The 144,179-nt window shown below is 37.1% G+C and overlaps 1 pseudogene across 1 annotated transcript; it reads left to right on the top strand.

The window, feature by feature from the left end:
* The first annotated feature begins 18,888 nt into the window (after window positions 1-18,888).
* On the top strand, window positions 18,889-115,357 carry LOC308278832 (RNA-binding protein EWS-like; annotated as a pseudogene). The gene is made up of 4 exons: window positions 18,889-19,116; window positions 26,968-27,083; window positions 113,482-114,799; window positions 115,092-115,357. The product of its transcript is annotated as an RNA-binding protein EWS-like (transcript).
* The last annotated feature ends 28,822 nt before the right edge of the window (window positions 115,358-144,179 follow it).

Genomic DNA, 144,179 nt, shown 5'->3' on the forward strand with positions numbered 1-144,179 from the left:
TTTTTAAAGGAGAGAAGAAAGGCTTTGATTATTATCAAAATATTTTATTTTGTCACACCTATAACAAAGAACTGTATGACTGGATATTGGGTAACATTTTATAGGATTTATATTAGCTTATGTTTAAATCTAATTCTTATTATGAAAATTGAAGGTCTGATATGTTAAATGGTTTACCTTAGAAGTCAGTGATAAATAGTAACCTTGTGAACAGAAAAGTACAGTAATTTGTAATTCTGGAAACTCAAGATCTTGGAATGGAGAAATGGAAAGGGGCTTCTAACGAGCTCAATATCAATAATTCACAAACATGACTATATATTAGAATCAACTACAATGATATTTAAATTACATATGACTCTCTCAAATCAAGACTGAAGTTTTGGCAGGCCTAGAGGAGGTTCCACACCTCTTTAAAAATAATCTTCATGCATAATATTTATATTTTAAAATAAAGTTTTTATTTAATGTGCATATATAGAACACATTTAATCTATCTCAAATATGACCATCCCTCAGTACTTTTCCATCAACTCTTTCCTGGTCTTCCAAAGACCAAATGGGAAATAGCTAAGGAAAGCACTCACTCTGATATAAGCACACACTGAGACAGTGCTTTTAGTGCCTTTTTATTCTTTAGCATTATCTAGGATACTTGTTAAAATGTGGGTATGGGGTGTTATTTCTTAGATGTATAATATATCTGTGCATACTTGATACTGAACAATTAACAAAATAATACACAATATAATTTTATCTGAGGCCTATCTTTATTATAACCTGTGAGTGAGGCTTCAACACTCTATTCTACTCTTTATCTACATAAAAACTTTTGGCTCCTCTTGCATATCTACCAAAAATAACTTAATAAATGTACATGACCAAATATATCTTGGTTATTAGGCTTATTCCCACAGGTCTTTTCCTCCAATACTTGCATCTTCCTTTTGTGGAGACTTCAATCTATTTTCTGATATGGATTTAGAACTTCACCTGGCAATGAGTAGAAAGTGAACATACTTGTCTGTTGTAGAATTTGGCAGGATGGCTTATTAAAATATTTTACAAATTATATCTGAGCTTGCTTTTGGAATTATAAACCATCTTCCAAGCCTGCAAAATGAACTGTGATGTTTGCCCAGTGGAGAATTTTTTGAAAGCACTGAATTTGCTGATTGATAAATGCCTTTTTGGAGAACAGAGAAGGCCTGCCAAGCACAATCTGTCTTCCAATAATTCTCAAAGAATGCAGATGGCAAGAAGTTTGGGTCTCAAAAGCTCTAAAATCCCAGAGGTCTGTAGAAAGTTTAATTACTTTGCAGATAAAACAGAGGACAGATGTGTGACACTGGGTCCAGCAACAAGGTGAATGAACCTTTGTATCTTCCCAAACCATCACTTCTTGGCCTTTTGTATGAACTCCTGTCAATTTAGAAACAAGAAGCCAAAATTTTTGTACTGAGTTCCATTGCCTATACTTCCAGACAAGGAAGATAAGAACAATTAAGACAAAGTTTCCAGTTGATGGAGGACATGGAAGAAACCTGAGGAACGAAAGGTTCCAAGAGAGTTAAGGTGGTTTGGTGAAAGGCCAAACTTTCCAAGACTCTGGGTGACTCCTGGTCTTTCCGGGATTTCATGCCCCCAGCCCACTGGTGAAAGCGGTAATTGGCCGCAATCACACTTTTAATAATCTTTAACCAGGTCTCTTTGTTTCCCCTTGCTCTTGTAATTTCCCTTTAATAATTTTGTATTTTGTATTTTGTAAGCACATGACATATGTTCTATATCAATCACTCTGTATTGTACTTTGATGTTTTCTTTCTCATGAAGTCATGATTTTAACATAGCTGAAAAAGGGTATAAAAACTTAGTACTAGAGAATAAAGTTGTCAGTTGCCCATCAGGCAATTTTCTGTGTTTTCATTTCAGGGCAGCTGCTCATCAGGCAGCTGTTCACGTGTCCATTTCAGGTCTCTCCCTCCCAAGTCCCGGAGACGAATCGCCACACCAGTCAAGACAATTATTAGAACAGATTCTTTTCTGATGTGTTGATATCCAATGGAAGTAAACACCAGAGAGAAAAGAGAAAAATACCATAAAGAAAACAGAAGAACTAGAAAATGAGACTGTAAAATTAAGGGTGATTCTGCCAGGGAACTTAGTTCAGCCTATTAAACCAAGAAAATCTCATTTTTTGTTTTGCTTTGTTCTCTGCTCCAGATTCAGAGAAGCCTAAAATTACAGAAAAGCTGGGGAAAATATGCCCTGTCCAATAAAGAACCAAGAATTAACAAAACAAATAAAAAGTCTTCTTATGAGAAAAAAATGTCTTCTACCATGTGACAAGGGTTTGGTGTTTTAAATAATGTGTTTATTCTACAATGTTGAAACATATTTTGCAAAATACTAAAATGTCAATATCAACCATAGAAAAGACCCACAACTTTTTCAGGGCTGAAACCTCAAATTTATTTTTATTTTTTGGAGAAGGAGGCAAATTTGTATTTAAATTTTTTAGTATTTTAGAAATACTTTTTTTGGTGCATTGTAGTCTAACATCATAATGTAATTCATAGTGATAGTAATATACATACATATAGCACTTGGTGGGCTTTCTTCCAACTCCTTTCCCACTTCCACCTTCCCCAAACAAGATAATGAGATTGGCATTGATATTCTAAGATTTGTACATAATATCAGTAGAGGTGTTTCCTTCATTTAATTATCTCTCCTCAGCCCTCTTCTAAAACCACCTCCCCTGTTCCACTAGAGTTTTATTATCTGATGTTCCTCATATCTCACTGACACCCTCGTTTCTGCACATGAGAAAAAATGACTTTCTGTGATTAACTAATCTCACTTAACCTAATCTTCTCCAGATCCATTCATTTTCCTGAAAAGGACATAACTTTTTATTGTTTATTGTTTATTAAAATTAAATTGTGTATGTATTCTATAATTTTGCAATCCATTCATCTGTTATTGAACATATAGGTTGGTTCTATAGTTTGACTATTGTGGATTATGCTACTATGAACACTATATGCATGTATTACTATAATATTCTGATTTCAGGCCCTTTGTAAAGATATCCAGTAATTATATAGCTGGATTATATGGTGGATCCATTGTTGGTTTTCTGAAGAATCTCCATACTGATTTTCATAGTGCTACACTAATTTGCAATCTCACCAATAGTGAAGAGTTCATATTTCCCCACGTCTTTACCAGAATTTATTACTGTTTGCATACCTGATGTTTACCATCTAATTGGTGTTAGATGGAATCTCAGTACAGTTTTGATTTCCATTTCCCTGAATGCTAATGATATTGAACACTTTATCATGTATGTATTTTATTTATGTATCTTCTTTTATGAAGTTTCTATTAGTTCATTTAACCATTTCTTTAATGTATTATTACATTTTTACTATTAAGTCTTTTAAGTAATTTATATATTTTAGCTATTAGTCTTCTATCAGAGGAGTAGCTGGCAAAGATCTCCTATCCTGTAGGCTCTCTCTTTAAACACTTGATGGTTTCCTTTGATAAACAGAAAACTTTCAGTTTAACACCATCCCATTTATTAATTCTCTAGTTTTAATTTTCTAAACTTTGGAGATCTTATTGATAGAATTTCTACCTATGCCTCTATATTGGAATGTTGGGCCTATGCTATTCTCCATTAATTTTAAAGTGAGATGAGATCTCACATTACTTGTTCTCTACTAAGATGTATGACCACAAAGCACCAATAAAAATTTTTTAATTCTGAAAAATAATATATCTCCAATCAAGAATCCCAGGAAAGAAGAGCACTAAATGGGAGTTATCACAACTTACCATCTTAAACACACCTATCTTTGAATACGTCCTTTATTCACAATGTAACAGAATACTGTCTCTCAAAATGTACTTGTTGAAACAGCAGTAAGAGCAGCATTATCATTAGATAGACACATGATCAGGAATCTTAAGGACTAATTTTGTTTAATTTTGGTAACAGAAAACCTTTTAAATAGATTTTAATAGGAATTCTATTTTGGAATATTTTTTATATTTATTACACAAAGTTCTTGTATACCACACCATTACTTAAGATTGTAAATATGTAAGAAAAATGTTTATTTGTAAACATGTAAACAAAAAGACAAACACTGGTACATTTCTAATAGTCACATTAAAAATTTGATTCAGATTTCACAAGTTTATCCACTGATAATCTTTTATATTTTATGATCCAATATAGGATACTTCATGTTAGTCAGCTGTCTGCCACCATAACAGAATATCTGAAAAAAATCTGAAAAAAAAAGAAGTTTATTTTCACTCAAGATTTCAAAGGTTGTCTGATTACTTGGCCCCATTATTTGGGGACCTGTGGCAGCAGAGTCAAGTACCATGTCAGGATGTATGTGGTGGAGCAAAGCTACTCACCTCATCAATTCCAGGAAGTAAAGAAAGGGAAAGAGGAAGGCAAAAAATACAAATTATACCATTCAAAGAGATACATACTTTTACTGAATTTATTTCAAATAAGCCCCACCTTCTAAAGTTTCCACCATCACCCAATAGCCTTTTATTTTAGGAATTCTTAATAAGTACATGTCAAAATTATAATATGTAGGGATTATCAACAAAATAAGTGTTTTTCAAAATTGGTTGCTCTGAACTTAATTACTGACATGGTTTTTTGTCACATTTCAGCTATATCCTCACAATACCCAAATCAAAAGGAAAATATAAAGAAACTTTTTAGCCAGGTATAGTGACATATCCTTGTAACCCCAGCATTTGGGAGGCAGAGACCAGAAGATTGCGGTTTGATGACAGTTTCAGCTACTTAGTGAGGACCTTCACAACTCAGTGTGACCCTGTTTCAAAAAATAAAAGGACTAAATAGGACTGAGAGTGTAGCTCAAAGGTAGAATGCCCCTGGCTTCCATCCCCAGTACCACAAAAAAAGGAACTTTCAGTTCTTATTATTTGACTATAGAAAGCCATAAATGTGCATATATTTATATGTTTTTATTCCCTAGCTGAGTTAACCAGCTATTTTAAGAAAATCTAGACAAATGCCAGGAGTGGTGGCGCACGCTTGTAATCCCCAACTTTGAGAGGTGGAGACAGGAGGATCACACAGGTTCTGAAGCCAACTGCACTGACTTTAAGAGACCCTGTTTCCAAATAAAAAATATAAAATAGGTATGGGAGTGTAGCCCAGAGGTAGAAGGGCTTCCAGGAACCCCAGTACCACCAAAAAAAAAAAAGGGAGGGGTGTAGCTCAGAGGTCGAATGCCCCTGGGTTCCATCCCCAGATACGCAAAAATAAATAAATAAATAAATAAATAAATAAATAAATAAAAGGAAATGTAGACCAGAGGTCTTTCTCTGAAGGCTTTGACAGCCTTTCCATATCATGGAGATGAGTTTTTAGCCACAGTCAACGCACTACCATTAAGTCTAATAATAGATCATCTCACAATGTTTCATAGGGGATTATGAGGCCAAATTAAGTGACACTCAATAAATAGAAAAAATGTCAAAGGACGAATTAAAAATATTTATTCATTTTATTTTAGAAGTGAAGTGAAATAGTAATATCTGCTGAGGGAATGAGAAATAATGGAAACAATGGACAAACTTGAATTTTCCTTCATGCATATTCTTGCCTCCCAAATGCTGGGATTACAGGCGTGCGCCACCACGCCTGGCTTATACAGATTTTTATTGAAAATAAATGGTATGGTCCGGGCTACATGGACCGACCCCAGGAGGGTGGGGGGTGGGGTGGGTGGGGATCCCATAGGCAGCCCCCCATACCTGGAAGGCCCTGAGGTCCGGACCACAATGGCCCCAACCCCAGGAGGGTGGGCGGGCACGAGCAGGGCACCCTGAGGTGATCCCCCCCACCTGGAAGGCCCGGGAGGTCCAGGCCACATGACCCCGAACCCGGAAGGGTGGGGGGGCGTGGGCAGGGCTCCCTTAGTCGGAAACCTCCCACCCAGAAGTCCCCAGAGGTCCAGGCTGCTTGGCCCTGATCCGGGGATGGTATATTCTAGATATTAGTCCTGTATCAGAGGATTATTTGACCAAAATCTTCTCCAATTCTGTTGGCTCTCAATTGAGGTTCTTGATATTTCTCTTTGATGTACAGAAGCTCTTCAGTTTCATGCAATCCCATGTATTGATTCTCCTTTTAGTTTCTTGTGCCATTGGAGTCTTGTTGAGAAAGTTTTTTTATCTGTGCTTATGTGTTGCAGTGTTGGACCTATGCCCTTTTAATGAAGTCTCAAGTTCTCTGGTCTAATTTTCAAGTCTTTGATCCATGTTTAATTGACTATTGTGCAGAGTGAGAAAGTGGGATTTATTTCCATTTTTATGCATGTGGTTAACCAGTTTTGCCAACACCATTTGTTGAACAGGCTATATTTCTTCCAGTGTCTTTTGGCCCCTTTGTCAAAAATCAATTGGCTGTGTGGGGATTTGTTTCTGAGTCTTCTGTTCTGTTCTATTGGTCAATGTATCTGTTTTTGTGCCAGTACCATGCTGTTTTTATTACTATGGCTTTGTAGTATAGTTTAAAGAAAGGTATTGTGATTTTGCCTGCATAGTTTTGTTTCTGAGAACTACTTTGTCTATTCTAGTATTTTTGTTGTTCCAAATAAATTTAAAGACTGATTATTCTATGTCTGTGAGGAATGATCTTGGTAACTTAATGGGTATTGCATTGAATCTGTAGATCACTTTGAGAATTGTGACCATTTTGATAATATTTATTCTGCCAATCCATGAAAATGGAAGATTTTTTCATCTTCTAAGGTTTTTTTCATTTTTCCAATGTTTTATAATTTTTTGTAGAGATAGCTTACCCCCTTGCTCAAATTTAAGAGATAAAAACGACAGGCCTATATATTTGATAAACTTTGATGCAAAACTGCTAAACAAAATATCAGCTACATGTATTTAAAACCACATCAAGAAAACCATACACCTTGATCAGGCGGCGTTAATTCCAGGGTTGCAAGGCTGGTTCAACATAAAAAAATTAAGCCATGTAATTCATCATATAATTAGAACCAAAGACAAAAATCACATGATTATTTCAGTAGACGCTGAAAAAGCATTTGACAAAATCCAACATCCATTTATGCTAAAAGTACTGCAGAGATCTGGAATAGAAGGAACATACCTCAACATCTTAAAGGCAATCTACAATAGTCCCACAGCCAACTGGCGGACGCCCTGTAATGCACGACACTCGAGACGATCTTCTTCAAGCTCTTTATTGCCCCAAGCTGTTACATCTTCTTCCTTCCCCCCAAGCCCTTCGCGCCCCGCTTATATGCATCCATCAGCCAATCATGACGGCGATCACGCGGACATCGCCTGATTCTCTAACCACCCATTGGCCGGATGCCGATGGCATGACCTGTTCCCGTGCACACCACGCTCTAGTCGTTGGACTGCGCATGTCTTGTTTACAACTTTGGTGCCTCTCCGTACTTCCGTTCAGCGCCATCTTAGAAAAGTCCGCCAGCAAACAAGGGTGGGGCTCGCCACAGCTCCCCCTTTTTGTTTTAAAAGCGCAACAGGCAAGAGTAGAGGTCTGATCTCTGATGCTGGAAGCTAGGACATTGTACTGTCTCCCATTCAGGTGTGTTTCCCTTGATGAGAGCCAGACCCGTCCGATACCCTTTTTTTCAGAGGCGGGATTTGGGGTATCTACCCGCGTGCAATCAGACATGCTCTTCTTGAGATCGCTATCTGCAGGCCGCGTATCTCAAGTGCAATGCTTTGCTTGTCATCCTGAGCGCATTATGCCTTTTCCATTATTGCCAGCCAGACGGTGGGCGACTGACCCGCCTCAACGGCCACAAAGGCCTGGGCTAGAAGTATCTGATCTTTGGCTCTTTGTGTAAATAGCCGTCGCAGACAACAGAGACATAGAATGCACAGGAAGACTAAACAAAATCCCAGAGCCCCCAACTCAGTCCATTCCTTAAGATGGAATGCCGTTCTTTGTATCCAGGAGGCCAACGTCTGGGCGACTTCAGGATCGATTCGGGTGGTGTTGACCTTGACGATCTCCGCATGTAGCTGTTCAGTAAGCATATCAAACTCCTTACTCCAATTTCCTGTAAGATGAGAAGACAACTCTCGAGATAGATTAGCAGTAGTAGCATTCCAGCACAAAGAATAAGCGCAAGTAGCATTAGCACACCTAAGTCTACCTTCTTGAATAGAGCCATTGCTATAGTAGCCATATATCAAAGGGATTACTAAAGATAGATTGAGTTGGATTTTGATAAGTGAAATTATAACCTCTAAAGGTGGAATTAACAAAGGTACCAATGCGGGGAGAAAAGGTAAAATGGGGGGAGGCCCATTGCAAAAGGCGGGCCTGGCAGCCTGTCCAAGGGGGCGCTAAAGACTGCCTCGACAACGTGGAGCCCATCGTGGCTGAGCCCTTGGGGTATCAGAAGAATTTAAGAACTGTACAGGCCACAAACCCTGTATCCAATATGCAGAAGCATTAGCAATACCATCGCTAGAAACATTAGGTGTCATAAACCATCCTGCAGCCTGAGGGGACAAAAATATACACGGCCTGGAATCATCAGGGGATTGAAGCGTAAAACATAAAGCTCTAGGAAGCTGTATATTATAAGATTACTCCATGCTGGTTGTAGGCCGATTGTCATAATGAGGAGGTATATCCATGTCCCTGATGCCATCTTGTGGAATCCGACGTGTCAGCCTTTCCGGTACCCAGAGTGGATCTGTTCCGTCCTGTGGAAACACACAGACAGAGCCTCGGGCCCATGTGAGCACTGGATCAGGGCCCTTCCACTGACCTGTGAGTACATCCTTCCATTTTGCCATCTCCTGAGGAATCGCAGTAGATCCAAAGTGCCGGTCTGCAGCCGATTTACCATTGACATCCAGATTTAAAAAATTTAGAGTAAAAAGTGCCAATGATAATCGCTGTTTTGGTTTGAGATCCGCCCCTATTCCCCCTTTTTGTTTTATTAAACATTCTTTCAATGTGCGATGTGCACGTTCAACAACGCCTTGGCCCTGAGGATTATAAGGGAGACCATGTTTAAGCAGTATTCCCATCTGCTTGCAGAAAGATGTAAATTTTTGTGAGGTGTAAGCCGGGCCGTTATCGGTTTTAATCTCTTTAGGCGCATTCCATGCTGCCCAAGCCTCAAGGCAATGTGCAATAACATCATAGGCCCTTTCTCCTGCATGAGCGGAAGCATATATAATCCCAGAGGCCGTATCAATGGACACATGCACATACTTAACAGTGTCAAACTCAGGTATGTGAGTCACATCCATCTGCCATAAATGTAATGGAAGTAGGCCTCGCGGGCAAACACCAACAACCGGGGAAGGTATAAACGGTGCACAAGCACCGCAAGTCTTAACAATTTCACGGGCTTGGCTACGAGGGATAGCAAATTTAAGCTGCAAAGTTTTAGCATTTACATGGAATTGGTGATGAAACTCCTTTGCCCGTTGTAGCGGTGTAAGAAAGAAGATCATAGGCAACTTAGTGAGTTTGTCCACAATATCATTACCATGGGTAACCGGTCCAGGCAGACCCGTATGTGCCCTAACATGTTGTATATAAAAGGGATTATTTCTTTTCCAAATTAAGTGTTGAATGTCCGAGGCCAAACAATGGATTGGGGTCTGCGTAGATATTTGTCCCGCGCATTCCAAACTTTTAACTAATTCTACAGCATACGAGGAATCTGACAGCAAATTAAAAGAAAATGTATATGTTTTAAATACCTCTAAAATAATATGTAATTCAACTAGCTGAGGTGATCTATGCTCATATTGTATGACTATGGGGTCTTGGCCTTCAATTACAAAGGCTCCTAATCCTGTTTTGGATCCGTCTGTAAATATATTAGGAGCATGGGGTATCGGCTTATCTTTGGTTACGATGGGGAAGATTATAGGATGCTTTTCCACAAAATGCAATATAGGGTCTGAAGGCAAATGATTATCTATCTCCCCTACAAATGTGTAGCGTAATATGGCCCACTCATCTATGGTCGTCTGTAATGTTAATATTTGATGTTTACTATAAGGAATGATAAGCTTATCGGGGTTTTGGCCAAAGTGTTGAATGCATTGCTGGATAGCCATAGTAGCAACCTTAGCTACCATAGAGGGGTAATGTTCTATAATCCTTTGAGGGGAAATTTTAGGATGAATCCACAACAGAGGTCCTTGCTGCCACAAAACTCCAGTAGGTTGTAACTTAGTAGCTAATATACATGCCCAAATGGGATCCTCTGGTGATACACGTTTAAGGGAGGCCTTAGTCAAAGCCTGTTCAATTAATGTTAAGGCACTCCGAGCTTCAGGTGTCAGTGTTCGCGGGGAAGTCAATGAAGAATCCCCCATCAGGATCGTGTATAAGGGCTTCAACATATGATTGGGAATTCTTAAAGCAGGTCGAACCCAATTGATATCCCCTAGCAATTTTTGAAAATCATTTAATGTATGCAATTGGTCTGTGCGTATAATAACCTTTTGGGGCCTAATAAAACGGGGATAAAGAACATTTCCTAAAAATTGAATGACAGTGCCCTTTTGTATCTTTTCAGATGCTATTATCAGATTTCTACTCTCTAGAGTCTTGACAAGCATGCAAAATGCCTCTTCTAGTTGTTTTTCCTCTCCACAGGCTATCAAAATATCATCCATATAATGGCAGCACCGTACGCACGGAAATTCCTCTCTAACAGGTTGCAAAGCAACATCCACATACAATTGACATAGAGTAGGGCTGTTGGCCATACCCTGAGGAAGCACTTTCCACTCATATCTCTGATCAATTTGTTCGTGATTCACAGAGGGCACTGTAAAGGCAAAGCGTGGGGTATCCTGAACATGAAGAGGTATAGAGAAGAAGCAATCTTTTATATCTACTACTATAACAGGCCAAAATTGTGGGATAGCCGAAAGAAGAGGAAGACCATGTTGAACAGGTCCCATACTTTGCATTTGATCATTAATAGCTCGAAGATCATGCAATAATCTCCATTTTCCTGATTTCTTTTTTATTACAAATATGGGCGTGTTCCAGGGGGACGTGGAGGGCTGGATATGGCCTAATGCTAACTGTTCTTTGACTAACTCCTGAGCTGCCTCTACTTTTTGCCGGGGGAGGGGCCACTGGGAAACCCATATTGGATCCCCCGTTTTCCAAGTAATGGGAATTGTCTTCCCAGTGGCTACTTCCCAAAACCCAGGCCCCGGGCATCATTTTGTCCTTCATTAGGAACGGGGCTCTTGCGCCCTTGAAGATGTTCGCCCAGCCCGTATGACGGGTGAAAGCCCTGTTTTATAAGCATTTGTTGTGCTTGGGGGGAGTAGTCATTTTGTAAATGAAAACCCATATCCGAAAGTAAATCTCGTCCCCACAAGGAGACCGGAATTTCCAACTTATATGGTGTAAAAGTGCCAGAGTGCCTTTCCTGATCCTCCCAGTGGAGAGGCCTTGCACTGACATCAGGAGTTTGGACGTATCCCAGCCCTCTAAGCTGTGTGTCAGCCCTTTTTATAGGCCAAGCAGGCGGCCAATCTTTGGAAGCTATCACACTTGTATCTGCTCCTGTATCAAGTAACCCTAGAATAGATTTTCCTTCCACTTTTAAGGTAATTAAGGGTCGCTTCCCCATATCAAACGCAAGTGATATAATGTTAGTACCAGAGGAACCAAACCCCTTTTCCCCCCGTTGATTTTGCTTAGAGGGGAACAAAGAATGTAAACTGGGTAACACTAGTAACTGGGCTATTCTATCACCGGGAGAGATGGCCACAATTCCCCGGGGGGCAGAAATCATAACTTTTATAATCCCCTCATAATCTTGATCAATAACCCCGGGATGGGTGACGAGGCCTTTTAAGGTGGATGATGATCGTCCCAAAACCAAGCCCACGGTTTCTGGGGGTAATGGACCAGACATATCGGTTGGCATGACTTGAATTCCCATTCGAGGGGTTAATACCAACCGGGTGGTGGCACAGAGGTCCAATCCCGCTGAACCGGGAGTGGCTCTCCTGATTCCTTGGGTTGGTGCAGATTGGGCCATGGGGGTGTCTGGTCCGTCTCCATAGCACTGTACATTTGTTGGCCCCCATACTTGTAAGGGCCCTGAGGGGAAGGGCCCCGTTTCCCGTTTTTTGGCGGTTGACGGCCCTGTTCTGGCAAAGCATGAGAAGATAAAACATTGCCATCGATATCCTTCACAGATCGACACTCTGCGGTGGGATGCCTGCCTTTCCTGCAGCGTTTACATAAATCTGGCGGAGCTTGCTGTGGCGGGGCAGCACGTTTAGGGCAATCCCTCTTTAGGTGTCCCATCGCCCCGCAGGAAAAACAATTGCCCAACCGGGTATTATTGTTGTTCTTTTGCCGACCAGAGGCCTGCAAGATCGCAGCGGCTAACCCTGAATTTGTTAAAGGCCCACCAAGTTCTCTGCACAGTTTCATCCACACCTCTAAGCCTCTATTTTTATAGGGGTTTATGGCCTGTCTGCATTCTGAATTGCATTGTTCAAAAATAAGTTGTTTAACAAGAGGCATGGCTGCATCGACATCTCCAAATATTCGTCCAGCAGCCTCTATTATTCTGGCCACAAAATCAGCAAAAGGCTCGTTAGGCCCCTGAATTATTTTGGTAAGATTGCCCGATACCTCCCCTTTATTAGGAAGCCCTTTCCAGGCTCTAATGGCTAAATTATTTATTTGTTCGTATATCTGTTGAGGAAAACATGTTTGGTTATTTGCGAACTGTCCCTGCCCCAAGAGCATGTCTACATTCCAGGCAGGCTGCCCAGCGGCTTGATTGGCTGCCGCCTGTTCAGTTGCAAACTCGATCAAGAAAGCCTTCCAATCCAAGTACTGTCCTGGAGTCAGGGCCGCTCGGGCCAAATTTTGCCAATCTCCAGGAGTCATGGCATATCTGTGAATACTTTCCAGGATAGCCACAGTATACGCAGCATTTGTGCCGTATGTTCGCACTGACTCAGCAATATGTTTTACTAGTTTGTAATCTAAAGGCTCATGGTAACGAGGCCCTCCGCCCTGCGGCTGAAATACGGGAAAAGCTTGTCTAGCCATCAACACCTCCGGCTCCCTCCATACCTTTTCATGAAAGGAACGACCCCCGGTCGGTCTTATACGCTCGGGGGCCGAAGGATTATAGGGAGGAGGAAGGGACCCCTGGGAGGAATATGTATCCACGGTCATTTTGCTGACTTCCTTTTCTATGGCAACAAGTTCCTCATCCGATTCTCCCTCCCCATCCGAGCCCTGTTCGCTAGTGGGGTGAGAGGAAATAGATCGTTCCTCTTTTAGCTGATCTAGGGCAGCTTGCCCCTCCTGTACTAATGGTTTATAGCATTTTCGTTCTAGGCACGCTCGTATAAGGCGCCACAAAGGGTAGGTTCCTCCTGATACCAGATTGTCCTTCTCTGCCCGTTCTATGTCCTTACCTAGTTTATCCCAGCTCGACAGGGTTAAATTTCCCGAAACCGCAAACCAGGGAGCTGCCTCATCTACTTGGCTTAGAAAGTTTTGAATGGTCTTGTCTCTCAGTTTTAATCCCTTTCCATTTAATAGGGCTTTTACAGCCTTCTGTATCGGGTGTGAAGGGTTATTCCCCATAGCGACGCTCAGGACCAGCCTGAGAATCTAGTACAACCTCCTTTTGGAGCTCCCCTTTGTCCGTACGGAGTTGGGGAAATAATATTTTTACCTTTATAATCCTCTGTTCTCCAGAGCCTCCCAAATCCCGGGAGTACTTACCAGCCGGCTGCCTTGGGAGAGCGGAAGTTCTGATCGTCTGCAAAACGAAAGCTGCTTCGAATCCCCGTACGGGCCACCAAATGGCGGACGCCCTGTAATGCACGACACTCGAGACGATCTTCTTCAAGCTCTTTATTGCCCCAAGCTGTTACATCTTCTTCCTTCCCCCCAAGCCCTTCGCGCCCCGCTTATATGCATCCATCAGCCAATCATGACGGCGATCACGCGGACATCGCCTGATTCTCTAACCACCCATTGGCCGGATGCCGATGGCATGACCTGTTCCCGTGCACACCACGCTCTAGTCGTTGGACTGCGCATGTCTTGTTTACAACTTTGGTGCCTCTCCGTACTTCCGTTCAGCGCCATCTTAGAAAAGTCCGCCAGCAAACAAGGGTGGGGCTCGCCACAGCCAACATCATATTAAATGGGAAAAAAACTTTTAAGAATTTTCCCTAAAAAGAGAAACAAGATAAGGATATCCATTATCACCACTTCTCTTCATTATAGTACTTGAGACTCTAGCCAGAACAATAAGGCAATAAAAGGAAATCAAAGGAGTACAAATAGAAAAAGAAGAACTTAATCTTTTGCTATTTACAGGTTACAAGATACTACACTTAGAGGAACCAACAATCTCAACCAAAAGGCTTATAGAACTGGTCAACAAATTCAGCAAAGTGTCTGGATACATAATCAATCTTTAAAAAATTAGAATCTTTTCTGTATACCAACCTTAAATCTACTGAAAAAGAAATCTAGAAAATGCTTCCACTCAGGATTTCCCACAGAAAAGTTAGTACATCTTTAGTTAAGCCTTTTCTAATGGTAGGCCAATTTTATTTCAGTAAACAAAATTTTAATTCCACACAGAAACTACCAGAAATCCATTTGTATTAGAACGGTATACCTATCTGATTTAAATTAAAATTAAGTTAAGCACTTCTCTGCACCCAAAGTCAAACAATTTCTAAAAATGTGTGTTTGTGTTGTATTCATTGTCATATTTTGTTATTGAATGCTGTATTTCTCGCTTTATTTCTTGTGACTTTCTCTGCTCTACTATGATGTCAAGCAACCAAATTCATATTCACTCCTAAACTAAATCTCCACCCTATTTTTTGTCCTTTTTGGCTTTTTATTTAAGCATAAAGTTTTGAATACTGAAGATTTTGAAGCAATTTAACCACCAAGGCATGAATTTAAATTATCATGTTAAAAATTTTATTCACATTTATTTTCTAGAAAAAAATCCTCTGTGTTAGCCCACATTATTAAATTCTTTCTTTCCTCCTATTTTATAAATTGGTTGAAGGGAGTGATATTTGAAACCCTAAAGGATATGTTTGTGAGAATTTCATTATGCAATATGTATAAAATTCATTGAATACATTCTAATAACATTAGCAACTATAATTATTTAGAATAAAATTTTTTTTTCTGTGACTTGATTTTTATCATAAAACTTGATTCTTATCCTGACACTGATTTTCCATCAAGTTTTCTTTTTCATTTTACCAATTACTTCCTCTGACTTTTTGAAACTTATCTGTATATTTCCTTATTATGTGTGACAATCTTCTGAAAGAATAAAATATGTTATGTCAGATGTTACTTTGTGAAGTCAAATTTCACAATTATTTTTAGAAATAATTGTTTTCCTCAGATTACTCATTTATTACCATATCACATTTTAAGAATTTATTATTCATTGACTAAAGAATCTCAATTTCTGTATTAAATAAATCTAACATAACTTTTCATTCTGAAAGCAAAAGACTGGATCAAATTCTCTTTGGAGTACTTGAAATTTACCAACTTTATGACATAAGCTGAAATAATAGTAATACTTAGTATGATTAATGCTGTTGCTAGGATGTGAGAGAGTCTTGTTTTCTAGGTGCTTAGTTACCTCCCCAAAGTAGTGTGGCATTTTTAATTCTTATCAGAACTGGTGACAATATAGAGAGTATATCAAATTTAGAGTAAAAAAATGTGGGTTTGTTCAGTCTTTACCTTTGACTCTTAAACAAATTGCTGGGATAGATTTTGGATATTTAGTCATTATCATGTGAACATTTTCTTAATGACTCTTGAAAAGTTATTTAGGTCAAGGAGTTGAGAGGAATTTAAACCCTCTGTAAAGAAGATATCTAGGCTTGTTAGTTGTGAGCTAGCTGGTAGGATGGGAAGGCGAGAGCAGAATTTTACTACTCCATGCATAATATGTCAAATAATAATTATGACATATTTTCAAAGCCTTCAATGATTAAATTATACCCAAATATCTTCAGCGAATAGCTTTAGATATGTCTAGGCTTGAGAAGGTCAATAGGTTAATTCATGTATTTTAAAGATTGAGATACTCAGCAGCCTAGGACCCTCACTTCATTGATGAAAACAATGTGGTTTTACTGCTTGCATCACCTGAAGGGAAATTATATTTTTATTTTAATGGGAAAAGACCAAATCTTGGCTTCTGCCTTGTATGTTAATAAGGATTTTATGAGATAAAGATAGATATGGATCCAAGTCCCATACATTGGTTGGATATTTGAAAAGTTTAGGACTGAATAGATTTTATCACAAAGAAAAATTCTCAAAACCATTTTTCTTAAACAGATATTACACCATTTTAAGAAGAAAATTTAAAGCAGCTTTGTTTGGATTTAAAGTCCTACTTTTATGTCTGGACATAATCATTTCTGTCTGAAAAAAACATTCACCTGTAAGACCCTGGCTTAAAATTATTACTTGGATCCTGCAGCTTTCTCCTCCCAAATTCGTTCCAATGCACAGCTGAATACTTCCTGTGATGGTTTCCATTTAGGCATCTATTCAGGTCAGTTTGGTTAACTTATTCCTGACAGGAAGGATAGAACCATTTTATAGAATACTGCATGCAGCATTCATTCTAATTTTTCTTTAAATGACTGTAGATATTTCTTCTCTTATGTAATATCAGTTCATTTTAAAGTGAAATGTGAAGATTTATAGGTCTCTTTGAAAGAAATATTATCCATGAATTCTAAATCAATAAATACTTCACTAGAGAATATAACAGAATGAAGAAGAAATCTTTTTGATAGTAAATGGATATGTTTGACCAAAGGAGGGTGTTCAAAATGTTGAGCCTATAACTGAGGTATTTGCATGATAATGCTATGAACTTCTACAGATTGATGTTTAGACTAGATTATAAAGCCTCATTTGAGTGCAGAATATTAATTTATGAATTGTAGAGATATTCTTGGAATGTGCACTAGAATATAAAATTTCACATAGGTTAAATCTGCAAATGTTCCATGCTCTTCAATTCTCCCTTTTAAACATAAAATTTTATGAAGTAATATAATTATCTTTCTTTCATGTAATCACAGATGGCTTTGACTGTAAAGTTCTGGTATATTACAATTTATTTCACTACAGGTGGTTATGGAAAAAACAATCATTTCTGAGTGCAATAAATATGTAAAACTCAAGACTTTAGTGATCACTGTACCTCTCATTACATAACAAGTACAACAACCCCCTCCAACTCCACAAATTGCAAATGTCTAGGAACCCTAGTGAAGGAAAAAGGAGATCCCGGTCCTTTCTCCATCCTTATTAATGTAAATAGATATTCAGATGTCAACCTCCAGGTTGTTGGTGCCTAGTTAAGATGAGAATTGTTTGCTCATAAAAAGTAACTGATGAATAGTAAGTCATAAAAGCACCCCCACAAAAAACTACCAATAGGTTGTACCAGCAAATAAGTCTGTCACCTTATTTTATTTTTTTACAAAGAAATACAATACTATATCTCCGAGGAATAAAATTAGATCTTTTTTTTTTGCAGGTCTGGGGATGGAACCCAGGGGTATTTGACCTCCAGGCTACACCCCCAGCCCTATTTTTTAATTCCTTATTTTGAAACTGTGTCTCACTGAGTTGCAGAGGGCCTTATTACGTAGCTGAGGCTGTTCACAAACCTCGATATTCCGGTCTCAGCCTCCCGAATGCTGGGATTACAAGCTTGCGCGACCAAGCCCAACTAAAATTAGATCTTGACCATTCAATTCTGGCCATTTAACTTCTAAAATCAAGCATTTTGTTTTTTTAATTGTATATAAATATAATAAAATTATACTTAAGATTAAGGATACTTGAAAAGTTTCCCCCAGGTTCCACCCCACTCCTTCCCTTTTCTTTACATGATATTGAATTTATCATTGACAATATTGTACATTTGAAGTATTTCCTTCATTAAATCTTCCTCCCATAGACACACACACATCCTATCCCTAGACCTCCTTTTTCATTTCGTTGGAGTTTCTACTTCTTTATCTAGAAACTTCTTGTACCTCAATTTCTCCCTGGCCTTCACAGATGAGAGACTACACTTTCTATGACTGGTTAATCTTGTTTAGCACATTATTCTCCAGTTTCATCCATTTTTCTACAAATTGCATAATTTTGTTCTTTCTTATGGCTGAGTTAAATTCTACCATCTGTATACCCCACAAATTTGTAACCTATTCTGCTGATGGTCACCTAGGTTGTTGCAATAATTTGGCTATTTTAAGTTGTGTTGATATAAACATGGATATACAGACAACCAGGAATATGGTGACTGAAAGAAGCAGCACATCTCAGTAATGGTGACACTCAATCTCTATCACTGTGAAAACAGCATATTGACAAGAGAAGAAAAATATTGAACAAAGCAAGAAAAAATTGAAAAGCAGGGGAAAAAAGCCAGAAAACAAAACAAGGAACAGAAAAGTGTGCTACCCACCTTCTTTGGGGAACTGCTATGGCCATGGGGACCAGAGTGGTGCCATCTTGCCTTACCAGGCTGGTACTGTTGGCACTCCAGCTTCCAGAAAATGCCAGCCGTAAAAGTCAATGACTTGATGTGAAACAAGCAGCCATAGCTTATTGAAATTGTAAGCAGTCACTTTCTTGCCCCATGATCCACAGAGATTTAACTGTGCAGACTCCAAGCTAAAACTTGCAGAAGGGGCAGCTGAGCCCACCTCATCCTACAGACGTCCAGAATGTCCCTCAACAACAACATAAGTGAACTAGTCTTTCCCACAGTAGACCACCAAAAATGTCTGCAGATATTTGCATTGCAAACATTAGACTCCAAGATCATAGACTTTGTGGTTCATCCTGGTGAAGATGGGGGTAGACCACATCTGCTTTCTGACACAGCAGAGACACAGATTAGACAGTTGCCAATCAGGCAAAAAGGCCTAAAGTTCACAGGGCACAGCACCCAAGTATAGCCTCTAGAGATCGCCACAGAACCCCCAGTTGTGGTGACAAGAGAGAAGCCAGATCAACTCAACCTTATCTGTGGAGAATGTGGACCCCTACGTACACACTGGGTCTAGTCCCAAAAGTATCCACCACCTACGTAGACAGGTGCAGGATCAGGGCCTGTGAAAATCTTGGAGACCAGCATGTACACAGATCAGGCTCCAATGACATCAGCTGCCTACATAGACAGAGAGACACACAAAAATAAGACACTGTGTAGAGCTTAGAGACCCAGACATACACCAGGAGAGGCAACAGTGGCATTCAGTGCCTTCAGAGACAGACAGATACACCAGGCCAGGATTTCTTTTTTTTTTTTTCTTTTCTTTTCTTTTTTGTCCGTGGGTCTGGAGATGTAACCCAGGGGCATTCGACCACCAAGCTACAGCCCCTGCCCTATTTTTTATTCTTTATTTTGAAACCCGGTCTCACTGATTTGCAGAGGGCCTCACTAAGTAGCTGAGGCTGTCCATAAACTGCGATCCTCTGGTCTCCAAGATTTCAATAATTGTTGGGGACAAAAACTTGAGGTTACAGACTGACATCATTGTTATAAATTACACAGCAAATGAGAACACTTTGAATAAGCTCTAGAATCTAATATGAAACTTAAACAGCTGAAAGAATACACACAGAACAAGGACTACAGAGGATAAGAGTGCTTTGTAATGATATATTTGTAGATTTGTTGTCATTTTTTGGGTATGTGTGTGTACTCGCTTGTTTTCTTTCTTCCCCATTCCTTCTACAAGCTTCTTCCCTCTTTCATACCTATTATCTTCTCTTTGTTCCTTTTTAATTTTTTTCTTTTCCTTGTCTTATATTAAATCCATTTTATACAATATACCTAAATACTCTACATTAGTTATTATAATCCTCCTATATATTCACTACGTCTAATCTCTACTATATATTTTCATACTACCCTGAAACTCTCATTCTATTGAACCCTATCTGCTACCTTACCCTATTTTTGCACAATTATTTCAGCTCCTTTCTCTTCACTCAAATGTCACCACTGAATACAACACACAATTTGCTTTTGTGTACAAAAGATGACACCTACAGATTGAGAGAAAGCTAAAAAAATAGATACAAATTTAAGAAACCTAAAATTATGAGAAGAAAGAATAGCAGAAAGGCAATGAGCTCCAAAACTCCCACAATATCAGAACCTGGAAAAATAGAATTGCAGAGAACACAAAAAGAAATAATAAGATTTTTTTGCAGGTCTGGGGATGAAACCCTGGGGCATTATAATACCCCTGCCCTATTTTATTATTCTTTATTTTGAAACAGAGTCTCACTAAGTTGCAGAGGGCCTTACTAAATAGCTGAGGCTGTCCTTGAACTACGATCCTCTGGTCTCAGCCTCTCAAATGCTGGGATTACAAGCATGCATCACCATGCCTGGTTGAAATAATAAGAATTTTAATAGTTGAAATGATTAAAATTTATGAAAAAATTTAGAGAGAGCCTGAAAGGAATAAAAAACAAACAAAGATCTGACATCCTGAACTGAAATCAGAAAGAAGTTCTGAAGAAAATGAAGAATACTATCATTGAAGTGAAGGTATCAATACAAACTATAAACAGTAGAGTAGACTACATGGAAAATAGAATATCACTCTTAGAAGATGATAACTCCAAAAATGAAGATATAGTATATAATATAGAAAAAAACAATTTGATAGCTTGAATTGGACATTGAAGAGATATAGGTCAATTTTAAAAGAGCTAACCTAAAAATAATAGACATATAAGAGGGAATAGAAGCTGAAACCAAAGGGATTAACATTCTTTTCAAAGACAAAATACCAGAAATTTATTAAAACATAAAAAGATTGATATATAGGTACAGAAAACATATAGAAAACCCTCTAGATAAGGTTAGAGAAAAGGCTTACCACACCAGATAATAGTCAAACTGACTAACATGAGGCTTTGGAAAGAATCTTAAAGGTGAGAAAGGAAAAGATCAATAAGCAGTTATAAGCAAACTGATTAGAATCATTCTATACTTCCCAAGTCATGAAGCCAGGAGGGCCTGGAACAGTGTATTTTAAACTCTGAAGGAAAAAAAATCCCTTCCAAACAATAATTTCCTACCTTGCAAAAAAATCTCTCAAATTTGACAGGGAAATAAAAATCTCCCATGACAAAAAGGAACTTAAAAATGTGTGTCTTTCAAACCAGCACTAGAGAAAATACAAAAGAGTTTAATTACAATGAAGAAGTAATATACATAAAAAATAGAGACACAATAATTTCCAACAAACAACTAAGCAAAAAACAAACACTACTTGAAACAGAAATTAAACTCAACTTTTAATTTTTAATTTTGTAAAAAATAAAAAATTAACTCTCAGTAACTATGCTGAATATAAATGACTTCAACTTCCCAACAAAAAGACAAAAGGTAGCAAAATGAATTTAAAAGAAGATTCAATTATATGCTGCCTTCAATAAACACACATTACAAATATAGTCACAAACTGAAGATGAAGGACTAGAACAAGGTAATCCATGCTGGTAGAACTCAAAGACAAGCAGAAATAGCAACTATGATATCAGACAAATTAGACCTCAAGCCTTAGATTATCAAAAGAGACAAAGCAGGTTATTTTTATGGGTAAAAGAAACAATACAACAAGAAGGAATACCAATAGTCAATATTTATGTTCCAAACATAAGTATAGCCACTTTCATAAAACAAACTCTTTGTGACATTAAGTAATACATAAATACGAGTACAATAATACTGGGAGAATTCAACATTTCTCTTACACTGCTAGACTGATGTATTAGACAAAAGGTCAGTAAGAATTCCTCAGATCTAAAAAGCACCAAAATCCTAGATCTATTTGACACATACAGAATATTTCACCCAACTACATCAGAGGTCACAGTTTTTTCAGATACTTATAGAACATTCTCCAAAATAGACCACATCCTGGATCACAAAGTGAGCACTAGCAAATTCTAAATATATGACATAGTCCCATTTGCCAATATTGTTGATGAAGTTAAAATAAAATTGTTAAACAAAATACTAGCAACATACATTCAAAACCACATAAAGAAAATCATATACCATTAACAAGTAGGATTCATCCCAGGGATGCAAGGGTTGTTGAACATAGAAAAAATTAGAAATAATTTATCACATAAACAGAATCAAAGACAAAAATCACATTATCATTTCAATAGATGCTGAAAAATAATTTAATAAAACCCAGTAACCATTTATGCTAAACTCACTACTGAGAATTAGAAGAGAAGAAACATACCTGAACCTTATAAAGGCAATATATAATATGCCCACAGTCAATATCATATTAAAGAAGCAGAATCAAAAATAGTTCCCACTAAAAGCAAGAAAAGATAAAGATGCCCATTATCACCATTTTTAATATAGTAATTGAAACTCTAGCTAAAAAATAAGACAAGAGAAGGAATCAAAGGAGTACAAATAGAAAAAGAATTAAAACTATATTTGCAGATGACATAATACTATACGTAGAAGACCCAACAAATTCAAGAAAAAGGTTTATATAACTGATCAACAAATTAAACAGTGTTTGAATACAAAATCAATCTTAAATAAAATTAGATTAGCTTACTTGTATGCTAACCATAAATTCACTGACAAGGAAATATAGAAAACACTTTCACTCACAATATTACACAAAAATTAAAATACTTAGAAATAAACCTAATCAACAAGGTAAAGAACCTCTACACAAATATTATATATATATATATATATATATATATATATATATATATATATATATATTCATGGAAAAAGAAAATCCAAGAAGACCATAGAGGATTAAAAGATCTTTCATGTTCTTGGATAGGCAGAACAAGTATAAAAATGGCCATTCTCCCAAAAGTGATCTACAGATTCAATGCAATACAAATACATTTGTCAAGGTTATGCCTCACAGATGTAGAAAATTTAGTCCTTAAATTCATTTGGAATAACAAAATCCCAGAAGAGCCAAAGCATTTCTCAGCAACAAGAATCATGTAGGAGGCATCACAATACCAGATTTCAAACTATACTACAAACCATAGTAATAAAAACACTATAGATTTGGCACAAAAACAAATAGACAAAAAGAACAAAATAGAAAACTCAGAAACAAATCTACCTACTAATGACCAATTGATTTTTTGACCAAAAGGCCCAAAACATTGATACTTCTTCAACAAATGGTGTTGGCAAAAATTTGTTAACTATATGCAGAAAAAGAAAAATAAACCTCACTTTTCACCTTGTACAAGAGTCCATTTAAAATTTATTAAAACTTTAAAAATCATCCCAGAGACCTTGCAGCTCCTTGAAGAGGGTATATGTTCAGTACTTCAACACAATAGGCACAAAGAAATCTTTCTCATGAAGACCCTAAAGGCATAAGAAATTATAAGGAGAATGAATATGGAGGATTACATAAAAGTAAAAAGCTTCAATACATCAAAGGAAACTATCAAGAACCTCAACAAGGTGTCAACAGAAAGGAAGAGAAATTTTTTCAAGTACTCCTGTGATAGAGACTAATATCTACAATATACAGAGATATCAAGAAACTCGCCACTAAGAAAACAAATGATTCAATCAAAAACTGGGTGAGTGAACTAAATAGACACTTCAGAAAAGAAAAAAATGACCAGTAAATGTATAAAAAATGTTCAATATCATTCACAGTCAGAAAAATGCAAATTAAAACAACCCTGAGATTTCACCTAACTCCAACTAGAATGGGAATCATTCAAAACACAAACAACAACAAATTCTGGTGAGGATTTGGAGAAGTGGGAACTCTAAAACATTGTTAGTGGGATTGCAAATTAGTTCAACAACATTGTAAAGCAATATTGAGAATCTTCAGAAGAATGGGAATGAACCTACCATTAGAGCCAGCAATACCACTTCTGGGTATCTACCCAAAGGAAAGGAAACCAAACTACCAAACTAATGCATGGATGTCTACGTTCATAGCTCATAGCTGCACATCTTTAAAAGTCCTTTTTTTTTTTCAGTACGAAGGATAGAGCCCAGTGCATTCTACCTCCAAGCTACACCGCTAGCCCTAATTTTATTTATTTATTTATTTATTTATTTATTTATTTATTTATTTATTTTGGTAATAGAGATGGAACTCAGGGGCATTCTACCTCCAAACTACACTCCCAACCCTATTTTTTATTCTTTATTTGAAAACAGGGTTTCATTGATTTGCAAAGAGCCTCACTAAGTAGCTGAGGCTGGCCACTAACTTTGATTCTCCTTTCTCAGCCTCTCAAATTCTGAGATTACAAGTGTGCACCACCACACCTGGCTAGGATGGCTATTATTTTAAAAAAAATAAAATTTTGATGAGAATATGGAAAAATTTGGAAATTTTGTTGATGCAAATGTAAAATGTTGAAAACCTTGTGGAAAAGTGTTTAGTAATTCCTAAAAAATAATTAAAAATTGAATAAGCATGTGATCCATAAATTTACTTTTAAATATGTATTTAAAAATATCAAAAGCATGGTCTTGAGCAGATATTTTAGAGCAACACCCACATCAGCGCACACTTGGAAAAATACAAATGTCTATTGACAAATTCATGGATAAACAAAGTGCAATATACAGTTGATCCATGAAAGTTTGTGATAGGGATGTAAATTTACAATACACATTTCCTCTATAATTTTTGACTCTCTCAAACTTAACTATTAATATAGTCTACTGTTGACTAGAAGTCTTGTCAATAGCATAGTTAAGTGACATATTTTGTGTATATATATATATAATATATATATTTTGTGTATATATATATCTATTTTGTATATATATATATATATTGTGTATATATATTTTTTGTATATATATATATATTTTTTTTGTGTGTATATATATTTTTTGTATATATATATATATATATATATATATATATATATTGTTTGTAATGAAAAATGTACAAGAACTGTGAGATATCACTTTTTACTGCAATACATGATTTATTGGAGGGAGAAACTGCTCACATAGAGATTATTAGCTTCATATTAAGTTCTTAGTGGATATTTGAACTACTTGTGCTCACTACAATAACAGTAAGAGGTAGCTATAAAATTATTATATTGGTACTGTATATACAAAGAGTTAATTTTATGCAGCTATGATTTTCTATTATGTCTTTACATTTTAAAAAATTTTATCTTTTTTGTCTGCCAGTGACATTATGTACAATCTATACTTAATGTGTATCTTCACATGGTTGCCTGCAATTTTTTTTAATTTTTGCAAATCTTTAAAAAATCTTGTATGAGTGGACACTTGTAATTTAAATCTGTGTTTCTTAAAGGTAACCTGTATATTTGTGTGTTTGTATATAAAAAAAATAGCCTCAAAACAGGTCTTTCAGATGATACAATATAGTAACTTCTGAAAATAGTATGTTAAATGAAATAAATCAGACTTATAGGGACTAAGATCCAAATAGTGCATAATTTCACTCATATGAGGTCTCTAAAATGGTCATATTCATTCACACAGAAAATAATAGAAAAGTGATTGTAAGCGGCTTTCAGGCAAAAGAAATATAAAATTATTGTTTAATAGATGTAGATGGCTCCTTTCTTGTATGACCCATGTCCCCATTTATTTTTACTTTTAGATAGTCTTAGAATCAAAATCATTCATTAACAAACACTTGCTGTTTCCCTCATTCTTGTTACCTGCTTTTAGAAATTGAAGGGAATCTACATGCTAAAATTTCCCACAGGGTATAGATTCTCTCGTTTTAGGATCCTTTATATAATATTAAATAAAATATAATAAAATATATTTTTCCATTTTTATGTGCTTTTATTGGTGCATTATAGTCTCACATCATAATGTAAATCATGTTGACAGTGACATACCTGCACATAGCACTTGGTACCTTACCCTGTCTTCCCCATTTTCCTTCTTCCCAATACAGACTACCAAAATTGACGTTAGGGACTAATTGGGATGTCAGAGGGAATACAGATAATGGAGGAGAAACCTCAGTGGAACCATGGAGAAGATCTAAGGTTAGGGAAGGAAGAAGATTGAGTATTTATTAACTTAATGGAAATACTGCCATGGACAATGTGTATACATGTAAATATTTTAAATATATATGTATATAATATTTAATACATCTGTAAAGGAACAGATGATTCACTGAAGTTTTACATCAATTTATAGGGGACAAAGGATACTTTATTTTCTTTATATTCTTATTAAATAAAATGAAAATAGATTCATAAGATAGTGCACCATTGCACTTCACCAAGAAGGGGGAATTGCCTATATTTCTCTCACTCTTCCTAATGCTACTAAGACTGTATGATTAACTAAAGTTGATTTATTTTAAAGTATCCTGTTGAGGAGAGGAAGGAATTGGCGACCACAGAATGCAGCATATCTTGGTAGCTGAAAAAAAAAAAAACAAAAATAAAGTTCAACTACTGAGAAGGCAACATCTAGATGAGCAAAATAAATACAGCTCACCATCCAAAACAGAAACAGGAACCACGGCAGAAGGAATCCAATTACTCTGAACTGCAGGATCTACTGCAAAAAACCCCAGCATGCATGACTGACCTGTTGAGGACCAGCAGCCAGCACCATGAGGGCCATAGGCTACAGGCCTGAAATGTAAACTCTGGTGTGGAAGTCTCAAGAAATCCAGATAAATAATCCAAGCGCTTGAAAGCAGCCACAGACTTCCAGCATTTTAAGTCGTGAGTGACGACTGAGCCAAAATCCCATGTTGTCACCAAAGGCAGCTCTCACAGTGGTACAGCCCTTCAGAAACCTGGGGGAGGAAACCTATGAGCACAGGAAAACTGCTGGATACAGCAACATGGGGAGCTTTGCAGTGGCCCGGACCACACCCAGGTAATAGGGTGCAATCAGAAAAGGGATCCAGTTAGAACCTACAGTGACACAAAGTCCCCAAGAGGCATGCCAAGTTTATATTAGATGCCCTCTTCACAAAGTACTTAGAAGCTAGAGAAGAGATCATGCAGAGACTGGGTCAAGAGCTGACAAAAGGGTACAGAACAAATAAGAGACATTGGAATATACTCCAGAATCTACCAGTGATCAGACATACAAATATTATATGGGCCCAGCCCCATATTTGTAAATGAGTAGGACCTTTTTATTTTTTGCTTTATTGTATTTTGTTGTTGTTGTTGTTGTTGTTGTTGTTGTTGTTGTTGTTCTGTTTTGGGCATTTTTTTTCTTCTCTTTCTTTGTTTGGATTTTTATTAGCTGGTTTGGTTGTTTGTTTTGCTTTGTTGTCTCACACGGTTGCTAGTTCTTTTTAGTCTATTTCATTTTGGTCCTTTCTTTTCATTTTCCCTTCTCTCTTCTCTTTTCTATTCTTTTTTTTCTTTTTGTGTTGTTGTTGTTTTTTTTTTGTCCTTGAAATATAATTTTTAGCTTTTTTATCTTGTCTTGTTACTTTATTCATGTTTGGTTGCTTCTTCCTCCCCTCCCCCATTCCTTTTACAAACTTTCTCACACCAGCCTATCCAGTCTCTTCTCTCAAGACTTCATTTTCATGCTGGGAGTGGTGGTGCACACTTGTAATCCCAGTGCTTGGAAGGCGGAGACAGGATGATTGCGCAGGTTTGAAACCAGCCTTGCTGGCTTAAGAGACCATTTCCAAATAAAATATAAAATAGGTCTGGGAGTGTAGGCTGGAGGTAGAAGAGTCCCATCACCAGCACCACAAAAAGATGACTTTATTTTCTTTTACTGTATCTCCGTGCTTAATACTCAAGGTATTTTATATCTCCATACTTAGTCTACTAACTACAAGAGTCCTACTGTCTAACCTTCTCTCATTCTCATCCAGATACTACCTTATTATAATTATATTCATACAGACCTAAACATATCCTCAATCTTACCCAAATCTTGTACCCGTCACCCAACCTCCTTTCCCAATACCCAGCCACCACTATTGGAAAAAGCACTGCTTACTGGCTGTCATTTCTAAATTCCTACTACTAAGATTGGATTAAACATAATACCCACAAAAAATGGGAAGACATCAGAAAAAACAGGCTTGAGAACATTGAAAATGGGGGAACTAGAATAGTGAGGAGACAACAGAAATCATGAGTACTGACCTACAAGAAATGCAAGAAGGGGAGTTCCGAATCTTGATCTACAACATGATGAACGGCTTTAAAACAAGTCTACAGGAGATGAAAGATAAAATAGAAACACTAAGAAAGAATCAGAAAGAGGTCTAGCATGAAATGAAAGAGTCAATAAATGAGATGAAGACAGCAATAGAAAGAAATTCTGGAAGATTAGATGAAATGGAAAGTAGAATATCACTGTTAGAAGACAGTTCATTCAAAACTGAAAACACAGTCAATAGCATACAGAAGTCATTACAGCAACAAACCTAAACATCTAACAACTATGGGACAACATCAAGCATCCTAACTTATGGATAAAAGACATTGAAGAAGAAATAGAAGTTCAGACCAAGGGCATTCATAATCTCTTCAGAGAAATAATTTCAGCAAATTTTACAAACATGAAAAGAGACTTGGATCTTCAGGTCCAGGAGACATATAGGACATCATTAAGACAAGCTCAAATAAGAAACTCCCCATGCCATATAATAATCAAAATGAACAACATAGAGGCCAAGGAAAGAATCTTAAAAGCATTGAGAACAAAAGTTTGGGTGACATATATTGGCAAAACAAAAGAATCACCCCAGACTATACAACCCAAGTCATGAATGCCAGGAGAGACTGGTATGATTCAGAACCCGGAAGAAAACAACTTCTAACCAAAATTGCTATATCTGGCAAAACTATTATTCAAAATTGATGAAGAAACAAAAGTCTTTCAAGATAAGCAGAACCTCAAAAAATTCATGAATTCAAAGCCAATACTAGAGAAAATACTTAAATAAATAAACCAGAAAGAAGAAAAAGAAGCATACTTTAGAACCAGAGACGAGATGAAAGTGAACAGTGGGACATATAAGGAAAGAAGAAATAACATGATACCTAGGAGAAGACAGAACACAAAATGACAGAAAACAAAAATCATATTTCAATAATAACTCTGAACATCAAAGGACTTAACTCACCAATCAAAAGACATAGACTGGCAATGTGGATTAACAAACATAATCCAAATATATGCTGCTTGCAAGAAACTCACCATAGAGCCAAAGACATTCACAGATTGAAAGTGAAAGGATATAAAAAGATATACCATGCTATTGGAGACCAAAAACGGGCAGGGGTTGCAACGCTGCTATCCAACAAAACAAACTTTAAGCGAAAACACATTAGAAGAGGCAAAGCAGGACACTACCTTTTGTTAAAAGGAACAGTCCACCAAGAAAATATAATGATAGTAAATGTTTATGACCCAAATGTGGGGGCAGCCACATTTGTAAAACAAACCCTTCTAGACATCAGATCTAAAATAGACCAAAATTCAATATTGGGAGACTTCAATACACATCTCACACCTCTAGATCAATCTTCAAGGCAAAAAATTAATAAAGACTCTTCAGAAATAAATAAAACTATAAACCAAATTGACCTAATAAATATATACAGAATATTTCAACCAGGAACAACAGAATAAAAATTTTCAGCAGCCCATGGAGCCTTCTCCAAAATAGATCACATTATGGCCCACAAAGCAAGCTCTACCAAATTCAAAAGATGTAATATAATTCCCTGCATCTTTTCAGATTGCAATGGAATGAAAGTAGAAATCAACAACAGAAAACCCAAAAGAAACTACTTAATGCATGGACATTGAATGACACACATTTGAATGATAAGTGGGTAAGGTCAGAAATTTGGGGAGAAATAAAGAAATTTCTGGAATTAAATGAGAACAGAGAAACAACTTACCAAAATTTATGGGACACTTTGAAGGCAGTGGTAAGTGGAAAATTTATAGCACTGATTGCTCACATATGAAGAACAGAGAGTTGCCAAGTAAACAACCTAATGATACATCTCAAGGACCTACAAAGATCACAACAGTGTAATCCCAAAGCCAGCAGAAGGCAGGAAATTATTAAAATCAGAGCAGAAATAAATGAAATAGAGAACAAAAGAACAATTCAAAGAATCAACAAAACAAAAGACTGGTTCTTTGAAAAGATTAATAAGATTGACAAAACCTGGGCCTACCTAACCTAAAGAAAGAGAGAATCAACTCAAATTATTAAAATCAGAAATGAAAAAGGAGACATCACCACAGACAGTGAGAAAATTCAAAGGATTTATCAGAAACTATTTTTGAAAACTTATACTCCAATAGACTGGAAAACATAGAAGAAATCAACTGACTTCTAAGCACATATAATGTACCTAAACTGAACCAAGAGGACATAGAAAATCTAAACCAACCAATATCAAGCAAAATATAGAAACAGCAATCAAAATTCTTCCACCAAAGAAAAGCCCAGGCCCAGATGGGTTTACAGCTGAATTTACAAAACTTTCAGTGAACAACTAATATCAATACTTCATAACTTGTTCCGGGAAACTGAAAGAGATGGAACTCTCCCAAATTCCTTCTATGAGGCCAGTATCACATTAATCCCCAAACCAAATAAAGATACTTTAAGAAAGGAAAATTACAGACCAATATCCTTAATGAACATAGATGCAAAAATTCTAAACAAAATACTAGCTATATGCATTCAAAACTACATCAAGAGAATAATACATCATGACCAAGTTGGGTTCATCCCAGAAAAACAAGGCTGCTTCAACATACACAAATCAATACACATTATTCACCACATAAATAGAACTGAGAACAAAAACCACATGATCATATCAATAGATGCTGAAAAGGTATTTGACAAAATACAACACCCATTTATGTTTAAAACCTACAGAAAATTGGAATAGAAGGAACGTATTTTGACATCATTAAGACAATATACAATAAATCCAAAGCTAACATCATATTGAATGGGGAAAAACTGTAAGCATTTCCTGTAAAATCAGGAACAAGACAAGGATGCTCACTATCTTTACCAGCCACCACTCAGATAGAGGGCTAATACCCAGAATATACAAAGAGCTCAAAAGACTCTATACTAGTAAAACAAATAACCCAATCAAGAAATGGGCCACTGAACTGAATAGACAATTCACAAGAGAAGAGACACAAATGGCTAATAGATACATGAAAAGATGTTCTACATCATTAGTCATCATGAAGTTGCAAATCAAAACTATGCTGAGATTCCATCTAACCCCAATCAGAGTGGCAAGTATAAAGACCTCAAACATCAACCAATGCTGGCGAGGATGGGGGGAAAGAGGAATTCCTTTACACTGTTGGTGTAAAAGTGGCAAACTAGTTCAGCCACTATGGAGATCAGTTTGGAGATTCCTTAGAAAACTGGGAATGAATTCACCATATGATCTGGCTTTACCACTCCTGGGTATCTTTCCAAAGGGGTTGAAATCAAAGAACTACATTAACATATGCATACCCATGTTCATAGCAGCACAATTTGTAATAGCCAAAATATGGAACCAGCCTAGGTCTCCATCAACAAATGAATGGATTGCAAAATACACAATGGAATTCTACTCAGTTATAAAAAAGAAAAAAATCATGTGATTTGAGAGAAGATGGAAAGACCTGGAGTATATTATGTTAAGTGAGATCAGCCAAGCACAGAAAGAGAAGGGATTTATGTTTTCTCTAATATGCTCAAATTATGGAGTATTAGAGATACCAGAGGGACTCCAGACAATGGAGAAAAAACCTTATCAAAGCTAGAATGGAAGGATAGTAGAGGAAGAAGGCTGAGGTTGATTAATGAAGCAGTTACATCTGAATTTGTGTAAAAATATAAATATAGCATGGTTATCCTGGTCACTCATTGTTGGAAGAGGGGGGAGGGGAATGTGGGGAGGGTGCCAAGCACAGTTTGAATGTATGATATTTTCAATATGTCCCACATAAAAAATAAAGTATACACATAAAATGTATCCTGTTATAAAAATAACTATTTTTATATTCTAAGTAGCTTTGTCATGTAATTCTCATTTAAGGTACTTATATAATTCTCAGACGAAATCTTAAATTCTTCTAAGAAACGGGCAGTCTTAAATCTGGGTTCCATTTTTATCCAAGACACACACATGTAGTAAATATATTCACATATAATGTACGCATATGCATATAATCTTTATATATCTTATGTTCTATTATATATACTTTACATGTCTATAATATATGCATATAACATACCTTATACATATCTTATAATTAATATATTAATACTTGGTGTAATTCTTATTTTTAGAAGGATTAACACTTTATAATAGAAAGTTAAAACTAAAGAAAAATATTTAGTCTTAAATAGACATGTTAGATTTTGCACATTATCAATGCCATAAATATCTAGATGGTATGTTAATAAAAAGATGATTAAAATATTTATATTCAATTTGTGAAAAATACTGAGTGCGAAACATCCTAATTCCCATAACAGCAGGGTAAAATAATAACACGAATATACAGTTATCTGATATAGCTATGACCATTCTTCCTGGGGCAGGATAAAATTTTCTCTTTTCACACATTGTGATGTTCTAAATATAGTTTGTTTTCCCATGATCTTAGAATTCCTCATAATTCTTTCACATGGTGACAGAACAGTATCTTACAGTTTTATGTGGTGCTCTTCAGTCTAGACAGTTATGATTTGCTTTCATATTGAAAGGTGAAGGAGCAAACCCCAGAAGACTCCTTCATGAATTTCCCAGACAGGCCTCTTTAACTCAGTTGCTCATTGGACCTGCCAACTCCAATTAGTGTGTGAGAAATAAAATCAGCTCTCCAGCAAGAAGCTAGAATGCTGGCTTAATCTCAGCCAGATATCAAGCTGATTGTTTTAAAGCAGTGAAAGAATTTCCAGAGGGAAAGATGGATCTGTAGCAACTTGTTTGGATCTAACATTAGGCTTCAGTATATGCTTGAAAAGGCTTGAGTTAGGAGAAATCTCCAAAGTGTAGTCTCTGCACCAGGTTCTATAGAGAGACTGACTCAGCATGCTGTTCTTGCTTTAAAATTCTCAGTTGTGATTGTTGATCTGCCGTCTTCTACTATAATTACTTTTATTCCTAGCTTATTCTTGAATCAGTTTCACATAATGTAAATCTCCTACTTTCTATTGCACATTCTCTATCTGCCATTTGGTGACTCCCATACCAAAGAAATTGCATTTAATCCATGAAGAGCACCAGAATTCATTGCTCATGCTTTCTGAAATGTTTATTCCTCACTGATGTTTCTCTTCCTCTATTTTTATTGTAATTTATTTTTTAAATTTTTTATTGGTGCATTATATTCATACTTCATAATGGAGTAAAAAACTTGGGTGGGCATACATGTATACATCACCCATTTAGCTCCTACCCAGTTCCTACCTCATTCTCTCCCCATCCCTCCTTCCCATGCTTGGCTTAGTTGGTTGACTTCAATATGTTTAAGTACATTGTGTGCTTTAAAGAATTTCCTTCTTCCTCTCTCTAATCCCCTCATTTAGGTTTTCTTTTTTGCTCCTCTATAGAATTTCCTTTTTCATCTAGAGTTCCTCCTATGACCCATTTCTCCTTCAGTGCAAAGACTAAAGCATTGCTTCTAATTTAAATGGCAATTATCTATATAGTCTTCTTAAGACCAAAACTGCACTCCACAGTTCATGTTCTGGCCCTTTTAATGAATAATTGAATTCAATGTGAATTATCTTTCTTTTTTCCCCCTTTGGTAAGAAGTGAGGGGAGCAATTATAGGGAGTTTAGAAAGAACATAGAACATCAAATCAAATTAATTCATGTCCTACATTTTTTTTGCATCTGGGGATGGAACCCAGAGGCATTTGACCTTCGAGCTATACCCCCTGCCTAGTTTTTTATTCTTTATTTTGAAACAGGGTCTCACTGAGTTGTGAAGTGCCTCACTAAGTAGCTGAGGCTGTCCGTGGACCATGATCCTCCGGTCTCAGCCTCCCAAACCCTGGGATTACAAGCGTGCACCACCACGCCCGGCTCATATCCTACATTTTTATAAATGATTTACTAAATGCATATCAGTTGCTTATCATCTTGATTCAAACAAATACATATAAAAATCAAGATGTTATTATTCACTGCTAATTACAAATGAGAAAGCAGAGAATTGTATAGAATTTCACTATGAGAAGATGACAAAGGAAAAAATAAAAAAGTTTAATATTGTTATTTAACACAGGCAACAAATAGAGTTTGAGGTTTTCTTTAGACTAATTGAGGAGTTAATTTTATGAATCTTTATGATTCATTAAGCTTCCTTTTAAAAAATACAATTGATACTTCAAACTGCATCATAAGTATATTTTTAAAACAGACAAACTCATGGAACGATGATATCCCCTCACACCAGACAAGAAGAAAAAGGAACTCAATAATTTTATACAAATTGGCTCTGAACATGAAACCCTGGTGGGATTATTGTTCCATTTCTGTTACCTACTGCATAGTATTCTCTATTTCCTCAAAATATCATAAGCTTTATCTCCAAGTGATTTAGACATAATACTTCCTTAATATGATTCCTTAATACGAAACTTTGTTGGTCATACTAAATTAATCTTAGACTACAATGTAAAATACATGTTCTTTGGCCTCAGAAATGCACTTGTTCATTTTAGGTGTTTCTAGAAATAAATTATATAGTGCATAATCCAACATAACAATTCAATGTCTCATTGTGATTTTTATAGGGCTTGAACTTACCTGCTAAGGGAAAGGGTTTAAAAGTTAATAGCCTCACAGTTCCAAATCCAGTGAATTCATATGATTTTTAAATTCAAACAAACATTGTATGACCTTAAGAATTGATTATAAAAACAATCAGGCCTATGACTGAAAATAAATAGCATTTTAATTTCTCAAAGTCTCCTTCAAAGAATAAAATAAATAGTTTCTATTTCAACTAGCAGTTTTTTTTTTTTTGACAGGAAATTCTTTGGATTTATTTATTTTTTTTTTTTGGTAATTTATTTATTTATTTTTTTTAATTAATTTATTTTTTAAATTGGTGCATTGTAGTCATATATCAATCACATTGGAGTACAAGACTTGAGAGGATATACAAGCACACATCATCCAATTAGCCCTCCTCCAGCCCCCGTCCCATTCCCTCCCCCTCCCTCCATCCCACACTTCTTTGGTGATTTACTTTGATACATTTGTTTATGTACCTCCTGCATTTTAAAGAGGCTCCGTCCTCCAGTATTACATACCCTCTGATTGATCACATTAGTTGCTTCACTATAGGGCCCTTTCTATAGCTCAACCTCTTCCTGTTGCCCTTTTCCTCCTAGTTATTGCTGATTAAGAGAAGCGTCTGATTTATATTTTCTGCGATATTTCTCTGTGCATGCTGCGTTGCAAGTACCAATCCCACTCTTGATGGTCCCAGTAGTGGCCTGGCTACTCAGTGGACTGATCCAGACCTCGCTGGCTCACGCAGCGGCCTTGCCTCATGGGAGGACCCAGTTCTGGTCTCGCTGGCCCCTGAACCGGTCAAACCCCTAAGCTGGCTTTGGTCCCGACCTTGGAAGCCGCAGGAGTGAACTTGCCTCACGCCAGGCTCCGATGCTGGCCATTGGCCCCTGCACCGGTCTAACCCCTTGGCAGGATTCCAATCCCGGCCTCGGAGGCCCCAACACTGGTAATGCCTCACGGCAGGCTCCGATGCCGGCCTCACTGGCCCCAGCACCGGCCTAACCCCTTGACAGGCTCTTATCCTGGCCTCAGAGGCCCCGGTACCGGCCTTGCCTCACGGCAGGCTCCGATGCCGGCCTCACTGGCCCCAGCACCGGCCTAACCCCTCGGCAGGCTCTTATCCTGGCCTCGGAGGCCCCAGTACCGACCTTGCCTCACGGCAGGCTCCGATGCCAGCCTCGCTGGCCCCAGCAGCGGCCTAACCCCTCGGCAGGCTCCGATCCCGGCCTCGGAGGCCCCAGCACTGGTCATGCCTCAAGGCAGGCTCCGATGCCGGCCTCGCTGGCCCCAGCACCGGCCTAGCCCCTTGGCAGGCTCTTATCCTGGCCTCAGAGGCCCCAGTACCGGCCTTGCCTCACGGCAGGCTCCGATGCCGGCCTCGCTGGCCCCAGCACCGGCCTAACCCCTCGGCATGCTCCGATCCCGGCCTCGGAGGCCCCAGGACTGGTCATGCCTCACGGCAGGCTCCGCTGCCGGCCTCGTTGGCCCCAACACCGGCCTAACCTCTCGGCAAGCTCTTATCCTGGCCTCGGAGGCCCCAGTACCGGCCTTGCCTCACGGCAGGCTCCGATGCCGGCCTCGCTGGCCCCAGCACCGGCCTAACCCCTCGGCAGGCTCTTATCCTGGCCTCGAGGCCCCAGTACCGGCCTTGCCTCAAGGCAGGCTCCGATGCTGGCCTCGCTGGCCCCAGCACCGGCCTAACCCCTCGGCAGGCTCTTATCCTGGCCTCGAGGCCCCAGTACCGGCCTTGCCTCAAGGCAGGCTCCGATGCCGGCCTCGCTGGCCCCAGCACTGGCCTAACCCCTCGGCAGGCTCCGATCCCGGCCTCGGAGGCCCCAGCACTGGTCATGCCTCAAGGCAGGCTCCGATGCCGGCCTCGCTGGCCCCAGCACCGGCCTAGCCCCTTGGCAGGCTCTTATCCTGGCCTCAGAGGCCCCAGTACCGGCCTTGCCTCACGGCAGGCTCCGATGCCGGCCTCGCTGGCCCCAGCACCGGCCTAACCCCTCGGCATGCTCCGATCCCTGCCTCGGAGGCCCCAGGACTGGTCATGCCTCACGGCAGGCTCCGCTGCCGGCCTCGTTGGCCCCAGCACCGGCCTAACCTCTCGGCAAGCTCTTATCCTGGCCTCGGAGGCCCCAGTACCGGCCTTGCCTCACGGCAGGCTCCGATGCCGGCCTCGCTGGCCCCAGCACCGGCCTAACCCCTCGGCAGGCTCTTATCCTGGCCTCGGAGGCCCCAGTACCGGCCTTGCCTCAAGGCAGGCTCCGATGCCGGCCTCGCTGGCCCCAGCACCGGCCTAACCCCTCAGCAGGCTCTTATCCTGGCCTCGGAGGCCCCAGTACCGGCCTTGCCTCACGGCAGGCTCCGATGCTGGCCTCACTGGCCCCAGCAGCGGCCTAACCCCTCGGCAGGCTCCGATCCCGGCCTCGGAGGCCCCAGCACTGGTCATGCCTCACGGCAGGCTCCGCTGCCGGCCTCGTTGGCCCCAGCACAGGCCTAACCCCTCGGCAAGCTCTTATCCTGGCCTCGGAGGCCCCAGTACCGGCCTTGCCTCACGGCAGGCTCCGATGCCGGCCTCGCGGGCCCCAGCACCGGCCTAACCCCTCGGCAGGCTCTTGTCCTGGCCTCGGAGGCCCCAGTACCGGCCTTGCCTCACGGCAGGCTCCGATGCCGGCCTCGCTGGCCCCAGCAGCGGCCTAACCCCTCGGCAGGCTCCGATCCTGGCCTCGGAGGCCCCAGCACTGGCCTAACCCCTTGGCAGGCTCTTATCCTGGCCTCGGAGGCCCCAGTACTGGCCTTGCCTCACGGCAGGCTCCGATGCCGGCCTCGCTGGCCCCAGCACCGGCCTAACCCCTCGGCATGCTCCGATCCCGGCCTCGGAGGCCCCAGCACTGGTCATGCCTCACGGCAGGCTCCGCTGCCGGCCTCGTTGGCCCCAGCACCGGCCTAACCCCTCGGCAAGCTCTTATCCTGGCCTCGGAGGCCCCAGTACCGGCCTTGCCTCACAGCAGGCTCCGATGCCGGCCTCGCTGGCCCCAGCACCGGCCTAACCCCTTGGCAGGCTCTTATCCTGGCCTAGAGGCCCCAGTACCGGCCTTGCCTCAAGGCAGGCTCCGATGCCGGCCTCAATGGCCCCAGCACCGGCCTAACCCCTTGGCAGGCTCTTATCCTGGCCTAGAGGCCCCAGTACCGGCCTTGCCTCAAGGCAGGCTCCGATGCCGGCCTCGCTGGCCCCAGCACCGGCCTAACCCCTTGGCAGGCTCTTATCCTGGCCTCGGAGGCCCCAGTACTGGCCTTGCCTCACGGCAGGCTCCGATGCTGGCCTCACTGGCCCCAGCAGCGGCCTAACCCCTCGGCAGGCTCCGATCCCGGCCTCGGAGGCCCCAGCACTGGTCATGCCTCACGGCAGGCTCCGCTGCCGGCCTCGTTGGCCCCAGCACAGGCCTAACCCCTCGGCAAGCTCTTATCCTGGCCTCGGAGGCCCCAGTACCGGCCTTGCCTCACGGCAGGCTCCGATGCCGGCCTCGCTGGCCCCAGCACCGGCCTAACCCCTCGGCAGGCTCTTGTCCTGGCCTCGGAGGCCCCAGTACCGGCCTTGCCTCACGGCAGGCTCCGATGCCGGCCTCGCTGGCCCCAGCAGCGGCCTAGCCCCTTGGCAGGCTCTTATCCTGGCCTCGGAGGCCCCAGTACCGGCCTTGCCTCACGGCAGGCTCCGATGCCGGCCTCGCTGGCCCCAGCACCGGCCTAACCCCTCGGCAAGCTCTTATCCTGGCCTCGGAGGCCCCAGTACCGGCCTTGCCTCACGGCAGGCTCCGATGCCGGCCTCGCTGGCCCCAGCACCGGCCTAACCCCTCGGCAAGCTCTTATCCTGGCCTCGGAGGCCCCAGTACCGGCCTTGCCTCACGGCAGGCTCCGATGCTGGCCTCGCTGGCCCCAGCACCGGCCTAACCGCTCGGCAGGCTCTTATCCTGGCCTCGAGGCCCCAGTACCGGCCTTGCCTCAAGACAGGCTCCGATGCCGGCCTCGCTGGCCCCAGCACCGGCCTAACCCCTCAGCAGGCTCTTATCCTGGCCTCGGAGGCCCCAGTACTGGCCTTGCCTCACGGCAGGCTCCGATACCGGCCTCACTGGCCCCAGCAGCGGCCTAACCCCTCGGCAGGCTCCGATCCCGGCCTCAGAGGCCCCAGTACCGGCCTTGCCTCAAGGCAGGCTCCGATGCCGGCCTCGCTGGCCCCAGCAGCGGCCTAACCCCTCGGCAGGCTCCGATCCCGGCCTCGGAGGCCCCAGCACTGGTCATGCCTCAAGGCAGGCTCCGATGCCGGCCTCGCTGGCCCCAGCACCGGCCTAACCCCTCGGCAGGCTCTTGTCCTGGCCTCGGAGGCCCCAGTACCGGCCTTGCCTCAAGGCAGGCTCCGATGCCGGCCTCGCTGGCCCCAGCACCGGTCTAACCCCTCAGCAGGCTCTTATCCTGGCCTCGGAGGCCCCAGCACCGGCCTAACCCCTCGGCAGGCTCTTATCCTGGCCTCGGAGGCCCAAGTACCGGCCTTGCCTCATGGCAGGCTCTGATGCCAGCCTCGCTGGCCCCAGCACCGGCCTAACCCCTCAGCAGGCTCCAGTCCCGTCCTCGGGGGCCCCAACACTGGCCTTGCCTCACGGCAGGCTCCGATGCCGGCCTCGCTGACCCCAGCACCGGCCTAACCCCTCAGCAAGTTCCGGACCCGACCTCGGAGGCCCTAGCACAAGCCTTGCATCATGGCAGGCTCCAATGCCGGCCTCGCTGGCCCCAGCATCGGTCTAACCCCTCTGCAGGTTCCAATCCCGGCCACGGAGGCCTCAGTAGTGGCCCTGCCTCACAGCAAGCTCCAATGTCGGCCACTGGCCCCGGCGCCCGCCTAACCCCTCAGCAGGTTCCGATCACTGTCTCTGTGGTTAGTATTTCAAAGGTTCCAGTTGTAATGTATCAGATCTCTGCCTCCCCCAAATATTGGCCACTGGCATTGCCACTGCCTCCACCGTTTCAAATCCTTCCCAGGCTCTTTTTCCACTCTGAATGTTGTCCAGTGTTCCTAAGCATGCGTGATGGTAGCATTCGACATTTGGTGTAATTTCTCCAAAAAAATAAAGTTGGTAAGATCCGGTTTCTGCTTCTCCTGAATACAAGTCTCTACCACCATCGCGAAGAACTCTTTCAACACCGCATTTCTCCTTGGTCTCCGCTAAACTCTCTCCTTATATGTGATGTCTGAGATTCTTAACAATATAGAGAAATAGCAGTCCTCTTTCACGGCGAATTTTTCCATAAGTTCCAGTGCATTTAGATAAGTTTTGTCTGCATCTCCAGTGTCCTGGCATCCATAACGGCTTTCTTACCACCTCTCCGATATTTTTCTTTATCTTTTTCTGTTCTGGGCCCGGTTTCTCCAGGGGTCTGGCGTGCTACTCGCAGTTCGGCCGGGACCCAGAGTCCCGTGATCCGGGCCCCAGCTGGCGTGCCCTGTGCTCGACCCCCGCCCAGAACCCAGCGTCTTACTGGGCCTTGTTTCTCCAGGGGTCTGGCGTGCTACTCGCAGTTCGGCCTGGGGCCCAGAGTCCCGCGACCCGGGCCCCATCTGGCGTGCCCAACCCGCGACCCCCGCCCAGAACCCAGCGTCTTACTGGGTCTGGTTTCTCCAGGGGTCTGGCGTGCTACGCGCAGTTCGGCAGGGGCCCAGAGTCCCGCGACCCGGGCCCCATTAGGCGTGCCCCGCCCGCGACCCCTGCCCAGAACCCAGCGTCTTACTGGGCCTGGTTTCTCCAGGGGTCTGGCGTGCTATGCGCAGTTCGGCCCGGGGCCCAGGGTCCCGCGACCCAGGCCCAGGCTTTTGTGCGCCGCGCGCGACCCCTGCCCAGAACCCAGCGTCTTACTGGGCCTTGTTTCTCCAGGGGTCTGGCGTGCTACTCGCAGTTCGGCCTGGGGCCCAGAGTCCCGCGACCCGGGCCCCATCTGGCGTGCCCAGCCCGCGACCCCTGCCCAGAACCCAGCGTCTTACTGGGTCTGGTTTCTCCAGGGGTCTGGCGTGCTACGCGCAGTTCGGCAGGGGCCCAGAGTCCCGCGACCCGGGCCCCATCTGGCGTGCCCAGCCCGCGACCCCTGCCCAGAACCCAGCGTCTTACTGGGTCTGGTTTCTCCAGGGGTCTGGCGTGCTACGCGCAGTTCGGCAGGGGCCCAGAGTCCCGCGACCCGGGCCCCATCTGGCGTGCCCAGCCCGCGACCCCCGCCCAGAACCCAGCGTCTTACTGGGTCCGGTTTCTCCAGGGGTCTGGCGTGCTACGCGCAGTTCGGCAGGGGCCCAGAGTCCCGTGACCCGGGCCCCATTAGGCGTGCCCCGCCCGCATCAACTAGCAGTTTTTAATGGGATTATTCAAAACAAAATTTCCTTAAAAATGTTCTTGGTATATCTTATAATTTACTTGATTTATGTCTTAATAATGTATAAGATAATCTAGTGTCTAAGCTTTCTACTACTATTCAATAAATATGGAAATATAACTAATTATGAATCATTACAAAATAGTAGTACTATTTTAGAGAAGTTATGATGAACTGAGTTTCTTAAGGAAATGAACAGAGAAAACTAACACTAATGTTATTTTGTCTGCTAGTGCAGATAAATTTCCCCCTAACAAAATTCAGGACATTACTGTACAATTCAATTAAAAAGAAAATGTGTTCAGAATAAGAGTTATATTAGCTCAGAAGGAATGTTTAAGTTCTTAAAATCTTTAGATCATTTCCAAACTTTTATATATTCATCTCTAACCTTTACCTACACAAAATGTAACATATCTACAGTGTTCTAAGTTTTTCAAATAAATGTAATGGCACTAAGGTACCATATAGTATTTTAGAATTGATTGTTATCTCAATTATTTATTCAAAAATACATTCTGAACATTGTTTCATCCTATATATGCTATGAGGATAGCATTATGATAACACACAAACTAAATCCTAGCAGCTGTTATAGCTTACTGGGATGGAGTTTGCATTATTTTTTTGTTCTTCTAAAGCTAACAGTCATGTCAGTCTCCTTAGGATAACAGCTTCCTCCTAAATAGAGGTATACTGGTTTGTTGTGACACAAAATTTTTTCTTTGAGAAGCTATCTCATTGGGTTGAAACTGCCAACACTATTGACATCTGTACCCTCAAAATCAAATGATATAATGGATTAACCTAGGCAACTTAAAATAAAAATAACTTGTTTGACCTTCATTTTCTTCCTAAGTTTATGCACATATAAGGGGGAGACACTAACATCCTAAGAATAATAAAATCAAATATGCATTGTTCCTTTCAAATAATCTTCTTTCATTTTAGCTAAGCTATGACTTCTTTCCCCAGTACTCTGTTGCATGAGTTGCTGGGTAGAAGTGTGCCTTTCAGAAATAAGAAGATAGAGGTATTATTTTTTTCTCTATGCCATCTCTAAGAGGCTAGGTAGTTTTCCTTTTTTATAGCTTTACTGAAGTGTAATTGATGTAAAATAAACTGCATGATTTATTTTGGTACATGCATATGTTTTTAAAATTACTATCACACTTCAGAAAATGCACATTTCAATAACCTCAAAAATAGCCTGGCACAATGGTACATACATGTAATCTCAATATGTGGGAAGCCAAGACAGAAGGATGGCAGGCTTGAGGCCAGCCTTGGCAACTTAGTGAGACCCAGATTCTAAATAAATAAGAAAATAAATAAATAAATATATAAATAAATAAATAAATATATAGGTTATATAATTATAACTCGGAGTTATAATGCCCCTGTTTTGAATCCTCAGTACCAAAATAAATAAATGACCTCAAATATTTCTGCAAACCTTTTTGTTGCTTAACATTCACATCCCCAAATATTTCATATGTAAAATTTATTAGTATAATAACCTCATAATGGCTGGGCGTGGTGGCCCACACTTATAATCCCAGCACTTGGGAAGCAGAGACAGGAGGATCACCCAGGTTCAAAGCCAGCCTCACTGGCTTAAGAGACCTTGTTTCCAAATAAAAAATATGAAATGGGTCTGGGAGTGTATCCTGGATATAGAAGGCTTTCATCCCCAATACCACACAAAAAAATAACCTCATAATGTAGTTAAAATTAACAAAATGTACAGAAAATTGCATAATATGCATTAAGAGATGGGATGTTGCTTACCTTTACATTCAGTGAATATACATGAAAGTTAAAATTCTGATGGTATCTATTATTTTGATTTTCTTTTCCCCACTAAGTCCAATCTTCTTTCACTCTGTAAAGTCAGAAATAAAAGACTGGCCTGAGCACAAATAAAACTCTTCAGGGAGAAGATGACATATATAGCCACAAACACCAGTTTTGACTGAGAATTGGATGAATGTCTGTGCAAGTATGAAGAGGAAGCTGTGCATCAAGGGCATCAATGTCACCACTTGAAGAATGTCTGAACATTAACCAACACCTGGCACCAAAGGATGGAAATTAGTAAAATTCTGTCTTCAAAGGCAGAATTCTGTCTTCAATCATAGTATGGAACATGAAGGTGTAGTGGGGTCCTTAGTGCCTAGGAAAATGCTGTGTTTACTTGAGTCTTGTGTCTACTTATAGGAAAGCACAATTCTACTTGGCAAGCTGGGACAGGAAGATCACAATTTCGAGGCCAGAGTGTGGTAACTTAGTGAGACTCTATCTGAAAATGACAAAGTGTTGCTGTTTGTAGTTCAGAGGTAGAACACCCATGAGTGCTGTTCCCAGTACTACTAAAAAGTAAATTCATAACTCTTGCCATTAGAAAGAAAAGACATAGCCAGGCATGGTGACCCACGCTTGTAATCTCAGGATTTGGGAGGCTGAGACAGGAGGATAACAGTTCTAGGACAGCCTCAGTTACTTAGTTAGGTACATTGCAACTCAGTGAGACCCTTTTTCAAAATAAAGAATAAAAAATAGGTTTGTTATGTAGCTCAGAGATAGAATGCCCCTGGGTTCCATTCTCAGTACCACAAAAATAAATAAATAAATAAAAAGAAAAAGAAAGAAAAGAAAAGAAAAAAATAAGAGAATGTCCAGTGGTGCCCATGCTCATTCCTATCTCTTTCACTGCTCTTACTTTACCTTCTTCAAGATCCTGAAATGATATCTGGTAATGTTTGATTTTTCTATACTTTTCATTTATTTTTATTATATACTTTTTTGGTAAATTATACTCATATCATAATGTAAATCATATTGACAATGACATACCTGCACACAATACTTGTTGGGCCCCCTTTGGTCCCTCTCCATCTCCCCTTCTCCATACAGAATACTAAGATTATCATTGGTATTTTTACATTTGTACATAAAGCTGATGGTAATATTTCTTCCATTAATTCTCACTATTCCCCTCCCCTTCCTCTAGTCCACATCCCTGGTTCCACTGAGGCTCTTCCTCCATTATCTGGAGTCCCTCTGGTATCTCCATTTCTCCCTAGCATCTGCATATGAGAGAAAACGTGAACCTTCACCTTTCTGTGACTGGCTAATCTCACTTAACATAATGTTCTCCAGCCCTTCCACTTGCCTGTAAGTGACATAACTTTATTTTCTTTATTGCTGAATAGAATTCCATTGTGTAGATATCCCATAATTTTGTAATCCATTCATCTGTTGATGGATATCTAGGTTGGTTCCATAATTTGATTATTGTGAATTGTAATGCTATGAACATGGATATGCATATATTACTTTATCACCACTGAGTAATATGTTGTATTCATAATTACAAGTGTGTGCCACCATGCCCAGATAAAAATTTTCATTTTCAATAAACTTACTGAATAAATATTACACATATAATTTTAAGATGATGTATTTATTTTGTATTTTTCTAATTTAAAGATTACATAAATTTTATAGGGTACATTTTATATTTATTTATTCATTTTGTAGTACTGGGAATTTAACCAAAGAATCTAACTCTGTGCCACCAACTCAGAACATTAAAAAAAAAAAGAGTCTCAGTAGGTTGCCAAGAGTCTCAGTATTTTTAAGGCTGGACTTGAATCTGTAGTCTTCCTATCTCTGCCTCCCAAGTGCTGAGATTATAAGTATGTGCCACCACTCCAGCTACAGGCTGCATTTTAAATCATTTATTCATGAGAAACTAAATTTATATAAAGAATTTTAATAAATAACATAAAAATATGGAATTTGAGGAATTTGCCAAAGTAAACGGATACAACATTCAAACGGATTTACAAATATGATTCCTCCACTTATTGTTTCTAAATTTTATAAAAGATTCATCCCTCTGTATGCCTATTAGTTTCTATACTTTCAGAAGCTATTACACATAAGTCTAGATTGTATAACAGTAGTTCTGCTATATTTATTAAACCTCAAAAATTACCTTCCTAAAAATACATCTGTATCTTGGGAAAAATAGATGTAGTTTATGATACCAAGCATGAAGCAAAACTACCATAGTAAAAAGTCTCCAAAAGAACATATGGAATCATTTTCTCTTTTCATATTGATATTTTCATAGTCATCTGCTCATGGTAGAAATCTTCTATTTTTTCTGATTTTGGAGGATGAAGTAAACTGCTTCTGGATTTAATGACACCTAATTTAGAGTTATGAAAAATTTACTTCTGTAAGTCAGAGGGATATATTTACTTTTTTCCATCAAATTCTTTCTTTTCTCACTTGTCAGGGCACTGCTAAGCACATAATACATGCACCTGAGAGACACTGCCATGGTTGAGACAGTGATGCCAGATGCTGCTTTTGGAACAAGCACCTTTCTGCTTCAGATACTGAGCTGGAAAGTCTTTATTGTCCTTCTTGAATGGTACCTTTACTAGAGTCTCATTTGTCCCTCAGAAATTTAAAAACTATCATAGGAGAGAGCTCTTAGTTTTCATCTTCCCTGAAGACATATGTCCTAATTGATGACACTCAGCTACAGCAGGGGAAAACCTCCAGCATTCAGCATGCTGAGAATAAGCAAACCATCAATCAAAAATCGACTGAGAAATATGAAAAATCCTCAGGGAAAATTTATGTCTGCTGTTTAGGAGTCCCACCAGAAATTATTACATTGTACAACACAAATATATTTTTAGTTTGGCAATGATAAAATTGTTCTAAGATTGAATTAGATTACGGATGTTACTGAGTATTTAATATAGCTCAGAACAAGCAGGGTATAGGGATTTTGTGTAGAAAGGGGACATAGATGGGTCCTAAAAAACAGATATGAGATATAAAATTTCAAAGTTTGAAAGTTAGATGTATTATTATAATATCCTGGTTCACATGTTCTCTTTGTAGCTTCAGTATAACTCCATACTATTTATTTTATTATAATCTTTGAACAGTTACTTATAGAAGACAAATATTTTTTCAGTGAACAATCTTGTTTTGATTTTATCAGTTTTTCAGCTTTACCAGATTATTCAACTTTCTTGACCTGTAGAAGTTCCATCTCTGGTGTATTGTATTTTCCTAAGATAGCTGCATCAATATTCTCCATTTCCTTCAAGAACATTTACTTCTTAGAAAATTGTGACTCCATTTTAAACACAAAGACTCTAATTCCCTTTCTATTTAATCTGGATTAGTGTTTGCTTTCTTATAACAAATAAGTGATTTTGAATCAATAATGCTTGATCTTTAAGATTATGTCATAAGGAATAAATTTTTTTTCTGCTTTTTCCACCAGTATCTTTGCTCTTGGATCCCTGATACACCATGTAAGAAGTTTAATTACCCTGAGGGTGTCATAATATTGGGAAACCACATAACAAAGGCAACAACCCTAGTCTTCAAGTATTTCAATATTAGAACCAATTTGCATTTTATAATAATTAAGTTCAGAATGATATGGTGAACTTAGAATGGTCTGAGAGCCTATTGAATTAAGCCTCAAATAGTTAATTCAGTCTCAGGTTTCTATCTAGCTTCCCAGCTGAGTCCTTCCATATCATAACAAAGAAATATGTTTTTTCTGGTACCTTTTGTAAATTTCTAGACTGAAGAATGCATGAATATCATGTTTTTTAAAAATTTTATCTCTAACTTTGTAGCATTTGTTAAGTATATTTGTAACTGGGTAACTTTATACAATGTTGGGGAAGTGAAATATGTTTATATATGAGAAAACTTCCTAAACCGTAAAGTATATCTCTCATATGTGAGGACATTTTCTTTTCTGGCCTTATAATTAATTATACTAAAAGACCCTAATTACTCAAATCAACTGAAATACATGTCTTCAGTAATGTCAGAAGTCATTATTAGTTATTTGATTTTCCTTGTGAGTTGGCCTATATTTCGGCTCTGTAAAGATGGCTTTTCCAAATAAGGAATTTCTTTAGTAATGGGTAAGAAGCAGATCTTTTTTTTTTTTTTTCTTTTTACTGTACAATGTTGAATCGTTTATTTCATTTTCTTCCTTTCCTCCCTGATAAAAATATTTTTTATGTTTTCACTGCACAAAGACAGAGACTTCTGTGTTTTATGACAGTCTCCTCAATGCCTAGAACAGGCCCTGAAACACACAATGCGTGCACCGGAAATTTTGATTGACTGAATGAGCAAGGCAGTAGGGAGGACATTCAGGAAGAGATCTGTCTTGTTCCATATAAATATTCTTGCTACTATCCCACAAAGTCTCTTTCTTGCAGAATGAAGCTACTTCAAGCCATGATGTAATGCCACTGTGGGGCCCAAAGCACAAAGTGACAAGATGTGGCTGGCCAGCGTCTGTACACCAGAAGTGATTCTGACCAGGCTTTTCCAAATGGGCCATAATCAGATCCCAGGGTACTTTGTAGGCAGAAAGCTGACCCCCAGTCATTGTGCCATGATTGGAAAGTGGTGTTTCAGGGCTCTAGAGCCTTTCCCCAGTGAGACAGGTGTGAGTTTCTGGCTTACTGGGTGGCTTACCAAGCTGTCTATGGTTGATTTGGTTTAATGCTGAGGTCTGAGACTTGAGCTGTATGCCTATGCAACAGTCACCAGCCCTCTCATTAAAATAGGATCCTGCCTGCCTTTCTGCTCCAACTTTTTTTTTCCTTTTTATTAGTGCACTGTCGTCATACATAATAGTGGAGTACAAAATGGTAGCGGGATACATGCACAAATTACTCATTTGGTCCTTCGCTAATTCCCACCCTAATTCCTCCCTACTCCAAAATTCTTTATTTTTTTTCTTTGAACCAGTATCTTGCTTTGTTTCTGTGAATATCCCTATATTGCTGGGTCTATCTTTGAATAGGTAATCTTTTTCTTATTTTCTCAGACTACCAACTACTGAGATTATATACAAGCATGTACTACCACATCCAGCTTATTTCTTCACTTTTAAAGCATGGTCAAGGACCTTGGTTTTATTTATTTATTTATTTATTTATTTATTTATTTATTTATTTATTTATTTATTGGTCGTGCTGGGGTTCCTGGAAACCCTTCTACCTCTGGGCTACACTTCCAGACCTATTTTATATCTGTTTTTTTTAATTTGGAAAGAGGGTCTCTTAAGCCAACAAGGCTGGCTTTGAACCAGCGTGATCCTCCTGTTTCCGCTTCCCAAGTGTGAGGATTACAAGCATGTGCCACCACGCCCGGCAAGACCTTAGTTTTATAATAGCTGTCATATGCAGGAAAGGGAAAAGCATTATAGAAATACATGTCTGTACTCACTGTCTACAAAGGCAGAATTCAATCCAGATGAGTTACAGGGAAAAGATAAAGCAAGATCATTGATATATGTTAATTCTCTGCCCGGTATTCTTGACAATCTTATCTTATTTGGTGGTTCTTAAATTCAAACACTATTTTACAACCTATACTTGATCCCAAAATGTTAATTGATAAAAAGTATAGATAATGTAAAAATAATATGTAAGATTTTTTAATCCTCTGAAAAATATTTCAAAGAGATAATTGATTATCTATTAACAAAAGCCAAATACTAAAGTGAAATAATGTTTAACAGGTAATTCTGTGCAGTTTTTAAAATTTCTCCTAATAAATTATACTGTATAATTGTTCCAACATACATATAATGTAGGTATTGGTCAACTTAGTTTTATAGAGGAAGGAAATTAAGTCCTGAAGAACATTGTGACGAGTCCATATCTTTATGGCTAATAACTATAAAAGCAGACAAAGAACCCAGAACTGTACCCTGCAGAATTCTGTGCTGTCTCATCTACTCTATTGTCTTACTTTGCTTAAGAAGATGTTCCTAGTTCAAAGCATGAGGCAGCAATATACCTGCCTTCCAACTGGGACATTGGCAAAAGGCAATTTTAGACAGTTGGTTAATATATCAACTCTGACAGTTTTTTTCTAGCTTCAGTCATCTTTGAGAAAACTGGGCATAAAATATTGATCACATAAGTAAATTCATCATTTTACAAGCTTGCTTGTCCTCAGGCAAATTTTGGAGTCTCTTGTTTAAAGCCTGTGGATCTATTCCACTGTCATACTTCAGATTTCTTCATGTTGGTGTTATAAAGTGCCTATGAGAAACTATGAGAAATCAGTAAAATTCCAGAGTTGCTTCCTTATCTTTAAGAGAAATTGGGCTTGATATTTACACATATACATATCTTTTATGCTTCTGGTTTAATACTTCAATGGAACTAAGTAGGTACAAAGTTAGTAGAGGTTAACTGGAACAAAAAAACTCTAAAAATCTGAAAATAAATATCTGAAAATCTCAGGAGGACATCCCTCATGAGTTGTAAACAACACTAATTTATTGTAGTGTTATTGCATGGAAAAGATAACTAGAGTTTATTTTTCCAGAGTGATCTTATCCCAGTAACAATAGAACTTATGGAATAGACACTCTATTTATATGTTGTTGTTTATTATTAGAAAAGATTTTGTGTTATCATCTTTTATATGAGAATGAAATCTTGAATAGAATCTTTTATATATTGTGGCTTTCATCACTGCAAATGGCAATAGAATTAGTTTACACTGCAGAATTATTTGCAGCCATTCATTACAATACAGAAGAGATGGTCTCAAGGCAGATACATGACTGGTAACAAGTTACCATCTCAAGTAAATACTTGGGGCAGGATCAATAACCCAATAAGCTACAGATTCCCTTTTTTTTTTTTTTACACTTGACACATGTTATAGTTTAAGCAGATAGTATTTGAATGTTTCGGATGTTTGTTTGCTTTAAAATGGTATTACCCCTTTGACTTTAGAAATGCTATTGTTAATTTCTTCCTCTGGAAGTCACTGATCATAGTCATAATATGTCAGCTTAAAACATTACATTAGGCTCGTCATGGTGGCTCAGACTTGTAATCCCAGCATTCGGGAGGCTGAGACTGAAGGGTCACTGTACAACCTCAGTTACTTAGTGAGACACTGCACTACTTAGTGAGAACCTGTTTCAAAATAAAGAATAAAAAATAAGGCAGGGGGTGTAGCTCAGAGATCAAATGCCTCTGGGTTCCATCCCCAGACCTGCAAAAAAAAAAAATCGTTGTTTGAAATCCAGAAAAAGAATAATTCCAATAAATGATGATTAAAAGTATTTTTAAACGTTTACCTCTTGTTCCTCAACGCAACCTGAATATTTTTATAACCTTCCTACCTTAATTGTTTAACTAATATCATTTTGGATGCAGTACCATTTTCCAGATGGCTCTGTGAGAATGACTGTGTGGTTCACAGAAGAGGTAACGAAGTCTGTAATACAGCAAGGGCTAAATAAATGTTCACTTAATTAAATGTTCAGTGACATCACTCTCAGTATGTTAATTTGAATTAAGTCCCTGGTTCAAAATTGCAAAGACAAATCATATGAGTCAAGTCCCCAAAGCAGAAGGATGTCAATGAATTGGATCAAGATCTTTTCCTCAAAGACACACAGTGCCAGAAATAGTGCTTGGTGAATTACAAGATGTTTGGTAAATATTTTTAATATGCGAGAAGGCACAATTCATTGGCATCAAACTTTTGTACACAAATGTATGGTGATACTGATAATATGGATAATTAGTTCAGAGACAAAATGGAAAATAGTTCAAAGCTCCATAAAAAATAAAGGTCTTTGTGTAAAGAAAAACTAGGAAAGGGAATGATCTAATTAGAGTTTAAGTGAAAAAGTAAGAAATGTGAGCAGTGAGAAAAGGCACCAAAGATTTTCCTCTTCCTCTCTTCTCAGGGCTCAGGTGTCCATCCTATATGTGGCAGTTATTTCCCTATAACATGGAGAATTTTTATGTATCATCTCATTTAATCCTAAAATAATTATGAACATATATTTATGATCATTCACATTGTGTGAAAGACTTTGAAGTCCATGAAACTAAGATGTGGCTGGGCTGAGATACTAGATATCAGAGCTTCAGTTGATTTTTTGCTCTGTGATAGAGAGCTCTGTGTCCTCAGCACCGGTAATGCAGAGAAACAGAGGGCTTATAAGAAATTGGCAAATGGGAAAGCCAAGATCATGAAGAAAGTTTTAGTTTTCATATATTAATACTGTCTACCTATTGGTTAAGTATTAATTTCTGACAAACATTTTAAATGTATCTGTGAAAGTACTCACTGGTGATAGTAGCACTTCTGTAGAGTGGCATAACATGACACAATATGAAGAAAAAGGAGAGTCAAAGAAAGACATAAATATTCCTACAAATTCCCTAAAGACTAGACTCTGAATATTTTTTTTCATTTTATCCTTAAAGATAAAACAAACAAAAAAAAGCTAAATAGAAAATCTTAAAAACTCATGCTCTGTAGCATCATTGATAGTCAAGATTTATATTGAGTCCTTAAGGTTTTCTGTCAAAAAGCTAGGGAATGACAGTAAAATTATTTTTGGATAAATAAATATAAAAAATGGCAGTGAGGTTGTGACCCTAAATTTTCTTTATTCTGTTCTAAATTCTATAATGTTGACAGCTAACTTTTAAAGTTAAAAAAAAGAAAACATCAGATGTAGGTCTAAATAGAACCAGTATCACTGGCAACAGTCACATCTTAACAAGTTAGGAGATTTGTTCTCAGCTCAAACTAGAAAGAGGGGATTATCACTCCACAGGAAATGACTTTGTAAGCAGCTGCTCTGTTGCCATGACAACTTGGAGGTCCTGACTTTTCTGAGATGCAGCACCAAGTTAAAGTCTACCAAATCTATGCTGGAAAATGCATTTAATCCTTCAAATGTTTTTGTAGCAGTATCACAATCAATAGGTCAGCTGTTTCCAGGAGACACATGACTCACATATTTGTTTAAGCTGAGGACAGTAAGAAGGAAAAGGTGAAACATGATTTTGATTTAGTCAACTGGGCAATGGTGGAACCATAGACCCTTTAATATTATCTTGGCCTAGCCATTATCGAACTCTGGAACCTTGTATAATTTACCTGACCTTTGTGAAATTTGGTTTCTTTGCCTGTCACGCAGAAAGGTCTCTGTGGTTCAGCAAAGGTGTTGTTTGGAGGACTCGTGCTTAACCCTCTGCCAGGCCCCAACAGAGTGCTTAATGAGAAAGGCTGGTCCCATTACAGGCTTTTATCATTGCTTCCATTCTTTTGATAAGTGTATCTTGGTTGCCAAGGCTGTTTCAGACACTTCCAAACACTGGGAATGCAGCAGCAAAACAAACAAACAAACAAACAAAAAAAAACAGATTAAAAACTATGGCTGACATATTGACAGGGGCAGCGGAGAATTAATATTAAAAATAGTATATGTAAATGAGCATGGTAGTTCATGATTGTAATCCCAGTAGTTGAGACGCTCAGACAAGAGAATAATAGTTTTAAGATCAGCCTCAGCAACTTAATGAAATCCTATTTCAAAATAAAACACTAAAATAAGGCAGGGGTTGTAACTCAGAGGTAAAATGGACCTGGATTCCATCTCCAGTAGTAATACATATATATGTACATGTATATGTATATATAATATATGTTTGTAGTATATTTATATATATGTAATATATGTGTAGTATATTAGGCAGTAATAACAGTTATAGAGAAAAAATTAAAGATGAAGATATGAAATGCCGATATGTAGAACTGGAATTTTAGTTTGAGAGATCAGGGAGGGCCTCAGTGAAATAGAATTTTGTGTAAAGACATGTAGGAAGAGAGCAAGAAGTCAAGTGGAGGAGCATTTCTGGGAGAATAAATAGTAAGAACAAAGATTCTGAGCTTGCCTGGCATGTTTATGGAATAATGAGGAAGCTGCCTTTTAATACCTGATCAAAGTGGGTGATGAAAGAGTAGTAAGTTCTGTTCAGAGGCAAGAAATAAAAAATCCAGACCAGAGATGAGCTTAGATTGAGGTAATGAAGGAAAAATGCTGATAAAAAGGTGAATTCTGGATATTTTGTGAACAGACAACAGATAGGCTATGTTGATAGTTTAATCATAAGACATTTAAGAACTAAGTCTTTCTGCTAGTTTGAATTCACTACAGGGTTGGAAATAATGACCCACTTACAATAGCAACTTCAGAAACATTCAATATTCTCAGAATCTTTAACGTTAAATTCTGCTGGTTAAGCCGTGTGGTTACTGCTTTATTCTTAGCAACCACAGACAGCTCATAGTTTTCAGGACAATTAATCTATTCTTAAACAGTTTTCATCACAACTTCATATCCTGTCTTTCTGTAGCATTAAATAAATAAAAGTAATATGACTATATGCATATGGATTTTATCTTTCCGATGCTATAGCCTTTTCTGTTTCTCTTTTGACACTGAACATAGTTTTATGATAGTAATTATTATTTACACATATAAAAAATCTTAAAGGCTCTGCAGAGAACACTGATACAAGTGAACAGAGCAGTGCTGAAGACAAGGGCCTGTGGAAAGGCCACATTTCTACCACAGTAATGCCAATTCCTTTATCAGTAGAAATTTAGTTATCATCCTGTTAAAATAAATTTATTTACCTAGTAGTTTTCCTACTTTTCCCTAGGAGGATAATAGAATTTCCTAATAATTACCAGGAATACAGATATATTGTAGTCTCTGTTCATTAGTTATTTTAAAAACAGTTTGGGTTATTATAATTTATTAAGTAAATCCATGTCAGGTTCTAATGATTGAGACTCACATTTTATTTATTCAGTCATTTGCTTTGTGGTATTGGGGATAAAATTCTGGGAAGGAGATTCTACCATTGAGCTATGTTCCAAGCACTACTTTATTTTATTTTATTTTGAAAAATGGATCTCTCTATGGTGCTGAGAATCTTGCTACTTGCTGAAACTATCCTAAAACTTCCAATACTCATTTTCAGCCTCCAAGTACTAAGTTTAGAGGTATGCTCCACCATGTTATGCTTCACATTTTTAACATGAAAGATTCTTATATTTTTATTAGGGAAATATTAATTTTAGTTATTTCCCCAGCTTTTATCAAGAAATAATTAATATAGTCAAGTTTCCATGTTTTTTATACAGTTGTACAAATGTTCACAAACTACAGAGCTGTGACATCACAATCCCACTACCTTCAAATTCTCTCCAACTCCTTTCCTACCCTGAAAACCTCTGGCAATCACCAATCTCTTTCTGCACTTATAGATTTACCCTTGAAAAATGTCACCTAAATAGAAACACACAATATGTAGCTTTTTGTGTCTAACGTGTTTTAATTAAATGGATTTGAGATTCATCCAAGTTTTATGTATGAGCACTTTCTTTTCTTGCTGAGTAGTATTCCATTATATGGATGTGTTTCATTTATTTAAATTTAACCATTCCTAAGTTTAAAAAAATTTCTACCTTTCATTAATTGTGAGCAAAACTGATACAAACAGTTCTTCATGTTTTTGAACATTTGTTTAATTAACTTGGATAAATACATAGGAGCAAGATCTATGAATTATTTTGTAAGTGTATGTTAAATTTGTAAGCAACTACATAGTGATTCTTCAAAGCAGTTTTACCATGTTGAAGTCCTAATAGTAATTTATGAGTTTCTAGCTGAAAATGTCTTTTCCATTTTTAAAACAAAAATAATACATGTGTAATGGTATCTGATTGACTTTTTAAATTTTTTCATAACAATACCAACTACCCAGATTGAGATTGGTATATTCACTTGTATACACATAGTCCATGGTAGTATTTCCATTAATGAACCTCAGTCTTCCTCTTCCTCTACTCAATTACCTGAAGTCCCTCTTGTATCCCAATTACTCCCTATCCTGCACATATTACAAAAATCATATGACCCTTCATTTTCTGTGACTGACTAATTTCACTTAACATTATGTTCACAGGTCATTTTGTTTTCTTACAAATGACATAATTTTGTTCTTCTTTATTCATATTAGTTCTATTGTATGTATCCCCATAATTTTGTAATCAATTCATCTGTTGATAGACATTTAGGTTGGTTCCATAATTTGACTATTGTGAATTCTGCTACTATGAACATGGGTAATGTAGCTGAAAGCCACACTAAATTGTTGAGGCTACCTCAAACCTGCAATCTTCCTGTCTTATCATTTAAAGTACTGGGATTATAGACATGGGTCACCAGTCATGGCTCCATCTGCATATACTGTTTAATAAATTGTCCAAATATTTGTATTTTTATATTAATTTTCTTCCTATTGAGATTTATGAGTTTTTACAAATTATAGTTATTAGTCTTTTCTAGAAACAATATCTGCAATATTATCATCTTTTACTTGTTTTTTTCTTAAAATGTCACTCAAAGAGCAGAAATTATTAATTTTGATGAAATCCAATTTCTGTTTTCTTTCCTATAGATTGTGCTTTGTGTATTGTATCTATGATACCTATTCTATGACCTCAATTTTTTCTTCTATAATTTTCTTTAAAAAATTTAGAGTTTGAAATGTTACATTTAAATATGCGATAAATTTTAAAGTTTTTAAAATTTATAGTTCTTAATTTTTGAATCTAAGTTTTTGTTCTTGTTATTGTTTCCTAACAAGAAATATAATTGTTCCAGCAATATTTAATTTTTTTAAATCATTGATTTTCACTTTACAATGGTAAAAACTCAATTACTCTATACACTCTATAGACATGGTGTATTTCTAGACTCTAAAATTTTTTTATTGGTGCATTGTAGTTGTACAATTTAATGGGGTAGAGGCATAATTTTGTTCTTCTTTATGGTTGAGTAAAATTTCCTTGTGTACATTTCCCATAATTTTGTAATCTATTTCTCTTTTGATGGAAATCTTGACTGGTTTCATAGTTTGGCATTGTAAATTGTGTGACTATGAACATTGACACACATATATAAGTTTGGAAGTTTGGTTTTTATTTTTTGGGTAGATATCCAGAAGAAGAATTGCTGGATCGTATGGTAGGTTCATTCCCATTTTTTCCCGAGTCCTCCATATTATTTTCCAAAGTGGTTGCACTAATTTGCATTCCCATCAATAATGTATGAGAGTTTCCATTTCCTCACACCCTAACCAGCATTTGTTGCTGTTTGCGTTTTGAATAATTGTCATTCTAAAGCCAGGCATGGTGGCACACACTTGTAATCCCAGCATTTGGGTGGCTACAGACAGCCTCAGCTACTTAGTGAGACCCTTTGCAACTCAATGAGACCCTGTTTCAAAATAAAGAATAAAATAAATAGGGGTGGGGGTGTAGCTCAGAGGTACAATGCCTCTGGGTTTAATCCTCAGTACTGCAAAAAAAAAAAATGCCATTCTAATTGGAGTTAGGTAAAATCTCAGAGTAGTTTTTATTTGCATTTCTCTGATTGCTAATGATATTAAACATTTTTATCCATTCATTGGTCATTTGAATTTCCTCTTTTGTAAAGTTTCTATTTATTTCACTTGTCCATTTTTTATTGGTTCACCTGTTTTCTTACTGCTGAGTTTCTTGATTACTCTGTATATTTTATTTTATTTTATTTTATTTATTTTTTGTTGTACTGGGGTTCCTGGAAGCCCTTCTACCTCTGGGCTACACTCCCAGACCTATTTTTACATTTTTATTTGGAAACAGGGTCTCCTAAACCAGCGTGGGCGGCTGGCTTCATACCTGCACAATCCTGTCTCTGCCTCCCCAGCACGGGGATTACAAGTGTGCGCCACCATGCCCAGCACTGTGTATATTTTAAATATTAGTCCTCTATTGGAGAAATAGTTGGCAAAATTTCTCTTCCATTCTGTAGGCTCTCTGTTGAGGTTCTTGAGAGTTTCCTTTGCTTTACAAAATCTCTTCCATTTCATTCAGTCCCAAGTATTGATATTTTTAATTTCTTGTGCCTTTAGGGTCTTATTGAGAAAGATTTTAAAAACATTTTTATTAGTACATTGTAGTCATCCATCTTAATGGGATAAAGGATGGCGGATACATAAATGGACACATCACCTAATCAGCCCTTATCCAATTCCTGCCTCATTCCTTCCCCCTCCCTCCTTCCCATAGTTGGCTTAGCGATTGACTTTGATATGTTTAAGTACATCATGTGCTTTAGAGAGTTTTCATTTTCCCCTTTCCCATCTCCTCTGTTAGGTCACCTGATTTGCTCCTGTATAGAATCTCCTTCTTCATCTAGAGTTCCTCCTGTTACCCATTTCTCCATAGCTTTTGAATATTAGGAAAAACATCTAATAGTTTTAATTTTTTACTGACTAATTTCACTTATTAAATGGCCATACTTCCAAAAGTGATCTATAGATTCAATGAAATACCCACTAAATTACCAAGATCATTCCTCACAGATATAGAAAAATCAGTCCTTAAATTCATTTGTAACAACAAAAAACAGAATAGCCAAAGTACTTCTCAGCAACAAAAAACATGCAGGAGGAATTGCAATACCTGACTTTAAACTATACTACAAAGCCATTGTAATAAAAACAGTATGGTACTGGCACAAAAACAGATACATAGACCAATGGAGCAGAATAGAAGACTCAGAAACAAAGCTGCACACTTACAGCCAATTGATTTTTGACAAAGGGGCCCAAAACATACACTGGAAAAAAGATAGTCTGTTCAACAAATGGTGTTGGCAAAACTGATTAACCATATGCAGAAAAATGGAATTAAGTTCCACTTTCTTACCCTGTACAAGAGTCAATTCAAACTGGACCAACGACTTGGAAATTAGACCAGAGACCTTGAGGTTTCTTGAAGAGATAATTTCTATCTGTGTTTATGTTTTGCAGTGTTGGACCTATTCCCTCTTCTGGGAGATGCAAGGTCTCCAAGTCTAATTTTTTTAGTCTTTGATCCATCTTGAATTTACTCTTGTGCAGGATGAGAAAGTGAGGTTTATATTCATTTGTCTGCGTGTGGCTAAGCACTTTGCCAACACCATTTGTTGAAGAGACTGTCTTTTCCCAGTGTATGTTTTTGACTCCTCTATCAAAAATTGGCTGAAAGTATGCATATTTGTTTCTAATTCTTCTGTTCTATTGGTCTATATATCTGTTTTTATGCCAATACCATGTTGTCTTTATTATTATGACTTTGTAGTATTGCTTAAAATAAGGTATTTTGATGTCTCCTGCATGTTTCTTGTTGCTGAGAACTACTCCGGCTATTCTGGGGCTTTTTTTGTTCCAAATAAATTTAAGGACTGATTTTTCCATCTGCGAGGAATAGCCTTGGTAATTTAATGGGTATTTCATTGAATCTGCAGATTGTATTTGGAAGTATGACCATTTTGATGATATTCATTCTGCCTATCCAAGGACATGGAGGACCTTTTCAACTCCTAATGTCTTCTTTGGTTTCTTTTTCAATGTTTTATAATTTTTTTCTAGCAGTCTTTTACCTTCTTGGTTAGGTTTATTCCTAAGTTTTTTTTTTGGTGGAATATGCTAAGAAAAATTGTTTTTTTAATTTCTTTTTCATTGGATTTGTGGTTAGCACACTGGAAAGCTTCTGTTTTTTGAACACTGATTTTTTTTATGTAGATACTTTGTTGAATATGCTGATCAGTTCTCAAAGCCTTTTGGATGAGTTTGTTTAGTCATCTAAGGACAGTATCATGTCATCTGAAAATAGGGGTACTTTTAGTTCTTCTTTTTCTATTTTTACTCCTTTGATTTCCTGCTCTTGTCTTCTTTCTCTGGCTAGAGTCTCAAGAACTCTATTGAAAGAAGTGGTGATAATGGATATTCTTGTGTTTTTCCATTTTTAGGAAGAATTTTTGCAGTTTTTCCCTGTTTCATATGATTGGCGACTTTGGGCCTATTTTAATGTTGAGGTATATTCCTTCTATTCCAATGTTCTGTAGTCCTTCTAGCATAAATGTGTTGAAATTTGTCAAGTATCTTTTAGTATTAATTTGAGGTGAGCTTCATAAAATGTACTTGGGAGAGTCCTGTTTCTTTTGATTTTATGGAATAAATGGAAAAGTATTTGGATTTGCTCTTCTATAAATGTATTATAAAATTTACCTGGAAAACCATCTGGTTCTGGGCTTTTGTTTGATGGTAGGCCCTTTATTGCTGCTTCAGTGTATTTGATTGCTATTGCTTGTAGTAAATTTAAAAACAGCTCAGATAAATGAAACTATAGGTGTGTATTGTTGATGAACTTAGAGGCAAAACTGGTAAACAAAACACTAGCAACATGCGTTCAAACCACATCAAGAAAATTATATACAATGACCAAGTGAGTTTCATCCCAGAGATTCAAGGCAGGTTCAATATTAAAAAAAATCCCATTTTTATTTTTTGTCAGTTAGACTTCTAAATATTTTTGTTTTTTCTCTTTAATGTATTTTTCCCGATGCTGGGGATTCAACTCAGGAACATTCTATATCTGAGCTACACTCCCAGCCCAATTATTTATTCTTTTTTTTTTTTTTTGAGGCAGGATCTCACTAAGTTGTGGAGGGCCTCACTAAGTAGTTGAGGATGACCAAGAACCCACATCCTCCTGTCTCAGCTTCCCAAGTACTGAAATTGCAAGTGTGTACCACCAAGCACTGCTTCTTTAGTGGTTTTAATATGAAATAATTGTGAGTGTATCTAGCTTTTTGGGTGCAAATTTTTATACGATCATTAATTTGAAAAAATTATGGGCAGTTATTTCAAATATTTTTCTTATTTCTTTTTCATGTTTCTTCTTTGAAATTCTATTGATACGTATCCTATATGATTAATTGTTGTTTTATAATTCTCAGACTTTTCTATTATCTTTTGCACATTTTTCCATTTCAATTTGAATTTTATTGACCTACCTTCATTTCACTAATTTTGTTTTTACTTTTCATGTCAAATCTATTAATGAGCCTGTTTAGGCAATTTTTTGTATGTTTCTATCTCTACCATAGCCATTAGATTCCTTCTTATGATCTTCATGCATTTATTTAAATTATGCATATAACCAAGCTTTCCACTTGTGTCTTTGTCTGCTCTACTATTGGTTTTTATTTGGATTTTGATAGTTAAAACATGTTTTTGTTATTTCTCAGTCTAATTCCATTGATTGCTTTGTTTGTTTTTATTTATTTTTATTTTTGTTTTTATTTATTATTTATTTATTTTTTGCAGTACTGAAGCTGGAACCCAGGCACATTCTACCTCCGAGCTACATCCCCAGCCTTAGTTTTTAGTCTTTTTTTAATTTTTGAAACAGGGTCTCACTTAGTTGCAAAGGGCCTAAGTAGCTGAGACTGTCCACGAACCAAGATTCTCCAGTTTCAGCCTCCTGAACTCTGGGATTACAAGCATGTACCACCATGCCAGGCTTATTTGCTTTTTATAAAATTTAATATATTCTTTGCTTGTATGTGTATATCTTGTGACCCTTCTTGACATTTGAATACTTACTTTTTCATATGGAGTGATAGAAATTAGGTAAATAATTGTTTTCTTCTCACAATAGGCACATCTTTTCTTTTGTGAGGAAAAAAATGGTTACCATTCCTACTTTATTCTTAATGATTGAAAGAATCTGACACAATCTAAGAGTTTATCTGAGTTTAATATTTACTTTTGCACATTTCCCAAGTGTTACTTTCTGTTTACCTCCATTTGACAATATTTTAAAGAGGTATTTTTAAAATTACATCACATTATTTGTGTGATGATTCTTTTGAATGCTCTTGAATTTTCATAAATGTTAAATTATTTGATGGATTAAAAAACATTCGTATTTATATTTGGTTTAGTTGTTGTTACAAGAGTGGGAAATATATTTTGTTTAGTTTTTGAATCTTATGCAAGTCAAAAGTTAGGATAACCTGTTAATTTATAAAAAATTACATTTTAAGATTATTCTATTAATAATTATAATAGCTATATTTATGGTAATATCATTCTCTCTAGACTATATATTACCTAGTTAGTTTTCTGTCTCACAACGAATATTGGATAATTTGTTCAGTCTTCTCTTTCTCCTTTCTTTCCATTACATTTTATAATATATATATTTTCTGATTTTACACATTTTACTAAAAAATTTAACACAATTTAATTTGCTGTACTGTTTGTATAAGGAGATACAGTGGTTTTGACAATTCCATTGGAGTTTAGAAAATAATTTCTTCATGTATAAGTCAATACAAATACATTCCCATTGGTGCCATGACAAATAACTACAATTTATTGTCTTAAAATACTATAAATGTATGATCTCTCAAACTACAGGTTGTAAGTTTGGGTTGGCTTTGTTGATTTATTTTCCTGGGTCATACAAAGTCAAAATATAGGCTTTGGCTAACTGAGTTCATAACAGGAAACCCTGAGAAGAATCTGTTTCCAGGCTTATTAAGAATTTTGTGCTTATTTAATTAAGGTACTCATGTCCTTTTTTACTTGACAGTAACCAGAGGCCACAATTATTTTCCAGAGGCATCACTTTATATATTTTACATTTCCTTTAACATCTCAAAATTAGAAATGGTACAGAAAATCCTTCCCAGATGTGGAAACACTGTGACTTCATGTTTTATTTTTTTCATATCTCTGACTCTCCCTTGTCTCTTAATGACTCTGTTGTCTTCCTCATTTTTTAGAGGTTTTTATTTTAAGGTTTCATAAGATTAGGCTGGGCCCATTTGGATAAGCTAATTTGTTTTACATTCATCCAATGAGTAAATCTAACTACTTCTATAAAGTCTCTTTTTTTATGGCACTGGAAAAGGAAACCTGATGCATTCTACCTCTGAGCTAAAGCCCCAGCCGGATTTTATTTCTTATCTGAAAACAGGGTCTCACTAAGTTGTTGAGGCTGGCTTTGAACCTGCGATCCTCCTCTCTCAACCTCCTAAATACTGGGATTACAAGCATGCATCACCATGCCCAGCTTTCAAAAGTCTCTTTTACAAGCAGTACTTGGTCAGCATTTGAATTAAAAACCAGAAGTTAGGTATTTTGTCAACAACATCATTGAAATTTACCTATCATAATATGGGCTTTTGAAAGCCTAGCTACTTGACAGTTGAACATTGAAAAATGAAAGAGAAGACTGGACACATTAATCAAATTTTATGTCAAAGAGAAACTACTTCTTGAAATAAGTATCATGTACCATAAAAACATATTGTTCTTATGAGAGAATTATTTTCATAGAAATACTTAACTAAAAGTGGGCCTGAAATTGCTATTGCCTCATATTTGTTCTCCAATTTTCAATGTGAAAATTTTATAAAAATGTAAAAAGCAACATATAATTTGAACAGTTTTCTTTCTAAAATTTATACTTTTAACACTAAATTATGTTTTCATCATTCTTCTTAAATATTTAGAAAATATTATTTTTCTTATCTTTCACATTGTTATCCCTTAAGCATCATTCATTTTCAAATTTATTTTATCTGACACTCATTCCACAATTTCATTTCACTCTTTTTATATTGATCCCTTCTGTATTGTTGCCATTTATAACTTGAACATCTGGGTCTTTGCATACACTAATACAAAAAATTAAACACCATTCTAAGTGATATCATCTTGATGACACAGGAGAAGCTTCTCTTTCCTTATAAAATTCTCCTCTGATACATATTGAGAATTTACATTTCTTTAAATGAACTTGATCTTCCCTATGTACATTTAGATTAGTCATGAAAACTAATATTTTTAGAGAGCTAACATATTGAAATACAATTTTCAGTGAAACCTTGATTATTTCACTCAAGTAATATTTTGCTTTGAATGAAGAGAAATTAAAGCAAACCATTCTCTATAGTTATAGGTCCACTGAAATGGAGATGAGAATTAGTACCACAAACTATCAAAAACATCACTACAGAGCATACATGGACATTTTGTAGTGCTGGATATAAAATATTAACCAGAAATCCATGAACAAATTTAATGAGTATACCATTAATATACTCAATACCTTTATATTGTTGATATCTTCATTTTACTAAGACCAGGCACATCTTTACAGCCTCACCTACCATACCAGCTCCTGACATTGCCACATCATAGAAGTCCCAGAGCATCACTTACAAATTTGACTTTTTAAGCTGCTTGAATTTGCATCCTTTTGCCCAGAAACTTTCTTCTAATTCTCCAGACCAATAACCCACTCAATAGTTTCTTTCTTTGAAGAACAAAATGTTAAATAACTCATATAAACGATACTTTCATTTTGCAAGCTTTGGAGGGATTCTCAGGCAAATTTCATTCAGTTTTACCAAATTCAGGTGTCAGACTCTTTCTTCTATAATCATAATCTCTCAATTAAGCAACCATTACTATATTATCTCTTCCTTATTTAAGTTATAGTAGGTTTCAGTGTAGGTATTCATATCAGGGACATTGGACTTGAGCCAGGAAAACTCATCACAGATGCTTGTATTGTGTCTTCTGGGTATTCTTTGGGTGATCTGATGGCTGCTAATGAAAAAAGTGTTCTCAGATAATGGTATCATCTTTTTCAGAACTTTAATTGCTTCTTTTATTTTTCTCTGAGTAAAGAGATATATTTCAAATATAAAATAGGAAGCTTCACACTTTTCAAATATCAAGTTCTAAAACCTATCTTTCCTTTACCACAATGGTATTTCTAGTTTTTTAAATGCCCCTGAAACCCAGTATTTTATTTTTCCCCCAAGTTTAGAAAAAATAAGTAAATAAATGTACCATTTTTTCAGTTTTTCTTCACCTGTATTACAAAAAAATAAAATATTTTTCTCAGCATGGTTCATGTTAAACTATTGAATTTAAAATTATTAAAATACAGTTTTAGAATTGAGCATTCCTTTAGTTAATGCAAACTGATGTTCAAGTGCTGATTTAATCACACTTGAAACACATTGAAATACCTTGTACTCGCCAAAGAATAAAGATATCTCTCTTTGTTTTAGACCAGATCTCTTGTTATTGAAATCACAGATTTAAAAGTATTGACCTCTGAGTTCCATCCTGTGATATTCAGAATAATAAGTTTACTCCAATATCCTTTCCTCCCTTGTGAACACAAGGTATGACTCTATATAATTTCTTCACCTGGAACACTGGTTAAACCTATGAATGTGGGGGAATACAACTTCTGATATTAAGTTATATAATATGACAAGAGTGAGTTTATTGTGTAATTGGAGTAAAGGTACTAATTAGTTGATTTTAAGTTAACAAATACGATTACTCTGATGCAGGATATATAATAAGGTAGACCAATTTAAAAAGTCTATATATCGCCGGGCGTGGTGGCGCACACTTGTAATCCCCGCGCTTGGGAGGCAGAGACAGGAGGATCGCGCAGGTTCGAAGCCAGCTGCACGCGCTGGCTTAGGAGACCCTGTTTCCAAATAAAAATGTAAAAATGGGTCTGGGAGTGTAGCCCGGAGGGAGAAGGGCTTCCAGGAACCCCAGTACCACCAAAAAAAAAAAGTCTATATATCATATATAGGTAAATTAAGAGGCATAAAGGTAAAATACACACTCGGTCCTTTTGTCTGTTAAAGAACAAACTGCCATGCTGTGGAAAGTGGGCCATAGTGGGGAAGGGAAGTGGAAGGCTTCTAGGACCCAAAGGTTTCAGTTGAATGACCACACAGAATTGAATTATGCCAGCAATTAGTGAACTCAGAAGAGAACTCTAAGCCTCAGGTGAGATCACAACTCTGGCTGGCACATTGATTTAATCTTGGTGAACCTCTTAGTAAAGAAACCAGGTAGCCCATATCTTGGTCACAGAAACTATGACATAACATACTTATATTACTTTTGGACTTCATGGTAATTTTTAATATAGTAATCAAAACAAATATATATATATATATATATATATATATATACTGAATGAATCTGGAATGAGGTGTTGAAATCATGTATTTAAAAGTTTCATATTATTATAATATTTCTCCTAGGTCAAGACCACATACCTAGAACTATTATCTATACTTAGTTTTGAATAATATATAAAAAGAGATGATTTTCTTATGTCATATATTATGGTGATTTAATTTTTAAATAAACTCTACCTTATAGTACAATTGCTATAACTGTGGTAATTATTTAAAATAGCACTGCTTACATAAGTCTCATTGATATTGAACAGAGTGACACTTTAGGTATCAGAGTAATATTAACAAAAATTGCAAAATATAGCCGGGTGTGGTGGTGCACACTTGTAATCCCTGCTCTTGGGAGGCAGAGACAGGAGGATCGTGCAGGTTTGAAGCCAGCCTCACTGGCTTAAGAGACCCTGTTTCCAAATAAAAAAGTATAAAATAGGTCTGGGAGTGTAGCCCGGAGGTAGAAGGGCTTCCAGGAACCTCAGTACCACACACACAAAAAATGTGAAACATACAAAGTGTCAAAACTTATTTTCTAGTGCTAAAAGAAAGTTAAAGAAACCTCATCTAACTCAACCAGATGATTTTTCATAAATATTTTCTTTATATTTGTATGGTAGAAAAATATTTTATAAGATTCTTGAACCCATATTTTAAATTTTCTTTACAAAATTTAAATAAACTAGGTGGTAATTCATTTTTGCATTCAAGTATAAAACTTAAAATATGATAGATTTTAAATTTCAAATTTTTGTTCTGACAATTCTCCATGGAAATCCAGCAATAGAATTTATTTTCCATATATATTATGCTTTGTAAGATTATGTATTTCACTAGTCAATAGAATCACTTCTACAAAAAACATAGAGAACAGAAGTTAACCAAATTTGTTCCTTAGATTAGCAATATTAACATTACCTAGGAAATTATAGAAATGTAATTTCGTAGCTATAGCCTTGATCTACTGAATAAGAAACCTGAGGGAGGGAAGACCACAATGTGTTATACAGAGGAATCCAGGTGATTCTGGAACATGTAAATGTTAGAGAATATTTAACATGGAACACATAGACATTTACATATATTTACATTCCTATCCCAGAAGAAGATTTACTTTGATGAGAGTATCAATAAAATTTTGAAAATTAGTCTTTTAATTGTTGTCCTCCATCAGGCTCAAACAGACTTGAAGTGAAAACCTTTAAAGGAGCCAGGAAAAAAAGAACATTGAATGGCACTTTCAATACTTTTTGACTTTAGTCATATTTCTAGTTTCACCTTTATTTTACATGGAAATAGCCAAGATCTAAAACCATGCTTTTTATTATTTAAATTTATAATAATATTGGTCTTGGTAAAATATATACAAGAATTTTTAAGGTCTACAAAGCTAAGAAAAAAACAGATTCCATCAGTATGCTGTTCATTTGTTCACTTTCTCTCAACAGTAGCACTTCATTTACAATTTCAAATTTGTATCCTTTCTTGCCCCTGAAAGAAATTTCAAAATAGATTTAATGCTTAAATTTTGTTAGTAATTTACTGTCGTTATGATACTCATGGTACTGTCTTTTCCTTCTTCTTCTGTTTCATACAATTCACATAACTTTATTTTACTGTGAGTTTTCTTACAAATGGCCTATTTATTTTCATCACAAGAAATGTCTCTCAGCTTTCTTATAGACAACCCATTTAATGCATATAGGAATAATTAAATGCTCCTATCTTAGTCCAAATCCCTTAGAAAACAGAAACTGTCACAAAAATTAATACTACTGTCTTATTTTTGAGGCTTAGGAACTCATTAAAATTTTCAGGGAAAAGAGAATGTATAAAAGAGAACAGAAGCAAGCAAAAGAAAAAATAAGATGAAGTGGCCTCTACTCCACAAAACATACAGCTGTTACATCATATGTACTATACCCTAAAAGGATATATGGCACAATTGCACAATGCATCATTATGTAAGAAAAAAAAAGAGTGGGTTTTAGCTCACAAAACATTTTTGTTTACTACATCACATTAGTTCAAGTTATCACAAAGAAAAACGCCCTGTATTTCCAGGTTATGTTATTGAGCTAAATCCAGGCTACAACTAGAAAAGTCAAAGCCCCTAACCATGAGGAAGAACATTGTTTAAACTCAAAAGGGGTAGAAGTAGCAAAAATGGCCATGAGATGTAACATAGTATAGTTTCTGATCAGAGACCATCTGGAAATCTAATATCCTATAAGCCTGAGATATCCATCAGTGATAGGAGATACATCTATGATGGTGGTAGAGGAGGCTCTCCATTAGGGCAGTGGTCAAGCTTTAGGTAGCAGTTGTAAGCTGGAGATGAAGTTCCAAGAAAATCTAGAAATTACATAACCCAGGTTAACCCATTGTGTCTTTCCAGTCTCCTTACCCTCTGAGAGTGCAGGCGAAAATCCAAACATTGGTGCTTGTAAACTTTTAACAAGTTATAAATACCATTACAAACATTGCTATCTCTGTTCCTGAATCTGTAGTAAATACACATCTTTAACTTTACCAGCATTCTAAATTTTTATCACTCTTTGCATGCAATTCTTCTTTGAGTTCTTTGAGAAGTTAACCAAATATTTATACTGGAGCCATTTATAAGCAGGCATTATTAACTATAATGCAGTTTAGATACTTTGTTATTTGTTTTAAAAATATTTAAAGATTAATCAATCCATCATCTTTAAATTTGGCCTCACACAAAGTTTCAATACATGGGTAAAATTCCAATAAGCTCTTTTTCAGAATTTAAAAAATGTGGTCGCTATTTAGTTTCTCTATGGAGTCATTCTTGCCTTCTAAAATCTCATAAGCAGAATATTTGCTCTCTGCCTTTCCATCAGCATTCTGGCCTTTATAACTTTCTCTCACAAGTCAGTTGCAAATATTTATAATCCACAGGGTCAGGATAGATATAACAGTTACCCCAAAGCTATGGTATTAAGTTCAGTTTTAGATAACATTCTCATCACCCTGACCCAAACAAAGCAGAAAACAAGAAATGCAATGTTGTGTCAGCTCCTGATATTAGAGGAGAGAAAGGAACAAGCTGCTTCAGTCTAGGAAAACACTGTCCCTGGCCACACCCCCATAAACACTTCACCAGCAACCAAGTCTCACCTCCAACATTTCTGTCTCTAGCCCATGAGGTCTAGAGAACATTTTATATTTAAAATATAACAACTCCACTAAGGACTATAAAATGAGACTCAAAATTAATATAGATCAGCAAAATAATTGTTAGTGTCATTTCCAAATACCTATAAGTATTTCCTAGGATTAATTTTGTGTGTGTGTGTGTGTGTGTGTGTGTGTGTGTGTGTGTGTGCGTGTGTGTGTTACTAGGAATGGAATATGGAATCCAGGGAAATTTTACCTCCGAGGCACACCCCAGCCCTATTTTTTATTCTTTATTTTAAAACAGGGTCTCACTGAGTTGCAAAGGGCTTCACTACGCAGCTGAGACTGTCTGTGAACCAAGATCCTCCTGTCTCAGCCTCCCAAATGCTGGGATTAGAAGCATTTGCCATCACATCTGGCTTCCTAGGATTAATTTCTATTAAACTTTTAAATGAAAAAAGAAAGTTAGAAGTCGGGTGTGGTGGCGCATGCCACCACAGTGTTTTATCTGAGTTGAAATTTCTAATATCACCCCTGAAATTTATTTTTCGGAAAAATACTAAAACCTATCTTCCCCAAAGTTCTAACACTGATGAAAAATCAACTTACAAAGACAGTAATGGTCATGTTGTGAAAGTTTCTCATTTGAGAGACTCAGTAGGAAAGAAAACCATCATGTTAGCTGTTGGAAGAATGGGTTTAGAAGTGGACCATGATGCAGAACAATAACTTTCTACTGTGCTCTCAGCACGTAGTTCAAGAAATGCCACACAGTAGAAATTCTCAGTGAGTCCAAGAGATATCTGTGGGAAGTTTACTGAACAGCAAATTCCCTAAATGATTGTTTGTTAAAAAGTGCAGAAATACCAATATATCTGCATTCTATACCTGGCATCCATTTCCTTTCCATGTGGTATTTGCCACAGGGAAAGCTGATTGGCATGCTGAGTGGCCTTGCAGAAGAGAGGCTATCAATGATTTCTAACATGGCAGTGCAGATTGTTCTCAGTGGGAGATGCAAGTCTGTGTATTCTCAATCCACCCTTGGTCTGGGCCACATAATTGATGTTGTTTGTACTCTTCTCCTATATCATTAGTATTCTAACCTCAATGTTCTAGCCTTGACTAGTGTCAAATAATATCTACTCTCTCCCTGAGGGCTTTGTTAGGAGCTGTCTCAGTCACGGAGGTGGGCAAGATAAAGTGTCCAAAAATTTAGTTCCTCAGAAAGCAGCATTCTACCAGTGATAGGCAGGCCATAATTCCCCAATGGCTCTGAACTTTAATCACCAACAATAGAATTTACTTTATTGACAGATACCATTTACAGTTGTTTCCCTTTCCTACTTGCTTATTCCCTGGATTGTTTTCTGGTTTCAGTTCCTGTTATGATTGAAAATAAATCTAGGTTTTCAATGAGAGATATCTGAAGCCTCATAGCTGAGTTTGAATGCAGCTCTAAAATATAAGACCCAGATATCATCATACACACCAGTTAATGAATTAAATTATCTTGTAAATAAATCTGAATTATGGTTTTAAAGAAGAAAATATCTTACAAAATTGGCACGCTGCTTAAGCAACATTTGAAAGAAAGTTTTTTTGAAAGTAGTTCATCCTGTTTTGTCTTGCTGACCACATGGAGTTTGCATATTTTTGATGTAATACAGATTGTGCGTATATGTCTGTGTGTTTGTGTGTGGGGGTAGTTATGTTGGGGATTGAACCCAAGGTAATTTTATCTATGAAATATATTACCCTATCTAAGTCTTCCTAGGTTACGAAGTGTGTCTCTCAGTTGCTGAGGCTTTCCTCGCGTCTTTGATCTTCTTGTGTCAGCCTTTCAAGTACTGTGATTACAGGCATGTACCTTGAAATCTGGCTGATGTAATACATACTTAATTAGATAAAAGTAGATGTTTCAAAGTGTTACTGGTAGAAACTATTCTCTTCTCCTTGCATCTTGTCCTCCTTAGTCATTGCCCCACCTGATTTTTCAACATAAATTCAGAAAATAGTAGGACCTTTACCAGATAATATGTTTTAAGACTAAGAGTAAACCTTGAATGATTTAAGTTGAAAGCGACACATTCATAAAACGGAATGTGCCACAAAAAAGGAAGGACTATGTATTTGTGTTAGAGAGTAAAAGAGAGCAATGTTCCCAATATTTGTATTCTTGGGGCTTTGCTGACGTACCCCTTCTCTGTTCATTAACATTGCTACTCAAGTTGAACATTTTGACATTTAACAGTTAAAATCTTGCCGGGCGTAGTGGCGCACGCTTGTAATCCCCACGCTTGGGAGGCAGAGACAGGAGGATAGCGCAGGTTCGCGAAGCCAGTGCGCGCTGGCTTAGGAGACCCTGTTTCCAAATAAAAATGTAAAAATAGGTCTGGGAGTGTAGCCTGGAGGTAGAAGGGCTTCCAGGAACCCCAGGGCTTCCAGGAACCCCAGTACTACCAAAAAAAAAGTTATCTATTTGTATATATTCTCTTAATAAATATCTGGGACTTTGCCCATTTTAGTAAGTTTGTTTTTCTTTAGTTATTGAAGTGATGTAATTCCTTATATACTCTGGATATCAACCTCTTAATAGACTTGTCGTTGAAATCTTTAAGTTGTCTCTTCACTGTTGTTTCCCTTGAGGTACAGGGTTTTAATTAGATGTGATCTCATTTGTCTATAGCTCTACATTTAGGGCTCTAAAATTAAGCACCTATTTAACTTTTGGGATGTGTTGGCTTATGATTTTCTTCAAATTAAAAAAAAAAAACAGTTTCTTAAAGCTGTTTGCTAATTTTTTCCCATTTTTCCTCTCCATTTTTCCTCTGTGCTTCATTTTGGATACTTTGTATTACTGTATCTTCATTTTCACTGATAGTTTTTTAATGCAATTTAGGACTTGTTATTATTACCATCCAATGTATTTTTATCCCACATATGGCCATTATTTTATCTATAATTTTAATTTGAGTCTTTCGTAATCTTCTTTGTCCTATTTAAAACATCTAGCAATTCTTCTAGCTTGTTGAGCATATGGAAGGCAAGCTTAATAAGTACTATGTCTTTTCCACTTATTTTACTACCTATGTCATTTTTAGATGTTTCAATTGAGAATTTTTTGTTATTATGTGTAATACTTTTATACTTGCATTTTTATTAATTTTTATTGAATGTCCACATTGCAAATTTTCCTTGGATAGTATTAGATATGCTTATAGTTGTATATAAGTATTTTGAAAATTTATTAAAGATATGGTTGTTACTTTTTATTTGTTTGTTTTGTTTTGTTTTGTTTTGTTTTGGTGGTGCTGGGGTTCCTGGAAACCCTTCTACCTCTGGGCTACACTCCAAGACCTATTTTATACTTTTTATTTGGAAACTGGGTCTCTTAAGCCACCGTGGCTGGCTTCGAACCTGAGCGATCCTCCTATCTCCGCCTCCCAAGCACGGGGATTACAAGCGTACTTTAATAAATTTATTTTAATCCTTTTTTTTAAGGTTTCTTTGGTTGGACCAGAGGAATTATAAGTTGATAGTTAATTTTTTATCCCAGTTGGTGCAAGATATTTTTAATATTATACCAAATACCCAATGAATTATGAGGTTTTTTACTTGGGCTAATGTGAATAAACACACTTCCTAGTTATATACCCTGCTTGTAAGGATTCCTTTTACATATGTTTGTTGATCAGCAGTAATAATAATTTATTACTTCTGGTCTTCACAACTATCTCTTTGTGTATTTCTTTTTAGTACAGTGACCTATGACTCTAGCTTGTCTAGCCTTACCAGTATTTTTTTTTTTTTTTTGCTATGTCTCCTTCATTCAAAAAGATCATGGGATTCTGTATCATTTTCTGATTATGACTTTTTCAGGGGCTATAGTATGATTTATTCACTTGATTGTTTATGTTTATATTATTTTCCCCATTCATTTCTGAGCATTAACATTCTTTATCTTTAATGTTGATTTAGAGAACATAAATCATGAAGAACCATTTATTCAATATGTTTCAAAAAAAGTGATCCATAACTACTCAAAATGTCAAGAGAAAAACTAGAAAAGCAGAAATCATGCCATCACCACTCTTTTATTTCATTGTCTACATTACGATCTAGCTATTACTAGAAAGGAAGATTGTGTACTTAATATTATTCTGATATAGTTTGGATCTGAAGTGGCTCCCAAGAGTTTATGTCTTAAAAAAATGCTTATCCAATGCAGCAAAGTTCAGAGGTGAATATTTTAGGCAATAATTATAACATGAGGATTCTTTTTCTGTGTGTGGTACTGATGGTGCAACTAAGGGGCTTTTCCACCTCTGGGTTATACTCCCAGACCTATTTTATACTTTATTTGAAAACAGGGTCTCCCTAAGTTGCTGAGAGCCTCACTAAGTAGCTGAGGCTGGCTTCGAACCTGTGCGATCCTCCTGTCTCAGCCTCCCAAGCGCGGGGATTACAAGCGTGTGTCACCATGCCTAGCCCTAACATGAGGATTCTAATTGAATCAGTGGATTAATCCATTTACCCAAATGGACTACTGGGAGGTGGAACTAGTTAGAAGAAGTGAAGAGTTTATCTTCTCCTGGCCCTTTTCCCCCTCCTTCTCAGCTGCCATGAGCTAAGCAATTTTCCTCCACTTTTTTTTTCACCATGACACTCTTCCTCACCTAAGGCTTAGAGCAAACTTTGGATTGAAACTCTGAGAAAAAAATACAATTTTTTTTTCTAAATTATTTTATTAGGTATTTTGGTCATACCAATGAAAAGCTGACTAACACAGAAGAATTTATAAAATATGAAAAAGTGAGGTTCTCGGGGTTAAGTGGGCTCACTGGCTATGAGAACAACAACAGCAGCAGCAGCAACAACAACAACAAGAACAACAACAACAACAACAACAACAACAGCAACAACATTAAACCCATAAGGTTAATGAAGCTTAAAAACCTTCTGGGATTTTTTGTGAAGTGAGTTGGGTTTACTCAATGTAATTCACAAATACACAGCCTAAGAGCCATGTGGAGAACATTCTTTTAAAGCTGACACTTTTAAGAGTGTGGCTTCAAATAGATGAGAGTATGGCTGTGATGTGTTGCCTATTATTTTCAGGATTTAACTATATCACTGAACATATCAGTGTGCAATTCAGTACAGAGACTAGGAACAACAAACTGAAAACTAGCACATCCTGGACTCATATATGGATTGGAATTGCAATAAGATTCTCAAGCCAGTTTTTATATACAGGTGTGCAAGCTTAGGCAATAGATATTACATTCATCACTGCTGAAAGCAACATGGCAACTTCACTGCTCATGGTCTCATTTTATGTGGCACAGTGTTGGTAGGCATAAGAGAAACACTGCTAAAAAAAAAAAAAAAAAAAAAAAAGAGGGCGAATCCCCTATGGTTCACGCCCCAGTCAAAGTCCTTACACAGGAATTGTTAAAAGAAAAAACACATATAACTGAACAGTGTAGACAGACTATTGTGTACATATTATTGCCTATATTTTTCAGTAAAATACTGAATGATACAAATGAGAAAATTATGGGAGATTCATAATGCTATTTTCAACTTTTAATCCTTTAATTATATTTAAATATTTTGCTAATGACATGATCCATTAGAATAACTTGTCAACTTGTCAAAGATAATTTTTAGTCAGGTGTGATGGTTTACACTTATATTTTCAGTACTTGGGAGGCTGAGACAGGAGAATTTCTGATTTGAGGAAAGCTTCAGCAAACAATGAGACTTTATCAACCTAGCAAGACCCTGTTACAAAATAAAAATGAAACAGTATTTAACTCAGAGGTAAAATGCCTCCAATTTTAATTTCAAGTGCCACAAAAATAATAACTTTTAACTGAAATTAACTTATCTATTTCATTTAATCTGCTTTAATTTATTGGAGATAGTTCTTCTGGGACCTGGGGTATTGATTTTGGATATTATTTCATAGTCAATGTGTTCAGATTTTATTTCTATAATTTACTAGTGATATAACTTTGAGTTTCACTTCTTTTTATATGTAATAGGTTCATGAATATAATTTATCCTTCATAAACATCTGAGAATTAAATGGTGGGGATGATCTGCTATTATTTTAACTTGATTGATGCATTCGTAACCCTCCTTCATAGAACTTCGTTGCATATAGAATTACTCAGTTTATTTTACCTTCCTTGACCTTGGCCAATGAGTTACTGGTGAACTCAAGGTAGTTTTCATAAATTATATGCTTTATCTATAATATATATTTCTATCATGATTTTGTTAATCTTCCAATTAGTCCTACCTGACTTTCAATGGCACTGATTAACTTAATTGATCACATTTATTTAAAAATCTGAATATTGATAAATATCATAAATATAGGAGATAAAAGTAGAAAAGTGAGTTGTTATGCTATAGCCCTTTGAATGTACTATTTACTGGGAGAAGTTGGAATATATGAGGCACATAGGAGCAGAGAGGAAGGATGTTAACCTCTTGGGAAAAGCACATTTGTAAAGATTTTCAAAGGGGAGGTGAGCTTCAAACTGTTTGTAGAAATTCCAGATCATTAGCAAGACAAGAATTAATGTCATTCCTTGCAGAGAGTTTGGCATTCGCAAAATCATGGTGTTGCATGAAAATAGAAAAGTTTGAAAAAAATTGAGATTTGGTATTGTAAAAGAAAAGGATATGTGAGGGCAGGTAGGAGAGTTGAGGCAAGAAAAAATGTGCCAAATCAGAATGTATTCTGAAAATCTGACATGGTGGCACACACCTGTTGTCCCAGTGCTTGGGAAATTGAGACAGAAGAGTTGCAGGTTTGAGGTTGGCCTCAGCAAGGCTGAACTTAGCCACTTAGCAAGATGCTGTTTCAAAATGATAAATAAAAAGGACTTAAGTATAAGTCAGAAGTGGAATCCCATGGGTCTGATCTCCAATGCAAGAAGGAGGAGGAGGAGGAGGAGGAGGAGGAGGAGGAGGAGGAGGAGGAGGAAGAGGAGGAGGAGGAGGAGGAGGAAGAGAATTCTAATTTAAAACTAAGGTTATTCACATTTATTGATCATTATTAGTAGAAACAATAATTGTTAAAAGCATTCATCTAAATGTTCAATAACAGCAAATTCAAAATCATGAAAGAGGACCTAAATTAAATGCCTATTATGTGCCAATTTCAAGGCTAAAGATCTTTAATATATAATAATAATTGATTCACATATGATAAGATAAAAGAACATACAAAAAATTCCACAGGCAAATTCCATGCAAAGATTCTTGGAGAAACTTGGTGACCAGAGAGCTACACCTATTGATTTATGCTGCAGCACCTGTTGAATGCATTGAATAAAATCAATTCTCATGTAGTAAAACAAGTGCCAGCTGAGAATTCCATAATTTATATCTCTGAATCACTTGATATTGGATGAGTGATTTAATGTCTCTGGACATATTTCCACTTTACAACATGAGGGAATATACTATGTAATGTCTGATATTCCTTTCTGGGGAAAAAAGCCATTATTCTTTAAACACAAAGCATAGTAAATTGTACTAAAATACAGAGTAAATCAAAAGATAAGCTCATTTTTTAATGAAATAAATGATCATTGTCTATATCTTTATAGCATTGGAATCACAGCAACACATAAGAAATGTGGAGTCTAGCTGGAGACAGGCAAGTGAACAGATGACTATTTCACCTGCTTGTCTGTATCATAGTAGAAGATATGGCAAAGTTTTTAGGAGAGGCCCTAAGTCATAGCTGGATGTGGAGAAAATCTATAAAGACCTCTGAGAAGATGAATATAAGTCTCTATATGATCAAGCAAGAAGATGTTCTTTTTTTTTTTTTTTTTTTTTTGGTGGTACTGGGGGTGGAACCCAGAGGCTTCCTACCTCCGAAGATGTTCTTTTAACAGTATCTCCAGCTATCCTATTTTTTTTTTCTGTATGTGTCCTTTTAATTCCATTCTCCATAGGAGTTCATATTAAGGTTTATTTCTTTTTGCTATAATGAGAGATAGATTCATTCTTAGTTTCTCTGTAGTTTAAGCATTCAAACAAGGGCAGCAACATGTGCAAACATTGGTAGAAAATCTGGTTTTCATTTCATTATTTAATTTTTACTCTTATTATGACAACTCAGGTAAAGTTTCAAGTATGCATACCTTTTATCACTCTACACAATACCTTTATCTCATATTATCTTCATACCATCTGAAAACTGATGAATCTCTAATGTCCCCTTCAACTTAGAAACCTCTTATGTGTTCATATTCAAACACGTGTATACATTGTTCAGTATCACCTGCAACTTAATGCCTGCACAAGACCCTCATATTCCACATGTGTAAACTTAAACACTTCAGTGTGTGTGTGTGTGTGTGTGTGTGTGTGTGTGTGTGTGTGTGTATGTGTGCATTATACCACAGAATTTGAAAGACTCTATGTATATGTAGGGCATATATGAAATAGATAAGAAGAGGTTGTCCTAACTAGAATATGAAACTAAACATAGAAAAAAGGAAAATTACAATTACATTTACAAGAGATATATTTTCACAGATAAGAGGAGTCATTGCTTTCCAAGCTTGAAGTTTTATAAATTACACAACTGTGCATATTTGAGATCTGACTCGGTGAAAACAAAGCCAGGAGATAATCTTAGTAAACTGGACAAAGGTTATATGTTGTCTAGGACAACATGGATATTATGAGCTATAATTAACATAGAGCTTATGAGGTATTGCTATGTGTCCATAACTGTTATAGAACCTAAACTCACAGTATTATAAGTGATGCACAGAATATTTTGCTCTTTGAGCCAGTAACACCTATGTTCTCCCACATATTCTTTAGTTTATTCACTATGCAATCAAATCCAAGGCATGTATGTCTACTATTTTTCTGAACTGATTGTTGTTGAATTGACTTTGTAATCATGATGAAATTTTAAATAATAATGTAATCAGCAATTTCCAAGTCTGTTTTATTCATGGTAATTTAACAGTGGTATTCATATAGTAGTTCAGGGCTGCATGTTGATTGTTTAATGGAAATAATGCCCATAATATTTTCCAAAATAAGTCTTGATATTTTAGTAATTTTATCCATATTAATGTATATTTACTTAGCTTTACTGAAATAATTTAAAGGACTTATTAGATTATATTTGATTAAATTTATAATTATAAGATTTTAAAGACTATTTAAATATATACTTTCTTTTTTATTGCATAAAATTTTCTCCTCTGTTTTCATTCATAGCTTAAAACAGAAACAGAAATGTCTAAACTATATGAAAATAAAAAATGAATACTGTGTTCTTCACTGAGCCATAATGTTTACTAAGAATTTCAGTCTTGGTTTCTGCTTTTTGGTCAAACGCCATCATAGTTTTCTTGTTATGTATAGAAAACTATTATAAATAAAATATAGATGGTGTAAATTGATTTTAAATGGTATTTGAAAATTCATACTTATGATTATATGTTTTTAAATTCAGGAAACCCATCATGCAAACTTTTATTAGTTGATATGTTCTGTTGACATCAAATGTTTCTTTCATGCTTCTAATACAGAGAAAATTATAGGACTTTTTTTCAAACAGTAGTACAAAGTTCAGGCTATTTCTTTGTGATATAAGTGCTTTCAAATTCCATTCAAAGCAGATTCAGCAAACTATGGCTCACTGGCTAAATAAAACATATTGCACAATTTGTATATAAATTTTATCAAGTCATATTCATACATATAGGTATAGATATATAGATATATAGATATAGATATAGATATAGATATAGATATAGATAGTTGTAGCCAGGCATGGTGGCATATGTCTGTGTTCCCAGGACTCCTGAGGCTGAGACAGAAGAATTACAGCATAGCAAGACTCTCAACAACCTTGTGGGACCCAGCTTCAAAACAAAAATAAAAAAGGGCTGGGAGTTTTGTTTGGAGGTAGAATGCCCCTGGGCTCAATGCCCAGTGCCACAAAACAAACAAACAGACAGACAAACACTTCATATTGTGTACTCTACAAAGTGATTTTTTAGAAACAAATGTAGAAATACATTCAAAGAAAACTAAAAGCTAAGGTAATTCATCACCATAAAGCCATACTTACAAAAAGTGCTAAAGAGAGTTCTAGAATCTAAAACAAAAAGATAATAAGTAAAAATATGAGAATATGTGAGGTATATGAAACTGCCTTGTGAAGGTAAATATTTACTTATTTATTTATTTATTTTTTATTTTTTATTTTTTATTTTTTTTTTTTTTGTGTGTGTGTGTGGTACTGGGGTTCCTGGAAGCCCTTCTACCTCCCGGCTATACTCCCAGACCTATTTTTATACTTTTTTAAAATTTGGAATCAGTGTCTCTTTTTTTTTTTTTTTTTTTTTTTTTTTTTTTTTGCGGTTCTGGGGATGGAACCCAGGGGCATTCGACCTCCGAGCTACACCCCTTGCCCTACTTTTTATTCTTTATTTTGAAAACGGGTCTCACTGAGTTGCAGAGGGCCTCACTAAGTAGCTGAGGCTGTCCGTGAATCGCGATCCTCTGGTCTCAGCCTCCCGAATGCTGGGATTACAAGTGTGCGCCACCACGCCGGGCTCGGAAACAGTGTCTCTTAAGCCAGCCGGCTGGCTTCAAACCTGCAGGATCCTCCTGTCTCAGCCTCCCAAGCGCAGGGATTACAAGTTTGCGCCTCCACGCCCGGCCATATCCTCACTCTTAAAGAGAACTCTTAAGTAAGAGATGGCATTGTCAGGCAAGCCCGTGAAAGCTTCAGAAACAGTAACACCATGTTAAATATTCACTGAGTTATTTACTTGTTTTGGATTTCACTTTTGATATAAATAAATAAAGCATGGCCTTTTCTTGTTTTGCCTAGTTCCTTTCTTACCCTTCCTTTTGCTTTTTAGTCTAACTTTAGTTGTTTCTCATTTTTTATATTTATTGAATTATTATTTCCTCAAATCATTTTCTAACTTTTCAGATGAATGAGCACAAAAGTCATATTACGCACATAATTATTTATTTCTATGTGGTTGCCACCTAAGAATTTATCAGTCTAGTTTCCACTGATAAATTTCAAATTCTAGTTTAATCTCATAATATATATTTATCTATTTTTGCTTTTTTCTTTCATTTATGAGGGATAAAAGCACAAAATAAAATTAGTTATGAATAAAGGCATGCGCTCCAACTTCAGTTAAGTCATATATTACTGGTAATATAGGAAACACTTCTTCTTGATAAAATGCTTGTGTGTTATGGCTATGAAACTATGCATCTGTCCTTGGTTTAGACTACATGTTAGACCTTAAAGTACAAAATTCCAAAGTTTGAATATATTGCTAACTGAGAATATCATACTGAACCTTCAATGGTCTATTCCACAGTTCTATTTTTGTGTTGTGTACATGGTAAAAGCAGTGGTTGAGCAGGTAAAGTTTCCCATTATTTTCTTTGCTATGAATTAGATTCAAATAATGCATTACAGGTACTATAATGATTCATGAGAGATCCTGGAAATCTATCAATGATAGTATGGATAGATGAAGGAGGAGAAATCATAGATGTATGCTTGACCTCAATGTACCTTTAAAATAGGCCTAGTTGGGAGTGATGGGAGAGAAAAAGAGGGAAATTTCCTAATGTACATGAAGTACATTCACAGACATATCAAAGTCAATCACTAAGTCCTGTGTTCAACACCCATTACCAAAGAAAAATCAAATAGCTACAATCAAATGGAGTAGTTATTCAAACCCATGTGTTTTGCTTTCAAAGTCCTTGATTCTATCATTTTATCTATATAACTTGTCAGTTCACACTGATATATATATTTGTCAATCTCATTATGAATATTCACAGCTAATCTGACTCCTAAATTCCTGCTGAATCTCTATAAAAGAATGATTTGAATATGGGTGATTTAGAAGTGATTTAACTAATCCACGCTTTGTGTTTTATCCTAATATAAATCTTGACACTTTTTTTACTTTCCTATCCTGTTTTTTTTTTTTAATTTTTAGGGAAAACCTCTGATGTTATCTGACATTGATCAAGTTTTTTTTTGTGTGTGTGGTCCTGAAGATGGAACCCAGGTGAAGTTTACTACTGAGCTATATCCCCAGATTTTTTATTTTTTATTTTTTTAAATTTTGAGATAGGTTCTCACTGAATTGTCCAGATTGGCTTTGAGCTTATGATCCTCATGTCCTACCATTCTGAGTAGCTGGAATTATGGGAGTATGCCACTATGCCAGGCCAGTGTACACCTTCTTTATTAAGAAATGCATCAGATAGAGTCTCAAAATTTTAATCTATATGCAAAACTCCCTCGTTTTACCTAGGTATTTAGTCCTTCACTTCAAGATAAAAAATATTGTACTATTTTAAAGGTACATTGAGGCCAAGCATGGTTGTACACCCCTGTAATCCCAGTACTTTGGAAGCTGAGACAGGAAGATTACAGTTTTGAGGATAACCTCAGCAATTTAGCAAGAGTATATTTCAGAATAAAAATTAAAACATTTGAGATGTATCTCAGAGATAGAATTCCCCAGAGTTCAATCCCTAGTACCCCCCCACACATTAAAGTAACTAAGAATTTTACACATGTATTAATCAATCTCTGTGCCTGAATATTTAAAGATTTTTAAGTAAATTATACTGGTGAAAATGAAATAGACACATTTCTTCATTATGGATATTATGAGTAAGTGCTGGTTTGTCGGTGTTTTGGTGCCAAAGGTTTTTTGAACTTGGAATATTAAAGTATCAGAGTGATTAATAGAATGAAAAACAAATAAATGTTTACCAAATATATACAGTGCTTTTTATGTCCTTTATTGATATTTTACAAGCATTTAGTCCTTAAATTAATTGTTAGAAATAAACAGAAGGGAACAATCATAATAAACACATTGCTACATTCACTGGAATAGTCTATCACTGCCTAAGGACATGTGTAAATAATGCAAAGATCATGCCAAAAATATTAAGGGAGAATGTTAGTCACAAACCTCCTATTGCATCCTTTGTCAATAAATGGCCTGAGGGAAAACAATATTGCAATCATAACTGCATCCATATTTGAAGAGAAAATTCTAAATGATACTGCCACATACATGGAATTTAATCATTCTCAGGTGCTTTGGCATATCTATAACTACAGATTAAGAACTTTCTTTTCTTCCCGAGGCAAACTATGACTCAGCCAGTAGCAAGTTCTTTGATTAAAAGCTTTGCTAAATATTTGAATAACAAAAACAAACATCAACATTTAAAAATCTATCTGCAAGCACACTATTTTCAAAGCAAGAATATTGGCATTTAATCTTGGTTATAGTCACACAAAATGACAATAATATAAAAATTCTTTATTAAGAAAGAGAATCATAACTGATGCAAAAAAACAAAGAATACCATTCTGTCATGAGTCAGCTTTGTCATCAACATAGACCAAATATGTTTGTCTTTGCACAATGTCAGACTTTATTGGCTAGCTATAAATCAAAAGTTATATAATTTTCTTCCGTTGTTCCTAACTGAGTACTTGTAGGCTACTTAGAATCTAAGACTGAGCACTCACAATTTCTATTATTTTAATCTTAATTTCTAATCTAATATTTACAACACTCAACTGAAACATCATTTGTCACATAATTTTATATGTAACATACACATATATTACAGAAAGGCAAAGAAAGAGTTATGATGATTGCAGGGATCTGGGAGGCTTTGCCAAAACAAAGGCAGAGAGCAGATGGGATTGCAAATAATCACTATTTGTGGTCAGATAAAAGTTTTAAGGAACAGTTCTTCAGAGTTGTCAAAGAAAGTATTCAAATGAATGGTACTATTAGAGTGTTAGTATGGAATGGGTTTTGCTGTTATCCTTGACACAGGGAAGAGAAGATGAAGCCCAGGCACAAAGGATTATGGTCGTGATGATTTTCCTGGGCAAGACTTAAGATCAGTAACCAGATGACAAGGCCTGTGTGTTGTCCTGAAAAATCTTGGAGTGTTCCTCCTTTTCTAACTCTAAGGTAAGTAGGTTAAATCCAGTGATACTGATAAGTTTCGGATTGTCCATATGTCCATATCCTACTGATTAATGGTTAAGTTCACAGGTAATCATCTATTGTTAGCATAGTTAACAGATTTCTCAGTTTGTACCCTACAGTTTTGCCATGCAGATAGTGGTTGATCACTTTTACAAACAAGGTGTAGAGTCATTCTACCTTAACATTTGGGCCCAAAATAAAGTAAGTTATGCCAAACTACTGCCTTAAAAAATGAAAGGATTCATAGGTAAGCACAGCCTAAAATCTACTGTTGTATATATAATGGAGTAACTCAGAGCTAGGTACAGCCTGGTTCCCACATATCCTCATTCTTTTTTTTTTTTTTTTTTTTTTTTTTTTTTTGTGGGACTGGAGTTCCTAGAAGCCCTTCTACCTCCGGGCTACACTCCCAGACTTATTTTTATTTTTGGAAAAAGGGTCTCTTAAGCCAACGCGGCTGGCTAGGAACCTGCGTGATCCTCCTGTCTCAGCCTCCCAAGCGCGGGGATTACAAGCGTGCGCCACCACGCCCGGGCATATCCTCACTCTTAAAGAGAACTCTTAAGTAATAGATGGCATTGTCAGACAAGCCCATGAAAGCTTCAGAAACAGAATAACACCATTACCACTGCTTCCTTTATTACCAGTTGTAACTTTAATTTTTCCTGGTTTACAGTGCTTAGTTCCTTCCACAAAAGAAATGATTCCACAGGAATTATTCCAATAAAGTGAAAGCTAAAACTGCTATCTGTCTTATTAATAAGGCCCATGGTAATTAATAAAAATATAAAGAATACTCTTATGGCATTTTTAATTTAAAAAAATTACAGTGGGACAAGGTGAGATGAGTGTCATATTCAAGTGATTCTCTGTAGGACTTTTTTGTAATTCTGGGTCTTATGGTAACACCTGATGAACAGTATAGCAACCCAATCAATAAAGGCACTCTAAAGACCCTCACCCTCAAGAAAGAAATAGTCTATTATACATCTCTAGTTAAATAACAGTGATTAAGCTATAAATAATACAAATATTAACTAAATCATTGGACAGTAAATTTTTATGTGCTATTAATGGTATTAGGACACATTTTAGAAATGAATTCCCTAGACTACTCCAAACATACTTTATCATTTTTCTTCATATAAGTTGCTTGAGCAACTTAGGCTGTTTCAAAATAAATAATAATAATAAAACAAAAGAGCTAGGGGCATATCTAAGAGGTAGAATGCTCCCTGAGTTTAATCCTGAGTACCAAAACTTAAAAAATTAATAAATATAAAGAATACACCTGGGGGAGAGGGCACCAAACACAGTCTGAATGTATGCCATTTTCAATATGTTCCACATAAAAATAAGAAATATATAAAAATAAATAAAAAAGAATGCAGCTGATATTTGAAATGTAGAATAGAAAGGAAAAGCTACTATTCTTAGTTCATTCCAGGCAAACTCAGGGAGTAACAGATATGAGTTTGCATTAGACTTAGGATGAGCTCTAGTTAATCATTTGCTTTATTCATGCAGACAACTGAAAACATCATCTGTGGCTTCCCTGTGATTTTTATACTTCCAGAGCTCCTGTTAGACAAAATTGATATTTATATAACTTATTTATCCAGCAGTATCAATGATTAATACTGTCTATATTAAAACTATTTCTACTTGAAATGGTTAAGGTGCAATATGTCATGGTAATTTCTAATGGACATAGGCATAGATTTATATTTTATAGAAAAGTGTAAATTTGGGGAGAGGTATAAATAAAAGTCATTGTATTAAATCAAAATTACACTTGAACAATTTGTAAAACGGAGACAAAATAGTGATCAAAAGTGACCTAAAATTTTAACAAATTTTTTAACCATGGGCTTATGTTTCTGCTTCATTAGTTTAAAAAAAGATGAAATTAGTGCCTTTATTTTAGAAGTTATATTACATGAAAAAATTTTAAAACTTACATATGAGAATTCTACACAAAGTAAAAAAATTCTGACTTTATGGGAGACATGTCTTAACTGAGACCAGTCAAATGTAACAACATTGTATAACTATGTGAACCCCATAATTCATGCTTTTCACCTTATTTTTATGGGATATTTGCATTTGAAATAGTGGACTATTGCCCACATAAGCTGAACTTTTATATAACCTCTCTTTCTCCATCTATACATCTTACTCACTACTACATACTATCTTTGAAAAAACAAATTAACTTAAGTTAAATGTATATATAATTTATGTCTATTGAGTATTCTTTTTTTAACTGACCTTCTATTTATGCCCTTTAATTATTTATTAATAGATGTGAAGAGGAACAAATAACTTAGACCTTAAATAATCTAGATGTTATTAAAAAGTGTGTTTCTCAAATTATATTTTATTCTTATCTTTTAGCTTAATAATTTGAGTCAGGCAATAATTAAATATTATTTAACTATATATAATGTAATTGCATGTGCAACACAGACAGACTTTAAAATCTTAGTAAACATTGAAAATTTATTCAAACCAGAGAAATACATTACACTGAAAATGCTAGATAGGGTATAAGGTATGGGCTAATTGGATGATGTGTGCATATATGTCTACACAAGTCTTTTAGCCCATTAAGATATATGACTACAATGCATCAATAAAAAATAAAAAATAGAATAAAAAATAAAATAAAAATTGTTGAGATATCAAAAAGAAAATGCAGCCAGGCGTGGTGGTACATGCTTGTAATCCCCAGGCTTGGGAGGTGGAGACAGGAGGATCACGCAGGTTCAAAGCCAGCCATGACGGCTTAAGAGATCCTGTTTCCAAATAAAAATATAAAATAGATCTGGGAGTGTAGCCTGGAGGTAGAAGGGCTTCCAGGAATCCCAGTACCACCGAAATAAAGAAAGAAAGAAAGAGAGAGAGAAAGAAAGAAAGAAAGAAAGAAAGAAAGAAAGAAAGAAAGAGAAAGAAAGAAAGTGCTAGATCACAAATGTACTTATATTTATTTGAGACTTGCAAATAGTTTACAATGTGACTATGTTAATTGAAAAAAATTTGAGCATTTACTTTCCTTAAAAGCTAGTAAACTAGGCTACTAAAATTTTATAGTTACTTTCATAAAACATGAGACTCCTTTGTCAGAGGTAAAAAAAAAAAACTTTATTTTTCACAGTACAATTGAAAGTATAACCACAGCATATTTATTTTATTTTTTGTGCTTTTATTGGTGCATTATAGTCTCATAACACAAAGTCAATAATGTTGATAATGACATACATGCACATGCTCTTGGTGTCCCCCTCCCCTTTCCTTCCCTCCCATTACAGAGTAACCAGATTTACATTGGTATGTATTCACATGTATATACATAGTCTATTGTAGTATGTATATTAATGAACCTGTCTTCCTGAACCCCTACTCTTATATCTCCTCCCAATTACCTGTATCCCAATTATTTATATCCCAATTACTCTCTTGTATTAAAATTACTCCCTATCCTGCACATATTAAAGAAAACATATGAACCTTTACTCTCTGTAACTGGCTAATCTCACTTAACATAATGTTCTCTAGGTCTTTCCATTATATTGAAAATGGTGTAATTTTATTTTTTCTTTATTGCTGAGTGGAATTTCATTGTGTGTATTTGCCATAATTTTGTAATCCATTCATCTACTAATAAACACGAAGGTTGGTTGCATAGTTTGGCTATTGTGAATCATGCTACTATTACTATAGTTCTCTGGTTTCAAACTCTTTGAAAAAATACTCAGTAGTGGTATGTCAGGATCATATGATGGATTGATTTCCAGTTTCTAAGGACTCTACACATTGATCTCCATAATGACTAGACTAGTTAGCAATCCCAACAGCAATGTAGAAGAGTACCTATTTCCCCACAGCCTTGTCAACATTTATTGTTATTTGACTTTTTATGATTGCTACTCTGATTGGGGTTAGATAAAATCTCATTGTAGTTTTCATTTGCATCTCTCTGATTGGTAATGATGTTGAACATTTTTTTCATGTACCTATTGGCCTTCCAAGTAATGGAATTGTAAACATGTGCAACAACTCCCACCTAGTATAAGAGTATTTTTTAAGAAATAATGAAAAACAAAGGGAATGCCTTAGCTCCCAAGATGTATAGACACATTGGATTCCCATGATGCACTGCCTCCCAATAGGCTGCTTTTTAATTTTTTTATTAACTCATTGTAGTCATACATCTTAATGGGATAAAAGATGTTGGTGACATGTGTGCACACATCACCCAATAAGCCCTTATCCAATCCACATTCCATTCCCTCCCCATCCTTCCTTCCCATGCTTGGCCTAGTAATTGATTTTGATATGTTTGTTTAAATAGATCATGTGCTTTGGAGAGTTTACCTCTTCCTCCCTCCCATCCCCTCAGTTAGATTCCCTTATTTGCTTCTCTATAGAATCTTCTTCTTCATCTAGTGTTCCTCCTGTTACCCATTTCTCCCTAGTCTGATATTTATATCTTCACCAAGAATTGCTCTCCACTGCCTGGTAAATGAATTATCAATGTACTGTCTCTCAAAAAAAATTTTGAGGCTTTTATATTTAATCAAAGTCATAGAAAAAGTTCCCCATGATTTTAAATAATGCGCACTCTCAGAAATAAAGTCAATAAAAATAGCTCAGACATTTACTTTATGAATACAAAAACCAAAATTAACAACATGAAATAGCTTAGCTACTATTCACTTTTCTCTGAGAGACAATCTTATTCAGTAATAAAAAGATATGCAGGGAAGATGTTAATCAAGGGAAGCAGCACATACCAGTCCTGCTGATATCCAACCTCCATTGCCTCAAAAATAGCATCCTACAAAGTCAGAAAATACTATCAGTAGAGGAATAAAACAATAGGTATAAGGGGAGAGAAAAAGAAGTTTAGAAAACCAATCAGAAAGCAGAAAAGAAACCTATCTGCCTTGTGGCGGCAGGTGGTGTGGCAGCACCTACTTGCCTCACAGCACCTGACTCCAGAGACAAACAGAAAAACAATCAGGACCTGAAGTGAGCAGCTGCAGAGTATAGGAGTTGTAAGCCATCAGTTCTTTCTGTGCAAACACATGCTAAAAATACCAGCATTGGTGGTGGAGCTAACCACACTCTACAGGGATCCAGAGTAGAGTTCAACACAAGAAAAAAAAAACAAAAAACAAAAAACAAAAAACCTGTCCACCCCACGGCTCCAGGCAGCAGAGCGGCACCATCTTGCCTCACTGCATCTGACTCCAGAGACGATCAGAAAAACATCCAAGGACCTAAAGTAAGCAGCTGCAGATCATTGGAATTATAAGATATCAGCTCCTCTAGCAAAAACATTGGCTACAACTTGCTGCAGCAGGGGCTGAGCTCACCACACCCTCCAGAGTTCAGCACCTTAAGCAAAGCCACAGTCGCCAAAGAAAAACACAAGTGCAGCACCTCCAGGGATTCACACAGCCAGGATAAATGTCCTGGGTCTGAGACTTTGCAGTTCAATACAGCAAAGGAGGGTATGGATTCTACAACTTGCAGCCTTGCCAGCTGAGCTTACTACACCCTCCAGAGATCCATGGTGGAGCTCAATAACACTATAGGTGAAACCACAGTTTCTGCTGGAGAACACCCAGCATGGCGCCCTCAGGGACTCTTGCAGCCATAATAAACTCCCTGGGTCTGAGAATTTGCAATTCCACCCGGAGAAGGTGGGAGTGGAGTTTGCTGTTGGACATAGCAGAGGCTCAGACAGACTCAGGCTCTGATCAGAGAAAAGATTTGGGGGAAAACCTATAAATAACACAAGATCCAATGAGGAGGATCTTCAGGATCACCATAGATCACCCAATCATGATAAATTGGGAGAAGTCAGACCAGACCAGACCTAGCTGTGTAGAACAGAGACTCTTAAATTGAGTTTGGTCTCAGAGGCATATGCCATCTGTGGAGGCAGGGAGAGATTGAGACTCCAAATGTGTGGAAAAAGTGGAGGATAACCTGTGCATAACACTAGATCCAGCTCTATAGATACAGGCCATCTGCATAGACTGAAAAAGACTCAGGGAACCAGGCTTACAGCAGGAAAGGTGCCAGTGGCACTCAGTATCTGCACAGAGAGGGAATGCAGAGGCCCAGTCTGCTGAATTACTTTTACTGTGTGTGTGTGTGTGTGTGTGTGTGAGTGTGTATGCCTGTTTTTCATTACCCTTTTCCCAGACCCTCTCCCAAGCATCTTTCCTTGTACCTACTCTCTATTTTTTCTTTTTTTTTCTCTCTTCTTTCTTGTCTTATATTAAATCCACTTCATATTACTATACAGAAACTCTACATTGGTTACTAGAATACTACCACATTTTTACTCACTCTAATCTCTAATGTATGCTACCTTCAAAACTCATACTCTCACTTTATTTGATCCTACCTTAGGCTTTACCCTATTCTTCCATTTATGGTTTCACTTCCTTCCTCACTCAACCTTCATTGTTGAATACAATGCAAGTTGCCCTTGGATATACCAGCTGGCACCTAGAGACTGAGAGAAATTTATCAAAAGCAACAGATACACACTTCTGAAATCATGAAAAGGAGAAACAACAAGGAAGCAAAGAGCTCCCACAACATCACAATAAAAGAACCTGACAACACAGAATTGCAGAGATCTCCAGAAGGTCAAATCCAGAATGTTACTATAGAAATAATGCAGGATTTCAAAAAGAATTTAGAGAAAGTCTGAAAGAAATAAAGGATGCAATCATTGATCTGATGGCATCAATTCAAACTATAAGCAATTGATTAGACCACAAGGAGAATAGAATCTCGCCCTAGAAGATGATCACTCCAAAAATGAATGCATAGTATACAACTTAGAAAAAAAATTCAACAACATAAATTGAACATTGAAGAAATATGGGCCCATTTTAAAAGAGCTAACCTAAGAATAATTGGCATATAGAAGGGAAAAGAAGGTGAAATCAAAGCGATGAACAATCTTTCTAAAGAAGAAATATCAGAAAAGTTTACAAACATAGAACAAGGTTGATACAGAGGTACAGAAAACTTATAGAGCCCCTTTTAGACAAGATCAGAGAAAATGTACCCCATGCCACATAATAGTCAAACTGACCAATATAGAAGCCAAGGAGAGAATCTTAAAGGCAACAAAAACAAATGACCAAGTGATATTCAGAGGCAAAACAATGAGCATCACTCCAGACTTCCCAAACCAAGGCATGAAAGCCAGAAGGGTCTGAAGTAGCATATTTCAAACTCTGAGAAAAAAAAAAACTTGCAACCAAAATTTTTCTACCCAGCAAAATGATCTCTCCAATTATATAGGGAAATAAAAATCTTCCATGATAAACAGAAACTAAAGGAATTTATGTCTTCCAAACCAGCACTAGAGAAAATGTTCAAAGAGATTAACTGCAAAAAAGAAATAAGTAATACATACCAGAACCAGAGTAACAAGAATTTCAATCCAGCAAACAACTAATCAAAGAACATCAAAAACCACCTATAACAGAAGCTAAATCTCAACCTATTAGGAATTAAAAATTATCTCTCAATATTCACACTGAATATAAATAGCTGCAACACCCCAATAAAAAGATATAAAGTGGCAAAATGGATTAAAAAGCAGAATCCATCTATCTGCTGCCTACAAGAAACACAATTTATAAGTAAAGATATTAACAAACTTAAGGTAAAAGACTGAAGCAAGGTAATCTATGCCAATGGAACTCTAAACCACATAAACATGTGTAGACTGAATACCACACTGCTGAATGAAGAATGGGTCGTAGAAAAGGTAAGGGGTGAACTGAAAAATTTCTAGAAACAAATGATAATAGAGATACAACATATCAAAACCTGTGGGACACTTTAAAGGCAGTATTAAGAGGAACATTTATAACAGTGAGTGCCCACATAAGAAGAACAGAAAATCACCAAATAAATAACCTAATAACACACCTTAAAGCCCTTGAAAAACAGAAAAAATCTAACCACAAAGCCAATGGAAGATAGGAAATTATTACAATCAGAGCAGAAATTAACAAAATAGAGAATAAAAATACATAAAATCAACAAATCCAAAAGCTGGTTTCTCAAAAAAAAATTAACAAGATAGATAAACCATTAGCCAACTTAAGCATAAAGAAAGAGAGAATAAATTCAAATTATAATGATAAAGATATAAAAGGAGATATCACTACTGAAAATGTAGAAACCTAGAGGATTATCAAAATTACTTTGAAAAACTATACTCCAACAAAATAGAAAATCTAGAGGAAATTAACAACTTTCTAGATAAATACAACCTTTCTAAAATGAGTCAAGAAGATATACAAAATTTGAACCAATCAGTAGCAATTAAAGAGATTGAAACAGCAATAAAGAGCTCACCATCCAAAAAAAAATTCTTGGACCAGATGGATTCCCAAGTGGCATTTATAAAACCTTTACAGAAGTGCTAATCCCCATACTCCTCAATCTATTTTGTAAAATAGAAAAAATTCTCTCAAATACATTCTATAAAGGCAACATCACATTAATACCAAAACTAAATAAAGACAGCTCAAGGAAGGAAAAGTACAAGTCTATATCTTTGATGAACTTGGGTGCAAAACTGCTAAACAAAATGCTAGCAACATGAATTCAAAACCACATCAAGAAAGTCATACAACATGACCAGATAGTGTTCATCCCAGGGATGCAAGGCTGGCTCAACATATGAAAATAAATTTATGTAGTTCACCATATAAACATAACTAAAGACAAAAAATCACATGATCATTTCAATAGAAGCTGAAAAATCATTTGAAAGAATCCAATATCCATTTATGCTAAAAGAACTGCAGAGAATTGGAATAGAAGGAACATACTTCAACATCATAAAGGCAATCTACAATAGACACACAGACAACATCATATTAAATGGTGAAAAAATTTGAGAATTTCCCCTTAAAAGAGGAAAAAGACAAAGATGTCTATTATCACCACTGCTCTTCAACATAGTACTTTAGACTCTAGCCAGAGCAAAAAGGAAAGAAAAGAAAATCAAAGGAGTGCAGGCAGGAAAAGAAGAACTCAAACTTTCACTATTTGTAGATGACAAGATACTATACCTAGAAGACCTAACAAACTCAATCAAAAGACTTACAGAACTTATCAACAAATTCAGCAAAGTGTCTAAATACAAAATCAATCTTAAAAAATTAGAAACTTTTCTGTATACCAATCATAACCAGTGGAAAAAAATCTAAAAAACATTTGCACTCAGGATTTCCCACAAAACATAAAAACTTAGTTATAAACTTAACCAAGGAGGTAAAAAAACCTCTACAAAGAAAATTAAAAATATTGAAAAAAGAAATTGAACAAGACCTTAGAAGACAAAGATCTCTCATGTTTATGTGTAGGTAGAATAAATATCACCAAAATGGCCATACTTCCAGAAGTGATCTACATATTTAACACAATGCCCATTAAATTACCAAGCTTATTCCTCACAGACAGAAAAATTAGTCTTTAAGCAGAGCCTGGTGGCGCATGCTTGCAATCCCAGTGCTTGGGAGGCTGAGACAGGAGGATCTCACAGGTTCAAAGCCAGCCTCCACTCCTCAGAAACTTAGTGAGGCCCTGTTTCTAAATAAAGTATTAAAAAGGTCTGGGAGTGTAGCCCAAAGGTAGAAAAGCCCCTGGATTCCAACCCCCAGTACCACCAAAAAAAAAAAGAAAAGAAACAAAAAAGAAAAAGAAAGAAAAATTACTCTTTAAATTCATTTGGGAAAACAAAGAAAGCTAGAATAGCCGAAGTTATTCACAGCAACAAAAATTATGCAGGAAGAATCAAAATATCTGATCCTAAAGTATATACTACAAAGCCATAGTAATAAAAAACAACATGGTACTGGCATAAAAACAGATACATAGATCATTGGACCAATATAGAATACTCAGAAACAAATCCACACACTTAGAGCCAAATGATTTTTGACAAAGGGACCAAAAACATACAATGGAAAAAAGATAGCAAATTCAACAAATAGTGTTGACAAAACTGGTTAACCATACAGAGAAAAATAGAAATAAATCCCACCTTCTCACCCTGCACAACAGTAAATTCAATATGGATCAAAGACCTGAAAATTAGACTAGAAACCTTGAGGCTCTTGAAGAGAGCAATACATAGGCACAGATAAAAACTTTCTCAACAAAAAGGAGAATCAATATGTGGGATTGCATGAAACTGAAGAGCTTCTGTATAGCAAAAGAAACTATCAATAACCTCAACAAAGAGCCAACAAAATGAGGAGAGATTTTTGCCAACTACCCCTCTGATAGAGGACTAATATCTAGAATATAGAGAAAACTCAAAAACTCAGCACTAAGAAAACAAATAACCTAATAAAAATTGGACAAGTGAACTAAATAGATACTTTACGAAGAAAGAAATTCAAATCACCAATAAATGCATTAAAATGCTCAACACCATTAGCAATCAGAAAGATGCAAATCAAAACTATCCTGAGAATTTACCTAACTCCAACTAGAATGGCAGTAATTAAAAATATAAACAACAAATGCTGGCAAGGATGTGAAGGAATGGTAACTCTAATACATTGTTGGTGAGATTGAAAATTAGTGCAAACACTTTGGAAAACAGTATAGAGTATCCTCAGAAGAATAGGAACAAACTTACCATATGATCCAGCAATACCACTTCTGGGTATCTACCCAAAAGAAAGGAAACCAAATTACCAAACTATGCATGTGTATCTATGTTCATAGTTACACAATCCACTATTATCTTAGTATGGAACAAGCCAAGATATCCATCAACAGATGAATGATTACAAAACTATGTGGTATGTATACAATTAAATTTTACTCAGCCATAAAGAAAAACATGGTTACTTTATTTACAGGGAAATGGATGGAACTGGAGGATGTTATGCTAAATGAGATTAGTCAGTCACAAAAAATAAGCAATTAGATGCTCTCCTTAATATGCAAATTCTAGGGAGAAATGGGTCATAGGAGGAACTCTAGATGAAGAAGAGGATTCTATAGATGAGCAAATAATGTGACCTAACCGAGGTGATGGGAAGAGGAAAGAGGGATATTCTCTAATGCACATGATGATCTTTAACAAACATATCAAAGTCCATCACTAAGCCAAACATGAGAAGGACTGAGGGGGAGGGAATGGGGTGGGAATTGTAAAGGGCTAATTGGGTGATGTGTACATGTATGTCTCCACCATCTTGTACCACATTAATAAGTATAACTACAGTGTACCAAGAAAAATTTAAAAAGATATGCAAATATATTTCTCCTAGGACCATGGATAATTTTTATCCAAATAAAGCAAATTCTATAATTTGTACAGCAGAGATACCTTAGGGCAAACCAATGTTTCTTAGTCAATGAAAGCTGGATTGAAAAGGAATAATATCTTAACATTAACTTGTTTAGAAAAGGCATAAAAGAGGTAAGTTCTCATGTTGTCCCAAGGATAGCTATAGGGAGAGAGAGAGAGAGGCCTACAAGTACTGTGTGTCAAATCCATGCTTACTTTAATGCATCCATGCAAGTATGCACACACAGACACATAACAAAAACCTATAACAAATTCTACTTATCTCTATTATTCAATCAATTTAAATCATAAAGAAGAATAACTTTGGTCCTTTCTCTTCTTCAACATTTTATGATTACAGAATGAGTGATGGAATGGCAGGAAAGACTGTCAAATCAATGGTAGAAATATGCAACCACATTCATTACTTGCTCCTTTCCTTACTAACAGCAACAGAGAGAGAACATGGAATGTGTGAATGTATGTCTCCACCATTTTGCATCCCATCATTAAGATGTATAAATTCAATGCACACATAAAAAATAAATAAAAGACTTACTTTTTAAAAAATGTGAGAACTACGTTTTCACTAATTGTTACAGTCTCCATGATTGACTATACCGCATGTGGGTAGGTAGGCCCTTTCTTTCACTTATGGTTTATCCAAAAGCCTGGACTTTCTAAAAAAGCAGCACATATGAAAGTCGACTACACATATCATGTATCAATTGCTAAAATATGCTTGGAGTGAAGTGTTTAGAGTGAAAATTGCTAGTCAAGGAGAATATTTGATACTTGGTAATATGGAGAGAATTTGTAAATACCACAAAAATAGGATTATATTGGTCATATGGCCAAAAGGAAGTAAAGCAAATTGAGTTCATTTATTTACATTGTAAAGCTCATTTATCTCAACATTCCAAGATATGTCAAAAGCACAGAGCCCAGTGGCAGGTATTACTCAACTTTCCGTGCAGACAATCTTACCTTGTTTTTCTCCTGTCTGTAAACATGTCAAATGTATCTATGAAGATATTAGCAAAATTAAGAAAAAATATATAATTTATTAGTATGGAACCATTTTTGCATCTTTCATCTAATAGGTATTTTGACCACAATTTTGTCATTTCCTTCTTTTAAAGGAAGGTTTTGGGAGCCATATTTCAGAAGAATGTGTCATGCTTGAATATTTGCCATTTTTTACAAAAATATTGTTTCTATTTTACTCTCACACTTCTGAAAGTTTTTTTCTTTAAGATACATGCATATTATGTATAATTATGCCATTTTTAAATATACGTATGTCATTTTCTTATTTATTTATTTATTTATTTATTTATTTATTTATTTATTATTTTTGGTGGTACTAGGGTTCCTGGAAGCCCTTCTACCTCCAGGATACACTCCCAGACCTATTTTTATATTTTTATTTGGAAAAAGGGTCTCTTAATCCAGTTAGGCTGGCTTCAAATCTACACAATCCTCCTGTCTCTGCCTCCCAAGCATGGGGATTACAAGCGTGCACCACCATGCCCGGCTTACTTATGTCTTTTTTAATAAAGTTTTCTTCAAATCTCTTTCAAGTTGTTCTTGGTTGATACCCAGTTTCAGGTATATGGAATAGCAGCCAGGCATGCTGTTTGATGCATGGGTACTATATAAATTGAAGCAATCCTTTTTTTTTTTTTTTTTTTTTTTTTTTTTTTTTTTTGCTGGTCTGGGGATGGAACCAGTATAGCATTCAACCTCCTAGCTACATTCCCTGTCCTATTTTTTATTCTTTAATTTGAAACAGGGTCTCACTAAGTTGTGGAGGGCCCCATTAAGTAGCTGAGGTGGTCTGTGAACTGTGATCCTCCATCTCAGCCTCCAGAATGCTAGGATTACAAGCATGTGCCACCATGCCTGGCTCAATCCCTCTTTTCCCTTTTATATAAAGATTATGGAAATGTCTACTTAGAAGACTGAATAAGAGGGTAGACTTAAGCTTAAAAAAATGATAGATAATTTGAATAGAAGCCAAGGTGGAGCTTTTATAGAATTGTAATCAATTGGATAGAAGGGAGTTAGGTGGTTATTCCGAGGATATTTGGGTATGGAAACAGGAGCTGACTAGTAATTCAAATGCCCAGACAAGAAGAGCAGGCAACTCAAATATCTTAGTGCTAAATCCAATAAGTGAAATTCTTTTAAGCAAAAAACAAAGTCACTTGTTTGAATTACACACAGAAAGAACATTTATTTTTCAAGTTTTTAAGAAGTTTGAAAAAATTTCAGTACTAAATTGAATGACTAATTGGTACTAATGGTGGAAAATCTTTATTCTCAAAGATTGGATTACTTATAGACTGCTAAAACTTCAGATGAAGGAGGCTGAAAAGGCAAAGTATTATCTTAAGTTAGTTACTGAAATAATAGGATACAGCTAAAGTTATATACATATTGCATAATATTCTGTGTTTTTCTATTACAATTTAAACAGATTTATGACAATTGCTTTATTCAGAAAGTATCATCCTAACTTGCTGGAGTGTTCTTTGTATTACGCAATTTTCATGGTAAGTGACAACGCCCATTGCACTCATTGGCCAAGTTCTAATTCTATTTTCTGACTCCTCATTCTTTGTTTATGGTGCTATTTTCTAGCTGCACATTACATTTGGATAAAACCAGACATTTTATAGTTTAATATCAGTCTGTCTCCCTTCACCATCATCATCACCATCCTCATCAGTGTAAATGGTTAGAGTTTATTATTCACCAGATCCCTTTAACCATCATAGCAACTCTATATATTAAGCTATGTTATTTTCCTGATGTTACCAAAGGGAGTAAGAGATATTACAAAACCATACAGTGTATAAAGGAGTTGAGATACAAACACAGGTGAATTGGCTTTGAAATTTTAAAAGAAAGATCAGTTTCTTTCTGAGTGAAGGAAAGTCAGCCCCTGTAGGCACCTGTGTGCTGCTTCAGAGGATTTATAAATTGTAGGAAAATCACAGCTCCGCTAAGTACATAGACACACTGTGGGAGCACATAACTACATAAACAAAATAAAGAGATAAAGAAAGTGATAAAATTAATCTTAAAATAAAAATAAATGTAAGGGTAAATAGAAATATTCTAATATAAATAAATCTCTTACAAAGACAGAATAAAGGCAGGCAAATAATTTTTTGTCACGGACTGAGGAAGCAGGCAGTTATTTTTGTAATATATGTAGTACCAACTAAAATTCTCAGAATTCCAATGGTTTCTGACCAGCAAACTAGCTTCGAAATAAAAAAAAAAAACATTTTGTATTCAATCTCCCTTTATGTCATCAAAACTAATTATCTTTGCCAGTTGAAAACAGATGTGCCTGAGAGCTACTACCCTCAAGTTTTCTCCTCTTTCCATCTTTCCATACATTTCATTTAGATCTCCTTTTCACTTGACATTCTTTTGAAACAGATTTTCTAAATGAACATTTATAGGACATTTTTCATTTTTTTTTTTTTGGTGGTTCTGGGGGTGGAACCCAGGGGCTTTTCTACCTCTGGGCTATACTCCCAGACCTATTTTATACTGGAAACAGGGTTTCACACAGTTACTGAGAGCCTCACTAAGTAGCTGAGGCTGGCTTTGAACCTGCGTGATCCTCCTGTCTCAGACTCCCAAGCACGGGGATTACAAGGGTGCACCACCACACCCAGCTCCATTCTTACTTTTTAAGGAATCTGTGTTACAACTGCACTCCCTTGGACTTTGCTGGGGCTTTTACCCAGAGAGCTCAAATATAGGCTCTTCCTGCCCCTTCCATTTAGAAATTCTATGTAGAATTTTCTTTCATTTTTCCTTATCGCTCAAGGTTTTTTTTTTTTTTTCTTTTTCAGTATACAAATGTTAAGTACCTTTCTGTCCCATTTTTAGTTCAGTCTTGGTCCCCTTTCACTTCGCTTACTCTCAGGGCTGCTTCTTGAGTGAGAATATTAAGGCTGTTTCCTACGCTTAATATTAGCAATTCTGTTCTGGATGCCCCTTCATTATGTCTCTTAAGTCCATAATTCTTTGAGTACACATAATCTGGTACTTCCTATATACTTCTCTTAGAAATTCATATAAATCTCCTTTTTATTTAGCCTTCTCTGAAGTCTCACTCCTTATATGCACACCAGCAGGCCCACTCAAGCCCTTTATTCTTGTGAATTTTGCCTAGGACTCCATTTCGCTTGCCCTTAATTTGGGACTCAGTCCCTGAATGCACAAAAGACATTCTGACTTTCTTCTAAAAAATATCACATAGAACTCTTTATTCCTTTCTTCCTCTAGGAGCTGATTTAAGATAAACACACATGTTGCTGAGCCTCATCTCCATGGTGGAGAAAACACAATCCAAAATACAACCAGTTTTCATGATTTATGGTAAACCAAAATTGTTTATGTGGTAAATTTTGGTGGTTATATGCACAGGAGAAGGCCAGTGTTGCTTTTTATTTCATTCCTGAGATTTACTTGGAGCTTTTAAAAAAAAATATTTGTCAATCCTTAAAGCAGCTTATTTGACCCATGAAGTCCTAGAGCTCAGGATGTGAGTAACAATATTTTTTTTGTATTTAATTGCTTTACTATTTGCCATCTCATTTCTGAAAAGTTGAAATTCAGATCTTTCATTTTAGTTAGAAACACACTTAGTTTCTCTTTCTTCTTTGAAAACATGTTAAAAATTCACTGTAGGATGTCTATGGCTAAAATTCCAAGACCTAATTTATGCTTCTGTGTTATCTATAATATCTAGTTATGTCAAAAAGCCTCATGGGTGAAAAATGAAAATATAATACATTGTATAAATGAATAAGGTCTCAAAAATCTACAGTTGTGAGCCTATGGTTTTGTGCTATAGGTATAGAGATCTTCATAGCCAAATGTCAAAGATTTGTAACCTGGTCTACATTATAGAATGTGAAACCCCGGACCTGAGTTTCTTATTTGAGCATCTGTTCTAAGTCATGTTTCCATCAAACACAGAGAACACAATTATAACATTCTGTAATTGCTGTGGTAAAATACAAACAATAAATTCTAGGGAAATGGAAAGCAAAATATATCAATCAATGAGAAATTTTGGCCAAATATTTCCCAAGAGACCATTGGGTCTACCACGTTTATTGAAATTCTTGTGCAATCATCAAAACAAAAAGGGTTGTCCTGAAACATTGCACAGGGTACAAACCGTGCTTTATATGAGCTCCAACTTTCTTGGTTGAGCACATTTTTGGCCATTTTCCTCCTCTTTACCAAAGGACATTTTTGAAGCAAGTAAATAGTTTATTTAACCAGAAAACAGAACCATTAATTTGCCAGCTGATGGCAATGTTCAAGATCAGTTTCTTACTAAGTGATGGAAAGTCAGCCAATATAGGCACTTTTGTGCTGCTTCAGAGAATTTGCAAGTTGTAGGAAAATCACAGCCCTGCTGAGTACATAGACACACTGTGGGAGCACATAACTACATTTTCCTGGAGATAAAATTGAATTTTAATTTGTAATTATTGTGTCCTTCCACATGATAGGCAGCAATGTAAGTTTTCTACATTCAACTATAACAGGGTTCTCCTTACATGCTGGGAATGCCAATAGAATGACAGTGATTTTAGTAATCAGTTCAATATTTCTACAAATTTCCTATCAACAGTGCAAGACTATCCACCCCATCATCCAAAATCACATCACCAGGATCATTCCACTACAGATAAATTGCTGGGAAAACACTTCCGGAAGACTGTATTGTATGTAAACTACTTCATGTCTTGAGTTAAAACACAACTAGAAGTTGAGTGTTTCTGTGTCCTTCACTGGACACAAGTACGAGGTAGCTCATTTTTAAGCCAGAGATTGACACCTGTGCACAGAAATATGGTGAGACAATTCCCATACCTCTAAGGTGACTCAACATAAATAGAATCCAAAGGAAGAGATTTGATTCCACACTGCCCAGCGTCACATTGTCACTATTAAAAAATAGCTAGTTTCAAGATTTCCATGTCAATCCTGTTTGTATATTGATATAGTTTTATGTCTGATTATCCAGGATATTTCTTTATTTGTTTTCTGTTGATTTGGTGGTTATTTATGGGTAAGGTATGAAAGAGTGTGGAGAAAAAATTTTCCATTATGTTCTAGTATTATAATTAATATATAACCATTAATCTCAAAACCATCTTATGATATTTTAGTGGTACATAGGGCATTATTTAGTGGTTCATAGGACATTTTCATGTTCAACTTTATTTTTTGGAAAGCATGAATCATGGACATTGGCTTTTATTTATAAAACTAATTTTCTTTTTTTCTTAATCTCTTTTTCTAACCTTTGCAGATAATGAGGCAATGTGGAGAAGTTATGTATAAAACTTTCACATTCAACTCATAAAAATATAATTTGCAATATCCTTAACTTTTTTCTTACATCCTGAAGAAAACCCAACAGGAGACCCTGAAGCTCCATGAGGTAGAGGTGCTATGAGAAAGAATCCAGACCTTAATCACTGTGGATCTAATAAACACCCATGTTGAGCTTTTGCAATGGTCAACACTAGATATATCCTATATTAAACCCCAAAGGTCTGGAAGTTGGTAGTTACAGTAGTTAATATTACTGGTTTAATATATTCTAGTAGTTTATATTTCTTACTGAACTGGTGGCTTATTATCAAAAGTTTTTCTTAAGAATGTGGAACTCAAAGAGGGATGGAAATTTGTATTTTTTATAGATTCTTTTTCCGATAGAACAATAATTGGATTTTTTGCTAATTTTTCTGCTATGTTTTTTTTTTCTTACAAACTGGTCTCTTTTAAAAGTACAAGAGTTGCTGGGCATAGTGGTGCACACTTGTAATCCCCTTGCTTGGGAGGCTGAGACAGGAGGATCACACAGGTTTGAAGCCAGCCTCAGCTACTTAGTGAGACCCTATTTCCAAACAAAATATAAAATAGGTCTGGGAGTATAACCCGGAGGTAGAAAGCCTCTGAGTTCCACCATCAGTACCATTAAAAATAAAAAAAATAAAATAATAAAAATAAAAAGTACATGAGCTAAGCAGGGCATAGTGTATATGGTTGTAATCTTGGGAAACTGACTCAGGAGGATCAAGGTTTTGAAGCCAGCCTCAACAACATAGTGAGGCCAGGCTCTCAGAAACTTAGAATGACCTTGTTTCCAAAAAAAAAAAAAAAAAAAAGAGTTCTGGGAATTTAGCTGAAGGTAAAATGTCCCTGGTTTCCATCCCCAAACACAAAAAGAAAGAAAAAAAACAGTATGAGAACTGAAATGTGCATAACTTCTGAAGTTGAATATATCACCAATTATTTGGCAGAAGTAAAACTAATTTTATTTGAAAGATTGTACTTTAAAGTTCAACATTTACTCCAGTTCAAGTAATAAGATGCTATGATCACATTAATTCTCTTTCTTTCTCCCTCCCTCTCCTTCTCTCTCTCTTTTATGCAAATACTGAAAGCACCAAGAATAAATGATAACAGAAACATTAAGCATTATATTAAGTAATAGATTAACAAAGAAAATACATATTGGTATTACCAGACATGCTTGATATGTTTAAAGCAATAAAAGCAGTATCAAAATATGACTATAAGTGATTAAACTACTGTTCATAAAATATTTATCTTCCATATCTAATATGAATGGATATGTAGAATTTATTTTATCTGTGCTAGGCTAGTGAGATAACTGAAAATATTTTTCTGTCTCCTACTTAAGAAGAGTAAACTTCCATATACTTATCCCATTGATTCTTTTTCTCTTGGTCTCTGAGGGTTGATGTGATATTTTCAAACATGTAGAATTACCCACGTTGATTTTACATTTGGACACATGGCTTAGTTTGCCCAACAAAAAATGAGTGGAAGCAACAGTTTGCTAGCTCTAAACCAAGGTCATAATAAGCGTTGTGTTTTTTCTTACCACTTCTTGGGGAAACTTAGATTTCTTCCATGAGAATAATATGCCCTAGGTAGATGCATACTCTTGAACTTGTGTCCCAGAATGAGACACAGGTGATGATGTGAATTGTCATAGAACCTAAAACAGAGCTTTCTCCAATAGCACAAAGACATTGTATTCATTAGTTATCATGTTATTTAATTTCTTTAACTATGTTATGCATAATTTATGTAGTGTTCATATGTATAATAAATGATACTGATGCTAATAATGGAAGCAAACAACCTTATATATTTTACAAATAAGTTAGCCATATTCCTTCATCAGTATAGAAAATATGTAAATACTTTAGGCTGACTACTCAGAGAAAGTTTTCTATAGGGTCAAAGGTTGTTTATTTGAAATCAGAGAAAAATGCCCATTTCTGTGCACTGATATCCATCAAGGAAAGGGCAAAAATGACCATGATTATACCAGCTAAAATTCTGAGTCCAGAAATGGAAATTACCAATCCCTTTAATGGAAAATTAAAGACATTTTGGTATCCCTGTTTCTGAATTCTGAGATTGAAAAAAATAAGGATTTATAATGTTTGTTTAAAGTAAATAAAATATGTAAATATGTATGTTATTAAGTTTTTATGAATGTCTTAGTAGATGTTTGTTTGACTTGATTTTTCTCTGAGCTAGGATACTGGAATATGGCTGAAAATATGTGTTGGTTTCCCTCTTAAACAATTTCAGCTGAGTCTGGTTAGCAACTGAAAAATCAGGATCAGTGTCTGAAAGTAAATACTCTCCTGGAAAATTTTCAGAAAGGGAATAAAATTTGATGGCCCAACTTTTGCCTAAACTGCATATCTCCTTATTAAATTTCTCCAAAATGTACAAGTCAGCCAAACCCTAATTGTACTGTGGCATTCTCATTGGGACCTTAGATTTCTGGTTCTCATTTCTCCTCATACCAGTCACTTTAATAAAGTTTATCTTCCTCTAAGCAAACACTGATTTTCTTCACCAAATAAAAGGCCAGTCAGGTCCTAAGATGACTTGAAAAATAATCTAGAAAATAAATGATAATTGTTCTTTCTGTCTCTGTGGATTTCACTAGCCTAGGTATTTCATTTAAGTGAAATCATAATATGTTTGTCATTTTGTGACAGTCTTATTCAATATTTACTACAGAATTTTCAAGATTCATTCAGATTATAGTATGTATCATAATTTAATTTATTTTAAGGCTGAAAAATATTCAATTATATGAATATACCAAATTTTGTAATTCCTTCATTTATTAATAAACATTTGATTTTCTCTACTTTTTGAATATTGTGAAAATCTTGATGTGAACATAGTTATATAAATACTTAGTTGAGTCTTTGCTTTCAATAATGTTTCATATATACTCAGAAATAAAAGTTCTGTATCATATGAGACTTTTTTATTTAATTTTTTGAGGAAAAATCATACTGTTCTCCACAGCAGGTGTACCATTTTACTTTCTCACCAGAAATACATAAAGTTTCCAGTTTCTATATGTTCTTATCAAGATATTTTATACATGCTATATTCTTTCTTTTTAAGAAATAGCTACCCTTATATGTATGAGTGGATATATTGTGTGAATTTGATTTGCATTTCATAATTAATAGTGATATTGGAATTTTTGCATATTTATTTTATCTCTTTTTGAAGAAGTGTTTATTCAAATAATTTGTCTATTTTCAGTTGAGTTGTTTGCTTCTTTTGGTAAATGGTAGCAGTTATTTTTCTAGATATCAGAAGAATAAATTCCAAATATTTTTCCATTCTATTGATAGTCTCCTCTGAGACATAAAGTTTTAAAATTCTAATGAAGTTTTTTTTTCTTTTATGGTCTGTGATTTTAGTACCATTTCCAAGAAATCTTTCCCAAATCCATTTTGATAATGGTATTACTTATATTTTCATATAGAGGTTTTATTTTTTATTGTAATTTTAGTTAATTAATTAGTTAATTTGTATTGGTACATTGTAGTCCTACATCTTAATGGGGTATACTGTAGTAGTATAGGCATACATGCACACATCACTCATTTAGCCATTTCTCATTTCCCTCCCCCATCCCTTATTCTCATGTTTGGCTTGGAGATTGAATTTGGTATGTTTGTGAATACACATCATGTACATATAGTAGTCAACCACTAAGCCAAGCAGGGGAGGGAGGGATGAGGAGGGAGTGGGGTGGGGACTTGGTGGGGGATGGCTGGGTGATGTGTGCATTTATGTCTACACAAGTTTTTACCCCATTATGATATATAAATACAATGCACGAGTAAAAATTTTAAAAATTCTATTTTAGTAGAAAAAATTTATGGGTCAAAATGTGATTATATATATATATATATATATGAATTATTAAATCTAAATTTATTACACATAGAGCTATTGTCATTATGTAACTTATTATGTAGTCATTATGTAACTAGATTCTGGTCATATCTGAATTTTTTTGTTCATGTGAAGTGTGCATTCCCTGATGAAGGAGAATATTTATAATTCTAATTTATACCTTGCCATTCTCTTCTTACCCAATATCAAAAAGCAAATAGCCTAGCAGAATAACTGCTGCCCAGAAGGACCATAGTAAATGTGTTTAATAGAATGACTAATTAAAAGTAGTTTATCTTCTTCCACTCACTTCATGTCAATATAAATACTCTTTTTTGCACTTGCTCTTAGTGGTGGTTCTAACGAATTTTCAAATGAATTAATTTTTCTATTTCCCTCTTTATAAAAGAAGAAATAAAATCCCTAGCTGTAAGGAACACTACAAGTCAAACAATGCTAAGAAGAAATGCTACAATGAAAAATAGACTAAATGATCATTTTCCTGAACCTGTCTCTCCAGATGTATTTCCAGAAAGATTACTTGCTGTTCAGCACACCATATCAATGGCTGAGGGAAAGCTAAGTTTTAGATTGAGGGAGTCAAGCATTCATGTGTCAATTAAAATTAAGAAAGAAATAAAACAATAAAAGAAAGAAAGAAAAAAGGAGAAAAGTTAAAGAAAGTAAGTATTCACAAAAATTTAATTGTAAATTTAATAATAACTTTTATATTATCAGTGCACCTAGGAAATTTTTGATTTTGAGAAGTTTTTTCTCAGGATATCTAAATATACCAGGGATATCCAGGCCATTGCTGGGATGAAGCCTGAATGTCATTAACCCTTAGCAGCTGCCAAAGAAAGACTCATTTTTTTTTGCAAGCTTTCATAAAAAGAGCTAATGCTCACTATCAGTCTGTAGCAAGCCCTGGTAACCCACAGGGTAAGTCTGACTGACAAGTCAGAAGACTCACATTAAACCTAAATAAGTGAATAAGAACCAGTTAATTCAAAAGATGTGACTTTATTCGGGAATACTTTTATTTATAGTTTTTCTCAGTGCTAAGAACCAAGTCATTCACTCCTGACTTTCTTAAGGTACCTGGAGAGTGTTGCAAGTTGAGAAGCTAAAAGCAAAACCACATGGGGGCTTTCTGGAAGGCTCTTTGATATAAATGATTATGATGTTCTACTGGATAATTTATTTGCTTCAAGTGCATGATTAATGGAATTATTTATTATTTATAATTAGGAAATGCCTGGAGTGCAAAATCCACAAACAACGTTGTGACTGGTTGTCAGTAATTGTCAGGATAATACTAACAATGTCTAAGATAATAAAAAGGTTTTGGCATTTTCTTTTCTCTTTACTTTATTCAGAAATACCAATTTCTAACCACAGTGAGTGCTATGGGCAGTGTATATCCTTGTAGCATCTCTTAGAGTACACAGAAGTGGCTAGTTAGATGTCCTTTGTGATATTAAATCTAGATTTTCAACTTGAATGGACTGAGAGAACTAGAATTAAGAGATTTTGAGATGTGTTGATGAGGCTATATCCAGATTTGATTATTTTATGGGATTTACAAATTGAGGGATGAGACCTTCCCTGAACATGGATGACATATAATAGGATGAAAGCCTTAGTGGAACATAAAGTCAAGAAGGAGGAAGCCATGAGGAGGCAAGCTTGATTCTTCTGGAGAGGATGCATGTATTGCTGCCACTGTCACCACAGGACATCAGACTCCAGCTACTTCACACTTAACAATATAAATTTTGAACAGCCATTCTCCATGGACTTTCTAGGCCTTAGTTCTTGAAGTGGTGCTCTATCATTTGTCCTTAGTGTTCAGAGGCTCCAGCTCTTGGACTGATTCCTTTGGCATTCAGGCAGCCATTGTGAGATTATTTAGTTTCTGATCATATAATCAAATCAAATACATACTCTTTGATAATCATTCATATACATATCCTGATTAATCTTTTTCTCTAGAAAGCCTTGAATAATCCATCATCATTTAACTTACTAAGGTCATTCAAGTAGGGCTCTTCATAAAGTGTATCTCCCTTTTTCTCTTCTCTACCTGAAATCACATGTGATGCTAGTTCTTTCAGTAGACATATATTTGAGGAATAAAATATTGTTAGCTATCAGCTTTAATTATAAGAAAAAGCTGTATCTCAAAGTAATTAAGCTTTTATGAAATAGTCTCTTTTTGTAGTGTTTGAGAAGACAAGTCTTAGCTATAGGAACTGCTCCACATTTTTTTCTTTATTCAATTAATCATAGTACTGTCATTCTCACTAGAGCAGCTTTCAAACTGTACCATACTGTATAAAAACTCTGGTCAGAATGAAGAACCACTTATAGAGACAGTTGCAAGTGTCCACAGTTGAACATAATTTGGAGCAGAGCAATCAAAAGAGCCCAGGCTCAAATATGCAAGGATAGCTCCAATTTTAACTGAGCTAAAAGAACAGATAACAAGCCTCAAGCGTATTTTAATTTTTTTTCTTCTTGAATTTCTAAAGAAGGTATGATCCAACAAACTGGATACAGATGTTTGAGTCTTTTGAGGACCCATGAACAGGAAAGGCAGGAGGCAAAAAGTGCACTGTTATGGACCAATTCAAAGCAAGATACATGCAAAAGCTAAATGTGGCAATTTGGTCTGTAGGCAGATAATCTACAAAGCTAAAAGATGTTTGGTTCTGCCTCAGAGCACTCAATAATTTAATCCTAAAGAGAATCACTTTTAGTAAATGAAACTAAAACAAAAAATGCAAAAGGATGAGGGTCAGAGTAGCTCATTTCTGAATAGACGTATTTATTCAGGGTTTCTAGATCTTTGCTACTTAAAATGTGATCCATGGCCCAATATTCTGTATAAGTTTGTTAAAAATGCAAAATTTATATCCCAGGTATAATGTTATGTTTGTGATTTAAAATGTTTATTATGGAGACAAGGCAGTCATGTTGTAAGGGATCTTAGTTGCTGAAGAGCAGTCACTGGGTGTATGGCCATGGGGATTATATATGGTGTTCTTTCTCTCTCTTCTCCACTCCTCCTTCTTCTTCTTCTTCTTCTTCTTCTTCTTCTTCTTCTTCTTCTTCTTCTTCTTCTTCTTCTCTCTCTCTCTCTCTCTCTCTCTCTCTCTCTCTCTCTCTCTCTCTCTCTCCCCCTCTTGCCACCATGGTTTGAGCTTCTCTGACAAACCAAGCTCATATTGTTTGAACTCCTGAAATCACCAGAACTGTGAAGGGTGAGCTAATAAGTCTTCCTTCCTCTAAATTTTGTAGCCAGTTTTTTTTTAAGGGGGTGAGCACCATTGAGAATGCTGACAAAAACAGCTACTGAATCACAAACTATATGTTAAAAAGATACCAGGGTATTTTTTAATTTGCTTAATTCTGTTTTTTTAAATATATTTTTATTGGTACATTGTAGTCAAATATAAAAATGGAATACAAGACTTGTTAGGATATCTAAGTACACATCGTCCAATCAACCTTTATCCAATTCCCATCTCATTACCTCCCCCTCCCTCAACCCCATGCTTGATTTAGGGTTTAATATTGATATATTTATTTATGTACATCATGTGCTTTAAAGAGATTCCATCTTCCCCCATTCCATCCTCTCTTATTGGTCACCTTAATTGCTCCTCCATATGGCCCCTTCTTCCAATAGATTCCCTCCTATTACCCATTTCTTCCTAGTTTTGCATATTAGGGAGAGCATCCAATTTTTTAAATTTTCTGTGATATTTCTTTGTGCATGCTGCTTTGCAAGTTCCAATCCCACTCTTGAACACCCCAGCACTGGCCTGGTCACCTGGTAGACTCTGCTCCTGGCCTCTCTGGCTCTGGTACCGCCCTTGTCTCCTGTCAGATTTCAATCCCAGCCTCAGGGGCCCCAGCACCAGTCTTGCCTTTAGGCTAGCTCCTATCTAGGCCTTGTTGGCTCCAGCTATGGCCCCACCAAATGGCAGGCACCTATCCCGGCCTTGCTCACCCCAGTACTGGCCTCACCCCATGACAGGCTTCAGTCTCATCCTCCCAGGAAACAGCATGGGCCTCCCCACTTGGCAGGCTATGAACTTGGCCTCACTGGCCCCAGCACCAACCTCAGCCCTTGGCAGTATCCAATCTCTGCCTCAGAGGCCCCAGCAAAAGTCCTGCCTCATGGCAGGCTCTCATCCCAGGCCTCATTGACCCTGACACCGGCCTCACCCCTTGGCAGGCTCTGATCCTGGCCTCAGAGTCCCCAGAACCAGCCTTGCCTCACAGCAGGTCCCAATCCTGGACTTGCTGGCCCTGGTACCAACCTCACCCCTGGGCAGGCTCTGATCCCAGCCTTGGAGGCCCCATCACTGGCCTAGCCTCACAGCATGCTCCAATTCCATCTTCACTGGCCCCAACACTGGCCTCACCCCTCAGTAGACTCCAATCCTGGCTTCAGAGGCCCCAGCAATAGCCTTACCTCATGGCAGGTCCTGATTCCAGCCTTGTTGGCCCTGACAGTGGCCTTATCGCTTTGCAGGTTCCGATCCCAGCCTCTGAGGCCCCAGGACTGGCCTTGCCTCATGGCAGGCTCCAATCTCGACCTCGCTAACCCCAGCAGCGGCCTCACCCCTTGGAAGGCTCCAATCCTGGCTTCTGAGGCCCCAGCAATAGCCTTGCCTCATGGCAGGTCCTGATCCCAGCCTTGTTGGCCCTGACAGTGGCCTTAGCGCTTGGCAGGCTCCGATCCCAGCCTCTGAGGCCCCAGGACCGGCCTTGCCTCATGGCAGGCTCCAATCTCGACCTTGCTAACTCCAGCAGCGGCCTCACCCCTTGGAAGGCTCTGATTCTGGCCTCAGAGAACCCAACACAGGCCTTGCCCCATGGCAGGCTCCAATCCCAGCCTCACTGGCCCTGGCACTGGTGTAACCCCTCGGCAGGCTCCAATGCTGGCCTTGGAGGCTCCAGCGCCGGCCTTGTCTCATGGCAGGCCTCGATCCCGGCCTCGCTGGCCCTGGCACCGGCCCAAACCCTCGTCAGGCTCTGATCCCGGCCTCGGAGGCCCCAGCACCAGCCTTGCCTCACAGCAGGCTCCGATCCCAACCTTGCTGACCCCGGGAGTAGCCTAGCTGGTCGGCAGGCTCCGATTCCAGCCTCAGAGGCCTCAGCCCTGGTCTTGCCTCACAGCAGGCTCTGATCCCGCCTTGCTGGCTCCGGCACTGGCCTAACACATCAGCTGCCTCCAATCCCAACCTCGGAGGCCCCAACACCGGCCTTGCCTCATAGCTGGCTCCCATCCCAGTCTCTCTGACCTCAGCACCAGCCTAACTCCTCAGCAGGCTCCAATTCTGGCCTCGGAGGCCCTAGCACCGGCCTTGCCTCACAGCAGTCTCCGATCCTGACCTCGTTAGCCCTGGCGCTGGCCTAACTCCTCAGCAGGCTCCAACCCTGGCCTTGGAGTCCCCAGCACCGACCTTGCCTCACGGAAGGCTCTGATCCCGACCTCGCTGGCCCCGGCACTGGCCCAAACCCTGGCAGGCTTCGATCCCATCCTCAGAGGCCCCAGCACCTGCCTCGCCTCACGGCAGGCTCTGATCCCAGCCTCGCTGACCCCGGGACCAGCCTAGCCCATTGGCAGTCTCTGATCCCGGCCTCGGAGGCCTCAGTAGTGGCCTTGCCTCAGAGCAGGCTCCAATCCCGGCCTTGCTGGCCCCAGCACTGGCCTCACCCCTCAGCAGGCTCCAATTTGAGCACCCGCTTCACCCAGCAGGTTGTCCCACATTCCCAAGGGTGCGTGGTGGTTGTATTCTGCCTCTGAAGTAATTTCTTCAAAAGTTCCAGGTATGATTACGTCAGATCTCTGCCTCCCCCGAGTACTTGCCACCGCCAATGCGACTGCCTCCACCATTTCAAATCTTTCCCAAGCTCTTTCCCCATACCACATAATGTCCAGTGTTCCTAAGCATGCACGATAGTAGCATTCGACCTTTGGGGTAATTTCTTCAGAGGATCAGGGTGGTTTGGATCAGATGTCTGCCTCTCCAAATCCAAGTCTCCACCGCCATCTCAGCCATTGCTGCCGCCACCTCCTTCCTCCTAGGTCTCCACTAGACTCTCTCCTTACAGGTGATGTCCAGGATTCTTAACGATGTAGAGAAGCAGCAGTCCTCCTTCGTGGGGAATTTTTCCAAAAGTTCCAGTTCAGATGGATATGTTTTGTCTGTATCTCCAATGTTCTAGCTGCTGCCAGGGCCATCTTAACCCCTCTTGAATATTTTTTTCTTTTTTCGTTTCCCTTTTTTTATTTTTATGTTTTTAATAAGAGAAGAGAGTATGTGTGGTTTGGGGAGGATGTGAGATAAGGCACTCGGTAGCAATTATTTTTTTTCTCCCTTCCAAGAGCAGTGTTCCACAGCCTCACCAAGCAGAGCAGGATCTGCTGTTCTAAGCACATCACAACCCGGCACAGCACAGTGGTGTTGAGTTCCTCAGGATGCACAGCTCAGCATCGGTACCAGGCCTCCCAGGATGCAGGCTCGGGCCCCTGCCTGGCACCGGGCATTCTGGGGCGCAGGCTGGATCACCACCCCCTGCCAGGCTGATACCAGGGTATTTTTTAAAGGACTTTACAGTTTGAAAATTCATGATTATTGCACTTACTGAAATTTAGAAAGAATGAAGTCTTGCATAAGATTGTGAAGCCTAGTGTTTGATTCTCAGAATGACAGAAAGAAAAAGAATGGGTGGGAGAGGAGGAGGAGAAGGGATACTGCTTCAAAATTTAAAAAGGATGAAAGTATTCTGTATTTTATAGGATGCATACTGGGCTTTGTGAAGAGTTATTTAGTAAATTATTTGGCCTTTTTATAGGAACTTGACTTTCTTTTAAAAGCAACTTGAGCTGGGCATGGTGGAATATGCTTGTAATTCCCACAGGAAGGTAGAGACAGGAGGATCTCGCTGGTTCAGAGCCAGCCTCGCTGGCTTAAGAGACCCTGTTTCCAAATAAAAAAAATATAAAATATGTCTGGGAGTGTAGCCCGGAGGTAGAAGGGCTTCCAGGAACGCCATTACTACCAAAGAAAATTAAATTAAATTAAAAATAACTTGATTCCAAACTATTTGAATGTATTAATTCAGGTTTTATGTTGTTGGAATGACAAAAGACAGAATTTTCTATATTCAGATTTTTATTGTTATTAACAGGCTATTTTCAGAACAAGCATTATATTAATAGCCCAAAACTTACATTGAATGGTATAAATAGAATCCCTCTTTCTATTAATACAGGAAAAAGATAATTTTATGGGTACTGCTCACATCATCTCTTGTATTCTGAAAATTCTTTTGATCACATTAAAAATAAAAGATATTTAATGTAAAGAAGATTAGTTTTTTTAATGAGTCTATAGTTTGTAGGATTCAGTGGGAGTATCACACATAGACAAGGGCCTAATATTAAGAAACTGAAAATTTGAGACATTAGAGTAGAAGACCTGATGACTCAAGGTTTCAGAACTTGGATTGAGATAATTTTCTATAAATATATGATTGGGCCTGCCCTTCAGTCTCTGAACCTCAGATGCTCTGCTTGCCCCAAGTATAGTTGGAACCATAGGGGAGCCATTCTGTCTGCTAATAAGGAAAACTTCATATCTGGCTACATGAGTGGTAGATCACAATGAGAATCCAGCAGTGTCAGAAGATGTTGAGATTTGAATCCTGTCCTGATAGGAATAATTTCATAGGGGAAACAAAATTATAGAAATAGAAGGAAACAGTATTAATGGTTTTAAGCATCATGCTCAAGGGGGCTACTTAAAATCTCTTGAGAAGTCATCTAATAATTTTCAACTTCTCTGAAACCTGACAATACTAAAGCCCTATAAAAGCCCATGGTCAGTCCCATGTAACTTTTTGTTATTCCTTGGGCACAGGTTCCCAGATAAAGCAAGAAAGGAATGTAAGACAGGAAGTCTTTATTTTTGTTCAACTCCCAAAGTATGAGGAATAGATCACATAAACATTTTAAGAAAAACTCCTTTGTTTCTCCACATGTTACTAAATATTCACCATAAATAAAAGAATCTGAAAAGCAATATCACAGATGATACTGCAGTCTCAACAAGACTGAACAATGAACTAACTAAATAAAAAATGTTATATTCTACCTCCACCAGCTACATAAATCTTGTAGGAATTTTGACAATGTATTGGAGCATAGGAGAAGTTTATCTCCCCTTATGATAAGCAAATAACAGTTTCCACATTAAGCACTTCCTCTCCATTTCTTATAATATTATTCTTTATGACACTAAGATTAAAATCAATCTGAAGAGAGTGATCTTATGGAGCTGCTTTCTATGTGGACAGACATAATTAAGAAGGATTTGGGGTCCCATATTTGGTTACTTCATGCAACTAGTACTTGGTCCTGCAACGGTGATGGCATTGATGTGGATAAGACTTAAAAGAAAAATATATGTCACCGTTTTATTAAATATACTCCCTAAATATATAAATGAGTATCCTAGCATTCCGGCTATAATAAAAATTCATAAAAAATACTGGACAGGTTTATATTCATTTAAATATAATTTATTCAGATTCCCCTTAGCCTTTGGCACTGGGGTAGAACTTATAGAAACAACAAAAAAATAAATTAGGTAGTTTCCCCCAGAATTCTGAATGCTTACAAATTGTAAAGATAGAAAAATAAATATCCACTGTTTCCAAGTGTTGTAAAGAGAGTTAGAATTATTAACCTAAATTTTATTGAGCATTGACAATGTGTATCTCTCAAGATTTAGTCTTACTTTTTAAGATTGGGACTTTTGAACTAAATAAAATATGAGAAGAAAAAGAATATTTTATGTCTGATAAAACATTCTTTTGAATGTGGCTTAATTAGTATATCAACATATTTAATAAAGCAAAAAATCTCTGGTAAAGAAATTTGATGTTTAGAAAAATTTGATGTTTAGGAAATGTCAGTGCACATCCAACACTGCTTAGTGGGACAAAAATGCAGGTGTCTCTGCTTTCTTATTTACTCTCTAATTGTCCTCAACACAGCTGGCAGCATGATCTTTTGAAACTTAAATTAGGTCACTCCTTTACTTGTAAGTCTCCAATGACTACCTTTCCTTCTCAAAGCCCAAATCAAAATCCCATCTAATGTTCTTCATGACCCTCTAAGATCTGAATAGTGCTCACGTCTCTAATCATCTCTCCTACCTCTCACCATATTGTATGGAATTAAAACTCTATCATTCAGAGAGGGAGACAGACATTGAGAGAATGAGGAAGGAGGAGAGAAAATGTCATCCATGGATTAAAGTACCTACAACCAAGCTGCAGCCCATCAGGGCTACAGTGCTTATACCACCCAGCCAACTCAAGGATATGCACAGACCACCCAGCAGGCATAAGGGCAACAAAGCTATGGAACATATGAACAGTCTACTGATATCAGCTATACCCAGGCTCAGACCACTGCCACCTATGGGCAGACCTTGTACTCAACCTTGATGGACAGCATCCCACTGGCTGTAGTACTCCAGCTGCCCTGCAAGCATACAGCCAGTCTGTGCAGGGGTATGGCACTGATGCTTATGACCACCACCACCCAGGCCTCCTACACATCTCAGTCTTCATATGGCACTCAGCCTGCTTACCCAGGCTATGGGCAGCAGCCGGCAGCCACTGAACCTGCAAGACCACAGGATGGTAACAATCCTGCTGCGACTAGTCAACCTCAATTTAGCACAGGGGGTTATAACCAGCCCAGCCTAGGATATGGACAGAGTAACTATAGTTACCCCCAGGTTCCTAGGAGCTACCCCATGCAGCCAGTCGCCACACTTACATCCTATCGTCCTACCAGATATTCCTCTACACAGCTGACTACTTATGATCAGAGCAGTTACTCTCAGAAGAACACCCATGGGTAGCTGAGCAGCTATGGACAGCAGAGCAGCTATGGTCAGCAAAGCAGCCTCCCACTAGTTACCACCCCGCCCCCAGACTGGATCCTACAGCCAGGCTCCAAGTCAATATAGCCAACGTTAGCAGCAGCTACAGGAAGCAGAGTTCATTTTGACAGGACCACCCCTGGTAGCATGGGTGTCTATTGGCAGGAGTCTGGAGGATTTTCCACACCAGGAGATAACTGGAACATGAGTGGCTTTAATAATTTGGGAAGGGAAAGAGGGGGATTTGATCGTGGAGACATGAACAGAGGTGGGCAGGGAAGAGGACGCAGTGGAATGGGCACTGGAGAGCAAGTTGGCTTCAATAGGCCTGGTGGACCCATGGATGAAGGACCAGATCTTGATCTAGGCCCTTCTGTAGATCCTAATGGAGACTGACAGCAGTGCAGTTTATGTGCAAGGATTAAATGACAATATGACTCTTGATGATGTAGCAGACTTATTTAAGCAGTATGGGGTTGTTAAGATGAACAAGGGACCTGGGCAACCCATGATCCACATCTGTCTGGACAAGGAAACAGGAAAGCCCAAAGGCGATGCCACCGTGTTCTATGAAGACCCAACATCTGTCAAGGCTGCTGTGGAGTGGTTTGAAGGAAAAAATTTTCAAAAAGCAAAATAAAGTCTCTCTAGATCAGAAGAAGACCCCAATAAATAGCATGGGAGGTGGCAGAGGGATGCCGCCACCATTCTGTGAAGGTCCAGGTGGCCCACGATCTTTTGGGGGACCCATGGGCCATATGGGAGGTCGTGGAGGAGACAGAGGGGCCTTTCCCCCAAAAGGACCCCGAGGTTCCTGAGAGAACCCCTCTGGAGGAAGAAATGCCCAGCACCAATCTGGAGACTGGCAGTGTCCCAATTAGGGTTGTGGAAACCAGAACTTCACCTGGAGAACAGAATGCAACTAGTGCAAGGCCCAAAGCTGAAGGCTTCCTCCCATCATCCTTCCCACCCTCAGGTAGCATGGGGAGAGGAAGAGGTGGCCTCATAGACCGCAGTGGACCTGGTGGAATGTTCAGAGGTGGCCGTGGTGGAGACAGAGGTGGCTTCTGTGGTGGCCATGGCATAGACTGAGGCAGCTTTGGTGAAGGAAGATGAGGTAGTCCAGGAGGGTCACCAGGGCCTTTGATGGAACTAATGGGAGGAATAAAAAGTAGATATGGAGGACTCAGAAAGATAGATAAAGGAGAGCATCGTCAGAAACACAGAAATGGGCCCTATTAGACACTGAGACCCCGCAGAACTGCATTGACTACCAGATCTATTTTTTTAAACCAGAAAAGGTTTAAAATTTATAATTCTATATTTATAATGTTGGCCACAACATTATGATTATTTTTCTGTAGTTTAGTATTTTTCACCATTTGTGAAGAAACATTAAAACAAATTAAATTATAGTATGCTGGTTTTTTTTTTTCATTATAAAGATGGTTGTTTAACTAAGACTTAACAATGGGAACCCCATGTAAGCATGCTCAGTATCATTGTGGAGAATCAAGAGGGCCTCTAACTGTAACAGTGTTCATGGTTGTGATGTTTTTTTTTTTAATAAAATTCCAAATGTTTATAAAAAGCTCTATTATTCTAAATCAACAGATGCATTGCAGCTTTTGAATCTATAATCAAGCTATCCCTTGTACCTGGACATTTTATTTTTTTAACTCATTCTTCAAGTATTTGCTTAAATGTTACCGCCTCAAAGAGCTCGACTCTGACTATTCAGTCTTCCCTACCACCACTATTCATATTTTCTCTGTTTTGTTTTTACTATTTTGTAAGATACTATTACCTGTAAACATACTTAAATCTACTTCTCATTAATTTATGCTCAATGGTGGAAACTCTATTGTTGGATAAAAATCTTTCTTGGGACCATCAAACATTAGGTAAAAACCCTTTAAACTGTCTAACTCATTTGGTCCTAATTTCATGCTCAAAAAGAAAATCCATATATAATTTGATTTTAAGATGTCTGGAGAATAGAAAAGAAATATTTTGCTAGGCTATAAACATGTCCATCTTTACTTTTTAAGTCATGATGGAACTTGATGAAAAGCACTCATTATTATGAACAAGTAAGATCTCTTTAACATAATAATACTGTGCCATTCTTTGTGAATCTACTGCAAAATGACTAGTTATCTCTTTGAGTATTAATTCAACTCATTTCTATACAACATGACTTACATAAGGTGCTAATTCTAAGAGAATAACCAGTTTGAAACCTTACATGACATCCACTACTACTTCTCAACCTCTCCCTGACTCAGTAAGAATGGCAAATTCTAAGGAAAGGGGCATAAGGTTTCTTATTCTGCAGCATGACCATATGTTATGTAAATTAAGCACTTAATATTCTAATTAATGACACAGACTCACACAGCATGCTGACATACTTGCGCAGGTTTGGAAAGTACCATGTGAAAAAGATAGTGTTTAGGCTATGGCGCAGAATAAAGGTGATGATTCTTTCTTATACTGAGCCAGAAATATAAAACTAAAAAAATACATATCATAGATAGAATCTGTGTCCTTCCTCATGTTCTTTGTCTTTTAAAATTGTCTCAGGATAGTTCCCACAATATAATCAGCAATGATTTTTATTTTTATTTTCTTTATCAGAGAAATAATCTAATACTCTTAAAATTCTGTTGATAGGAAGCTGTCACTATTTTAAAAAGAATAAAAGGCTTTAAAATAGGAAGAGGGGAATTCAGAAAGATGAAAACTGAGGAAAGCAACACATATTAGTCATGGTAAAAAATAATCTCTATCACTGTGAAAACAGTGTCTTAACAACAACAATAAAAATTGAACAAAACAACAAAAAACTGAAAAGTGGCAGAAACAAAGCAAAAGGACAGAAAAAACTACCCTAGGGAAAAACTATAGACATGGGAGCTGTGGTGGCACCATCTTGCCAAACCACGCCAGAACTGCTGGCACTGCAGACTCCAGAGACCCCCAGGAGAAAAGCCAATGACTTGATGCAAAGTAAGTGGCTACAGCTCATCAAAATTGTAAGCATTTGACACCTCGCTTCATGCTCCACAGAGATTCTACTTCCCAGACACTCAGCTAGAATCTGCAACACCAGAGACTGAGACCACCTAATCCTCCAGAGATCCATAACAGCACTCAAAAACACTGTAAGTGAACTATCTGTCTCCTTGGGAGACCTCACAGCATAGCCTAAGTGACTAGTGAAGCAAGCAAAAGATTTGCAAGGTCTGACACTTTGTAGTTAACCCTGGTGAAGGTAGGGTTGGGGTCTGTGGCCCAGCACAGCAAAGGCACAGATGAGCAGATAGCTCCAGGGCCAATTGGGCAAAGGGAACTTCAGTCTACAGGGCACAGTCCCCTAGTAGGATTCTAGAGATTGCCATATACCACCCAATTGTGGGGACCAGGAAGAAGTCAGAGAAGACCAATACCTACCTATACACTGGATCTGGTTCCAGCAGCAACTATCATGTAAGTAGGCAGGGAGAGGTGAAGGCTCAGAATCTGTGGAAAGTGTGGAGACCAGCATGTACACTGGATCTGGCCCCAATAATGTGGGATACTTGCATAGACAGGGAGAAACTTAGGGCCAGGCCATGGGGAGAGCTCAGACACCCAGGCATGCAGAAAAGGAGGCACCAGTAGCACTCAGAATCTTCCCAGACAAAAAGAGACATCAAACTAGGGTGACAATCATTGAAGAAGATAAAAAAAGTGGGGCTACAAACTGACATTACTATAGGTTGCAGAGAAAATGAGAGACCTTAGAACAATGTTGAAAACCTAACTTAGAAAGTGAACCTTAAAAGCTAAAAGAATCCACATAGACCCAGGAATACTGCAGAGGCCAAGTCTGTTCTGTACTCATATTTGTAAGGTTGTTTTGTTTTGTTGTTTCTGTTTTGTTTGTTTTTGCTTGTGTGATTGTTTGTTTGCTCTCTTCCTCGCCCTTTTTAAAATCTTCCAAAATGTACTCATGCATTTTGGACATAAACTATATAGTTGAGGAAGGGTTAATGTCCAAAATGCATGAGGATTATTTATTTTTTATTATTATTTTTTCAGTGATACTGGGGTTCCTGGAAACCTTTCTACCTCCAGGATGCATTCCCAGACCTATTTTTATATATTTTTTAAAATTTGGAAACAGGGTCTCTTAAGCCAGCAAGGCTGGCTTTGAACCAGCAAGATCCTCCTGTCTCTGCCTCCCAAGCACAGGGATTACAAGCGTGTGCCAGCACACCTGGCTCATGAGGACTTTTTAGAACACAATAGAAATAAACAAAAAATACCCCTCAAAATAATCCAGTTTAGAATTAGGCTAAAGATTTAAACACACACTGAAAATATTACATACAAATGGCCAACATGTACATAAAAAGTTGCTCAACATCAAAGAAATTAATAACAATACAATGATATATCAACTCATAACTGTTAAAATGGCTATTATCAAAGACACCTCCCTCCTGCAGCCACATTCCACCTAGCTAGGTTATATGAAAAACAGCTAAGTATGTCCTTGAGGTTGTCATGTTCAATTTTGTAATCTTGTGTCTTGGCTAGTTGTCATTTTTATTCTGATTTGGTATATAAACCAGACTGAGGCATTCCAGTGTGCTGATATGTGGATATGTGGGTTTTCAGGTGCATGAATACTATCTCCAAGCAGAGTTACCTTGTACCTCATCAGCTGCCATTGGGTACTTATATTTCCATTTACCGCAGCTGTAATAAAGCCACGTATCACCTCTTTTCCCCATGCCTCACTTATTTTTTAGACAGACCAGATTTAACCCTTGGTCAGTTATACAACCTTGGAATAGTCACTGGCAGGATCAGGCATGTCTGGTATAGAGTCATTTATCCTGGAGGGAGAAATAGGTTACTGGTAGAATAGAGTGAGTGGTAATTAGTGTAATTACTAGACAGCCTTTTGGGGCTACAGGCATAGCCTGAGGTGGATAGTCACACTCAGCTTGAAAAAACTCTCCAGTACTGGGAGAGACCTTTGATAAATGCTTGCCTCCACATGGCAGCTGGGACTGTGGGATGAGTCTTTCTTTCTTACAATGCTCCATGCACAGACACAGCAGTTTGTAAAGAAAAATTCAAGAAGAAGTTGAAAACAAAGATGCAGCTGCAACAAGCCTTGAAAGAAGTGTTTCCTGGATGAGGAGGTACACATACAAATCCATAAGCAGTTGAAAACAAACATGCAGGTATGGCAGGAATTATAAAATATAGTTGCTTGTTGGAGGAAGAGAAGGGTGCTGGCCCCATTCTGCTTGCCAGGCAGGTTGATATCATAAAAAACGTAAAATCCCATAGCCCCAGGCTCTGGAGCCTCCTTAAGTGGTGAAACACCTTACATATCACTCCTGCACCCAGGTGGAGCTAGTGGAATTGGGCAAGCAGTTCTATCAGAAACACATTGAACCCTTAGTTTCTTGGTTACTGAGGTTATGGGACCTGGGAGTGCATGGCATTGTCCTCAGTGTTTGGGAGATGGAGACCACCTCTCTGACAATGCACCTCTCAGTGTGACAGAGGCTGAAGAACAGACATCAGCATGGACAGGGAGCTCATTCTCTACTTGACTGGCTGATAATAACTGTTTACACAATGTGGATGAATGCCCAGGACCTACCTAGATCCATGAGTAAGTGACAGAGTTGTGCTGAGCTCACTGAAATGCTGAGAAAATTTATGAGAAATGACATTTACTACTTAGATGCTAGAAGGCGTGATCGAGGATGAGAGACATTATGTCACAGAGCATTCCCCCTGCTCTGTTCTAGTCTCCAATTTTTCTCCTGGTGCCTTATTAGGGTTGCACTTTGAATGAAGTAACTGCCATCCTTAAATGGCTCCAAGAAGCTCAGACTTACTGCCAGCAGAGGGGAATATAAGTGGTTAACAAAAGAATGGCAAAAATACCCCAAAAGGGAAAGGACTCAGATGTGGACAGAGCCCCTGGCCATAGGAATAAACCCAATAAGGATAGATCAGAAACCTAATGACCTACTTTCATCTCTCTGGAAAGAGCTGAATCCAGAGCAGAGTTTCCAGCCCCTGAGGATGGAAGATAAGATTGTCAAAAACAAGGAAAAAAATCCAATGCCCAGGCTATGAAATTTCAGGAGCACTTTGGGGAGGAGAAAACATCCCCCTGCATGTCTTAATTTATATAGGGTGAGAACCAAAGAACTTGCCTGCAGGGGAGAGACAGGGACCTGAGATGCTGCTGAGCAGCAAATGGACCAGGCTTGAGGTTGTGCATGGCTTCTCAGAGTTGCTAGAGCCAGCTCAGCTAGATGACATTGTAACCCTTCAAGACCACATTTCCAGGAAAGTTATGTGTGGGAACTGATTTCTAAGGAGACACCAGGATGTCCTGGGAGCTACTGACCATGGACAAAGGGAAACAACATAGCCAGGCTGAAAGAGATTGGGAGGCTGAACAATGACCATATTTGGAGGGAAGCACAGGCTGTGCCAGGGTGGTAGAAAATACCCTAATGCAGCAGGTTCTTTTCAGGCTTCTGTAAGTCTTGTCACTGTAGTCTGTGTTGGTTTTGCCCCTACACCTGTCTAGCTCACTTCTGAAGGCTGTGACATAAGGAAGGCACAGACCAGCATCACTGGAGAGAGCACAGTTTCAGGTTAGAGGAACCCCAAATGACACTGGAGAGAACTCAGAGAAGTATCAGATTTCAGAAGCCTCACAGTTTGCTGGAGAGAAACAAGAGGTTCCCCAGTGCCATGGCTGCCAAGATCACTTCAGTGGACTTTTGAAGTGTGTTCCTTGGGCTGCATACCTAGGATGTATTCCTGGAAAATATTTCCTAGGATGTACTTTGGGAAATATGTCATCTGATCTGGGTCCCCAGACAGATGTGAATACCCCATTTGAGCAATGTATTGTATACTCCAGACTGTTTCCCAACATTTTTCAGCCACAGTTGGACATATGGTAAAGTTCAGAGTACCCTTCACTTGATAGAAAATGGATGTTATAGGCCCTCTGCCTGCCTCTGAAAGAACAGGTATGTTGTTGCTTGTGTGGACATAGCTACGGTTTTATTGGCCACTCATAATGGCCAGAAGGCTATGGAGGAAGCCTTGGGAAAGTTGTGTGCTGGAAGATGGCAACTGAGTAAAGCAGCTTCTAAGAGAACTGCTGACACTTGATCTCCATAAGGTCAAAAATAATGCCTTACAGAGTCAGAAAATACTATCAATAGAGAAATAAAAGCTATAGGTACAAGAGACAGAAAAAAATAAGACTAGAACAATCAGAGAAATAGAAAAGAAACTGGCCTGCCACCCCAGTGGCCACCACACCTACACCATCCTTGCCTCACAGAACCAGATTCCAGGGAGGAAAAGCAAAGGAACTGAAGCAACCAGTTGCAATCCAGTTGGATGTAATTCAGGAGTTCTTTCAGCATGAAGACTAGCTAAAATTTTCAGCTGCCAAGCCCATCAAGGTCTCCAGGGATTCAGAGCAGAGCTCAAAACCAGAGGGGAGATACGCCAGACTCACAGCAGAGGGCATGACAGTGAAACCATATTGCCATCAGCAGCAGTGAGTTCACCATGCCCACAAAAGCACCAGTGTAAGCTCCAGCCCAGCGCCACTACAATCGTAAGTGAAATTATGGCCCCTAGAGGAGAAATCCCAGCATTGTACCCTCAGGGACTCAGTCAGCTTTAATAAACTCTCTGGGTCTGAGATCTAGTGGATTAATGCAGTGCAGTAGTGGGGATGGCAGAAATTACTACACCCTAGTCACAGTTCCCTAAAAGAAAGCACTCAGCCTGGCACCCTCAGAGTCTGGCGCAACTGCGACAAACTCCCTGGGTCTGAGACTTTGCGATACAACTCAGGGAAGGAGTGGTGGCAGCGGAGATTACCACACCCCCCAGAGATTGAGAGCACAATAAGTGAATTCATGGTGAACTGGAGAAGAACCCAGAGAATGTGGGAGTGGGATCTGCTGTTGATCATATCAGAAGCTCAGACAGACTCAGGCTCAGATCACTGGAAAGTGTGAAGGTAATCTTACACTTAACTCTAAACCCAATGAGTAGGATTTCCAGGAACACCACAGACATCCCAATTGTGGGGAAAAGTCAGACTAGCCCAGCCCTAGCTGTGTAGAACTGAGATTCCTACATTGAGTGTGTTTTCAGAGGCATATGCTACCAACAGAGGCAGAGAGAGACCTAGACTCCAAATCTGTAGAAAGTGTGAAGAGTGACCTTCACTCAATATTAAATCCAACCCCATTGATATTGGCCATCTGCATAGACTGAGAAGACTCAGAGAACCAGACTCACAGAGGGAAAGGCACCCATAGCAACTGGTATCTACACAGAGAGGGACTGCTGAATTTATTTGTGGAGAGTGACCTTCACTCAATATTAAATCCAACCCCATTGATATTGGCCATCTGCATAGACTGAGAAGACTCAGAGAACCAGACTCACAGAGGGAAAGGCACTCATAGCAACTGGTATCTACACAGAGAGGGACTGCTGAATTTATTTGTAGAGTTGCATCAATTCATTGTTTGGATTGTTTGGTATGCTTTGTTCTTTTATTTGTGTGTGTATACCTGATTGGTTTTTTTTGTTTTCTTTTTTGGAGAGGGATTGTGGGTTTTTTGTTTTGTTTTATTTTTATGATTTTTGTTTTGCTTTGTTTGTTTTTGTTTTTTTTAACCCTCATACCAAATCATCTCCCAAACTTCTTCACTTGTACAAATCTACTCTCTACTCTCTGTCCCTCTTCTATCTTTTCTCTTCTTTTTATCACTGTACTGAATGCAATTCATATCACTATACCAGAAATTATACACTGATTACTAGAATTCTACTACATTGGTACTATCTCTAATCTCTAGTGTATATTACCGTAACAAACACATATACTCATACTATTTGACCATATATGAGACCTTACCCTTTTCTTCCATTTACTCATTCACTTCTCTCCTTACTCAACTTTTACTGTTGAATACAACTGCCCTTTGAATATACCAGCTGACACCTAGAGACTGAGAGAAATCTACCAAAAGTAACAGGTACAAACTTCTGAAATCATGGGAAGAAGGAACAACAATGGAGCAATGAGCTCTCACAACCCCAAAATAACAGAACCTGATAACACAGAAATAAGAGATATTTCTGGAAGATCAAATAAGGAATGCAACTATATAAGTAACTCAGAATTTTAAAAAGAATTTAGAGAGAGTCTGAAAGAAATAAAGGATGCAATCATTGAAGTAAAGGTATCAATTCAAACTATGAGTAATAGATTAGACCACATGGAGAATAGACTCTCGCTCCTAGAAGATGATCACTCCAACAATGAATGCATAGTTTATAACATAGAAAAACAATCCAACAAGAGGAAATAACAATAATCAATATTTATTCCCCAAACATAGGTGCAGCTACTTTCATAAAACAAAATCTTTTTGATATTAAGTCACACATAAATCCCAATACAATAATACTGGGAGACTTCAACACACAACTCACACAATTAGACCAATCTTATAGACAAAGGGTCAGTAAAGTTGCCTCAGAACTAAAGAACACCATTAATCAAATGGACCTGTTGGACACATATAGAATATTTCATCCAACTACAGTGGAGTACACATTTTTCACAGCTTCTCAGGGAACCTTCTCCAAAATCAATCACATCCTGGGTCAAAAAATGAGCACTAGCAAATTCAAAAAATGTGACATACTTCCCAGTTTCTTTTCAGACCATAACGGAATGAAGTTAGAAATAAACTATTAAAAAGATGCAAAGAAACGACATGAACATATGGAAGCAGAAATCCACACTTCCGAATGAAGAATGGGTCATAGAGACATAAGAGGTAAAATCAAGAAATTTCTAGAAACAAACAAAAATAAAGGTACAACATATCAAAACATCTGGGACTCTTTGAAGGCTGTATTAAGAGAAAAATTTATAGCACTGAGTGCTCACATAAATAAAAAACAGAAAATTTCAAATAAATAACCTAACGACACAATTCAATGCCCTTGAAAAACAAGAATAATCTATCCCCAAAGCCAGTAGAAGACAGGAAATTATTACAATCAGAGCAGAAATTAAAAAAGTAGAGAATTAAAAAAATACAGAAAATCAACAAAATCAAAAGCTGATTTCTTGAAAAAAATGAACAAGATAGACAAACCACTAGCCATCCTAATTAAAAAAAGAATCAACCCAAATTATGAAGATAAGAGATGAAAAAGGAGATATTACTACTGACAGTGTAGAAATCCAGAGGGTTATCAGAAACTACTTTGAAAAACTATACTCCAACAAAATGGAAAATCTGGAGGAAATTGACAACTTTCTAGATAAATACAACCTCCTAAACTGAGTCAAGAAGATATAGAACACTTAAACCAATCAATAACAGTCAAAGAGATTGAAATAGCAATAAAGAGCCTACCATCAAAGCAAAGCAGAGAACCAGATGGTTTCCAAAGTGAATTATATAAAAACTTTATAGAAGAGCTAATACCAATACTCTTCAATCTATTTCATAAAATAGAAAAAATGGAACTCTCCCAAATACATTCTATAAAGCCAACATCACATTAATACCAAAACCAAAAAAAGACAGTACAAGGAAGGATAACTACAGACCTATATCTTTGATGAATTTGGGTGCAAAACTGCTAAACAAAATTCTAGCAACACACATTCAAAACCAAGAAAATCATACATCATGACCAAGTAGGGTTCATCCCAGGGATGCAAGGCTGGTTCAATATACAAAAATCAATCCATGTAATTCATCATATAAACAGAACCATAGACAAAAAACATATGATCATTCCAATAGATACTGAAAAAGCATTTGATAAAATTCAACATCCATTTATAATAAAAGCACTGCAGAGAATCAAAATAGAAGGAACATATCTCAACATCATAAAGGCAATCTATAATAATCCCACAGCCAACATCATATTAAGTGGGTAAAACTTCAAGATTTCCCCCTGAAAACAGTAATGAGACAAGGATGTCCATTATCACCACTTCTCTTCAATATAGTACTTGAGATTCTAGCCAGAGCAATAAGGCAAGAAAAGGAAATCAAAGAAGTACAAATAGGGAAAGAAGAACTCAAACTTTTAGTATTTGCAGATAACATGATACTATATTTAGAAAACCTAACAAATTCAACCAAGAGGCTTATAGAACTGATCAACAAATTCAGGAATGTGTATGGATACAAAATCAATCTTAAAAAATCAGTAGCTTTTCTATACACCAACCATAAATCCACTGGAAAAGAAATTTAGAAAACACTTCCACTCAAGATCACCCCCCAAAAATAAAATTCTTAGGAATAAACTTAACCAAGAAGGTAAAATTTTCTACAATGAAAATTATAAAGCATTGAGAAAAGTAATCAAAGAAGAACTTAGAAAATGGAAAGATCTGCCATGTTTATGGATAGGCAGAATAAATATCACTAAAATGGCCATTATTCCAAAAGTGATCTACAGATTCAACACAATGCCCATTAAACTACCAAGATAATTCCTCACAGACATAGAAATATCAGTCCTTAAATTTATTTGGAATAACAAAAAGCCCAGAATAGCCAAAGTAGTTCTCAGTAACAAAAACCATGCAGGAGGAATCACAATACCTCACTTTAAATTATACTACAAAGCCATTGTAATAAAAACAGCATTGTACTGGCATAAAAACAGACACATAGACCAATGGAGCAGAATAGAAGAGCCAGAAACAAGTACACACTTTCAGCCAATTGATTTTTTACAAAGGGGCCAAATATATACACTGGAAAAAAAGATAGCCTCTTCAACAAATGTTGTTGGCAAAACTTGTTAACCATATGCAGAAAATTGGAAATTAATCCCATTTTCTCACCCTGCACAAGAGTCAATTCAAGATGAATTAATGACTTGGAAATTAGACCAGAGACCTTGAGGCTTCTTGAAGAGGACATAGGTTCAACACTGCAACACATAGGCACAGATAAAAATTTTCTCAACAAAACCCCAAAGGCACAACAACTAAAAGGAGAATCAATATGTGAGATTGCATGAATTTGAAGAGCTTCTGTTCAGCAAAGGAAACTGTCAAAAACCTCAATCAAGAGCCAACAGAATGGGAGAAGATTTCTGCCTCCTACCCTTCTGATAGAGGACTAATATCTAGGATATACAGAGAACTCAAGAAACTCAACACTAAAAAAACAAAGCATCCAATCAAAAAATTGGCAAGCAAACTAAATAGACACTTCATGAAAGAAGAAATCAAAACTACACTGAGATTTCAACTAATTCCAACTAGAGTGGCAATTATTCAAAACACAGGCAAAAACAAATACTGGCGAGGGTGCAGAGAATTGGGAACTCTAAAACATTGTTGGTGGTACTGCAAATTAGTGCAACCACTTTGCAAAACAGTATGGAGAATCCTCAGAAGAATGGGAACAAATCTACCATTTGATCCAGCAATACCACTTCTGGGTATCTACCCAAAAGAAGGAAACCAAATTACCAAATTAATGCATCTGTATCTATGTTCATTGCTGCACAATTCATCATAGCCAAACTATGAAACCAGCCAAGATGTCTATCAACAAATGAATGGATTACAAAACTGTGGGATATGTACACAATGGAATTATACTCAGCCATAAAAAATACAGTTGCAGTATTTACAGGGAAATGGATGGATCTTGAGGACATTATGCTAACTGAGATTAGTCAGTCACAAAAAAGGAATCAGAAGCTTTCCCTAATATGTGAAGGCTAAGGTGAAAGGGGTCATAAGAGTAACTCCAGGTGAAAAAGGAGATCCTATAGAGGATCAAATAAGGCAACCTAACTGTGGGGATGGGAGGAGGTAGAAGGAAACTCTTTAAAGCACATGATGTACTTATTCATATCGAAGTCAACCACTAAACCAAGCATGGGAGGGAGGGACGGGGAGGGAGTGAGGTGGGGTCTGGGTGGGGGCTGGCTGGATGATGTGTGCATTTATGCCTACACAAGTTTTTTTTTTACCTCATTATGATGTATAAATACAATGCACTAATAAAAAATATATTAAAAAATAAAAAAATAAAATTTGAAAAAATGTTTGACTACAATGCACCAATAAAAGAAAAATAATATTGCTCAATAAAAATATTCCTGAACAATAAAAAATTTAGTTGGATGCCTCCTTGCTTAGAAGGATTCACCCCCCCCAAAAAAAGTTGTGTGCTACCTATAGGCACATAAGCCTTTCTTTGTGCTAAAAAGTAGTAACAGCACACATTTTAATGGTGACATGGTGCAGCAAGGAGACAGAACTTGGACACTGAATGACATTTCCATGCTTCAAATAAGCAGGCATCATTGAGCACTGCAATAGCCTTTTGAAGTAAGACCTGTTGTCCACCAGTCCCACACCAACTTTGTCTGGATAGGCAATATGCTATGGTCTGGCTTTGAATAAGCAAAGCCACAAGGAAGGCCTTGAGCAGCAGAACAATATTTTGTGGTGTATTCCCACTTGCCTTTCTTAAGAACAGAAAACCATATGGGCTTGGTAGTAAGAGATCAAAGTCCCCTACCTATGTTGGATGACCCTTATAGCTCCATGGAGACAGAGCTTAGAACTGGGCCTCCAGGTAGGGTAGCCTTCTGAGTGACAAGCAAATGGCCCCTGGTGGTCCATGCTACTTTCCCAAAGGCAGCAGATGTTACCACTGTACTATGGGGAACATTTTATCTCACTGTAGCCTCACAAAGTTGCAAGAACAAGTAAAGTGAGTTTGGTATGCTTGGCCAGGCCTCCATCCCATCTGCCACAGTCTTATCCAAGAATAAATCTCTTGCTTATATCCAGAATTTGAGATGGTAATTTGTGATAAACCCTCCCTGTTGTAAATATATACTGACACTTGGGCTGTTTATTAGGGCCTGGCACTGTGGAGAGCCACTTGGCAGGCCAATGATTGTGAGGACCCTGTGATACAAAACCATTTGTCACAAACTATGGGAACTAGGGCACCAAAAGTTGGTAAGCATATGCCATGTGCCTGAGCATGCAGTGAGTACCTCAGTGTAAGGCAAAGTACAATGGCACAGAGTAATCATTAACATTCCAAAAGGGAGGAAGAGGGCCATAGAAAGAAGCAATGGGACCAAATATGTCTGAAATTCACTAGGGAAAGCATTTAATCCTGCAGCTTCACTTCTGGCATTCTGGGCATATGGAGTTTGTAAAATGCAATATCCAAGGGGCCTTGGCAGCCCTGCTTTTACAGTCTGGATGATTGATATGGGTGACATGCTTGTTCTTCTAACCTGTCTTTGTGGCTTGCAGCTTGCAACCTTTCCTTGTGGTTATTGCATAGTTCTAAATCTTGAGGGTTTTACATGCAACTGTGACTTCACTCTCACAGCTTCAAAAATTGCCTCCTCTGGGCCTGCCACATGCTTATGAGATGCCTCCTCAGGTTTTTTTTTTCCAGTAAAGCCAGTATTGTGTGAGTTCCTATATCTACTGCCAAGAGAAAATGTAGTCAGGCCCTCTTTAATCACTGCTACTGGGCCCTTCTCAATCTTAGCCACACCTGAGCCTGTCTCAATCATTGTCTTTGTTTTTGTTGCAAAAATTATCTGGAATAATTGATCCAGTGCCAATTAGGGTGAAAAAAAGGAAAATTTTTACACTGACCAGCAAAGAGGATAGTCCCCGAAAAGCACCAGCTTCGAGATCCACAGGAGTTCTCATTTAAAGAAGAAAGGGTGGAAGTTAGTAGGCCGGTTTATAGAAGTTGAGATGTGGCAGCAAATGATTGGAGAAAATTCCTAAACAAGTGACAGCCTTTATGACTTAAAACCTATTCTTCAGGCCATTGCTTGGATACATGCCCCTCCATTTTAGCAACTTTTCTACCATATTTTCATGGTTATCAGCTACTCTGATTACATTCCTATTTTTGCTTTTATGCAAAACTTGAAGTGTAAAGACACATTCCTTTCTTTGTTTCTATGAAAAGCATTAGACTTCCTTTTAGTTGTCTTACTTCCATACCATCAACTCTCTTGACCCCAATTTTACACAGGCTTTTCTGACCAAAGTGCAAACCTTCCAAGTCTTTCTGCTTTGCTTTCTGCTCCTGGTTTTCTCTGTACAACTACTATATGTGTGAAACACTTATTTTAAAAGGGGAGCTTTATTAAAGACAAAGAGGCTTTTAACTTACAAACCATGCCTGGGTGTGGCTTATCACAATCCAGTAGTGCCTAAGCATAAATCTCACAGCACACTCAGGCATGGCACAACACACCCAGAGTATTAGAGCAACACACAGGCACCAGACATAAGGTACAATGCCCAGGTATGATAAACAATGTACAGGTGCAATACCTGATGCCCATCTGAGCAGGAGCACCTTTACAACCACATTAAGTCACTAGCAATCTGAAAATTATAACAGTTATAACTGCTAGCATCTGAGACTGAAAACTCACACCTCTTCTGCCAAAAGGCCTTGCAACTTTGCCATTCCAACCACTAATTATGAGCTGAACCCTGATCCTGCCAGCTATGCTGGTAGCCATCCAGAAATTTCTCAGTTTTAGTTCTGTTTTGAGCACAAGTTAAGATCATGACTAAAAAACTGGGTCAGAGATACAATGGACCCTATCCTTATGTTATGGTGGAAAAGTTTGTTTCTTCAATTGAGGATTCGTGGGGGTCCTTTGCTTAAATGTTAGAAAATAATTTCAACATGTGCCCGTCAGAGACATAGACAAAGATTTATTTAGGAAAGTACGATTCAAGAAAAAAATGTGGGCCACTTCAAAAGTGAGAGAATCCCCTTTGAAACTGCATGTTTTTATTTACTTATGACGGACTTGTAGGAGAGGTGGGAAAGAGAAAAAATAGAAAAATAATTTCAGTCTGGTAGTAACAACGTGATTTATAATGTTTGGTAATCTTCCAGGTCCTGATCTTCACTGTTATTGTAACCAAATTCTTCCTTTACTGTCCAAAAGAATGAATATGTTTACCTTATTGGCTTCACGTCTATGAAATTAAAAGTTAACAGACTATAGAAGAGTGGGTTCAGGACTATAAATATTTAGTTTAAGCAAATAAAAGATAGAAGACTAAACATCACCCCTCAGAGAGGAAAATAAGGTCTCCAAGGGACAGTGACCATTGAAGTTTTGGGGAGATGAGTTTTATCCCACATAGTTCCCCATGTGCTTTTTAGTGATTGGCTAGAATTGGTTCTTTGGTACCCAATGTCTTTTGCCCATTTTCAATTCTTAATTTAAATTTCTATTCCAAAGATCGGTGGGCCCATCTAATCTCCTGGTGCTACTATCTGCTTCCTCATCCTTTTTCCTTTGATCACTCTTAGTGCTGAGGTTTGTATTAACTCACACTATTCATCCTTCTATGTATTAACATTCTTTAATTCTATTCTTTATACAGATGGTCTTTTCTAACTCCTATTCTCAGATTCTCTTCACTACCTTATTCTCAGTAGGTATACATTTTATTTAAACTGTTCAAAAATAGCCAACAATGTCTGGAGGTGATTGCTTTTATGAGTAGTGCCCAAGGAGATTCCTCTTTTGTGTGATTTCTGTTGAGTAAACAGATAGATGGTAAATACATGTATGGTCAATAGTACTCAGAGTCACTTGGAAATTCATCAGAAGCCAGTTTAACAGGACTTTCCACATTCTTCCATATTGATGTTACAGTCTTCTTATTCTTCCTTTTTATCTCCTTTCTACCTATTTATTTTATTTCTTCTATCCTTTATCACTGACACCCTGACACAGCCAAACTGAGCTTCATGGCAAATAGACTGCCCAACCTCATTTCCTGATTGTACTACTCACTCTCTCCTCTAAAATATCATCAAGTGAATAAAGTTTTCATGGATTATTAATAAATATATAATCTGTCTTGGTCACAATTGCAACAAATGTTTTTGGAATGACTGATACAATGATTTGGTTATTTTCCATGATCTGAGTCTGCTCAGAACACTGTATGCACACATAAATATACAAAATGCATTCTTGCTATGTTGTTGTTTTGAGATTTTCTCTGCCAGCTTAATCAGTCTACATATTTAAATTCAGTCTCACAAAATTTTCAACACAGCCAAAATGATAAACTGTAATGTGTGACCTCTACTTTAATTCCCTATTGAATCCTCCTTGACCTCTGAAATCTCCTGATTACAGTCTCTACTGTCTGCCTTTATATTCATATTCTGGCCCTTTCTACTCTCACAAACCAGTTCAAAGACTCACAAAACCTATGGTCAATCTTAAAACTTCAGTGACTCCACTCTTTTGATACCTATTTTGTTTCAGTCAGTATTCTCCCACTGTGACTCAAAACACTTAACCACACAACTTAGAAAATTTAGGATTTAAATGATAACAGTTCTGGAGATTTCAGGGGTTCAGTCAATATCAGGTCATTTTATATTGAGAGAGTTCAGGGCATGACAGTGGAGAAAAAGAGAGAGATGAACAGAGTAAATTCTTTGCTCTCACATTATGGAGGCCAGGTGCAGGAGAGAACAGGCAAAGGCATTTAAAGATATAGCACAAACAAAGGTATTTAAAGATATAGCACAGACCAGAATCCTGTAACTGTAATATCCTGCAACTGTAGTAGAACACTGTGCCCTTCAGAGACCTGGGCCTGCAGGACAGTAAGTAATTAAATCAAGAAAGGGTAGAGGACCTGAAAATCAGACCAGAGACTGTGAAACTGTTAGAGGAGGGCACAGGCTTGACACTTCAACATTTAGTAACAACAGGTAGTAACTTCCTCAACAAGATCTCCATAGCTCAAAAAGTTAAAAGAATTAACAAGTGGGATGGCATCAAACTAAAAACTTTCTGCTCATCAAAGGAAATCATTAGGAATCTAAAGAGAAAGCAAACAGAAGAAGATCTTTACCAACTATCCCTCTGATAGAGGGATAATATCCAGAATATTCAAAAAGCTTAAAAGACTTTACACTAGCAAAACAAATAACCCAATCAGAAATGGGCAACTAAATTGAATAAAGACTTCACAAAAGAAGAGATACAAATGTACAATTGATACATGAAAAAATGTTCAACATCATTAGCAATCAGGAAGATGCAAATCAAAAATACACTGAGATTCCATCTAACCTCAACCAGAGTGTCAAACATAAAGAAATCAAATACAACAAATATTGGCAAGGATGTGGGGAATTAGGAACACTTCTACACTGTTGGTGGGAGTGCAAACTAGTTCAGCTGCTATGGGGGTGAATGTAGAGATTCCTTAGATAATTAAGATGTATGACTACAATGCACCAATAAAAAAGTAAAAAACAAATGGGAATGGATCCACCATATGTTCCTGCTATAACACTCCTGGGCATTTTCCCAAAGGGATTGTAATCAGAGAACTACAGTAACACATGCATATTTATGTTCATAGTAGCACAATTCACAATAGCCAAAATATGGAACCAACATGGGTATCAATCAAGAGATGAGTGGATTAAAAATTATGGTAAATACAAGTAATGGAATTCTACTCAGCAGTAAAGAAGAGCAAAATTATGTCATTCATAAGAAGATGGAAAGATCTGGAGAACATTATGAGAAGTGAGATTAGCCAAGCACAAAAAGGGAAGGAATATATATTTTTCCTAATATGCTCAAACTAGGGAGTATTTGGGATACAAGAGGGAATCCAGATAATGGAGGAGATCCTCAGTGGAGACAGGGAGGAAAGATAGGGGAGGAAGAAGGCTGAGGTTCATTAATGGAAATGATACCTATGACTATGTGTATACATGGGTATAATATTGTTAACCTGGACAGTAGGTATCAGGAGAGAGAGAAATGGAGAGGTGGGGTGGAGAGACACTAAGTTCTGTGTGAGTATGTGCCAATGTCTACATTATCTACATCATGATATGAGACTATAATGCACCAATGAAAACATAAAAAAATAAAAATATAAAACAAAGATATAGCACAGTCTTTAAAACCATACCCCAGGTAAACACCTCCTCCAGCCACTCCTCATCTGCCAATGTTAGCATCCAATAAATCCACTGCAATCTATTTATTCACTGATAAGATTATAACCCTCAAAATGTAATCACATAAACTGGACATTAAGACATGAACTCCTTAGGGGATATTATATAATCGAATCATGACACACATATAATAGTAAATTCATCTATTTATTCTTTTAGTTTTGCTTATTATATGCCGAGACTTTGATGTTTGGAATACACATATTTATAACTCAGATCTTCCTGGTAGATTGGCCACTTTAACGTTATATAATGTCCCTTTCTGGTCTCATAATTTTATTTAATCTAATATCAATATAGCCACTTACTTTTAATTAATGATTGCATAATACATATTTGATAATCCTCTTACTTTAAACCTAAATATGTTTTTTTTTATTTTTTATTTTAGGCAAGTTTCTTAAAATCAATATATTGTTTCATCCTGCTTTTAATGCCCTCTACCAACTTATTTTTTAAGTGCTGCTCTTAAAACAGTTTCTTAAGCCTGGTGTGGTGGCACATGCTTGCAATCCCATTTGGGAGACTGAGACAGGAGGATCAAAGGTTCACAGACAGCTTCAGCTACTTATTAAGGCCCTTTGCAACTCACCGTGACCCTGTTTCAAAGTAAAGAATAAAATATAGGGCTGAGGTTTAGCTCAGAGGTAGAATACCCCTGGGTTCCATCCCCAATACTGCAAAATAAATAAATAAGTAAATACATACATACATACATACATACATACATACATACATACAATTATCTTTAAAGCAAATATTATAGTGATGTGTATACCACTTATCATTTGTTTTTATATGTGTTTCTTCTTGTTCTAATTTGTCTTACATTCCTATTCATCAGTATCAAATTAAGATTTATTTGTTCTATCTTGATTTCTTCACAGTGGTTTGTTTTGTTTTGTTTTGGTGGTACTGGAGTTCCTGGAAGCCCTTCTACCTCCGGGCTACACTCCCAGACCTATTTTTACATTTTTATTTGGAAACAGGGTCTCCTAAGCCAGCATGCGTGGCTGGCTTCGAACCTGCATGATCCTCCTGTCTCTGCCTCCCAAGCGTGGGGATTACAAGCGTGCGCTACCACGCCTAGCTTATTCACAGTGTTTTTGACTATGAATACATGTGTAAATAATTTCTTCAGAAAGCTTCTAAAAGATGGTTATATTCCTTGGCTTATGGGCCCATTCTAGCAATTGTATGACTCTGATCCTCACCTTGGTTTCTGTCTCCACATCTTTTAACTTGGTCATGACACTTCTGCCTCACTTTTTAAACTTATATAGACACTGTGATTATACTAAAACCAACAAAAAAGTGCAAGAGAATCCCCTCATCTAGAGATTTTTAACATGATCATATCCATGAAGTCTATTTTGACATATAACATATTCACAGATTCCTCAGATTAGAGTATGAATTAATGTTAAAATTATTGTCTTCTACACAAACCTTCTTCTGTTGTCATTTTCTTTTTCTTTTAGAAAATTTTATTTAGTCACTCTGTAAAATAGATATCTTAGCAAAACATTTTTATAGTGTTCTTTTTGTCTAAGATTGCCTCCTCCTTTTCTCTGTTCATACTTTAAAATGCATATGTAGAATATAGTTTGTGAGTGACAGTTCTTTTCGTTCAGTATTTGATAAATGTTTGCCACTTCTTTCTTTTTTTTATTGTCTTAGATGAGAAATTGACTGTCGATCAAATTGGATTTTATGTTTTGTAGTTTGTCTTTTTTTTTTCTGACTGTTTTTAAGGTTTTTATTTGACCTGGTTGAGATAGTAAACACCTACAATCCCAGTGCTTGGGAGGATCACAGGTTCAAGGACATTACTTGATAACTTAGTGAAATTCTGTCTCAAAATAAAATATTAAAAAGGGCTGGAAGTGTAGTTCAATTTTAGAATGTTTCTAAGTTCAATTCTCAGTGCCACACATCTAAAAGATATTGTACTTGCATTTGTTTTTATAAATTTATTTCATATCTTGATTTTTCATTTCTTGGGGTTTCCTTAGTATTTGCAATCCATAGGTTTATATTTTATAAAAGATTTAGGAAATTTTGAGGCACTATTTTGATGAGTAATTTTATATAACCACCCTCTCTCTCCTCTTCTTTCAGCTCTCTAATGATACAAATGTTAGGTCTTAACAATGATCTCTTTAGTCTCTGATACTCACTTTATGTACTAGGTTTATTTTATTTAGATTAAATCATATTATTTTTTCCTTAAGTTGTAATTTATCTTATCTCCAGTCTACTTTTGAGCCCATCTAGCAAATTTCAGTTTGTTAATGAATTGTTAATCATATATTTCTTTTTGGCTATCTAAAAATAATATCTAATAACTAGATGAGATTTTTCTTTTTTTCTGGGACAAATGAATGTGATAAGAAAACTCAAGAAACATATTTCCATGTTATTCCTAAAGTCTCAATATCCTCAGGCAGACAACATTTTTCTTCCCTTTCACAACCTTGCTATGCTTTCTTTTTACATAATATTCAGGGTTTCGATTATAAGAGCAAGGGCCTGAAAAAAAGGGGGCTTAAGAGCTTCTATGCTATCTCTGGACCAAATAAGGGTTACTATGTGGAAACAGAGGTTGGAAAATTATATAAAACCTTTTATATGAATCAAGTAAAATAGGTTTATCTCAGACTTGTATCCGGATTAAAGTTTTTGGTGACCCTCTTTCTATCCCTACACAGTCAGCACAGAATATAAACTAAGGATTAGAATATTTTCATACTTCATTTTTTTCCTTTTTTAATTTACTCTATAAATAACAATACCCACCCATAGATGCTTACCATCTTAAATATCTGTAATTTTTTACGTTGTTACATCATGAATCCAAGTGGTTTAACCTGCATTAAAATACAAAGAACACCTGTCTCTATATTGTTTAAGTCCCCATGCACACAGAATTGCAAAGCTCATATTTATTCTTCATACAGGTTAATGATGGCTATTACTCTCAATTTCTTCAGGGATTAAAAAAAACGATCTTTTCAGTTATTTAAAGTAAAATATCTTCTTTACCTGCACACTTTATACCTGTAAATGATTGAAGAGTATAGTATAAAATATTCTTCCTTTGAATTTTTACTAAGAAATGGCCCTTTCTTTGAATCCTGGATGTTAAAGCTTTTGAGTCTAGAGGGTCCCAAAGCATAACACTTTCCTGGACTCCCATTATACTGACCTTTGATGTTAACTGAAAGTTGTAAGAAGTACTGCTGAGAGCTTTCTTCATTGTTCTCTGGCTCCAGAATTATTATGAGCATCTGTAGGGTTACACAGGTTGACTACAATGGAATTTATGTCCCATATTCTTGCAGCTTCACCACATAGAAGACAATCAGCTCCTGGTTTTTCATTCTGCTTCTGAATGTAGACTTTTTTAAAAACACCCTTTCAAGTTCAACATGCCTTGTTTCTTCATTACTTTGCTAATATTTTTAAGTACTTAGCCTCAGAAAGGTCCTCACAATTGATTGAAGATTTATAGAAATGATTCTTAACCTTTCCCTCAAATTCACATTCCCTCTGTTCTCTGTAGATAATTCACAGTAGCCAAAATTTTATGAAAACATAAAACTTTTAGTATCATTTGTTGAGTAAGAGGAGTCTGTAAAATTTTCACAAATACCTGGCAAAGTTTGGTACTTAGAAGTACTTTAAAAACATTTTTTAAATTCACACTAATAACATCATTAAATAGTTATAATTAAGAAATTACTGTTAGTTTTATAACTATATTATGACTATAAAAAGTACCCATTATGTATCAAAAAGAATACATAATTAAAAAACACAAGTAAATCACTCAAAGTCATTTTTCATATAGTAAGATAAAAAACAAATACCTATTCTAATGATATCTAATATGCTTTTATTTACAGAACAAAATTCTAATTGTAGAACAATATTTATGTTTTTACTGCATTTTGGAGATGAAAATGGATGTACTTCAAGTTATATGTTCTTAATTAAAACCACAACTGGCTTATTGATAAGTGGTTGGAGAGTCAGTTAAGCCATGTAGTTTACCAAGCTCTGAAGAGAATTTTCTTGGAGACCAGTTTTTCCTTACCGAACATTTGCATATTACTTTTATATTTCTGTTACTTTCCTTTCAAAGGAATTCTTTTTGAACATTATATTTTAGAGAATTTTTAAAGTGCACAGAATTGAATAGGACTATACTATAAAAACTCACAAATCTATCAAGTACCACCAATCATCCAACAACAGGCCACCTAAAGGACTTTTATACATACCACTTATTTCTATATTTTGTGTCCAAAGAAAGAAACTTGAATAAATTCCAATTCTCTAATTCAAATAATGGTTTGCACTATTACTCCAGTAATTTTTGCATTGCAGTAATTTAATTCAAACAGTCTCTACAACTCTACAAAAAGGTGGAGATGATGATTTTTTAGCCACTTTTATATAAATTGAGGGAAATGGAGATTCAGATGACTATTTTGTAATTTACTCAAGGTTCTTACTTCAGAACTCATTTTGATAGATATTATTACTCAATCTTTTCAGTTAAATTTAAAAGCATCCAATTTTAAGGCCAAATTATATAACTAGCATCACTTATTTCTGTATGTGTAGCCAGAAATAGTGACATAATAATAATGCTTATAGTCAAGGGTTAAATGCTTTGTGCTCCAGAAGAATTCAAATTTTCTGGTGAAGTAAAGTTGACTGCATTTACACTCAAAGTCTTAGTATAGTCAGTTACCACAAGGACTTAGACGTTACCACCCATCCCCATCTTTATGCTGGAGTTTGGAGTTCTTTCTTCCTTCAGGACCTGAGTCTCACTTAAATCCTGTCCATTGCTTTCAAAATTGTGAATAATCTTTGTTACTTATGTGTCTCCAACAAATTGTGAGGCTTAATAAATTAACAAGTGCTATTTAGATGAATATTATTTAAAGTACCATGTCTCTAAATCATTTGTTGCGTTAGAGAAACATATTCATATACCTTATTAGTTGTTAATATGTAGTTGTAACATGATACTTAGAAATATAAAGTATAAAACATTTTATGTGCCAGATAAAATTCCATTCAAATGTCTTATGAAATCTTATCATGTACCCTTAACCGTTTTTGCTATCATATCTTTAGATATAGCTAATTTAGTTCTTGTAGTAAAATATAACTCTGTGATTAATAGTGACAGACATAATACTATGAACTATTTTATGATTAACAAAAAAGATTAAAGAAGCTCTAAGATAAAGTTGACAGTTACACAGTAGTTTCTTAGCATTGTTCAGTAGCTTTTGAAAATGTGGTTTTTTATATTACCTTAAGTTAATTAATTTGGGATAATAATGGATAGTTTTAGGTAATTTTGTGATTAGAGAACATTTACCTAATATATATTAAGATGAATAAAAATAGTTACTTTATGATGCTTTCTACATTTAAAGATGTATAAACAAAAATATATATGAACAATTCAAATTGCAAGTTAGCATGTGAAAGGGTGCTTAATATTCTTAGCTTTCAAGATTGCAAATTCAGATTTAAATAAGACATAACCATGACCAGAAAAGTTAAAAAGACTAACAATGCTAAGGGTTGAAAAGGATGTAGAGTGACTAGAACTGTTGCATATTGTTGATTTGAGGAAAATTGGCAAACCAATTTTACTTTGGAAAACTGACAACAACTAGCAGAGCTAAAAATAAATACCCTAGATCCAGTAACTTCAATCTTGGAAGAAATATGTAATATATATATATATATATATATATATATATATATGAGAAATATGTATATATATGCACCAAAATACATGGAAAAATTATCCTGGGAGTTCTGTACAAATGTTCCAAATCTGAGAAAAATATCCATCCACAAATGAATGGATAAATATAAGGAGTATATTCATACAATGGAATATAAATTATCAATTATAAACTAGTTATATATCAAACATATAATTGAAATACATAAATTATATTGAGCAAAAGAAAGCTAAACACAAAAGGATATAAACTAGAATTATATTTCTAAAAATTCTAAAAGACACAAACCTGTTGGGACACATTAACTAGGGAAAGGCACAAATGATATTGCCAGGGTATCGCTAGTTTTATTTTTTAATTTTTAAAAATTCTCTAGTTTTGAGGACTTCCGGGAAGATGGCGACTGAGAAAAGCGGGGCTTAAGAGCCCCGCTAACAACCAATCTCCATTACCACAAAATCAGCACCTTTCATAGCCAGAAAACACCATCACCAGAGAAACAAAAAAATCACCAGGCTCCAGAGAGAAAGCGGACTGAGAACAGAGCTCAGAGCCACAGAGGAGATACACCAGCCTCACGCCCGAGGACGTGGCAGCAGCGCCATACTGCCTGCGGCAGCGGCGAATTCACTGGACAGCTACAGCAAGCTGAGGTGAGCAGTTGCGGAACAGCCAGGTGGGATCTTTCGGCGCAGGGAGCATCTAAAGCTCCCAGTGGCTGAGCTCAGCACACGCTGCAGGGACTCAGAGTGGAACTCAAAACCAGAGAAGAAAAAATACGCCAGCCTCACGGCCGAGGGCGTGGCAACGGCGCCATATTGCCACCGGCGGCAGCAGCAGTGAATTCACCGAGTCCAGTACAGCTACATCTGCATACTCAAGAACGGTGAGTCAAATTGCGGGCCACAGCGGAGAAATCCCAGTACTGTACTCACTGGGACTTGACCCAGTGGGGGAGTGGTAGAGGCAGAGATATCACACCATAGGAGAACGCCGAAACTGGCACCCCCCCATAGTCTAAAGCAGCCTCTATCGACTCCCTGGGTCGGAGACTCTGTGATACAACCCAGTAAAGGAGTAGTGGGGTCTGAGATACTACAGACTCGAGAACCAGAGCACCTTAAGTGAAGTCATAGTGACCCAAAGGAAAGAACCCAGAGAAGGCACAAACTTCTGAAATCATGGGAAAGAGGAATAACAGTGGAGCAATAAATGCCCACAACCTCACAACATTAGAACCCGATAAAACAGAAAATCAGAGATTTCTAGAAATTCAAATCTGGAAAATAACTGTAGAAATAATAGAGGTGCTTCGAAAAGAATTCAGAGAGAGCCAAAAAGAGATAAAGGATGCAATTAATGAAGTAAAGGCCTCAATTCAAAGCATGAACAACCGATTAGACCACATGGAGAACAGAATCTCGCTCTTAGAAGATGATCATTCCAAAAATGAATGCATAGTTTCTAATCTAAAAAAAAATATCCGACAGCAGGAATCTGATATTGAAGAAATATGGGCCCATTTTAAGAGAGCTAACCTAAGAATAATTGGAATAGAGGAGGGAAAAGAAAGTGATACCAAAGGGATCAACAATCTCTTCAAGGAAATAATAGCAGAAAATTTTCCAAACATAGAGCAAGAGGTTGATACACAGGTCCAGGAAACTTATAGAACTCCCTTTAGACAGGATCGGAGAAGAGGATCCCCATGCCACATAATTGTCAAAATGACCAATGTAGAAGCCAAGCAGAGAATCTTAAAGGCAACAAAAACAAAGGGCCAAGTGACATTCAGAGACAAACCAATTAGAATCACTCCAGACTTCTCAAACCAAGTCATAAGAGCCAGAAGGGCTTGGAGTAACATATTCCAAACTCTGAAAGAAAACAACTTCCAGCCAAAAATTACCTACCCAGCAAAACTTTCTATCAAATTAGATGGAGAAATAAGAAGCTTCCATGACAAACAGAAACGGAGGGAATTTATGTCTTCAAAACCAGCGCTAGAGAAAATACTCCAAGAGATTAACTACAAAGAAGAAATAGGGAACACACACCAGAACCAGAGAAACAAGATTTTCCATCCAACAGACAACTAAGATTGGTTATCTGTGGAGATTCATTATTTATGTTAGTCTTTTACCTATCTCTAAATTGTATTGTTTGCCTTTATTGTTGTTAATTTTTAGGATGTCTAGTTGGAATATTAATATACCTTCAGATATAGCATTTGGAAATATTTTATCCCTTTCTATTAGTAACTTTTAACTCTGTTTACATTGTCTTTGGATATATAGTATTTTTTTTAGGGAGTTTGTATATTCTTCTGTTGCCTGTGCCATTGAAATCATACCCAAGAAATCACTGCCAATTTCAATGTTGTGAGGTTTTATGACCCAGATTTTCTCTTAAAAGTTTATAGTCTTAAGATTTATATTTAGGTCTTTTATCTATTTTGAGTTAATATTTGTATATGGGATTAGGTAAAGGTCCAATTTTATTCTTTTCCATGTAAGTATTATTTTTCAACAATATTTAGTTAAAAGATTATTATTTCTACCACCAAATGTTCGTGGAAACCTTGTCAAAAATAACTTGACAATATAGGAAAGAATTTAGCTCTAGGTTTGTATTTAACTCCAATGGTTTATATATCTGCCTTTAGAACAGTACTACACTGTTTCAATTGTTGTAGCTTTATATGGTTTAAAATCAGAAAATATATATCTTCTAGCTTGGTTCTTATTCAAGATCGTTTTGGGTATCTAGAGTCCATATTCCATATTAGGATAGATTTTTTTCTGAAAAATAAATATATAAATATATGATAGTTTCACCTAAAAAAATAGAAAAAAATATTCTCTGTTAAGAAAGCAAGCAAAAAGAAATATTGAAATGTTATCTTTAAGTCATCAAAAGCTTGGTATCAGACAACTGAAACTGTTATGTGAAATTATAATTTTTAATTTTGGATAAATTGCTATAATACTAGATGTCAACCACTAAGCCAAGCATGAGAACGAGAGATGGGGAGAGAATGGGGTGGGGATCGGGTGGGGGCTGACTGGGCGATGTGTGCATGTATGTCTACAAAAGTTTGTATCCCACTATGATGTATGAATACAGTGCACCAAAAAGAAAAAAAAGAAAAAAAATTGCTAGTTTTATTTTTTAATTTTTAATTTTTTTTAATTTTTGGTGGTACTGGGGTTCCTGGAAGCCCTTCCACCTCTGAGATACATTCCCAATCCTATTTTTTATATTTTTATTTGGAAACAGAGTCTTTTTTTTCAGTTTCAAAAATTTACCAAATTTATTCTTTATTTTCTTTTTAACACAATTTTTTATTATTTTATTTTATTTTTTTATTTTTATTGAAAATAAATGGTATACCTTTAAACTATACTTGGTGCCCTCTCTCACCCCCTGCCCCTGTTTTCCCTTCCCCCCTCCCACCAATGATTGTCCAGGGTAACCATACCATATTCATAATTTTACACATATTTGGATGTAGACCCTCATTAATCATGTTCAGTCTTCCTCCTCCCCTATCTTTCCATTCAAGCTTTGCTGGTATTTCCCCTCCATTACCTGGAGTACCACTGGTATCCTCTACGTTCCCTAGTTTGGGCATATTAGAGGAAACATATGTACCTTCTCCTTCTGTGCTTGGATGATCTCACTTAACATAATCCTCTCTAGGACTTTCCATCTACTTGTAAATGATATGATTTTGTTCTTCTTTATGTCTGAGTAGAATTCCATTGTGTGTATTTCCCAGAGTTTTGCAATCCATTCATCTGTTGATGGAGATCTGGGTTGGTTCCATATTTTGGCTATTACGATTTGTGCTGCTATGAACATAGGTATGCATATGTTGCTATAGTTCTCTGAATTCAACCCCTTTGGAAAAATACCCAGGAGTGGTAGAGCTGGATCATATGGTGGATCTATTCCAAGCTTTCTTAGGAATCTCCACACAGATCTCCATAGCGGCTGAACTAGTGTGCACTCCCACCAACAGTGTAAAAGAGTTCCTCTTTGCCTACATCCTCGCCAGCATTTGTTGTTATTTGATTTCTTTATGCTTGCCACTCTGACTGGGGTTAGATGGAATCTCAGTGTAGTTCTGATCTGCATCTCCCTGATGGCCAGTGATGTAGAACATCTTTTGATGTATCTATTGGCCCTTTGTATCTCTTCTTTTGTGAAGTGTCTATTGAGTTCATTTGCCCATTTCTTGATTGGGTTGTTTGTTTTACTAGTGAAAAGTCTTTTGAGCTCTTTGTATATTCTGGATATTAGCCCCCTATAAGAGTGGTGGCTGGAAAAGATCTTTTCCCATTCTGTAGGCTTCTTCTTTAGGTTATTGATAGTTTCCTTTGATGAGAAGAAACTTTTTAGTTTAATGCTATTCCTCTTGTTAATTCTTGCTTTAATTTCCTGAGCTTTGGAGATTTTGTTGAGAAAGTTACTGCCTGTGCTTATATGTTGTGGTGTTGAACCTATGCTCTCCTCTACTAACTTCACAGTCTCAGGTCTAATTTCTAAGTCTTTGATCCATCTTGAGTTGATTCCTATGCATGGTTAGATATAGGGGTTTAGATTCATCTTTTTACAAATGGTTAGCCAGTTCTCCCAGCACCATTTGTTGAAAAGGCTGTTTTTTCTCCAGCATATGAGTTTGGCCCCTTTGTCAAAAATTAATTGACTAAAGATGTGTGGGTTTGTTTCTGTATCTTCTATTCTAATCCACTGGTCAGTATATCTGTTATATGCTGTTTTTACTACTATTGCTCTATAGTATAATTTGAAGTCTGGGATTGTTATGCCTCCTACATGTTGCTTATTGCTGAGAATTGCTTTTGCTATTCTGGGTCTTTTCTTTCCCCATATAAAGTTCATGATTGATTTTTCTAGGTCTCTGAAGAATGTCGCTGGTATTTTAATGGGAATTGCATTGAATCTATTGATCAGCTTTGACAGAATGGCCATTTTTATGATATTTATTCTGCCTATCCATGAGCACGGGAGATCTTTCCATCTTCCAAGGTCTTCTTCAATTTCTTTCTTTAATGTTTTATAGTTTTTGTTGTAGAGGTCTTT

Source organism: Muscardinus avellanarius (assembly GCF_963383645.1).
Source record: "Muscardinus avellanarius genome assembly, chromosome: X".
Classification (NCBI taxonomy): Eukaryota; Metazoa; Chordata; class Mammalia; order Rodentia; family Gliridae; genus Muscardinus; species Muscardinus avellanarius.